Raw genomic sequence first — 112,791 nt, forward strand, 5'->3', positions numbered from 1 at the left:
AGTAAACAAGCAAACTCTTCTTCGTTACGTTTTCATTCAAATTTCAAATGATAAAAAAAATTAATTTCTGCACCATATTTTGTTATCATTGCACGAAGTATCTTCAAATACCATAGGCTTTTGATGTGAAATCAATAAATCTCAAATCACCCCCCTTCAAGAAATGTATGCCATAATTTTTATACCAAGAGTAAAAGCAACTAGGAAGATGCATGAAAGGTGATTGCCGACGACAGTGATACAACTTTGCTTCTTGAAAGAACAAATTAGGGTAGCATGCCCATAAATCATGGAAGAAATTGGGGATTAGGGTTCTTAATTTTTGTTTGGAAAAAGAGTTGTGTGATTATCATAATTAATTGGTTTATTGTGTGAATAGATTATTTTATAAAATGAATATTATGAAAATATAAATAAAAGAATAGTGAAATGAGTTGGAATTCATAAAAATACATGTTACAATATTATGTGACACAATACTAAAGGGTGATTTAACCCAAATTTTACCTAAGGTCATTTAGACAACCCCTAATTTATAAATACTAGTTTTTTATGCAAGCGAAATAAATAAGGAACCTGAATCAAAATATACATACTACATTTATACAGACTAAAATAAATAGGGGGAGCAACGAATGGCCAAATATAAAGATTAAAATTGAAAATGTAATTCTAAAATAAATATATTGAACTTATATAACCCCTAATTATAAAAGAATGGAAATGATAGATAGGACGAAGAGTTTCTGAACGAAATTTATGACTAAATGTTTATCACAGTTGGATCATGAAGTGGTTACATATTTAAAAAATCACATAAATTGTATTTATTCGTACAAGTAAACCATGATAATTTGATTAAGCATTGACAAGATAAATTTATTAAATATAACAAAATAACAAGAGAAAAAGAATGATGCACCGACGGTGTAAAGTTTTTTTACACCGTCAACCAATCAGATTTTAAGGATGTGTCACGTCAATTAATGAAATTAAATGAAAAGAGAGATTTTTTCACATCCTTGAAATCTGATTAGTTGACGGTATAAAAAAACTTTACACTATCAGTGCATAGAAATTAAACTCAAATAACAAATAGTAGTAATAATAATTGATGCATGAAACAATTAGTAGATAAGTAAGGTTTTTAAACATTTAGTTCATGGTTTAACTTTAAAACTTTATGTATGAAGAATGATTTGTTAGAAGTGGTATATTATGACATGTACGAAAATCATGGCATACAATGGCATGCATGGCATGGAGTTCAAGATGAGGATCCATATATGTCCATGTGTATTATTGGTGGTAATCAATAGGACAAGAACTGGCCAACAACCCACGTGGCCAGTCCCTATCACTCAATAATTCACTTCTGTTTCTCAACACCATATACAAAAAGCGATTCCCTTTTTTCTTCACGTATGTGTTGGCTAAGAATAAATTAATTTATATTAACCCTTCATAATTAGCTATCCAATATTGAATTGTGTCACTCTCATGTAAAATTAATTACAGATATTATATGCTACTAGTACCTAATCAAATTTTGAAAATTCCTCATCCACTAATTTCATATATTGTTACTTTTTTTGAGCTTCCAACTTGAACCTTTTTAAAATTAGTGGTAATACTAAATTTATAAGTATTTAATAAAAATCACGAAACAATTGGTTGTTGTTTTTATGAAAAAATCATATGAAAACTTATCACTTATACTATTATGATTACGGCGCCACATATTGTTTGTTCCATATATTCTGCTCCCACTGTGCCAATTTTTTTATTCTTTTTCCCTTTTAAATTTTGATACCAGAATCCAATCCAGATGCTTCTCTGCCACGTATAACGTGCACCCATTGATGATTGAACCAAATATAATTTTTTTTCACAAATGGTACATTGTTCACACGCCAACAAAGAAAGGAAAATAAAGATTTATCTGCTCAAATGTTTATCTCCTTTTTTTATTTAATGAAAATAATCCGTAGTTTTCTTTCACATCAAATTGCATCACGCATCTAAAGATTTATCTACTCAGATGTTTATCTCAAAAGATTAATGAAAATAAAGTTCCCTGTATTTTGATGGAATTGGATTATAATACAGTATCAGCACGAGTTTGACGAAACCAAATCTATTCACACCATAGGAAGAGGAACACGTGTTTCTATCCCCATCATGAATATAGATTACAACGAGTTTTAAATTTAGTTAAGAATTCCATTAGTCAATTAAGCTTTCTGAGTCATGCTTACAAAAGGAACCTGTCATACACATAACAAAATGGATGAAATGAAATAACTTCACAGATTCTGAAGAAATTGTGTAAACTGTAAAGAACCCTTTTTCACTTATGTTGGAATTGGAAGAAAAAAAAAATATGAATCAACTATAAAAATAGAATGTTCATGTTGCAAACTTGCAACACAAGCAAAAGTTTGAATGCCAACTTCTTGTCTCCAACTTCAAGCTAAGTGCCCAAAAGATCATTTGTAAAACAAAAAATAGTGTGTGTTTTGGATTTATGGTGGTCACTCTCTCACTCTTGTGCTTTCTTAACTGTGCTTACCTCTCATCAACAATCAATCACAGCATAATTAACAACATACATATACAGTGCACTGTATTTAAGGTTTGGATATATTCCTAGGACTGAAGAAGGCTTAGAGTTTCAGGATTCTTGCCCCAAGCTCTCTCCTTCCATAACAGCTCCACTTCATCAAATGTCAAACCTTTGGTCTCAGGAACATACAAAACCACAAAAAGAAAGGCAAGCACAGCTATAACAGCAAGAAGCAAGAAAGTAAAACCAGCCCCTGCAGCACCAGCAAGTGACAGAAACGACTGAGCCACAATCAAGTTTGAAACCCAATTCACAGTAGCTGACATGCCTCCACACATTCCTCTGTATTTTTGAGGATATATCTCTGAGTTTACTGTCCATGGCACTGTCCCCATCCCCGGTGAGAAGAACGAGATATATAGGGCCAAACCTAAAACTGCAAACCATCCATACAAACCATTTGCAGATGATTGGTTAAAGAATGAAAAGGAGAGGATGATCAGAGATGCTATTACTCCTCCTAAGCTATATAGAGCTAGTTTCTTCCTCCCTGCATGGTCAATAAGGTATATGCCGAGAATTGTTCCGGTGGCATTCATGCCGGCAATTATGAGAGAGAGGAGAAGAGCCAACTCATTAGAGTGGAAGCCAGCCATTTGGACAATGGTGGGGCTGTAGTACATCACTGTGTTTATACCTGTGAATTGCTGAAAAGCCTTCACAGACAAAATGGGATGCTATAAGTAACACATTTCTTACATGTTTGATCATTTGTCACAATTGATTTTGGATAAAATTGGTTTTGGCAAAATTGATTATGGCGAAAGTGAAGTTATTTATGTCTGATACATTGATGAAAAAGTTGTTTTTTAGGGTAATGTTGTGAAATCCAGTTTTGCAGTGCCACCATGGCTTGTTTACGAAAAGAATATTTATGCAAATCAATCCTTTAATAGCAAGAGAGAAGTTATTTTCCCAACAATGATATCCCAAGTGAACTTTTTCTTACCTGCAATCCACCTCCAGCAAGGAATGCAAGCCTGATTTCTTTTGATTTAAAAACATCCAAATATCTGATATCATCCCTTTTTTGGGGGTCTTGCTCTAACTGAGTTGTAATTGAGGAAACTTCATCCTCTAAACGATCAAAGTCATAGATCCTAGTAAGCACGGCAATAGCTTCATCTTCCCTATTCTGAACAAGTAGGAAAAAATTATATTAAAGAAAATAGACTTTGAAGGTAAGCTTATGAAAATTCTGTGACCTTTATAAAGAGCCATCTGGGGGATTCAGGCAGTAAGAGCATGAGGAAAAACTGAACTACTGCAGGCAAACCTGAAACTCCCAGCATCCATCGCCATGTTCCGGGGACCTGCTTGATTAAGAATGTGAGGGGTCAGCGGAATAACACCCTTGACCTTGAAAAGGTAGCATAATCCCATATTTAACTATGTATTTCTTTGCCCTTTTTTCAGTAAGTTAGATTGCAAGAGATGTTCATCTATTGATTCCATTAGAAAATGGATGGAGGCAGGAAAAAGAGACAACTGTTATGTGAAATTGAAGCAAAGTGAAATGAAGAGTAATAAAGTTCACATTGCTAGGCAGATTAATGAAAACATGCCAAATCATGAGGGGGCGAGAAAAAGAAACACTAGATATGTGAGAATAGAGAAAGTGAAAGGAAGTGTGGTATAAAGTTCACGTCACAAGGTGGAACAAGGATAACATGCCAAACCACATGAGAGAAACTGAACTTTACCATTTCAAATAAGAGGTCTATATAATTTAGGAAACAAGACATAATTAGTCTGCGTTTGAAATAACTAATTTAAGTTTATCTTACATCATAAACACTTATGCAAGTGTTGGGATAAGCTTACGAAAATAACTTATGACCTACCTATAAGCTGTTTTGGACCTATTTTCGTAAGCTGCTCGAATCCGCTAATGAGTAAACGTTTATATCTACCAATAAACTATTCTGAGCATATTTCAACTAGTTTTTCAAATAAACTTATAAATAAGCACTTAATTAAGTTGTTAACCCCAAATGCAGCCTTAGTGTTCAGCAACTTATTTAACGTGATACAAAACAATGCTCTATTTAATATAAAAACAAATATGGAAAATTGACCTGTGTAAAAGCAAGATTTATGAGATAGGAAAGAAACTGTCCTCCAGTGATCATAAGCACATTAGTGCTTACTAAGCTCCCCCTTATTTCTGATGGTGACAGCTCTGCAATATACACAGGAGCAGTAACAGAAGCTATACCAACACCGAAACCAACCAAAAGACGGCCAACTATGAGAATATAAGGATCTGGTGCAGCAGCCATGACAATTGCTCCCAGTGCAAAGATAACATCTGCAATGATGGTTGCCTTCTTTCTTCCATAAGCATCATTTATCCAACCACCTGCTGCTGCCCCAACAATTGCACCAGCCACTGCCATGCTGACAATTGTTTCCTGCCAACTTAAACAATTAGAAAATCCAGTGAGAAAAAAATTATAGTGAGATCACCCTAGCTACTTCTCCACAACAAATTCCATTTTGTAGTGAGGTTAGGTTGTGTGTGAGTGTGACCGTGACCATATCAAATATGAAAACTAGTTCCTTTGAATTGAATACACTGATTAAAATAAAGTAAAGTACATTGTTAAGATTGAAAGAGGGGGAAAAGTATTGAACGTACCTGTAGAAAATAACTGTCTCTGACCTCCTGAAAATCATCTTTGATATAGAGAAGGGCTCCCGAGATAACACCTGTGTCGTAGCCAAAGAGGAGTCCACCAATGCTAGCGACAGCAGTGAGGCCCAAAATGTAAGGATTCTTGAAGAGGGAAATTTTCCTCTGAGGGTACATCTCCAAATACCCTGAGCTTCCTGGCATGGACGACGGTACAGTAGTAGTAGTAGTAGTACTAATCGTCATGGTGAATATGTTGAATGATGAATTAATTAAGCAGCAGAAACAGAAAGAACAACAATAACAGAGCAGGAGGGTCAACTGTTCTGTTGTGTGGTGATCCCAACTGGCCACTGCAACTTGCTTACTTAGGAAAGGAAATTAACTACTATTAGCTTGTTCTGCTTTAGCTTACATGGATGGATCAGATTCAATTCAATTATTCATTATTTGGATCATAAGCTGCAAATGTGCTTATCGTCTGACTCGGCAGATAGCTCCACCACCACCACATGACTCGCTCTTATCTTTTTTTGCTATTTCCTTTCAACTCTACATATTAAATGCTATTGTTTCATTTCACAAGAATTAAACAGACTATTACATTTCAATATTTACTAGTTCAGATTCAGTTCTCTTTTTTTGTCCTTTAATTTTAAGGTAAATTTATTTTGTATAATTCCAACCAACCCAAGTACAAAATAAAATTTGAAGCCATAATTTTAGACGAAAAACACATTTTGAACGAGATTAATTTAACAAATTTAATATATGTTCCCTAAATTTATATAATTTCTTGTTTCACACATTCATTATAATATCATAGAATTTATATTTGTTTAGGATTAACTTGCAAAATAATCCAATAAAGTTTCAAAATCGTTGTACTTATACCGATACTATATTTTAGATTATTATATTTTATTGAACCATATTAAACATGGGAATATATGTAATATCCAAAATAAAATCCAGGGATCAGATAAATGGGTGTATAAAGGAAATGTACTTCAAAATACTACCACATCAGATTCAAACTTGCTTACCCAAAGGATATATCTTCCAAGCCAAAAACAAATCACCTGCCCCTTATATTGTTCCATTCACAACACTAAAATGGTTGCTATGCAAGGTGGGACAAAGGCGCGTCCAACTTTCAGGGAGTGAGAAACAGAGAATTGCAATAGTGCCCTTGATAGAGTCAGAAAAGTTGGTTCAACAAGCACATGAGACAGCTTTGCAGGGAAGGACTGTCATTGTAAATGCAGATAAGATGGCTTAGTGAAGAATGGACAAGTTGTTGAAACAGGAACACACCACACTTTGTTAAATACTATAGTACCTTATTTAGGATGCAGAACATTGAACCAGTTCCGGAATCCGAGTATCAGCTACTTTATATTCGTTATTTTAGTATATATGATGCACCAGAGTGTGTAGAGGAAGAACTTTAACTAACTTCAAACATTCAATGGATAGGACTACAATTTCCAAAAATACAAGTGCCCGCCAAGTAGATATTCCTGATGAAACTAGTCCACAACCATAGACCAAGGTTCAAAGAAATCACTCAGAGTCACACCAGCATGCAACAAAGAAATAAAACAAGACCAGCAAAAGAGAAAGAAATATTGTTCAACATAAATTCAAAAGAATAAACTGTCATAAAAAGGAGCTTAATCTAAAACGGTGAAACCAAACTTTCTACATAACCATGAGCATTCAACCAAACTTTGTTGTTGGTAAGTTGATCAATATATTCCACACTATTATCTCTTAGATTATGCACCATGACCTTCAAAGCATGATTGTTTGCGAGCAACAGGATGTTACCATCTTCAGACAAGCACAACGGCAACAGATTGTAATCACTTCGAGGATGCGCATAACTGAAGCACACCAATTGAGTCCAAGACTCTGGAACTCCATACTTTGTCATTTGCCACACAACAAAATGGGTTGTTTTATGGTAGTGAAAAAGGCACAAGTGATTCCTTAAAATCCCAAGTTGTGGCTCAACACAAGGCACCTCACGAAGACCCTGCGGCAGTGACAAATACGTATATGCCTCCTCCTGACGCATGTCAAAGGAAACAATCACCAACTGGTTGAGAGTAACACTGTTCCAGTCATAGAATGGACCATTCAAGTTGTCAAGTGCTAACCAGTTAACACAACCACCTACAAACTGTCCATCAATTTGGCTTAGAAGAGTTGGGAAAGCAGGGTGGATCAAAATCTTTCTCCAACAAGTATCACCCATGCAAGAAACCCATACCTCCCTCTCCATTTTCAGGTCTGTCCAAATAGCCACCACCACCTTAAAAGTGGCACGTGAATCATCATAGCCGAAGCCATAGTTGGTCTTACCTTGCAGCCTGCTCTCCTTAAAGACTGGTGAGTACTCAGACCTCAAGCGTGTGACGGGGTTCCAGAGCAGAAACCAGAATACTTGAACTGATGAGGCAGTCAATAAATAGCCACGCAAACAGACTATGCCGTTGTATGAACCAGCGACCGAGTAATGGTTATTCAAACGGTCTTTAAGAGTCTCTTGGCCGTCGAATATCCGTGGCGACGGATCCTCGAGCAAACGATGAACGGGGGTTATAGCGATGTGGGTGACCTCTTCGCCGTCGGTGATGCATTCTAAGGTGAGGAGGAGGTGCGCGTTTTGGGACGACCTGGCGAGGTGCAGTTTGGTGAACGGTTTGTCGTCTGCTATGACTGATTTCCATGGTTTGGAAACGCACTTGAATCGCATGAGGGTCTTCACAGGGAGCCGTGACAGTATTTCAACCTGGAGTTCAAAAGGGAGAACGGAAATGGCGCCATAAGTTTCCATTTCCATGGTCGCTCGTAAGTCGTAAGGCTTTTGTTTGTTGTTTTTGGTCAAAGTGGTGACTACGGCTTTTGTCCTATTTTTTCTGTGTCCAAAGTGGTGACTACGGCTAGGGTTACCGGTCACCACTTTAACTCACTGCATGTCCAGCTTGTATTTTGGGCCTCAGGCCTTTTCTAACCAAGTTCCATCTTTCCACAATCAAAGAGAGTCAAATGGGTCATATGATTATGGGTCCTATGATTATTTCTAACCAAGGCCTTTTTGAATTATTTCTAAATAGAGTTTCATGATTTTTTGAACTCAGAGTTTCATGTTTAAATAATCATATATATCGGTAAGTATATAATATATTATCATATCTAATGTAGACTGTCAAAAAAAAAATATTATCGTATCTAATGTAACAATGAGTGATTATCATGCGATGATTTCAACACAGTTATTGTCAGCTAGTCAATCAAGTGCTTAGTCATCCTGCAAGAATTCCAGTAATTTTGTGAAATAATAGTAAGCTGGTCAGACAAGTACCCTAACAGTTCATAGCCTCCCAAGGCTTTGAGTCACGAGGCCTTAGTGACACAGCCTTGCAATTGGCATGCTGGATGGCTGACTCGAACCCCTTCGTCTCTTTGGGTCGAACATGTTTAGTTACTCTATCGGGACTACAAGATAACGGTCTAAAGTCCACCGAGGCTTGAAGTCAAGATTTGGAACTTCTCGTCTCACAGTGTGTCATGCTCCTTAGTGTTCTAAGCAACTGATGGGACATCGACACGTGTTGCATGCTAAATGTTACGTTACAACATCATGTGTCCCTTAGTGTTCGTTTGTTGTTTCTTGTTCATTAGAAAGATGGACATAAGAGAGAAGTGTTGTATTTTCTTGTAAATATTTTCTATATTCAATGAGTGTCATGTGCTATATGATATTGTATTAACTATATGATGTGGAGAAGTTTTATTTAACTTATCAAATTAGAGTAAGAACCAGGGGCGGACCCACGTTCAGTTCAGGGGGTTCAGTTGAACCCCCTGAAAAAAAAAATTCCTACATACCCCCCTATAGTAATTTTTTTTTGAACCCCCTGAAATTGAAAAATTGCACCCAGGTCCCAGACAGCCTCACTCTCTCTCACGCACTCATTCTCACTCTCGGTCTCTCTCTCACCTCACCTCACTCACGATTCACGAACGCACCACCACCAATCCACCACAGCACCACCGGCCGCACAACGCACCACCACGGCACCACCGACACCGACACCTTCCATCTCTGCTGCTGTTGAAGGTTAGTTAGGTACTTAGGTTTAGGTATTGGAAAACCCCAAAATTTAAAACCCCAAAATTGAAAACCCAAAAATTGAAAACCCCTTGATCTGTAGTTTATTGCCTTGATCTGAAGTTGCTGATACTTAATCTTCAACCTTTGTTTCTGAATTCTGATGGCCCTGTTCGGCTGTTCCTTCCTCTGCTCTGTTTTCCCTTTTGCTGCTTTGTTCCCTTTTATCTTGCTGTTTTGTTTGAAATCAAAGTGGGAATGTGGAATCAGATTTTGAAATCAGTCAGATAAAGGCCTGGCAATGGCTGGTCCAACCATTATTATGCATTAGAGCATTGTGATAGCAGACCCCAATCATTACACTGGATGAGTAGGTGGTGTATCTGGCTCCTGTTTATTCGCTTATTGCTGCTGTGGGGTGTGTGGAAGGTTGATTACACCACTAATTTGGGGTTGTGTGGATTGTTGATTGGTGCCTTGGAATGCTTGTTAGTTGCAAGGGATACTGATCTATGATTTGTGCTGCTTATCACACGCTGGCTATCTCCTAGGAGCTCGTTGGTCTTTATTTATTTTTATCCCTTTTTCCTCCTTGTAATCTCTCTGGTTTGGGCTTTGTTTTTGCCCTGTTTCTCATTCCTGCTTTTCTGTTCTTCTTGGTTCTTTTCTATTCTATTTACTTGTAATTTACCATGGGTGGTACCCCTTGTGCCCTTCAATACAAGTATTTGGCTTACCCGAAAAAAACTAGTCTTACTGTTTTATTTTATATCGCTGTCCTACATGTGTTGAAGCATCTTTAATTTGTTCCTTGGTTTCCCCAAATAGGTAGGCAGTGCAGCAGCTTATTTGCTTTGTTCTCTTGGCTTCTTCAGTTCTTGTTATTACCTGGCTCAATTTAAGGTAAGTCTCCAAACTGTTTGAGGGATTGAGTGAGTGAATAGAAAATAGAACTATACAGGTCAATGATTGTTAATACTAAGAAATCTCACTATTTATAAGTGCAAAGCTTGTGTTCTACTTGATGGATTGAATCGAGGTTTGCCTAAGTTGGGAATTGGACAGAGTCGGGGTGGTATTGGTGGTGAGGATGGAAATGAAGGTGGAAAGAGCATTGAGAGCAAACAATGTAGGACTCTGGATTTCTAATTTGCCATATAGGCTTCATATGAACTCTGTATTTTGATTAATTGAACATATCCTTTGAATTGTAGTTGATAAATCCATTAGCTATTTGGTTTATCTCATCTTAATTTGGTTGATAGAGTTCCATGAGTTGACCAGTTGAGGATATTTGTCAAGTAGAGAAACAATATATATTGATTGGAAACTCTCCTATAGTTTGATGTAGAGAGCTCAGAGGACCGCAAAACTACTACAAGATTAGATACTTTACCTGTTGTTAATCAAATCATCTTCATCACTTAATGTATGTTTTTGTAACTTTGTTCTTAAACATTGGTCACTGTTGACTGCTTATACAGACTGGCATTTGTGTAAATGCATGTTAGTTGATCTTTAAAATTCTTTATTAGCCAAAGATTTAAATATTTTCCCCAAAAAAAAATAAGGGATCAGAATTGTCAAGAGTTCAATAAGGGACTGCAAGATGTGGATTGAAACATTTTATTTATATATGAGATCATCTACAGTTTGTTTAAATCGGGGTAGATTATCTTAATCCTTTTCTAGAGTAATTATGCAAAGCTTTATTATTGTTCATTTGAAAATTTTGAACCCCTGACCCCGGGGTCCTGGATCCGCCACTGGTAAGAACTCTTGAAACACTACTAAATGAAGAACCCAACCTATTATTATATGTAACTCACAACAAAAATTCAGTGCATTGATCATCTATTAGTCATATGCCAAAATTAAATAGATAACACTCATAATTGATGTATTTTAATAATCTAAAGATTATTGTATTCTTTATAACTCAATTAATGTTCATCGACTTAAATGATTAAATTAATTGAACCATATTAAACATGGGAATATATGTAACATCAAATAAAATTCAGGGATGAGATAATGGGTGTATAAATAAAATGTACTTTAAAATATTACTAGATATCAAATTTCCTAACAGCGCGGTGACTGTTTGGATATCAATATGTGAAATGCTTGAATTTTAAAGGTGCTAGTCCTTAGAATGAGTGACGAAATTAAAAAAAAAAAATTATTTTTTCCGAGTTTCACTACATGATGAAGGAGAGTTTTAACAAAACTTTCTCAAGCCAAAATTTGTTTAAATGTTTTAGCGTTGGTTAAAATTTTCAATTTTTAGTCGAAATGCTTGAATTTTAAAGGTATTAGCCCTTGGAATGGGTGACGTAATTCAAAAAGTTTTAATTTTTCCGAGCTTCATTTTATGATGAAGGAGAGCTTTAACTAAACTTTCTCAAGTCAAAATTTGTTTAAATTTTTCAGTGTTGGTTGAAATTTTCATATTTTAGTATATATGCTTGAATTTTAAAGGTATTAGCCCTTGGAAGGTGACAGAATTCAAAAAAACAAATTCGTGTTTCATTATATGATGAAGGGGAGCTTTAACAAAACTTTTTTGAGTCAAAATTTGTGCAAATTTTTGAGTGTTGGTGGAAATTTCCAATTAATAGTCGAAATGCTTGAATTTTAAAGGTATTAGTCCCTATAATGGGTGACGAAATTCAAAAAAAATTATTTTTTCCGAGTTTCACTACATGATGAAGGGGAGCTTTAACCAAACTTTCTCAAGCCAAAATTTGTTCAAATTTTTGAGTGTTGGTGGAAATTTTCAGTTTTTAGTCTCTCAAAAAATTAATTTTTTCGAGTTTTTAGATATGATGAAGGGGAGCTTTAACCAAAATTTCTCAAGCCCAAATTTGTTCAAATTTTTGAGTGTTGGTTAAATTTTTCAATTTTTAGTCGAAATGCTTGAATTTTAAAGGTATTATTCCTTGGAATAAGTGACGTAATTCAAAAAAATTAATTTTTCCGAGCTTCATTATATGATGAAGGGGAGCTTTAAATAAACTTTCTCAAGTCAAAATTTGTTCAAATTTTTTAGTGTTGGTTAAAATTTTCAATTTTTAGTATAAATGCTTGAATTTTAAAGGTATTATTAGCCCTTGGAATGAGTGACAAAATTCAAAAAAAATAATTTTTCCGTGTTTCATTATATGATGAAGGGGAGTTTTTACAAAACTGTTTCAAGTAAAAATTTGTGCAAATTTCTGTGTGTTGGTTGAAATTTCCAATTAATAGTCGAAATGCTTGAATTTTAAAGGTATTAGTCCCTAGAATGAGTGACGAAATTAAAAAAAAAAATTTATTTTTTCCGAGTTTCAATACATGATGAAGGGGAGCTTTAATTAAACTTTCTCAAGCTAAAATTTGTTCAAATTTTTAGTGTTGGTTAAAATTTTCAATTTTTAGTGATATGCTTGAATTTTAAAGGTATAACCCTTGGAATGGGAGACGTAATTCAAAAAGTTTTAATTTTTCCGAGCTTCATTATATGATGAAGGAGAGCTTTAACTAAACTTCCTCAAGTCAAAATTTGTTCAAATTTTTCAGTTTTATTTGAAATTTTGAATTTTTAGTAGCCTTTGAAATGGATGACATAATTCAAAAAAAATTAAATTTTCCTAGCTTCATTATATGATATGATGAAGGGGAGCTTTGACAAAATATTCTCAAGCCAAAATAATTTCAAATCTTGTAAGTATTTTCTATATTCAATGAGTGGCATGTGCTATATGACATTGTATTAACTATATGATGTGGAGAAGTTTTATTTAACTTATCAAATTAGAGTAAGAAATCTTGAAGAGAAAATAGGAGGTGCATTGACAGTGTAAACTAGTTTTATATATGCACCCAACTAGTATATGACCCGTGCCTTGCACGGGGGATTTAAAATTATATGTTAGTTTTATTGTGTTTATTAAGAGATTGTGAAAGTTTATTCTGTAATTATTTTGTAAATTTTATTTATTTTATCACACATGTGTTTATTTCGTCTTGGTTGCAGTGAATAATCTTAATATGTTAATTAAAATCTACAAAAATATTGTTTTTTTAAAAAAATCAATCTTGACAAAGTTGATGTCGTAAAGTACGATGTTTTAGGGCCAATTTGTCGACGGTGTAATGTTAAGTTCATTTGTAAACTATAGAATATGTGTTAGGTAGATTGAATAAATGAAGCAAGATGAGTAATTATAGACATTCATTTGAAATAATGAACCCTTCAAAAAGTGCCATGCCATACTAAATTAGTTAATATTCAAAGGCTAGAAAAACCAAAAAATAATTAGATAAAATGTGCAAACAACTTTCTGAATTTTTTTCCAAACGCAAGTTCAAAACTCTATAATGTTCACAACAAAGATAAATAATTATAATGACATGAAATATTTATAAAAAAAATCAATACTGCAACCATTATCTAAATTGCCATGATTTAGCAATAGAAGAATATAATTTAACCTTGGAATTGAACTTTGAAATTAAACTTGAGTCTTTGAAAATTTTTAGAACGTTAAATGCTGAACCAAATGCCCTCCCGAATTTGTCAATCCCGTCAACCTTGGACATGAATTTTTTGTGAACTAAATCACATATTTATCTAGGAGGGTGTGTCATGCAGTCGTTCTAGATCAAGTGAAAACAAACGAAAAAAATCAATATCTAATTAATTTATTGATAAATTGAAATGAAGTTGTATATACATGGATATGTTCACGTTTTTCATTTTTTCCAGTATTTCGTTGATTTTTTGATTGAACAGAGCATAACCATCGCGATTAAGATCAGTGATGTAAAAAACATAAATGAAAAACAAATTGAATATAAAACAAATTAATTAAGATACAAAGTTAGTTGAAGTTTACCGGGTGGTAGGATTGATGTGCATGTTACCGTTTGAATAAAAAAAAAGTGTTTTGTCAGAGTATGCAGCTCTGTGACATTTAGTCATTTACAGTCATGATAGAACCATTCATCAGCACTAACAATTTCCTTAATCGTTTCAAACACAATGAATATAGTACGTTGTAAACAATAAATAGATGGATTAAAACATTTTTAAGTAAAAAATAAAATATTTATTAAAAGTGATAATAACATATTGATTTGCACTCCACTAAAATTTTAATGTTTGTGTGTGGTAAAAGTTTGGGAAATTCATCTTCTTCAGCAATATTAAGACGATCAATTACCACATTCATTATTTCACAAACAGATAATAAGATATGAGAAAATAGGAGATGCACTGACAGTGTAAACTTGTTTTACACATGCACCCAATTGATTTCCGCCACATAAGCAATTTATTAATTTACTAATTAAAATTAAAAAGATTTGTAACTACTTAGTCTTATGTAACATAATGTGATTGGACGTCAGTGTAAAACTTCTTTACACTGACAGTGCATATCCATTAATCTCATAAGATATAAATATCTTCTTTTTTCAAATAGATATAAATACATTCTTATTAATTACTCGATTTGAAATATAATTATTTATTTTGAATTACGGTAAATTCATTCTTATTGCATAAATTTTTAGGTAATTTCAAATTTATGAAATAAATTCATATTCTCATACTTCAAAATTAATATTATTTAAAAGTGGCTTCCAGGATGAAAGATAGTGATAGGTTTTTCATATATAAAAGAGTTAAATTACCTGCTATAGCAGGTGGTAGTGACCTGTTGAGAAAAAAATAAAAAAAAGGAATGTTACAAAAATGCCCTCCGCCCTCTCCTCCCATGCTCGTCTCTCTCAACCCTTGTTCCTCCACCACCTCTCTCTTCCCCCACATGCCTTCCCCTTCCCCCACCTACGCTCCCACTCACCTCCTCTCGTCCTCGATCTTTTTCTCCTCTGCATTTACCTTGCCACGTCCAAATAATGATGTCTTTTAATTTTTGTTACAGGGAAACCAACGAAATGAGAAAGAACTAATCAGTAGAAATAATTTAAACAGAAAAGAATTCAAAATAGTGGCTAAAACCATGATATTATGATGCCACATAACAATTGCACATTTCATTTTTGTAATCCTGAAATCTCTGCTGGAAAGGTGGGTATCTCTCGGCGTAGACGTCATGCTCCAGGGGAGGCTTCTGTGTTGGCGAGGAATCCTCTTTCTCAGGGGCAGCAGTCGGCTTCTAGTGGCCCTTCTCCGGCGGGTCGTTCCTGGAGCGATGTGGTGAAGGGAGGTTCAGTGGAGAGGTCTGCTATCTGACCGGCGATGGACTCTGAGGCTTTGGTCGCCGATGTGGGTGGTTGCTGGCTATGCCCACAGCGGATTGCTGACGAGGTGTTGTTCCCGGAATTGGTTCCAACGGGAAGGTGTGCGGATGGCAGTGTGAGGCGCGCTATTGACGAGATACTATTCCCTGAGATGGTTGCCAGTTCTGATATCGGTGCGGCGCTGCCTGTGGTCGCTGGTTTCGCGGGCGTTGAAGAGGTAGGGTCGCAGGCGGTGGAAGGAGAAGAGTCGATTCTCTATGGAAGGGGGTGGGACCAGCTTGCTTCATTGATGCATAATTCTTTATTAGAATTTAATGAGGGGGTTTTTTCAAGGCTAGTAATCAGGGGCTGTGTGGCTTTTATTAAGTGGGGGAATTTGAATTTGAAACTCTCATTATCAGCTCCCCTTGGAATTAGGAGGAATTTTTGGTCTGGGATTAATGATCATATAGTGCACCTTTCTGGTGGTTTTCCAACGGCTTTTAAGGATTACACTACCGCTGGTTTGACGACGGGAAGCTCTATGGTAGCTAGGGAGGTTGTTGATGATCCGATTCACACGATGTATGATGTTGGCACTCTGAGTTTTGATGGGCGTGTCGATTCTCGTCCATCGTTCTCCTGCTTTGAGGTTGGTGCTTGTTCTGGCTCCGCTCTTGCCAGGGGCCTTCAAGGGTGTTCGGAAGCTTTCTCAGTAGGTGCGGGGAGGATGCTCTTGAGGTAGAGGTCGGTGCTTATGCTGATGATCCCATTCTCGTCTTTTCCCCTCCGAGGCCCCGTCCTCGTGGTAGGCCGAGGAAAAATTCGGGGACGAGGAGTGAGGGCTCTCGGCGGCCTAGGGGTCGTCCCCGTAAATCCGAGAGTGTAGTTCTCGCCATTGACACCGCGCCGCCTAGCCCTCCGTCTCCTTCGGGGCCTTATTTCACCCGAGCAAGGAAGGCTTGGTTTCTCGCTAAGTCCGTAGGCATGTCTTTTCCTGGTAGTGATGAAGATGTCGTTCGGGGATTGGCTGAAGTTATTAAAGAAAATTTTCCTCCCAGGTGCTAGGGTAGTGGATCTTTTCTCTTTTGGGTGGTTGTTCGGGTTTTTTTGGGTGGTTTGTTTTTTTTGGGTTTCCCCACCTCGTTGGGTTGTATCCTTCTTTTTATCTTTGAATAAATCTCTTTGCTCTCGAAAATTTTTTTTTTTGTAATATTAAGCATTTTATTTATCACTTTCTTTCTACTTAAATACATGATAATTTTTAATTAATTCAAAATTATGATATGAATTTATAAATTAAGATTTGATAGTTAATTTTATCTAAAAATACATTTTTAAATATATCAAATATTTTAGAAAATATGATGTATATCTAAAAAAGAAAGTTTATGAATAAATTAAGTAAAAAAGAACAAATTAGCTTAATTTTAAATTTGAAAATTATAATGCTTATTTAAGAACCATAATCTAAAATAAAATAAATTAAAACTAATTAAAGAATAGAACAGTCAATAATATAGTTAATTGAAATTTTGAGTTTTTGACTGAATATTAACGTATAATTAAATTTTCATAATTCAATTAAATTTACTTCCTTTTAAAGTTTCTATATTTATTATTTTAAAATATTTCTAAATCTTTGAAATGTTGATTAATTTTGATTAGTAATTTATGTAAATATGTAATGTGTTGACTAATTTTTCAACAAATAGGAACACAATTTCAGTCATAAGTTGATTTTAGAATACGAAATTAAGTGAATGAAATTGATTTCAGTCATAAGTTGATTTTATATATCATATATTTTAAAATTTAATGTTTTTTTTAAATATTTGATATTTTATTTATTTGAAAAAAGATTCAAAATTAAAATAATTTTCAAATTTTAATTCTAATTTAGTAATGTATATCTTTTCCATTTTTATAAAGCCATGATAATCAGGACAAAAACAAACGGAATTTTATGTTTATTTACTTCGTAAATACGGTTCAAAAAAAAAACTTCGTAAATACACATTTTAAAACAAATTTCAAATTGTCGCTGCCATTTAATTCATAAAATATTTAAACCAAAATAATTATAAAAATCTTAAAAATATTAAACTAAAATTATTAAAACAAAATATTAAAAATTTTATTTTCCTACCAATAATTTTATATTAAATCTAAACGAAAAAATAATATAATTTACGAAAAAATTAAAACTTAAAATTAATTATTCTTTCATTTAAGTAAATTACATACATATTGATATTTAAAGATATTGAAATTATCATATAAATATCACCTAATATGCATATTAAAAAAGACATATTTTCCTTCATGAACGATAATTTCTATTTAATGCATAAAATAGTCAAATAGTATTAATTCCCATCAAATTGTGCATTAAAGTGCATTATGCCGTAATTCATTTTGAAATGATTTAAATTAAAACCAAATCCTAACATTCAAAATTTAATTTAATGGTTTGAATAATTTATCATCAATATAATAGTAATTACGGATTTGACTTGGCATCCTATTTTAAATAAGTTGATGGGATAATCATAAATTATTTAAAATTTAAACCAAATCTCAACATTCAAAAAGATTTAGTTTTTAGTTAATAGTATTATGTTTATTTTAAATAAGAGTTTGTTTTTTTTTTAAATATTTCGGTTTATGTAAATCTTGCAAATTTTAATAAATTTATTTATTTCTTATTTAAAAAAAAATTCTTTCTTTCTTTCTTTCTACGCAATCACTTTAATTTTCCTATTAGAAATTTTTTTAGGCCAAAATAAATGATCATCTATTAGTCATTATTGAAATTTCAAATAAACTAAATTTTACTCTTCATCTATCTTATTTTAAATTCAATATACAAAAGGTTCAAATCTAATAATCTTATAAATAATATAAGTTTAAAAATTAGATAACAAATGGTGAGAAATTTGATATAACTAATTTGTATTTGATAATTCAGCTGAAAATAGACAATTGAATTACTAAATTTGCAAAACGATTACAAATCCCATATATTGCTAGACATTTTTTTGTAAACCATAGTCTCCGTTTTGTTTCTCACCTTTCCTTCTGCACCCATAACTAATAATTTGAGTTCATTTCTTAACCTTACACTTGAGAGAGCTACATAAAATTGGCCATGTGTGAAGACCGGACGAAAAAGGTATAAGCCAATATGGGACAATGACTGGGCTTGACTTTTATTTATAGTCATTGCAAAACACGGACTGATCGAAAATTGACGTCTTTCAAACTTAAACAGGTAACCTAAGTCAGATGGCACCATGTCCTTTCTTGGAATGAAAATGTCATCTCCATTGTTAGTTCGTGTTAGTACAGTGACACGTGTAACATTTGTTCCAAGATCAGACACAATTAGTCGCGTCCCATTGCATAAATCAGTTGCTTGATCTATATTTCTTAAAAGCATTATCGGAGCACCTACCTTCAATGTTATTTTGTGATTCGGTATTCCAGAGCATGTAATATCATTTAAGAACTCAATAGTAAACCACTTTGACTCGTATTCGGTGTCCTCATCAGTATCACCTGGAAGAAATTCAAGGATGAAATCATTAACATTCTCAACAGATTCCAAGGTAGGGCACAATATGCATTGTTCCTCCAAAAACTTGTCAATCTTCATATTATGCACCAAATTGGGAAATGTGAAATCAACCAGATCGAGAAGAGGATTTTCACCTGAATATTAAAAGATCTGCTAGAATTTCAATATCTGATTCACCACGCTCACTTGAATAGAAATCACCATCACCGATTTTGAGAATCCAGTCAGCAACTTCTCTTATCTCTGATGCATGTTATGGTGAACCTACTGTGCCTAATCTCATGTTTCTAGTAAGTTTTAGAAGTTTACAATGTTTCCAAAGATCAGAAGAATTAACCACAGCCGATACGATGTCTTGTCTTCCCTCTTTTGGAATGACTGATAAAATTTGTTTGAAGTCACCACCAAGAACTACAACCTTACCGCCAAATGGCTTGTCCATGTTGCTTTCGTCTTCTTGTCTCATTATATCTCACAAAGTCGTATCTAGTGCCTCGAATCAATTCTTATTTAACTTAGGTGCTTCATCCTAAATAATCAATTTAGCACGCAATGAAGCAAATATAGTTCTTTCATCCATAGGAGCTTCATTTAACATAGGAGCTTCCTCTTAAGTAAATTTGCTCTTATACTACTTTGTTTGGTGTTGCAAGTAGTTCTTTCATCGGTCTGCAAAGGAATGCAACATTTTAAATGTGTTGCTCTTCCGTTGGGCAACAACAATGAAGCAATATCACTTGAAGCTACATTCAGAACAATCATACTCATTGAATGAATGGCTACATATAAAGTATTCCAGACGAAAGTTTTTCCTGTTCTTCCATAGCCATACAAAAAGAAAAATCTGCCATTATTAGACAACATTCACTGCATTATGTTATCATATACACCATTATGTTCAACTATCATCATATTTAGAAAGGATGCATGTTTAGTTTCAATTTCTTCTTTATTATAGTTAAGCTCTTCTACTATGAACTTGTTTTGAAACCAATCCACATCATCAAATATCAGATATGGTAAACAACTATGATCTTTTAGAAATTTACCATTTCGTTGGAGTATTTTTTCAATAAAAAATAAACACAAATTTTGCAACTGATCATCGTCTATACATAGATTTGAAAATGACAACGTTAAATACAAATTAAAATGATTAATTAGATAACTGAGGTGATAAAATAAAATAAAATAAACCCACAAAAATAATATTTTGGAACAACCTGATATTTGAAGTATTCACCTTCTTTCATGCAAAAATTCCATCAGCTAGTAATCTCCATGTAGCATTCCAAACAAAATTTGGTCTACTCATTGTACACATGAATAGCAAAGTAGCGAATAACCGTCTCAACTTCTTTATTTTTAGATTTTTTGTATTCCATAAGTGTTTGAATGAAAGACACTTTGCTGAACTTTCCATAGAACAAAGCTTGAATTGTTTTTAGACTTAAATGTAAATTTAAATCTCAAGTAAAGTATTCCCCCTCACTGTGAGACCTTTTTACTCTATATTTTAAATATAAACAAATGTCAAATATATGTTTTTTTTAATCTACGTACAATATATTAGATTATCATGTGAGACCTTTTTACTCTATATTTTAAATATAAACAAATGTCAAATATATGTTTTTTTAATCTACGTACAATATATTAGATTATCATAGATCAAAGCATCATAGCAAAATGAATGAGGTTCCAGCCTTAAGTCTTAGCACTAAAAAGATAGAGAAAATTTATACAAACAACCATAAAGAATTTCAAACCCATTGGTAGATTTCACATTAAGAGAGAAGGAAAAAAAATCACCAATTATCACTTATTCACTTAGATAGATTACCAATACATTAGAACTTAAAGTGCGCACTAATTTAGCTACCCCAACACTGATTTTTTAATTGAACAAATATCTTAGATTATTATCTACCCTCTAGCAGCTTGATGTTTTCAAATTATGGGACCAATCAGCATTGTTCCTAGTTTAAATTATCTACCCTCTTTTCAAGCTGCTTCTTCTTGATGGCATACAGCCATGTTCCTGCATGCATGCATGGTCAATATGAGAGTCCAATGTATCATAGAACATGATGATGGTTAAAGCAAAACATTGATTCTATATACTGATAGATAGAATGATACTCTTGAAAGAGAATAATTACTGCAACGATACTATGAAAACATGTATATTTCTCTAATGCTTCCAGAGCAAGAATTACATAAACACAACATAATCCAGCTAATCAGTGAACATGGTTCTAACAACTTGACCAAACTTATTGGTCTATGCCAATAGATGGACAAATTCATCAATCACATCATTCAGGCTCTTGGTCATGTTCACCCATTCTAGCATTTTCTTGGAGTATACATGCGCATTTAAGTTGCTTGCGAAGAACCTATCAGCCTCTAGCCTCCTGCATAGTGTGTGAAAATTCAAATCTATTATCCAATTTTCATTAACAAAACCACTTCACAAAAGCCCAAATATACTTTAAAACTTAAGGTACTTTTCTTTCAAATAACAACACGATGCAGGGACATTTACAATTATAATGAAGAATTTGATTCACCTAATGTTCAAGAAAAGGGACATTTACAATTATAATTACCATAATGTAAGCAGTGCCAATAATTATAGAAGATGGAATTCGATTCAGTTATGACCAGAGTAAAATCTAGTCATCAACAATAATCAAGCCTAATCCCATATGATGGACTTAGACACACTTAGTAAATCATTATACCATAAAAACTTCATTTATTGATCAACTGTTTCTCTGTTAGCATTATTACTCTTTAGGCTTATGAGGATAGCAAATGAATATTCAAAGTTAGGATGCAGAAGCAGAAAAAAACACTTTGATGGTAGATTACAACTCAGGGTGTGGAGATCATTAAAACATTTGCCATCACTCAACCATGATTGAAATATGAACAACATATGTAATAGCAAGCACTGAAACAAAAAAGACAGGACTGAACTTACAGACAAAATATGCTCTGACACTCGATTGTCAAAAAATGAATCAGGTTTGTTTCATTACATGCACTATTAGATATATATATTAAGAACCTCAAAGACGGAAGTTGAAAATGAAACATAATGGATATGTAATTAGCTTTGTATGATGTATTGCAGCTCATATATTATTTTTATCAAGATAAATCTGAGACATTATTTTCAAAACATGATACTAATGTCTATTGCTCCATAGACTCCAGTAAATCATGATAACAAAAGGACAAATTCTAAACAACAGTCGAACTTATAAGAGAACTAATAAAGAGTGAAACAAAATAAAGTATACATAAAACAAATGAAATCTAAAAATAAAAATGAATCATGAATCAAAATCCATTCAATATAACAAAAAAATCAAATTAAAACCTGAAACAAAGTCCATTCAATCAAACATAAAAATTATAAATGAAAAGAATTACCTTTCCCTAAATGATTCCCTAAACCGAGTATATTTGGGTTGGTCCTAGAACAGAATGATAGCCATGATCAGTACACAACATTATTTTGGTGCATGGATGAACCATATAAAAAAAGGGATATACAAAGCAAGCATTTTATCAAATTGCATTTTAGTTGCCAAAATTTAAATGCAATACCATCAGGGTCAAAAAAGAAAACTTTTTTTTATCTTCCGATTAGGTAACACAGAACTTTTTTGTTCCCCTATATCATCAGGGAAAAAATCAGCCCACTAAAACCATATATAAACAAAACCAAAAAGAACGTTGTTGAGATCATGTGAAAATACACTGAACAATTTGTTTGTGAGTTGTGACTCTAGCAACCTCAAAGTAGGCTTGAAAAGTGCAAAATCATCAGTTCCCATAGGGCTCATTAGAATAGGAACCAAGAATGCATCACCAAGAATTGATGTAAGAAGAAGCTGTAAAAAATGAATATGAATGATAATTAATATAAACGAAAAGGACAAACCCTGTTTCTCAGAAATGCAAAAAAAGTAATGGACTGGCCTGAGAACTAATATGACTTAAGCAATACTTAGAACATTCAAGAGGATCAAAATAAGGAGGCTTCAGCTTTGTGTGATTAGTCCGATCAATTAAGAACATAAAGTCAATATAGGCTATATATATATATAAAAGAAGCCTTATAGTAGTAGTCAATAATCTGATTTTCTTTTTGATAGTAAGCTAACATGGCATCAAACACTTCAACACAATAAATAGTCAATTCTTATTGACCATAGTATTATAATGCCTTGTTCCAATGCCTAATTGGTTGAATTTGTTGACTAAATTACTAACTTAGTATTTATATGATCTGGAAGTGGATGGTGCTAGCTAGACTATGATCAGTCCGTCAGTATAATACACCATGCGGTCTTCAGAATATATTATTTGACATATTAAATTGATGGTGGTCCTAAACTTCTTGCTATATACTATGGATTCATATTTATATAATGTAATTTTAGTATTCCAATGCTATTAGTTTAAGCAGTCTTTATTTAGTATACATAAAGTGAGTGCAAGCAACATGTTACCTAGAAGAATCGGAAGGGGAGAAAAGGTGATCGAGTGGAAAAAAGTGTTACCTAGAAGGAGCCAATATTTAAGAGTTACAAAAACTAAAAAAAGATGTTTTTCATCCACAAACAATTGGCCTTTTTTGCACAAAGGAGCAACATTTAGAGGCAGAATAACAATTCTTCATAAGAGGTTGGCATGATTATAGCAAGGAAAACAAACATAAGAGGGTGGAGGAAAGAGGAATCAAAAGGTTAAATACCAATGAAGCAAACACCAATCTCATCGATCATGAGATTACTGATCGATGCAAGCGAAAGCGGAAGCCTTGGCCGAGCCCTCAAGACCGTAGAGAGAGAGCCAAGCTGCTCCTATGGGTGCTTCATACTATGAAGATTTGAGCCACTAATCGGTGCATCTATGCACTTTATCTTGCAAATTATTGCAAGGGAAACCAACAACAGATCAACAATACAAAAACCAAGTACATATTATCCCTCCCCCATCAACAATCTGTATTTTTGATCAAATACCAAACATGAGAAAAGCTAACTATAATTAAGAGTTGCAGCACAAGAATTTAGCTGATATGAATATGAGCAGATCCATTAGTCATGAAAAACTAATGCTTCAGAAAATCAAGGAATGCACGGGTAATAAGCCAGAGAGGAAACACAGCTAGGAAAATAAAAGAAGAAAACACATAAAAGAATGACAGGTTTGTAAAAGATGAACCATAGAGCAAACAGTGAGGCTACCTTTGCTTTGAGATTATTTTGTTATAGCCATACCTTCTTTCATAACAGCTAAATTGCAAATCTGATATGTCGATTCTTCTCTTTTCTTGCCCCTGCATTGAAGCGAGCACCACCACCAGAAATCTGAAACAATCCTAGATAGAGAGCAACAGTAAAAAAAAGAGTTTAAAGCAAATGAAAAGAAAACACTGGAGCCAGATGAAGGGAAGGGGTGGAGGGATGAAAATAGGACTTTGCTATTTACAAAAAAACGCACGGCCAAATTTTCCGGGGAAAATAGGATTGGAATTTTAAATTGCATTTGAGCAGCTGTTACACAAATCAGAGTTAATTGGGCGTGATTAAGAGATAGAATTTCAAATTTAAAAAGTTGTTTTAAATGGAAAAAAGTAAGTAAATTTAGCAATTCATATAAGGAAACAAAATCAACAACTTTGCTAATGGACACTAAAATTAGGGAATCAGCAGAAAGGAATTAGAGATTGAGTATCCTTTTCAATTCAAAATTAATAAACGATTAAATTAAACTTATCAGTCAAGTAATCAATTAATGGAGGGAGTAATTTATGGTCAAGAACAAATTCAAATTCAAAAACACTAAAGTCTAAGAGATGAGACAATGAAGGATTAAGGTTTCAGTAGCTCTGCATACCATGGTGGTGGCACAGAAGGATTAAGAAAATTAGACAATGAAAATGAAAATAGTACCTGAAAATGGAAGCAGTTTCAACTGCTTCAGCAGTTCACGGTGACACCATCCAGTCTCAAGCCCTACAACTGCAAGCCAAAACCAAAGAGGGAATCAATGATTAAACCTTCTTGCTTCTTGGGTTCTGAAGCTTGATCCACCTTCCATTAGACACGTCATATTTCACTTTGGAAAGATCAAACCTCCTTCAAAGCACTGAAAATAGGCACAGATGCACGCATTGTAAATATTATTTACAGAAGAAAATACACCTTAGTGGATGTTAAATGGTAAAAGGAACTGTACAGATTTCACAAAAAAAAAGGTAAAAGGAAATGGACAGATTTTACATGAGAGACAGATACCTGACACATACCAAAACCTAATCAATTCATAGACTCAAAAAATTCAAACTTAGAGTAATTGCAAGTGATTCAACCCAATGAAAAAAAGGAACCCAGAAACGAAGAAATCAAGATGCGAACAAAAGCCACCAGAAGTCATGAACAACAAAAACCCAAACTTAATTCATGAAGATTTTGAGAACAAAAAAAACGTACCTTGAACTGATTAATGCGCCTGGTCAACTTGTGCTTGTTGACCTCCATGTCTTTGATGTCAATAGCTTCTTCTTGATGAAGCTCAAGATCATCAATAATCTCAGGGGCCTCCACTGGATCAACAATTAAATTTTCTTCAGTAGTCCTGCAATGCAAATCAAATGAAATTAAATCCATAGATGTTGATTTTGTTGAGTGATTATTTGAATATGAAACCCTAACAAAGAGGAAAGAAAAGGAAGGTAGAGCGAAGTGCGAAAACTATAAGGATCACCACAATAGCCCGCCAAATGTTGATATCACTTAAGGCATAATGGTGAAAATAAAATTTGGGGGAATCCTCAAGCTTATGTCTGATGTCAAGATAGAGAAATTGGTTAAATCATAAACATAAATATGGCTGAAATAGTATAAGGGGAATCTAGTCCATAACTATATAGCAATTGAAATTCAAAGTGTAGGGTGGACTGGCAATTGAAGTACAAAACAGAGCATATAAAACTTATCATCTGCGGTTTCAAACACATCCTAATGGAGGCTCTAAAATAATTTGCTAGTAGTGGTACTCAGAATTAGATGGTAGTGATTTCTGTATGAATCATTTGTATATGTTGTAAACTATAAGCAATACGTTGGGCCTCAGGAGTAAATTCAGTCAGGAGTAAAATAATACTGCAAAGCCAAGGAAAAAAAAAGGAACAAAATCACCCTGAAATAATAAAACAGATATGAAACAATGTCTGAGGTTGTGAGGAATTTACTAACTAAGAGAATCAGGATTTGATATAAACATCAAAGCTCTTACCTTGATGGAGGATATAATGTAGAGCACCTGCCTGAATCTGATTTAGGGTTTCTACGAAACATCAGGTATTGTATCTGATGTAGAGAATCGGCCTGCAAACCACAAATTTATCAAAATCAAAATACAGGCACTGAAACATACATCAATTAAGGCCTGAATACCTGCGGTGTCGCCGTCGTGGCGTTGAGAGGAATGAAGCCGGGAGGGGCGATTTACACAGAGTCGAATCCATCAATTCTATGCCACCCATAAACATCTCAGTTACACAGATTCGAAACAGGAACCGAGGGGGGAAGATAGATGCGATTCAAGGGGAATTGGAAGGGGCCATGAGAGATTCGATTGAAGGGGAAGAGAGGGAGGGAGCGATGAGAGAAAAATATCTGCAGAGATGTAATCGGGAATCCATAGTAGAAACGGCAGAGATGAAATCGACGTGCGTAATCGGCAAATATGTTCGTACTCATATTTGACAATCGCGAATGAAGTTTGAAACGGCAGAATATGTAATCGCGAATGAAGGTTGAAACGGCAGAGATGTAAAACGCGTTTAGAATCAATGTGGTTAAGGAGAGATGAGTGAAGGATAAGGAGAAAGGTGTAGGATAAGAAGAAGGAAGGATTGAGTGCCATGTGGGATTTTTCCTGATATTAACCAATCAGATGATGCCAAGTAAGCGATGACTGTGCTGAGATCTTTTCCTAAATGTATATACTATGGATTGATTTCCGCCACATCAGTAATTCATTAATTTACTAATTAAAATTAAAAAGATTTGTAACCACTTAATCCTATGTGGCATAATGAGATTGGACGTTACTATAAAATTTCTTTACACTAACAATGCATATCCACTAAATGAAGAACCCAACCTATTATTATATGTAACTCACAACAAAAATTCAGTCCATTGATCATCTATTAGTCATATGCCAAAATTAAATAGATAACTCTCATAAGTTATGTATTTTAATAATCTAAAGATTATTGTATTCTTTATAACTCAATTAATGCTCATCGACTTAAATGATTAAATTAATTGAACCATATTAAACATGGGAATATATTTAACATCAAATAAAATTCAGGGATGAGATAATGGGTGTATAAATGAAATGTACTTTAAAATATTACTAGATATAAAATTTCCTAACAGCGCGGTGACTATGTTTGGATATCAACCTGTGCAAATAATATGAGCATTCATTTTGAGGTAAAAAAAAGTGAACTAAGTTTTTTTATGAATTGAGATAAAAATTGGTTCACATTGCACTCAGCTGGGTCAAACACACTGAATTCTAGGATTGATATTCATTTTCCCCATGAAGAAGGTTTGTTGAGTCTGTGTTCTTGCCCCAAGCTCTCTCCTTCCAAATCAGCTCCACTTCATCAAAAGTCAATCCTTTGGTCTCAGGGACATACACAAGCACAAACAGAAAGGCAAGCACAGTTATCCCAGCAAGGATCAAGAAAGTGGTACCAGTCCCTAGAGCTTCGGCAACTGAGAGAAAGCTCAGTGACACAACCAAGTTTGAAACCCAACACACAGTAGCTGACATGCCACCACAAATTCCTCTGTACTCTTCAGGGTATATCTCTGAGTTCACAGTCCATGGCACAGGTCCCATTCCTGGTGAGAAAAATCCAATGTAAAGGACTAAACCCAAAACTGCTAGCCATCCATACCAGTCATTTGCAGATGATGATTTGTTTAAGAATGCCAAGGACAATAGGACCAGAGATGCAAACACTCCTCCTAAGCTACAAAGTGCTAGTTTCTTCCTCCCTGAATGGTCAATTAAGTAAATGCCAAGAATTGTTCCAGTTGCATTCATGGCAGCAACTATGAGGGAGAGTTGAAGAGCCAATTCATTGGACTGGAAGCCAGCCATTTGGACAATTGTTGGGCTGTAGTACATCACTGTATTTATGCCTGTAAACTGCTGAAAGGCCTGCACAACCATATGGAATGCTATAAGAAATTAAGAACACAACACATTTCCAATGCAATATATATGTAATCATGTCATTAACTTAAAATTCAAGCTTTCATATTAGAATTAGCTAGATCACATATTATAAATTCATTCATCAACTGGAAACAAGCAAATTATAGCAAAAGAGACAATGAGTTAGTTCAAGTAATACATATGCTTGATTCCCTTTAATTAAGGTCTCGGATTTGAGTCATGTAGATGGAAAAGAAACTCATGTTGCCCCAACCGGATGTAGAGGTTTCCATCTCAAACAAGATTCTCTCCCGTGGAGGATACGTGTCTTAGACAAAAAATGACGACGAAAGACTTATGACATATGGTGGATTTCTTTCATCAATCAAAACCATTTAGCACTTAATATGCTTAGGTGGTGTACTAGTGCCATACCAAAATTAAAATTAAGTGTGATGAAGTGGTGAATGTGTTTTGCAGGATGGTTTTCTTATTTACATTATTAAACAAAAATAGTTTCATTAACATAATATATATATATATATATATATATATATATATATATATATATATATATATATTAAATGCTGACATTTTCTGTTAATATAGCCTCAACAACTACTAGTGTTCTACACATATAAATGCTTTGAATGATATACTAGTATTTTACTACAACTACTAACTCATACATATGGTTAGTAAAGTATAGAACCATTTTGGCTAACGTTCTAGTTTTAGCAGAAAGAGTATACATGACCATTTACTAAAACTCTATCATTATGAGTAAGTAATGTTTTGCAGCATCTCTAAGTTAGCATGTTAACTAATTACCAACAACCCCGCTCCAACAAGGAATGCTAGTCTGATTTCTTTAGATTTAAAAGCATTCCCGAGTTTGGCATTCTTCCTTTTCTGGCGGTCTTGCTCTGATTGAGCTGTTAGGAAATCAACTTCATCCTCTAACCGAGACAAGTCATAGATCTTAGAAAGCACATCAATAGCTTCATCTTTCCTATTCTGCAGTACAAAATTATACATAAATTAAATTCAACATGGTGAAGGGATATAATTGTAGAGAAAAGCAACAAATAATGCAGGTACTGAACCTTTGTAAAGAGCCATCTTGGGGATTCTGGCAGGCATAGCATGAGAATGAACTGAACTATTGCTGGCACAGCTGCAACTCCTAGCATCCATCGCCATGTCCCAGGGACCTGATTAACATATCATAACTTGTTTCACAAGCAAGAAAGTGAAGCAACTATCTAGTATTCTTTTTATGAATAGTAGTATAGATTAAAGGAAAGCAGGGTACAATTATGATGGAAATTAAATCTGAACTTACTGACCCGTGTAAAAGCGAGGTTAACAATGTATGAAAGAAGCTGTCCACCAGTGATCATGAGTGAGTTAGTGCTTACTAAGCTTCCTCTTATTTCAGATGGTGATGCTTCGGCAATGTAGACCGGAGCGGTGACAGAAGCAATACCAACACCGAAACCAACGAGAAGACGGCCAAGAATGAGAACATAAGGATCTGGTGCAGCAGCCATGGCAATTGATCCACAGATGAAGATAACATCAGCAATGAGAGTGGCGTTCTTTCGTCCGTAAGCATCATTAACCCAACCACCTGCTGCTGATCCAATAATTGCACCAGCAATTGCCATGCTCACAATTGTTTCCTGCAGAAAATTGCTTTCTCTAACAGCTTCAAAATCATCTTTTATATATAGAAGGGCTCCTGATATCACACCTGTGCTCAAAATTATGTACTAATTAGCTAGCTTATGGAAGAGTTTCACATCAAAGAAACCATAACTAATAAGTTAATAACCATAAAGAGTAAGTGAATGTGAATGTATCAAATTTGAATGATGAAGTACCTGTGTCGTAACCAAAGAGCAAGCCACCAATGCCTGCAACAGCAACAAGTCCAAGGATATAAGGATTCTGAAAAAATGCCATTTTACGTTCAGGGTACAAATCCAAATACCCTGAGCTTCCTGGTGTGGATTGTATTTTAGGATTCGTCATGTTGCTTCCACCAATCTAATAAATCAGTTTTACAAAACAAACAGACTCAATTCACCACACCACACCCTCAATCAATCCACCAATATGGAACACAAACTCAAACCATAACAAATTTAGGATGATTGATTTGTTTAAACCACCTTCAAGGGTCAATGAATAATGGGTTTGGCTTAGCAGAACCTGATGATGTGTTGGGGAATCAAAATTACTGGGAAATTTTCAATATTTCCCAGAAAAGTTTATGATCCAGATTCTGTAACTTAACTTTCTTTTGTGTTTTCACTGATTCAGAAGATGGTGTGAAATGGAGGATCATTGCCATTTAAGGACACGTTGAGTTGAATCAGGTAACGTCATTTTCTTATTGCCAATATAATAATTCATTAACGGCCCATCTCTTTAAGCTTTATGTTTTTTTTTTATAAAATAAAATGTGTTTAATGAATTTATGATGAGAGCACCTTTTTTAACAACAGGGCAAAAGTGTCATGCTTAGTAAATAAAAAATTTGCAGATTTGCGTCAATATTTTAATCTATTTCTAGTGCCACTAACCACTGTTGAATAATCTATGAAGATAATTTATTAAACAAATTCACTTTTGATGATGTACTGCTATGTTTGACAACTAAAAAGTATAGAAAATTAGTAAAATTTATGAATTCAAATTATTGTAAAAAATGTGGATTAAGATGCATGTGGTAAGCATAATTATCGATAAATGTTTTAGATCCTTAGAAGCAGGCACCGCGAACTTGAAGGTTTGACTGTACTTCATGGAACAAGTCTGCATCTGAGAGGGGACCAAAATAAGACCATAAAAAATTATTGCTTGTGATTTCTGAAAAATATTTATTGTTATAAATTCGCAATTCAGACAATACCCTTCAAACACATTATAAGTTCATAATTCAGACAATGGGGTCTCCCATGTTTTTTTTTAATATAAAAAAATATTTACCACAAAAATATAAATAAAACATTTTACCGACCACACCATGGTTGTTTTGGACAAGTAGATCATGACTAGGAGAGAGAGAGAGAGAGAGAGAGAGAGTATCAACCATTTACAAAATTGTGAAAATGTCGTAAAAATAATGAACAAATTATTGGGCCAACATTGTTATGGTTGTGCATTAACTAATTATCTGGTTGATTGAGTAGGTCATTTCGTGTTACACAGTTGTTTGGTTTGAGATGTCACATATATGACATTTGGTTTGAGCTAAATACACCTATAAAAATACGCATACCACTCAGCTCATATATAGTTCTTCATCCCAAGTATTTTGTTCAACTCACATTTTTTAGTAACCTGTTTTGTGAAAAAAAAAATATCTTTACATGGTTTTCTTATAATAAGAAAGTATCAATATTTTTTAGAAGATAAAAAATATTTAATTATGTTCCACATAGAAATTTAGTGCGATACTCTAGTACTTTTCAAAATTGGGGGTTTAGAAACCTTCCATTGAAATCATGACAAATTAAATCTAAAAAGTATGAAACTTCTTCATTTTTAGATGGGTACTATATAAATTACCTTAAACTTATCCATGTCATTTCCAACACACATGGTTAATATTGGAATGTAAAGTTAACAGCATGACCAAATTTGTTTGATTAGAAAAATTGGAGGGCAAATTTTAAGCCAAAAATTTTGAGGGACAAAATCGCCTAATATATTAAGGGCACCAAAATTGTAATTAGGACAAAAAAAATTATATGGACCTTTTTCTCTATATGACTTTCCAAATAATTTTATAAGTTTAATGTCTAAAACAAAATGAATAAAAAATCACAAAAGATCATTACCATTTTGTGTATTGGTGACGTCCTCTGTGACTCTTGCGCGTTATATAATAAATAGATGTTGTAACTTTCAAATAAATAAATAAATAGATGTTGTAACACAAGTATTTTAAGATATAAATTAAAAATAAATATGTTTAGCTTAAAATATACACTAATGTAATATTTGACCTTATTTTAGTTAAGAAAAAATATTTGACCTTATATTTTTTGTTACAAGAGGAAGACATATTTGACCTTATTTACTATTTATTTTTTTTGAAATCAACCATATTTACTAATTAAGGGTTCTATACATATATGGTTGTGTAATTAACAAGCTGTAAAAGTAACTAGAATTGTGAGGAGTTAAGCCAAAATAAGAAGGGACAGCTGCAACATGTTATTACTCGTTAGTTAACACTTCGCCAGAACAACAACGCCGCAAATGCCAACTATAGTTTCTACTTTCTAGGAACACACAACTTTCTCCCCTTCCAAATTTGGAGTTTCTACTCTCTATAAAATGCATACATGCTTCATTCCTAATTACTCATCTTCTTTCAATATTTTTCTAACTCCATCTTCTTCAAAAACGTAGTCAGTCTCTGCTTGTTGATTTAAGCAAACAAAAAAATACTTAATTAAGAAGGCACAATGGTGGGCATGGATATGGGGATGTCAATGAAAGCCGGAAGCTCCGGTTACCTGGAGATGCACCCCGACCGGAGAATCGCCATTTTCCAAAACACTTACATCCTTGGAATCACATTCGCCGCTGGCATTGGTGGTCTTCTTTTCGGCTACGACACCGGTATGTTATATTATATATCTATCTCTTCAACTCATTCTCACATTAATTTTTCCAATTCTCATGTTTGACTTGGTTGGTTCCATGATATTATATGAATGCAGGTGTGATATCAGGTGCCCTTCTATATATCAAAGAGGATTTTGAGATGGTCAAGAATAGCAGTTTTGTTCAGGAATTAATAGTTGGAATGGCCTTGGTTGGTGCAATTTTTGGCGCCGCTGTTGGTGGTGTGATTAATGATGCATTGGGACGTAAGACTGCCACTATTATTGCAGACTTGAACTTCATGGCTGGTTCAATTATAATGGCTGCTGCACCAAATCCATATGTTATCATAGCTGGTCGTTTTCTGGTAGGACTAGGAGTTGGTTTTGCCTCTGTCACTGCTCCTGTGTACATTGCAGAAGCATCACCATCTGAAATCAGAGGAGGATTAGTCAGTGCCAATACTCTTATGATCACTGGTGGACAATTTCTCTCCTTTGTCATCAATTATGGCTTGACAAGAGTAAGCCTAATTAATCTTGCTTGCTTTAATCATCTCTTATGATTAGTGTGTGCTTGGTTCCCAGTTTCGGAACTTCAAAATCAATTCAGATTGAGTAAAATCAATTTTGGATGACAATATGGATGTTTGTGCGTCATCTTGCGGAATTGATTTCAATCTCAGAATCAATTCTGCTAGAAGCTAGAGCGAGTACCTTCCGCATTGAACATAATTAATTCTGAGATTAGACAACCGCTTTTCACATTGCCCTACAAAAACCATTTTTTTCATAAATTTAGCCAAACATAAATCACTTCACTTTCAACTCATGTCTACTTTAATCAATTTTGCCACAATCAATTTTATCCAAAATCAATTGTGGCAATGGTGATCCAAACATGCACTTATTTACACAAGCTTAACCAATGCTTTGTATGCAGGTTCCTGGGACATGGAGATGGATGCTTGGACTTGCAGGTACACCAGCTCTCATCCAGTTTCTTCTCATGTCCTTTCTCCCTGAGTCCCCTAGATGGCTTTATATGAAGGTAAAACAGAATCAGATTCTTCATATTCATATATAAAAAAACTCTTCCTTACTTGTTTGTTATTTCTTAATTTTATCATGTAGCCTCATTTCATGAGGGTTCTTTTTAATTAACAAACAGAATAGGAAAGAAGAAGCTATCCGTGTGCTTTCCAAGATTTACTCATCACCCCGCTTGGAAGATGAGATTGAAATTCTTGAAGATCACCTAGAGCAAGAAAGAAAAAGTGAGGTGAAAGTGAAGTACAGTGATGTTTTCAGGATGAAAGAAATCAGAATGGCATTCACTTGTGGGGCTGGACTTCAGGCTTTCCAGCAGTTTACTGGTATCAGCATTGTGATGTACTACAGTCCCACAATCATACAGATGGCAGGCTTCAAATCAAACCAAGCAGCTCTTTTCCTGTCCCTGATTGTTTCTGGCATGAATGCTGCTGGCACAGTTCTTGGCATTTACCTCATTGATGCTTTGGGGAGGAAAAAATTGGCTCTTGGTAGCTTATCAGGTGTGGTTGCGGCCTTGGGGGTCCTCTCCACAGCATGCTATATGATGGGACATGGTAACACAAATCCAACACTTGGGTGGATTGCAGTTTTGGGTTTGGCTCTGTACATTGCTTTCTTTGCACCAGGAATGGGTCCTGTGCCTTGGACTGTGAACTCAGAGATTTATCCTCAAGAGTATAGGGGTATTTGTGGTGGCATGTCAGCAACAGTGAACTGGATTTGCAGTGTGATAATGTCTACAAGCTTCCTTTCAGTTGTTGATGCTATAGGGCTTGGTGAGAGTTTCATGATTCTTTTGGTAATAGCAGTGATCACAATTGGTTTTGTAGTTATCTTCATGCCAGAGACCAAAGGGTTGACGTTTGAGGAAGTGGCAAACATTTGGAAGGTGAAAGCATATGGGAAAGATAGTCAAAGAGCTAGCAACTTAATTTGAGTATGTTCAAAGAGTAGCAGTTTCTTCACAAATTTGTCCTCCATATATAAGTGTGGTTCCCTAAATGGAGCTTCTTCTCTGTTGAATGAGTGAGAGGTGAAGAGTGACCCATGCTCCAAGTCTTTAAATTTTTTCTTATAAGCCTTGGAACTTTATCTTTAGTACGGGGACTGTCTAACTTAATTACCCTAAGGGTTAAACAATTTACTTACCCCAGGGGCTGTCTAATTCTACTTATACATGCTTATTTGATATGTAGATTTATATATTTCTCTATAAAATAAATAAATATTGGAAGTATTTTAAATATATTATGTTTTGGTTAGCAATTCTAAATTTATTATCCTGATTTGATTCCAATACATTGGTTCCTTGATGGAATATACACGATTTATTTGGAGGGAACTTTAATCCATGTGTTCTTTGATCGGTTCTTGCCGGTTTTTGTTTGAAGTGGGGATCGGCTGGTTTAGTTTTCAAAACCATACTGCTAAGGAGTTAATTTAATTAAACAATGACAATAAACTACAAACCATTGCTAGATTTCTTCATTACTTACACAATACAAAATCTGTGTGTGTAATTCACTGTTGCATACATAAATGACTTATTTCCACAAGAAAAAAAAGGGGATGTTATGAAAGAGAGATTTTTCTTCACTCTTCATGTATCAGTTGCTTCCAAAAGTGGCCATGTTGTAAAGAAAAAGTAAAATAAAAAAGGAAAAATTCTCTTGATCAGTTGTAGATGAAACGGCATCCATTGTAGCCTGTTGTGAAGCAAAATGTAGGCATTAGTGAGTATTATAATACACAAGACAAGTGAGGTTACCAAAACAAAACTCAGGTTAGTTATAAGTTTCTCTGGCATAAACTAGAGTCGCAATAGAGAATCAAAGTCCACGTGTGTTAAGATTGTAGGACTTACTAGGATCAACTGCAACCAAAATGGCTGTCCCTCCAAAGTCACAAGTACCACCAGCGCCTTTAGTCCTTTGCCAGTAACTATTGAAAGCGTATGAAGCATGTGCAATTACAGTGTCAGGTTCATAACAAGGCCCATTGGGCTGAATTGATGTGCAATCAGCTCCTGACCAACATGCATAGTTCATCGCCTCTTGGATGATTGGGTCTGGGACCGCCGACTTAGCCACACACCACAAGGTGGCCTGTGGGGCAGTGTTGGGTGCTGGTGGCACACTTGGTGGTGGATACACCACAGGAGGCTGAAACACACTTGGTGGGCTAGGGACAGAACCTCCTCCTGCAGGGGATGGAACAGTACTTGGTGGGCTGGGGGTGGTACCACTAGCAGGGGAAGGAATGAATGGTGGTGTGGACTCAAAGTAAGGTGGTGTTGGCTCAAAATAAGGTGGGCTCATCGATGACCCAGGTGGGCCTGGAAAAATAATAGGAGGATTTAGTATAGGTTCAGGTGAGCCAGGTGTGTCGCTGGGTGGGCTTGGAACGATGTCAGGTGTGTCAGGTGGGCCTGGTGTAATGATTGATGGTGTTGGAGGAGGTGGGTTTTGTGTTGGAAGAACTGGTGAAGTGTAATAGTAAGGAGGTGAGGGTTGAAAGCCTGCTGCTGTTGGTGTTGGAGTAGTGGTAGGAGTACCACTACCACTACCACTACCAGGTGGTGTACCACTACCACTACTAGGTGGTGGGTTCACACAATATGGAGGGCTGTTTTCTAGCAATGACATTGAGGCTAGTGATTCATAAGAAGGCAAAGAATATGGGGAGCTAACACTGTAGGGTTGTGCATTTGATGTAAATATAGATGCATCAAGATCAAAATGTTTAGTCGTTTTCAACTTCTTTAGGTTCTTGTTGATTATATTTCTGCTGTTTCTAGGGCCTTTCCATAGTCTCATTGTTCTATCTGCTGCATCTGCAAAGGGGAAAAGTCAACATGCTTTTGAGCTGTGCCATCAAAATTTGCTTGGTCTCAATAATATAATGTATTTGTTACTACATTCAGGTACCTTATTTGCTTGGTTATGATTTATGACATACCTTGTGGACTGCTCTAGAGACGATTCTAAATGCATTCTAACATGCAAATAACTTCCATGCAAGATCATGGTTAAGTCCTAGCTAGAAATGCAAAATTTAGGAAATTTTGAAATGATATAGTTAGTACATCCCCCAGACAAAGAAAAGCATGAGGAGTGAACCTATTTACCCTTATAGAGGTCAGCTTACCACAATGAGTGAGAGAAATGGTAGCTAAAGTCAGGTAGAGAAGAAGTATCCCAGCATTCATTCTCACTCTGCTTCTTTCCATGACCAACTTGCAATTTTGGTTACTGTGATGCCACAAGATACAGGAGGTTTCTGATTATGGCTACACTGTTGCACTTTTATTCCAGTGCATTGAAAGGCCTAAAGGCTTCACAATGAGATGTTTTTATAAATGCACAACTTGGACAACCCACTAGATTGCCCAGTGTAAAGGAAGAGTGGACAAGTGGTTCTATTCGGCACAAAGATTGATTCTTTGGGGAAGAGTAGACAAGTGGTTCTGTTTGAGATAAAGATCGATTCTTTGGGTGGCACAGCTTTGACGCACAGTCATATTAGGTTGGAGATGTATGTATGAAGGAATGCTGAAAGTGCAGAAAAAAGCATCATAAATGTGTGTTTTTATGGGAATAAGCTCACCGGCTTAAGGATGTCTTTTTCAGGGTGTTTTTATAAGCTCATTTCACGGTGGTATATATGCTTGCTTCGTCCTTTGGAAAAGTTGAAAGTCTGGTTTTTGGAGCCCTTTTTCATTTGCTTGCTTTCTACTCAAAACTCTCAAGGAAACACTACCACTTCCCTGGTTGTGGCGTGAGCAAGAGGGATTGATTGCATTAAGCACAAGTTAATTGTCAAACACATATGCAAGTAAAAAACAGCCCCAATTGGCATTCATGCATAGAAAAAGGGGGGAGAGAGAGAATGAAAAAAATAAAATAATAGTAACTTAACTCTTTATAAACTATAAATTGCATCCCAATTGTTGTCTAACTGGATGTGAAAGTGATGATTCTTCCAGACTTGTTTTCCAACTCATCTGTACTAGTACAATACAATAGGCAAATACACACTATTTTTTTCTTTCTCAATTCCTAGTTTCTGTGTGTACAAGTTTCTTTTTCTTTTTATATATATCCTTTTCTCCTATTTCTGGTAGCTGGAATGCGCCTACCTGGGCAAACAACTCATGAAGAACAAGAAAGCATACATACGCCTGGTCGATATGCCCACGCTGGGGGCAAGCGAGCATACTTTTCCATTCCAGGTTGCTCATCAAAAGGATGCTCCATTAATTTGAGCAACCTACGGACTTCTCCAAAATCACCAATTTCAGCAGCATCAATTGCAGTCTGGCAAAGATAGTTCCTCAGAATATATTTAGGATTTACCAAATCCATTGAGGTCTTCCTCTCTTCATCAGAAATACCACCGGTGGACAGCTGCATAAACCCAAGGCCAATGATGTGAGATGACAAAAACAGCAAACATCTCAGTCAATTGATTTAATCGATTTAATCTTGCATAAATTATTTGCTCATATCGATATTAATTACTTCTGATAACAAGAAAAAAAAATCCAAATGATGATTATTGCATGGCTGTGATGATAGATGACAGTCCCAACTAAAGGCAAAATTTCATAAGGCATCCAAATCTAAGGAAAATACATGGAAAGCCCAATAATATACAAAGTCATCAGCACGCTAAACTGAGTACTTGCTCATCTTCTGAAATCTGAATGGAAATGGTTGCAGAAATAGTATATATATGCAAACTATTGGTCACATAAAGATAAATGAACCATAAATTTAACAGGTATTGATCCAAGATTGTGCCACTGAAACTCCTAAATGGGCCAGAGAATTAAGTAAGGATGAACCCTGTCAAAAATCAAATTATGTAATGCAGACAGTAAAAACTAGAACTTCTGTGCCTGAGTAAAGAAATCCAAGAATAAATGGGGATGACTTTTTGTACAGGGATGTGTTCCTAAAAACAGCATATAAAAGCACGAAGTTTCCAGAGGATAAAAAATTCAAACCGACCTAAGATTTAAGAATGGCAGCGGACCTGCTCAGAAAAGCCATGCATATACAATCCCCAAAGATACAAAGAAGCAAGAGAAGTTGCTATCAGGGATGCATAATCATTAATCAGACTAGATGCATTTTTTTTCTTTCTATTTTGGCATTTAATTTGTGCATATTGTTTTCTACAACTTCCCCACTTATACAAGAAAATGCACAAAACAGTTGTACCTCATGTATGTAGGTTTTTAACCAACTGGTCCAAGCTTCCTTACGCTCCTTGCCCATATCTAAGAGCACCGACTTTAGTGGGACTAGCAATTCATCATCTGGAATGCTTGTGTCTGCTTTAATATTTGATAGTGTACGAAAGAAGTTTGTATAATCAACTTTGTCAACAGCCATGTTACTAAGAAGTTTACCAATCAGCTGCTTATTGTACTTAGGGAGGCCAAGCTTTTTGGTCATTATAGCTTGATAATCATCCATAAATCTTGTTCCATATCTGAAACAAACCAGAGGTGAAACATTTAAAAGCAATTCACACCTATTTCTCCTATACGTAAAAGAGAGAAAAGACAAGAAAGAAAAAGGAAAAGTATATCATAAGTGTTACTGCTACCTTTCCAAAGCATAGTTTGCCTCTTTATCGTCTATTAAATGAGCCGTTGACAGTGCTGCTGTGAACTGTGCAAGATTCCATAAACCAATGTCAGGCTGGTTTGCAAAACAGTATCTTCTACCAGGAAGATCTGTGGTATTTGGTGTAAATTTAGGGTCAAAAGCATCCAAAAATCCAAATGGACCATAATCGATAGTAAGACCCAAAATGCTCATATTATCCGTGTTCATCACACCATGAGTGAAACCAACCCCCTGCCATCTAGCAATTAAGGAAGCGGTACGTTCAGCAACCTCCACCGCCCACGCTGGCATAGAATAACATTTAAAAAAGGGATGAACAGTCAAACATTATAGTTCACTTGTAAATGAAATTTCCAGAAAAGTAACTAAATACTACAGCCCATAAAATTGAAGACAACACAGAATCATGTTTCTAGAAATATAACAAAAGCTTCTATTGTCTAAGTTATAGAGGAGCTTATAAAAAACTCTGGAAAAAGTAACAGGACTATAACAGGCCTCAAAGGCTAAGCCCAACCTCCTACCTATTAGAATTTAAGTTATAGCCACATCACCATAAAACCTTAAGGCAATGCGTGAGTGGGTCCTTTAACTTATATACTATTGTACACTTGCTTATCTATGCAATGTGAGACTTCTTTTAGTCACACTTGGTACTCTAATGCTCACCCTTCAAGTGGGACTCTGTCCTTTTCCCTTCTTGTATGAGCTTACACTCATTTGTTTTAAGTCCCAAAAGCCTTATGGCTTGCTTTTTTTGTCTGGGCTTGTACTCAAGCAGAACCTTAGAGGTCGTTGGAGTGTTGGACTTGTGCTCCTTCATTTTTAACTTGACTCTCAGGGCCTATAAGACCTGCTTCTTCTTTTTTGTCAGGCATTTTTTTTCGGGCTTTTTTTTTGGATTATGAGCCGTTAGTAATTTTCTGCTCTGATATCATAATAGAATTTAAGTTACATCCACATCACCACAAAACCTTAAGAGGCAATGAGTGAGCGGGTCCTTTAACTTATGTATTATTGTCCACTTGCTATACAATGTGAGACTTCTTTTAGTCACACTTGTTACTCTAATACTACCACCAACCTGGTCAACCCAATTGCTCAGGATGACTTGGTCCCCAAGTTTGAGTTAGTTATATTTAAAGTCATTTATTCAGTTTACAGGGAGAAGAAAGAATGAGAACATTAGACTGAGTAATATTAAGCTGAAGGACCAAATAACCACTCAAGTCCTTATTTGGTTCAATATCAAACTGAAGAACCATTTGAGACTGAGTGGTTATTTGGTCCTCATTTCGGCATAAATTTTGGGGTAAAAAAGTCACCGCTTCCAACAAAAAGATATTTTTTCTTACCTGCATACTTGTTTGAAGTAAGATCCACAACGGAATGATCTTCATCACCGGTGCTGAAAGATAAGGTTTCACTCTTGCTCATGTTCTCAATATGAGGAAAGTGGTGCTTGATAGCATAGTCTGCCAAACCACGAACAATACCTATGTCCTCATTACCTCTGGAGGCATGTATTTGGAATGACCCAAAACGTAGAAAAGATTGGGCTACTCTGCAAACGATTGCACCAGGTTCTTCTTTTGGATTTCCACTGCATGGGGTAACATTAACAACATATTAAAGTAATTAAATTTTTATATATGAAGAATACATTTTTGTAAACCCAATGTTTCAATCTCCAATTCCAGCCAGTGATTCACATAAAAAATTAAAATAAAACCTTTAGAATGATTGAAAATGCTCAGGTACAGGGTCCTTTCCTCTTAACATGGTAAATAGGAGGAAAATGAATCATTATGCCATTCATTCTTTGAATCGCAAAGTTCGTATAACAAGAACTTGGTTATCATCCAACTACGCAGAGGATGGAATTTTAAATAAATCATAACAAGCTAGAGGCATTAACTATAGTGCAAACTGGGAAACAGATAAATAAAAGTCAGCATTAGTGAAAGTTCCGTGAGCATACTCATAGAACATATCTCGAGTGACCAGCTTCCCAGTGGTCACTAGACAAAGGGCACGACTTGTTGGTATCCCCAGGTGGTGCATTGCTTCACTGCAAAGGAACTCCCTGACGCTGCTACGTAGTACTGCAAGACCATCAGCAAACCGACTATAAGGAGTCTTGCCCGAGCCTTTAAGTTGCAGTTCCCACCTTTCAGACTTTGCATTTAGTATCTCCCCTAGCGTAATTGCCCTACCATCACCCAACTGCCCAGCCCACATACCAAATTGGTGTCCACCGTAGCACTGAGCATAAGGGAACCTGTAAAGCAGAAGGTCAATCACAGATAATTGCACCATTATTGACCAGCATTAAAATCTGTTGACATGTGTCCAACACTTACGCTCCAACCAAAGGTGTTGCACCAGAGAAGAAAAGGGGAAATTCTGGCCTTTCAAATCTGAAACCCAAACACAAGAATTTAGAAACTGAACAGAAGCTTACTAGACACTTGTTTAGGAACATGATTTTGTGCCCAAGAGTCACCTAAATGAATCAAACAGCACCACAATGTCGTATCATGAATCATGTCTAAGGATAAAGGCATAAAGCATTTAAATCCAAAACTCTCCTAATGGTTTGACCTATAGTTTTCTTTGCTCTAGCTCTACCTCTACCTATTAGACTATTCTCCCTGCTACAGGTGCTTCTAGGGGTCTTCTCTATACATGTCCAAACCACTTAAGGCAAGACTCTACCATTGTTTCTACAATCAGAACTATCCAAAATTTCTCTCAAATGTTTTGATTCAAACTCTATCTTGGGCTGTGTTATCAATCACCCATTGTAACGTTCTCTTCTCTACCACAATGACCTTACTTTCTTATTAGCTCTTTATCCCCCAAAAATCAGTCTTTTTTTAACTACGATAGTACGATATGTGTTTTTAGGATATTATATGGATTAGGAAATCTCCAGAAGATTGTGTAATCGACTAAGAATCTGCTATTTAAAGGCCGAAAGCGTCTTCAATGTGTAAAACAATACACACCACATATTTTCAATTTTCATTTAGGGATATTATCAAAAGCATTGTTTGTTTTCTAGTGAATTCGGTAACTTCCAAGCCGTGAGTCCAAGGTCGTGTTGCTTCTCATGTAGGTGAGGGTTAAGCAGGAGCAAATATGTGTTGTCTTTGTTTTAGTGGTTAATTTAATGTCTTGCTTTATATTCTATCATGCATGTCTTTAATCATCAATGAACAGAGTTAGGACAGGACTTGTATGTTGGTCTAGGCTTAGTTTATGTAGAGTTAATCCAGCATAAATAACCCTTGTATTGAGCTGTCATGTTATGATAACATTCCAAACATGACTAGAATTCTATAGTTGTGAATTGAAGTGAAGTTTTACTGCATCACATGCATTTATGGAAATAAGAATGAGAGATCCAATAAACTCACTCTTGATGGTCCAAATCGAGCAGGTCAGCAACCGGTTGGGACCAAGCCACAAGTTGAGGATCATCCACTTCCACTGAAGGTGATACTTTAGAATAACAAGCATGCAGCACCTGAAATGATAAACAAAAAAAAGTGATTTATCCATTTGACATAGCAAATCTGAAACCTAAATAATACCTCTCTTTTTTCCATTCATTGACATTTATATAACCACTTATTATCGGGACATCATGAATGAATAAATAAGAGAGAGATGAGGTAAGAAATTGAAAGAGAATAATGATAATTAATAGAATACCTCTCGGGGAAGGGAATCGGTTCTGGGATCAGGGGGCAATTCTCGAACGAAGGAATTGTCCCAATTGAGATCTTCGAGATTCAACTTGCGACCACCGTGGAGACTGTGATTCTTAAAGTCTTGAGTGACGGAGTGAAGGTCCTGGTCCTCCATGGCACGGCGGGTGCATGCAACGGTGGCAGGAGGAGGAGGGTAGAAATGGAATTTTGTGGCGGCGCGTCGGAGAGAGGAAGAAAGTGCAGTTTTAGTTTTAGGAGAGAAGGTGAAGAAGAAGAAATGAGTGAGCGTCACCACCATGTTCTCTTCTTCTCAACTGTTTGTTAAATAAAATAAAAATTAAAAAAACATGTCACAAATGTTCGTTCGTTCGTTCATTCATCGAACTCATCAGGTTTCGGGTCAACCCAACCCAATCCACTCTGTTCCAACGTTGGACGCTTACACCAAACACGTATCCTTTCCTTTCCAATAATTTTGTCACTTCTCAAGTTACTTTGTTGCATTTGCATCCCTCAAGTTCCATAGTTTTTTTTTACACCTTACTAGAATAGACATATTAAAAGTCCAATAAAGTTGTTATAATTAATCAATTTCATTCGTTGTTCTTTCTATATTTTAAAAGTTGTAAATATTATAAATTTATGAAGGTATCGAGGGATAGCGAACACAATGGGGACTAGAGACTGTAAATAATAACGACGATAGAAAGCGCCAAATGGTGTCAATGGTGGAAAACACTAAGTAATGACAATAGTTGAGAATGTTGTGTGGTAGTGAACGTGGAGGGCTTGGGTCAACATATTAAGATGGTAGAAGGTACAAACAATGAAGATAGTGGTGGTGAACGGTGTTAGTAGTTACTGTGGCATAGGGTTTAAGATGGTAACGATGAAGGATATTGAGCGATGGTTTGGGTGGAGGGTAGGTAGGCACAATTAAAGGATGAAGTTTGTTATTATAATATAATAATATAAATATATTCATGTGGTTTTTAGGATAATTTGTTCTTTGACAAGTAGTTATCCTAACAAGAGATACCAAGTGGTGGTGATAACTCTAAAAAAAACATTTGAATAATTTAATAAAATTATAGAGAAACTTTATTAGTTTTTTTCCATGAAGAAAAATTTAGATAAGGGATGGTGCTCCAGTTCAAGACAAGGAAAACTGCAGAGTTCAAAAAAGCACTTATAAAATATTTACATTTACCTCAATATAAAAGGATTGATAGAGGTTCAAACTTGCGACCCACACAAAAGTCATAAGGTTGTATCATATTCTACTAAACCAACCCTAAGGTTACTTAGTTTCTTACAAGTGTTTTAAGATATTAGTTTAAGGCACTTACTAGTGCAATACTTGAATTAATTTTGAGACACATTAATAAGTGCTTTAAAGGCACTTACTAATAAAGTTGTGGAGGAGTATATTGACTACATATATAGTGGAAATCTTACCAAATAACATAATTAAGGTTGCTTTAATTACGAGTTTATCACACTTCAAAATTGAATCAAATCAAATGTATAACCAAAGTGTGTGCATAAACTTTTTTGAACATTGTGCATAACCTAAGTATAAAAAAAAATAGGAATTGTTTAATAAAAAAAATGAGAAATTGAGGGAGTGTTATTTGATCATAACTAATTTTAAAATGATTAATTACTCATAATCGGGTGAATGAGGGAAGCAGCGGCGGCACCCGGTTGTTGTTGTTCAGACTGTGCCGCCCACCTGAGTTAAAAATAATTTGTTGGTCCTAAATTTGACTGAAATCAAAATTTAGCCCCAAACGTTTTGAAATATTGTAAACCTGGGCGGTAGGGTGAAAGGAAGACACTGATCGCGTTCCGGTAATTGACTTCAATGGAACTTGATCTCTCTGACAGCAGTGGTAAGTGTGCTCTCTAGCTCGTTACCCTTTCTGGGTTGTGTTGTGTTTTGCTTAATTATCATGAAAATTCGTGTTTTTACTTTATTCTATTTATTTATTTCATCTTTTGTACGTTACCTGAACTTGGCTTAAAGACTGAAGACTGAACTGATGTAGCACTTGCTGCTGCTACTCTTATTACTGAACAAACAAACTGTTTTTCTGCTGCTGTTATTATTCAAAGTTGAACATTTGATCCCAGGAGCACCATCCTTGGGATTGGGGACTCTTTCATTTCATATGTTTTAACTTAATTTTGTCAATAGTCAGGAATAATGGAGAAGGTGTTTTAATTCACTAGTGCTGTTGTAAAGGACAAACTTGGTGCTATAAAACTCCCACTGCGAGGTCCAGACCCACTTTCTGGATCTAATGTAGACACTTTTACCTTGCATTTTTGCAAGAGGTTGAGTCCATGGCTCGAATTGGCCACTAATGTTGTTGTCTTTGATTTAAATAAGCTCAGACTTCTTTTAGGTTTATTTGGTTACCAACATGATGCTGGTTTTAAACAAGCAACTTCAATAACTTGATTTTACCCCTCTAATGCTAATCATAATTCTCATCTTATATACACATTGTTGTTGTCTTAAAATGTTTCAAGTTCCGTGTCGCATGATTTGTGTCCTAAATCCTAAAAATAAAGCATTCAATACTGATGTAGTACCTGCTATTACTAGTGAATATAGGAAAGTTAATAATTATGCCATGAAAATAAGTTCTGAAAAAAAAAAGGTGTAGAAGAGTAAAAAGAACAGATAGTATCTACTAGCTGTGTCTTGCCTTCCATTCCTGCCATATTGTGTCCAGAAGCAAATCATGTCATAGACTATGAATACTTATTGTCAAATCTGAATAAAAGACAATAGAATATATATATGACGACCTACAAGCTATGTCAGATATTGTGCACAACAATTTTCTTAAACAGAATTGTTGTGCACAATTTTGGGCGCGGACCATTTCTCTGCTGTCATAAATTTTTCTATGATTATAACTCGATCTTGTAGAACGGGATGAGTGAACATTTCAGATATAGCAGTTACCATTTTAGGCATTTGTATGATTGTACCAAAAGGTATCTTCCATATTAGTTTCCATAATCTGAAACTCCTGCAGGAACAGATGATGATCTTCCTCCTTCCCATCAAAATAGATTTCAACGGCCAGATCATCCTGCTGGAAATGGAAGATCAGCAGCTGTAGGCTCTGGTCCATTTCCTAGGATGCAGAATGACATGGAAATTCAGATTCACAACATTGAGCTAGAAGCATACACCTCTGTCCTGCGGGCTTTTAAGGCTCAATCTGATTCACTTACTTGGGTAATGACATCTTATTTTGGTTTAGCTTTTCTATAAATTATGTTGGATAGGAATAACAATGAGATCTTCTGTTCCTGTGCACCTTAGGAAATACAAGGTTTGATTACAGAGCTTAGGAAGGAGTTAAGAGTATCAGATGAAGAACACAGAGAACTTCTACCCAGAGTCAATGGTGACGACGTCATTCGCCGGATAAGGTTATATATGTTTTGTCATATTCTACTGAGCAGTTTCTGTATACCATTGAGAAAAATGTGGTTTGTTCTGCATTTTGATCTGGGGTGTAACCAACTGTGCTGTTAGGGAATGGAGAAAAGGAAGTGGACTCCAACCTGGCACAGTAAATACTGCTCCACAAGTTCATGATTGCACACCCAGCCCTTCCGTTTCTGCTTCTCGCAAGAAACAAAAGACATCACAATCTGTGGCTTCATTATCCTTGGGTGCACCATCTCCGGCAGTTCATCCATCTCTGCAACCATCGTCATCGACCTTGAAGAATGGTTTTTCATCAGGAGCAAAGACAAATAAGCCAAAATCAGTAAGCATTTAAGTTTTAGAATATCAAGGGAAAGATATAATGATTTTAAGTTTCTTTGTAGTAATTGTTTCCGTTTCTTAAATAACTAAAGAAAATTCATTGACTAGTCATCCTCAATTATGTCCATACAGTTCCCTTCTGCAGGTCCTACTAATAGAAGCCAAGTCACTAATAGGAGGGGTTCTTCAGGTGCCTTTGCAGCAAATGGAGCTGCTAAAGTAGCCTCTTATGATCCATTGATTGGAAAGAAAGTTTGGACAAGGTGGCCTGAAGATAACCAATTCTATGAAGCTGTTGTAACTGATTATAATCCTGCCAATGTATGTTTATTGCATAATGTATACCAAAAAAAGCTGAGTAACACATGGAACTCTTGTAATATTTCTCCCTGATATTTGGCAGGGGCTGCATGCCTTAGTCTATGATATGAATTCAGCTGATGAAACATGGGAGTGGGTCAATCTTAAAGAGGTAACATTCTTGCACTATTCTTCAGTCCATGGTAGGTTCATACCATCTAGTTCTAGCTTGGTTCTTTCATTTCTTCCTTTTTCTCTTTTAAGGAATATTTATCCTCCTGACAAGCTTAGCCAGAGCTTCTTTTTTTTCTGACGATGATCATATGCATCATACTATTAATCTCATACCTTAAAACAGGTAATTAATATCTCACGAATTTGATTAGACAAACATTACATTTCTGTCTAAGCGCTAGTTTTCATGGCTGAAGGGATTGGCATATAGTTATAGTCAATGTTCTTGCCTAGTTTGGACCAGCATATCTCTAATTGATTTAATTAAATGAAACTTCAATCATATATAGGATGATTCTTTTTAAAATGAAAATCAGGCTGCATCTTCACTTTAAAATACAGAGCTGCATGTTGAAGTTTTGGTTCACTTGATTTTGTTGGGATGATGAAGCATGATGCTGCAGTTGTTAACGAACAACTTCCTGAAGCATTTTTCCCAGCTTCATTAAGCCTTCATATTAGGCTTTGTATCTCTAACTTATGTCAAGCTATTTGATAAAAATGTTGGGTGGTTTGGTTACATTACTAACTTGACAATGTTGCTACTTCTCTAAATTCAGAGTCAGTTGCCACTTAGGTAATATAACAAAATCCTTCTAACTTAATATATCTCTGCTTTAGTGTTCCTATCTGTCATCCAATATAACAACAATAATAACCAGTCTTCTCACTTTGGTGGAGTCAGCTACATGGATCAAACAACTATATAGTTCTAGGGTTCCTATCTGTCATAATTTACCATATTAATAGTAAAGCATTACAAATAATCTTGTTCTTCTCGTTTATTGGTTACAGGCAGTGAAATGCAGTTTTATAATTTCAGTTTCCCCTGTTGGTTATTTATAACAGTTTTTTGGTTCTGTGAGTACAAATAATCTATTAGTTTACTACTCATCTTAATAAAGTACTTTCCAATCTGTTTGCTTAATGATCTCCATTTTTCTATTCATCATTCTGTACTAATAAGTCTTAACTGCGAGTTTGCGTTGACGGTGCCAATTACTACTCACTCAATGATGAAATCCTAGTAACTATCTATTTGATATGGTAGATGTCTCCCGAAGATATTCGTTGGGAGGGTGAAGATCCCAATATGCCTCATAAAGGTGGCCAGCCTGGTGCAGGTAGAGGGATGAAAAAGTCCATGTCTCAAGGTGGTGCAGTTACTGGGGCTGGAAGGGGTAGGGGAATGACAAAGGCTCAGTCTAAGAAAGATTTAACTTTGTCACGAAATGGAAGCAGGAAGAAACCTACAGGTGATATTGAGATACTCCACACAGATACCCTTATCAAGGAGGTACGAGCACATCCAACATAAATTTCTAAAACTTTAATGGCTACCCAACAACCAATATTACTTAATGGAATGTAATCAAAGCAGGTTGAAAAGGTTTTTAGTGCCAGTCGTCCTGATCCCACAGAAATGGAGGAAGCAAAGAAAATGCTAAAAGTGAGTATCAACAATTTTCTCTGAATTCCAAGCTTAATCATTAATTTCAACAATAGTTATAATTCTCCCTTTGAAATGCAGGAACATGAACAGGCACTTGTTGACGCAATTGCCAGACTAGGAGATGCATCTGATGGTGAAAGTGGTAATAACTAAGTGACTAGAACTTTGTTCAAGTAGAATTGTCTGGAATTTCACCACATTCTGTTGTATCTTAATTTTTGGATATTGCTATAGCTGGAGAGAGGGGCGGGAAGGGAATGGTTCTTCTTAACACCCCCTCCCCCAATAGTAGTTGGTTAACAACAAAAAGCATGGGCGATATTTTCCTTTGAATATCATATTTGTTTTACGATTTGCACATAATTCAAAACACATTTGCTCAGAAATTTATACTTGAAACTTCTAATCATAATTGATTCTAGAGCATTTTATTATTAAACCAAACATGCTATTTTATCTCCTTGGATGGAATTGTCACTGCACATCTTATTGACTTGCATGATATTTGGTTCAACCCCTCTAGTTTCAGGACATGTTTTAGAGTGTTGATCATAAGACTTTATTATCCTTTCTGCTCCCTCAACTCTCTTGCTTTAAACCAGATGGAGAACCCCCATTTTCACAAGGGCAGTCAAAGGATCAGAAAAAAGGCTTGAAGTAACGGGAAATACGATAATCTAAGTGGAGTTACAGATTTTGACAGTTCTAATGGTGATGAATTACGACAAGAGACCCGTGCTCATCTTTTGTCTCAAGATGAAGTTGGCAATTGCACATGTCTATTGTAATATGCAATGTTCTTTTTTGTTGTATATCAGTATTTGAACGGGTTCCTTCTCTTATCTATGAAGTAGTGTAGCGGGTAGCTTCAATCTAGAAGAACATGGGATATTTAACTTGTAAATTAACTTGAAAATCATGGTTCTTGTGCCTGTAACTTTCTTGTCTCTTTCTCGTAACATATCCAATCTGCAAGCATGTTTACGGTCAGCGACTGTTTTTGTTTTCCATTTAGAAGGTGGCATGGAGGACACAAAAAATCAACAGATTCAATAAGTCTGATTATGTACGCAAACTAATCTCAATATTAGAGACAATACATTACACACTGAAAAAACAGTTGTTTGTCTGTCTTTATAATGATGTAATAAATTTAATGATGAGATCCACCATGTGAGCATCATAAGCTGGCCCTTCCATTTGGAAATGGCCTACCCCATCGATTAGATGTGTTTCAACACGTCCTGCAGCAGATTTAAGCTTGTTTTTGAGCTGCTTTACAGTGGTGAAGCCATCTTGAGTTCCCATGATGAAGAGTTTTGGTTTTGGGGAGTGTAGGATTGCTTTATGGTGTCGACCAAAAAGGATTGAAGCAGTGATGCCGAATGGATAGCCTATGCTTACATAGCCAATGACTTGTTCGATCTGATCAACAGCAGACCCTGCTATAGGTGCACCTGTAATAAGTCTAACTGACAGTGAATCTAAACTGAAGCAAACATTAACAAACATTGTATATTTTGATGCAATTTAGACATGTGACAGATCATGTAAAATTTGAGAGATCTGGGATGGGATGAATGATGATACCTGCGGAAGAACCCACCAACAAAATCCTGTGAAGAGAGAGAGTGTGAGAGAGCCAATTGCAGACAGTAACGACATCCTTGACTTCAGCGAAGCCAGTGAGAGAAGCCCTACCAGTGGAGCTGCCAACGCCTCTCATGTCAAAAGTGACGGCGGTGTAACCATGTTGAGCCAACCCAGAAGCAATTCCTTTGAGGAGACCCTGTGAACCACCCAGAATGGAATATGGGTGGACCAGAACGATCCCCAAGTTTCCATCCTTGTATTCTCCTTCTGGCTTGAACACCCTCGTTCGGAGCTTCACTCCTTCACTGCTTTCCACCGTCAAGGACTCCCATCTATAGTTTGACATCATATCATATGCCCACAACAATGTTAATGAGTGTGGGATGTAAACAACACATATTCATTCAATGGAATGGCTTGCCCTTTTTTTTTTTTTTTTTTTTGTAAACTTTGGGCTGGTCATGCTTCCTTTTATTCATCAATTCGATGTTTCATCATCACCAAATGTGATTTCCCTATTTCAATTGCATATTTTCTTAATCATAGCATATTTGATTAGCTTATTAATAATCAATCATAATATACATACTATCATAAAGTAATTCATATGTATGTATATTCAGATGTGTACCTTTAATGTGTAAAGACATAAATTTATTTATTTTGTTGTTCCTATCAATAATAAAGGTGGATATTTACCTCTTATAATCTAGTGGCATAACAACTTACCCAGAGGTATTACAGTTGAGTCAACTAAAAATATAAGTATTGTTATTTATTAAATTAACATAAAGGCTAGCAGCACATTTGAACAGTCATTCATATACGAGTTATGATATACTCACATCATCACCTCTTTCCCACTTCATATTTTATCTATTTATATATTATTTTTCAATTGAATAATGTTACTTTTACACCTTTAAGAGATGTGGAAAGAGGTGGAAAGAAGAGAGAAACATAAAGAAAAGAAAAGGTAAGAGAAATAAAATATGAGATGTGATAGATGATTAAAGAAGAGAGATAAAAATAAAAATGAGTAGAAATGAAGCGTATAAAAAATAAAGTGTGAACATATCATTATTGTTTTCAATCATATAACTCATAACATCTCTTACTTTTTTGTATCTTCTTATTATTTTTCTCTTCTTTCCACTCATCTCCCCAGTAGTGTGGATGAAACGTAATCATTCATACACACTTCATCATGTGATTTGTTAATTTTTCAAAACCATCACAAATTTTTAAAAAGTTAGAGAAATACATTAACTATTTTAAAAATAGATCAATTATAAGGAGTGTACTTGAGAGTGTGTTGCTAACACTCTTCTTAAATTTATTACATTAGATTAACCTTCAAATAAAAAAAAAAGACATTAGATTAGTTTTTGAGAATTTGAAACTTAATTTGAAATGTTTAATTTCATATTTTAATTTGATTTTTTATATCTCTTGTTTTTTAAAGCATGAACACGGTCATGGAACATGATCCCCTAAATGCCTTCCAAAAAAAATGGTCCCCTAAACATAGGTGTATGATTAATGGTTGCTTAAAACCCTAGTACTACTCCGTACCAACTACTACCAGATGATAATGCTATTCAATTCCTCTACAATATTGTCTTATACTTCGTTTGTAAATGACCATGTGGTCCATGTTTATTGTCATGACATGATAGGTTTTGGTAATCAATAATGTTCTCTTCACACCGGTGGAGAGAGGTGAAAGGAGGAAAGAGATATAAATAAAAGAAAAAATATGAGATGCTATGGATGATAAGAGAAGAGAGGTAGAAATAAAAATAGGTAGAAGTGATGTGTATTAAAAATGAGGTGTAAACATATTATTATTGTTTGGTAATTAATTTTAGGATATTTCTGAAAAAAGAAGGTTCAACCCTAATGGCACAAACTTATGGGTTTAAATATGCCTTATCGAATCATTATCTTTTTTATATAGCTTGATATAGACTGCAAGTTTCGTGACAAAAACAATCAATCGTATTAGATCTCGTCAACATAGAAGTTTTCACCCGCACCCAATAATTAACTAGGATATTCATTTCTTTTATTTTTGGTCCATGAGGTTAGTTTAATTTTCTGTCTAAACGCGAAAGGGAGTCCAACTTAGCAAGACACATAACATATTATGATATTAGTGGTTTTTGTGTTAGCTATGTTAGTGTGGTTAGTAGTGGGTTTTGTGTTAGCTATGTTACGAAGCAAACCATATAAAAAGGCAATTAAGTACATGTACGCTAACACACTTATTTTTTGTGGAAACAGAAAAAAGAATGGTAATCATAACAAAGTTTCATTTCTCTTTTCTATTCCTTTCTCACAAGGTGGGTGGAGGTGGAATTGAATTGTAAATCAATTATCTTCTAACTATATATTATATAAGATAAGAACCAATATCATGCACCCCATGTCATACATATATACAAGAAATTAAAGAAATCATTATTTAACCATGGTTAATTGGCAATGACATATATGTTTGGTGGTACGAAGCAAACCATATAAGAAGGCATATATTAACTACATGAATGAATGTCAAAAACAGAGAAAATGGAATACTGGTTAGTAGTGGGTTTTGTGTTAGCAATGTTAGTGTGGTTCATGTTGGTGATCATCACGGAACATAATAGCCATGGTAGTAGTAAAAAACTACTTCCACCGGGACCAACACCTTGGCCATTGGTTGGCAACATATTCCAACTAGGCTGGTCACCACACGAGTCCTTCACAAAACTCGCTCACAAACATGGTCCCATCATCACCCTCTGGCTCGGTTCTATGTGCACCGTGGTGGTCTCCTCCAACGAAGTGGCTCGTGAAATGTTCAAAAACAACGACGTGGTTCTTGCCGGAAGGAAAATCTACGAGGCCATGAAAGGAAACCACGGTCATGAAGGCTCCCTCATAACCTCTCAATACGGTGCTCACTGGCGCATGCTGAAGCGCTTGTGCACCACTGAGTTTTTCGTCACAAGTCGCTTGGAATTCACGCAAGGTGTTCGCGTGAAGTGCGTTAACCAAATGGTGCGCTTGATAGAAGAAGAAGCTGCTTCTGGTGAAAATGGAACTCGTGGCGTTGAGCTTGGGAGGTTCTTTTTCTTGATGGCTTTTAACCTTATTGGGAACCTTGTTTTTTCAGAGGATTTGTTGTTGGACAAATGCAAAATGGAGAGAGGGAAAGGGTTTTATGAGCATGCGGTTAAGGTTATGGAGTATGCTGGAAAGCCTAATGTAGCGGATTTCTTCCCGGTATTCAAGTGGCTTGACCCTCAGGGTATTAGGAGGAAGACACAGTACCACGTTGAAAGGGCCTTTGAGATTGCAGGCTGGTTCATTCAACAGAGGATGATCCAAATGCAAAATAATAGTGGGAAGGACAAGAGGGACAAAGACTTCTTGGATGTTCTATTGGAATTTGATGGGGATGGTGTCACTGGGCCCTATTCTTTTTCTTCAAGGACTATTAATGTAGTTATCTTTGTAAGTCCCTTTTGCTCTGCTTCATACTAATATTTGATATATAGATTGCAAGTACTTACACATTCGTAGATACCTGAACTCCTTAAACATTCAATTGAAGATTCAATCTCTTGGTGATGTATGAATAATGATTTGTTGGGAGAAGTCTACTCATTTAATAAGATATCTCATAAATGGAATTAATCTTAATTATGATATCTTAGTACTAACCAAAAAAGCTTTTAGGTTCATTTCTGGATAAAGAGAATAGTTAAAATCACACATCAATTATAGACTTATAGTGGTTAAATGTACAATTAAGTATAAATGAAAAACAAAAAGTGCGAAAACAAGCGTTTCCAGTTTTAATTATTTACTACTAGCTAGCTATTAATTCAGGAGCTTGATTGGTGCTGATAAGAATATTCTGTTGTAGGAAATGTTCACTGCCGGCACAGACACGACAACAAGCACAATGGAATGGGCTATGGCAGAGCTTCTGAATAATCCAAGAACGCTAAAGAAGGTGCAGATGGAGCTAAGGACCAAAGTAGGCCCGCCTGATAAGAGGAATATTGAAGAAAAGGACATTGAGAATCTTCCTTACCTGAAAGCAGTGATCAAGGAGACACTGAGACTCCATCCACCTCTTCCTTTTCTGGTTCCTCACATGGCTATGGACTCTTGCAACTTGCAAGGCTGCCAAATTCCCAAAGAGTCACAAGTTTTAGTGAATGTTTGGGCAATTGGGAGGGACCCTAAAGTGTGGGATGCTCCCTTGTTGTTCTGGCCAGAAAGGTTTTTGGAGCCAAACATGCAGGTGGATTACAAGGGACACCATTTTGAGTTTTTGCCTTTTGGGTCAGGTCGGCGAATGTGCCCGGCTATGCCACTTGCATCTCGCATGCTTCCCTTGGCGCTAGGGTCTCTCTTGCACTTGTTTGATTGGGTTTTGCCGGATGGCCTTAAACCAGAGGAGATGGACATGACAGAAGGAATGGGAATAACGCTTAGAAAAGCTGTTCCTTTGAAAGCCATACCACTGCCTTACAAACCAAGGAACTAACCCTTGTTTCACAAGTACACATAAATAAATTGTTAGTGTGTTTAGTTATTTATGTGGTAGGAAGCATATTTATCACTTCTCGAGAGAAGCTACAAAGTGTAACTCCTAAGTGAGTGACCATGCTATGGACTTGTCTTTATTGTACAGAATTGCTTCACTGGTTTTGTACATTTTAATTTGGTTTGCTAGGCTAGTTTTAATTTGGGGATACATTGGTCAAGACAAACTAGCCAAGTAAGATAAGAAAAATCCTTTCAGATATCGATAAACTAGCCAACCCAAACAAATTCAATAAAGTAAAATTAGCTTCAATTTAGAAAGTATCCCAGTATACCTGGTTTATGGTTAACCCTCCATCAAAAGAATATTGATCATGACACCCACTTAAGGCAAGGGGTCATATAAAGAAACAAAAATGCCACAAGCATTACATCCATGAGAATGTGTTAACAATCAGATGCAATAAATCATGAATGTGTTAAAACTTCAAATAAACCATTTCTCAAGTATGCTGTTTCAGTTGATAAGCTTAGATCTTCCATATGCCTTTTAGCACACTATTCTTTTCATCTTAATCTGGCTATATTAGATCCGAAATGACAACACAGAAAAACTTACCTATACCAGTAAATAACGGCTAAGGAAGATTCAATTAATATTAATAGCATATTCCAAGGCATATCACTACCCACTTTCAATCATTCAATAACAAGTTATTTTTGTTTATAGGCCATTTTGGTATCAAAAAACACTTACTGTTTTCGTTTTTACTTTAATTACAAAAGTTTTTATTATTCTTCATTTCATTATTTCCGAAAAGTAAAATGGAAACAACATTTTTTAAATTAAAATAAGAAAAATAGAAATGAAATCACAAATGCTCTAAGTTTCTCATTTACTATTTTTACCTACTTGCAAGCCTATAGCCATAAAAGTAACAGTAAGGATAAGTACTTACAAATAAAATTCGCATTCAAACCATAACAACCTGAAAAAAACCACTTGTTGGTGTAAAGAGTTTCCAAAATCAACTATTTCTAGTTAAATTAGCCACAGAACGTGATCACCAACTGTTGACCTGTTCTTTTACCCATTTCACTAATATAGCGACATACTTTAAAAGCAATGAAACAATCTTCTGTTGAGTTGCACTTGCACCAGTGGATGCAAACACAAATATGTCTTGCTCCCTAAGCAGCAATTACATGACAACCTCCAAAATGCATGATCTAGGATGAATCTAAATATTTACATCCAATATACAACACAAAAACTCAGCTCTACCTGCTGAACAAAATACAATCCCTAGTTCAGTAAATGCAAAGTTGATCTAGTACCTAATCTGCTCATTCTGGATGGATCTTACGCTTGCACCTGCGGATAGCAGCAGCTCCAGGATCATTTTCCTTATCACATTCAGGAGATTCTTGAACAATGCTTTCCTCCTGCACAACCCGCCCTCGGTTCCGATTCAGCTTCCGGATAGGTGTTATAGCTCTGATAGGTGATACAGCCAAAGCTGCTTGGGAATGGTCGCCACCACCCATCTCTTCCTGAGCATCCTCAGTGCAAACTTGAATCCTATGTGGCATTAGCTCCTTCCCCTCAGGCACGATATCCTTCATTAACTGTAAACAATGTTGACAGAGTTACAGAGGATAGATTAATGTGCAGGACTTCAAGTAAAACAAAGTAATGAGTTATGCACCAATTTAATGTCCAGTGTCCAATACATCATTATTATCTGTTTTTCCTTTCTAAACAATAATGCTAATGCCCATTGCTGGAATAAATTCACAGTATACATTTTGGATTCACACTTGATGAGCATTGGACCAGTTCATAGTTCATACCTTCCAATCTCGGTAATCATATCTGAACATGAAATGAGTGTAAGTAACTTCTTTCGACATTACTGAGTTTGCAGTTGGAGCATTTTTAGGAGCTGAAAAAGAAGATAACATATAATGAAGTAATGATCATACATATAAAGGAGATTTCAATGATTGTGGCAGAAACAAGTCTTACAAACATAGTGTGCGTGACTTTCATCCATTTTGATCTCAGCACGACCATCTTTTACCAGGAATGAGAGGGCAAACAGATTTTCCACGGTCTGAGCAAAAGAAGTTCTGTTCAAAATAAGGTTTTCAAGCGGTACCAGTTTCATCTTCCTCAAAACGTTAAACATAGTTGCCATGTTTTTGTCAGTGTCGGTTTTTTCATCTCCTAAAGTGGCCTCATCAAGCTGTTTCAAAAAAACAATAACAAGAAGTAAACACCAAAGTACTTGTCAGTTAAACACAGTTGTATGCAGTACAATGACAAAGCCTCCATTTTGTTTTGATACACATGGACAAAGCCAAAAGCAATGACACACCTTTTGTTGAATGGGAATAACATGCAGCAATTAAAGCATATAAATGGTATGCAGTAAAGAATAAAGTATAAGGAAAAGGGAAATGCAAGTTACCTGTTGAGGCCTAGCAGTTGTAGTAGGGCCAGCATTTCTTTTCCCTCGGGCGGGTACTTTGCGTTGCTTGAGTTGATTTTCCATTGGACCAAGCCTTGAAAGTTGAAAGAAGCGTAAGAATGAAAGGAATATAATAATGGTTGGCAAGCAAGGAAGTAGTAATTAGCAAAGTGAGAGACATACATGGTAGAAGAGCCATTGACGACGGTTGGGAAAAAGGGGGAAACAGCAAGGCCAAGTTTTTGCCAGTTGAATGAAGGTTGGTGATAGTATTTGAGGAGAGAAGAAACAAAGTGAGAAGGGGTGATACCCTCATTGACGAGAGACTTGACAGATCCAACGAGTGTGCGGGTGAAATCAAGCAGAGCCTCAGCATCAGCAACCTGTTCTCTTGGCTTCTTAACTGGAACATACATGGAAATGTTGGAAGGGATGAACAACATTGAACAGTGAATAGTGAATAGAATACTACGAACCTTGCTCGTGCAGCTTGTGAAATTGGTCCAATATGGTTTCGAACTTGTCGGAATCGGTGTTGATCAAGTCATCCCTTTTCTCTGATACAGATTATTAGGGGTTAGGGTTAGGGTTAGGGTTAGGGTTAGGGACGAGAAAGAAGAAAATATTGAAATTGAAATTGGGAATAGGAGGAAGCAACCAACCATTAATGAGAGTCTTGAGTTTGAGGAATTGTGAGCGAATGACCCTGCGACAAGAGGTGTCGTGTTCGGGGTCATCCTCGTCCTCTTCCGGGAGCGCTCGGGCTTGTTCGTCGTCGCCGTCGATGGTGTCGCCTCTGAGCCTCATCCTTCCCTTTCTTTGAACAAACCCTAACACCAGCGACTGGAATGAAAGAATGAAAAAATGTGGTATATATCTATCTATCTTGTATGTATGTTATGTTTGTGTGAAATTCGAAAATTTGATGAATGTTGAATGATTATGGAGGGACACTTTCCCGCTTGCTCAAATCAACTTTACTTGTACTCTATTCATTCTACTGCCTTCATTCCAGTAAGGCATTCCAACATCAGCCCAATAACACATGAATTCAGCCCAAACACACATATATATATATATATATATATACTCTAATTGACTTGCTAAACACACACCGTTTCCCTTTATAAATACCATCCTTCGCTTTTCACACTACCCAATTTTAAATTAATTCTTACTATCGGATTTTATAAACTCAAATTTAAAATGCCAAAAAACTAGACAACAAATACAATTTTATAATGTATTTTGATTTTTAAACTACAGGATTCTTATTATCTATGAGTTAATAACACACAATGGTTCTATTTGAGATCATGGGAGGTGGTGGTTTACTGCGAAATCATACCGGAAAATGGTTATCTGGTTTTATGTTCAAAGAGGTGGGTGGCAGTTCCTTTGGTGCACAAGCAAAGGCTCTTCATGTGGGCCTTAGATTGGCATGGGATCACGGGTATAGGAAGCTAGTTTGCAATTCTCATAACAAAGAACTGGTCAGGACATTGTCTGCCTCGGGTAGCGTCCAAGATCAGGTTCATGATGGCACGGTGAGGGAGATTCGTGAGGCCGTAAATGGTGATTGGAGAGTGGACCTGTCGTGGTGTAGACGTGAGGGGTTAGTAGCAGCAGATTGGTTAGCTCAGACCGGTGCCATGCTTCTGGGTTCAATTTTTAGATTACTTGAGTTTCCACCGCCAGAGTTGGAAGTCCTCCTGTTGAGGGACTCCCTCTGGGTTGGGTAGTTTTTATTTTCCTGTTAAGTTTCCGATGTATCAAAAAAAAGGAGGTAATGTGTTTTAGGGTGGCGAGGTTGTATTTAACGCTACTTTTTTTCTTATATGTCTTCCTCCGACCACCACCGCTCATTCTCCCTCTTTCCACTATCATCTTCGGATTCTTAGTGCGATCACCACCTTTCATCCCCTCGCTAGCTCATTTTGATTGACGTCATACTACCTAAACATTGACCTAGTGTGGCTCAGTCATTTGTTCTTAACGTTGATAAATCTCACATTGATTAGGTAAACAACTAAAATAGTCCTCATAAGTGGCAACTGTTACCCGTGAGCTAGCTTTTTGTGGCAAATTTAGCTATACATATCATGGATTTGATTGCCATACATGAACTTTAAGATAGTATCAGATCATATCATGGATTTATTTATTGAATACCACTCATATATAAGTCACCCGCAAATGATCATTTAGACAGATTTTACATTCTAGATGTTCAGCTTCGGGCATGAAAAAGTGTATCGGGAAGTCTCACATTAACTAAAAATAAGATCAATATAATCTTTACACATGGTTGATCATCACTCACCTTAAGTGAGCTAGGTATATTGATCTAACCCAAATTCTAAATCTTAATTGCTCTCCATCACTTGGCAACAACTTTTATGTGAACTTATTTTAAAAATATTTTTATTTTCTTAGTTTGTGATTTTATGAGCAAGTATATTATATATTATAGTGTTTAATTCTTAAATATTTTAGTATTGCACCTCTATTTTATTTTCTCCAAATTACAAGTTTATCTGATTCCCGAGGCTGCAATACACAGGGTGTGACATATTAATAGAATGGTTGCGTCATCTTATATGCTTATTCTTTTCTCATATATTATAGTACATAGAAACTATTCTGATTAACATTTCAAAAATAAAAAACTATTCTGATTAACTTTTTCTGAAAATTTATTTTAACATTAGAATCAGAGTTGATGTAAAAGAATGGCTTAAATATGTTGGAGGCCCCTATAAAATAGGGTTCCTTTGGTTTAAGCCCCTACAAAATTTTTTCTTGGGAATAAGCCCCTAATGAGAAAATAATATATAGTGATAAGCCCCTGCCGTCAACTTCCGTTAAAAAATATATGAGTCAGCAAACGGAGCTGACGTGGACCTTTGCCACCTCATCAAGTGGGCCCACAAGCTGTTGACGTGGAAATGAGAAGAGAAATATGAAAATGTCAAATGTGGGATTTGAACCCAAGACCTAGAGCATAATGGGCAACATCCTTCCCACTAGGCTACAAGCTGCATCTTTAATACAAGTGCAAAATTTGATATATATCTCATTTAAACTAACAATTTTTTTTAAAAACACCATAATCAGGATTCGAACACCATAAATGGAGGATCATACTCAATGTCCTTACAATTGAGCCACTGGCTCATTTTGTTATTCATGCGCACAACAATATATATATATATATTATGTAAAAAAAAGAACAAGAATTCAACCCCACTTAAATCATAAAAAACTATTATTTTGTTCTTTCAGTATATATACTCATTAGTACTTAAAAAAAGTCAATATATGAACTCTAATAAATTTGTAAGATTTAACTTTTTTACGTTTTAAAGTTTTGTAAATATGTTTTTCTATTTACATTTAATATTTTATTTTGTTTCAAATTGATACATTATATAAGAGCGTCTAAGAGCCTAAAAATGTAATTTTTAGATCTACCACATCAAATTTATTTAGCATTATCAGTTTGTTTTTAAATATATATTTAGTTTTGCGCTAAAAATACATGCATAAATTAGGCATTGACTTAGTGGTTAGAGCCTCCTCCATGAACCTCTATGTTTTGGGTTCAAATCATGCTTAGGACATTTTTAAATTTTTGGTTGAAATATTAGCAGCTTCAGTTTAAATAAGATATATATTAAATTTTGCACTTATACTAATGATGCAGCTTGTAGCCTAGTGGGAAGGATGTTGCCCATTATGTTCTAGGTCTTGGGTTCAAATCCCACATTTGGCATTTTCATATTTCTCTTCTCATTTCCACGTCAGCAGCTTGTGGGCCCACTTGATGAGGTGGCAAAGGTCCACGTCAGCTTCGTTTGCTGACTCATATATTTTTTAACGGAAGTTGACGGCAGGGGCTTATCACTATATATTATTTTCTCATTAGGGGCTTATTCCCAAGAAAAAATTTTGTAGGGGCTTAAACCAAAGGACCCCTATTTTATAGGGGCCCCCAACATATTTAAGCCTAAAAGAATTTACAAACATAAACTAAACAAACTATTTCTTCAGTTGATACTTACGCCAAAGAGCCTCAAACCTCTTTGTGCATTCAAATCGTCCTTTCTATCCTTAGTCTCTTGTCCTTCATCTTGATCTTCTACTTCATCACTGCAAATTAACTTGTTTCCCAAATTTTGTGTCTCATCTACACATTGCCTTCTATGATCTGCATTATTATTATTATTATTATTATAGATTACATCAATCAAAGAAAACACTTCTCCTGTTATCCTGCAGCTTATAGGCTCACACATGTAAAATGCAATGATGTCTTTAGCCTTCAATTTCTTATCCTTCACAAACCGATTCCACCCTCTCGTGAACACATAGCTCTGGCTGCTCTTCCAATAGCAGTATCGAAATTTCCACAACCGCATGAGCTTGTCATAAAACACAACTTCAATGTCAACACCATCCATTTCACCGCCACCATTTGTTGCTCCTGAACCGCCACAAACCGAAGGAAAATAGGTGACTGCATGTTTCTTAGGGATGACAAGCCTGTTGAGTTTACCCACATCACTCGGTGTCAATTCCTTCTGGAAAAGATGTGTGCAAGAGAATTGTTCATGACCCTTCACGCCTAAATGTTTGGTACTGGTTCCAATTCCTTCAAGAGAATTCTGGGTCCTCAAAAAGGTTGAAAATTTGGTTTGATATGTGCCATTTCTGATCATGTTCAGCACTGTTTCTATGCTGTAATGGCTTTGGAAGCGAGGCTCCTGAACCGTTTGATCATTCCATGGGAAGTTCCTATGGCTTTCTCCGCTTCTGAGCTTGATGGTGGCGCTGTCATAAGCCATAGCAGCCTCTGTTTCAGATTTGAAAGTCCCCAACCATATTCTCTGGTGGTTAGAATATATCTGGGCACCCCAATGTCCATTTTGCTGAGGCACAATCCCTTTGAACCTCTCACACCCTGCACCTGCAGCAACATTGTCTTCATGCCTTGCACGTTTTGCTGCACAAAATGCAAAATTGATTTCACTAGAATCTGAAGCTTCCGAATTTGAAATCATCTCATCTATTCTTCTACCCTCTTGTTCAGGATTTGAAGGGGTATTATCTTTAATTTTGTGCTAAAGTTTTGAAATTGAAAACACAGCTCAGCTAATGGAACAGATACAGAAAGTTAACGGGAAAAGATGTGAGGGGGATTGGAGCAGAAGACAGCACATTGTCCATAGTATGATGATTGATTCATGGATGAAATCTGGCAATTATGGTGTTCTGTTGTGGGAAAATGGGAATGAACGTAGTAACTGAATTTTGATGTGCTCAGAATTCAGTTAATCAAACCAAAGTACTAGGTGAATAAAAAATGTTCATGTCAGGGGGACAAAATCTGAAGTGGCCTAGGCTTAATTTAGGAAATTCAACAAATTTAGTTAGCATAGAATCTTCTTTTACACGATAAAGTGTGATTTGTGATTTATTGACGATTCTTATTTCTAATAGAAAATAATATTACCTGAATGATATATCTATGAAGCGTCAACCCAACCATCCAAAATTGTCATGGAATTTGTCTCATGTTCAAAACTAATAGGAAAAAAAATATTAATGTATTTAATTTGTAAATATTAATGTAAGTAGAAATAAATTCAATAAACTCTAAACTATAAACAACATTAAATAGCTTTTTAAAAAAGCTACCCAAACAAGTTCATTTAGTAAGAACTTATAAATAACTAGTGAAATAAGTTTTAACCTAGTCAAACAAATTTATAAGGTAGTTGAAAATCCTTACCAAAACATACTCTATAAATACAGATATTAATGATTAAACTATAGTTACAAATGCATCACTTAACCAAACCAGGTATGGACAAATACCAAATTGAAACTCAAACTTTTCCAGTCCCATCACCCTCCTCTTGATCTTCAACATGGATGCTCATGGTCTTGTACCACTTGGCACAGAACAAGTATAGCACAAAATCAAAAGCAGCTAGGCCAGCAAGGAGGAAGAAAAACCTATCCATGTGTCCTGTGTTCAAGTTTTCTGGAATCCAACCTTGGTTTTGGCCTCTTGCAGTGATTCCCATGACCATGTTCACCAGCATGCTACTCACATAGTTCCCAAGAGAAATTGAAGCCATGCAAAGTGAGCTCCCAAAGCTTTTTATTCCATCCGGGGCTTGACCATTAAAGAACTCCAATTCCACATACATGAAAACTTCTGAAGCATCAACCAGAACATACTGTGGGATTTGCCAAAAAATGCTCATTGAACTAGTCTCTTTGCCAGGAATGATATGTCTCAGCCTTACAATCTCTGTGGCACCTGATGCAACCATTGCTAGCATTCCAATGATTAGGCCAACTCCCATTCTTTGAAGCTCACTTAGACCTATTGGATTACCACTTAGTCTTCCAGCTAATGGTACAAGGATTCGGCAATAAATTCCAGTGCATACAAGGACACTGCAAATGCCAAATGCAGACATGCTGGCTGCTGGCAAATTAAATTTTCCTATGTTGGAGTTCATGACATCCCCTTGCTCAACAAAAAGAGAAGCCATTTGTGTAAACACAACTGAATAGATAATGGTACAAAGCCAAACTGGTAGCATTCTTAAGACGCATTTCGCTTCCTCAACCTGAGTCACCGTGCAAAGCCTCCATGTATTGTTTGAACTGTTCTCATCTTTGTCTGTGATAGTTGCTGCCTTATCCATGAATCTGCCCCAATGCCAAAAATAATGGAAGATATAAGTTTCAGATTTTCAATAATCATATTTGTCAAGTAGGTGCACAAATTTAATACAAACTAGTATATAATAAAAAACTATTGCAGGCAAATGAGTTCGAACCCATATGGAAAAAACAACTAGCCCCAAAGGAAACGATTAACAAGCATATATCTTATTATAAATGTGACTTCTAAGTGTGTGTTTGGATCAGAGTTGTAATTGATTTTGGATAAAATTGATTAGGATAAGTGGGTTAAAATGAAATGATTTATGTTTGGATACTCTTATGAGAAAAATAATTTATATTAAGTAATATTGGGAAATCTAGTCATGAAATCTCACAATTGGTTTTGTCCATTGCAAAAGCTACTCTCTCTAGGGATTAGAATCCATTCTCTAAGTCACGGTATATATAATGATCGAAAATTAATTATGGTCAATGAAGATTGATTCTAATTAAGACTCCAAATTTGGAACCAAACAAACTCTAATTATTTGGTTTTTCCATCTTCTGCAATTTGGCAAATGACGCTCTTGCAGAAAAATTGTATAGCTATATCACTTTGTTTGGTTCAAATGTCATAAAAGAAAACAATCTCAATGCTTACTTGAAATCTTCAGAGTGAAGAATCTTTCTACTCCCTTTTATAGCAGATTCAGAACCATCAAGCTCAAAAAGTTGATCTTCCTTGGCTGGAACAACGCCCCTTTTCCTAGTAGCAGCAGTAAACACTTGTGCAACCCTTACCACTGGGTTTCCACATGGCTTGACATACCTGTATCTTGGAGTTCCTGATAAGAATGCCAAAAAGGCTATAACAGCAGAGGCCAATGATCCAAGAAAACCCATTGTCCACTTCCCAGTATCCTCATAGTAGACTAATACAGTGTTGGAGAAAAAGGATCCAACATTGAGGGCAAAGTAGAAATAACAGAAGAAAGCTACTTTTGAACCCTTTTCTTTTGGATTTTTCTCATCATATTGGTCTGCACCAAAAGTTGCCAAGGTTGGTTGGTGCCCTCCATAACCAAATGCAACTAGATATATGGAAAAGTAGAAAATGTTCACTCCAATTGATGTTGGGACACAAGGAGTATTTCCATCACCACAACTAGATGGGTTGATCAAGAATCGCCAAGAGGATAAAGAGGACAGTGCCAATCCCTATTAAATTAATTCACATATTTAACTTGTGAGATATTAGAAATTTCAGAACATTGCTAATCAAAAGTTGCAATAAAAGAGTAATGGTAGGTAAAATACCAGGACAAAAATAAGCTGAAAGATTGTGCAGGTTAAGTATCAACCCCAGTAGGAGTCACTGAGAAATGCCCCAATCAATGAGAACATGTAAACAGTCCCTGTCCACTTGCTGACATTGTTAGCAGCTTGGGCATTGTCTTGGCCAAGAACTCTAGTCAGGAACAGAACCAAGTTCACTCCAACTCCAAAGAAAGCTAGTGTAGCTAGTGCTTGATTCACTGCATGGGGTCACAAGTTGAGAAGTTAAGGAATGAGGCAACCAATTGAAATGAGTCAACATACTTTCTCTTAACCGATCATTTGCTAATTACCTAGCAAGATGCTTGCAATTTTGGTTCCTCCTGTTTTCTTCTCATCAACTTTGCTACTTTTCTCTAGAGCTGGCTCTTCTCTGTAGCTAAAATTTCCTTCGATTACCTATTTATTTCCAAAGTAAGGATAGTACTATTAATGGCCCCTTATTTGTTTCTGTATAGAGTGAATGGTGTGACATGGAACTAATGAACAAATGCTATTAAACTGACCCTTATTTGGCATAGTATATACCTTGGTTGATCCAATATTGGGGGAGCTGACACAGAATGAAGTGGTCATTTTTTGTTGTATCTGCATCATGCAACAAGCTAGCTAATTAATTAACACGAATTTGAATTTTGAACCATAATGTGTAGGCAAGATATAGTGGAAGAGACAGTCTGACAGTGCATGAATCAACAACTAATACAGAACTAGTAATTGTTAATGAAGAAGAAACAAAAGTACTCACGAGGCTTAGATGAAGAAAATGAATGTTGAAAGGATGAAGAGGATTAGAATTATAGCATGCAATATATAGGGGGACGTGGGGAATAAAGAGACAAGGGAAGGGAGGGATCATTTTCAAATTAAAGTAAGCTTTATATATTATTGATATTGCATGGTTAGCCAAAAAATACGGAGAATGAGAAATGATATGAAATTGATAAGACGAGAGAGATGGATAAGGATGTGGTGAATACTGAATACACAAGTCTTTTAGATGACTCTGTGCCTCGAACTTGTCACTTTGTACCATAAAAACTGATAGTGAGAGTAGGTATTTGGTGTTTCTTTTTCCACTTCAATGAAACTGGCATCTGTAAGTCCTTTTCAAGTTTCTATTTTCTTTAAATATTTGATAGCCTCACTTCCATTTCACTTTAAAAATTTGTGGTAAATATTATTTCCGAATTCTGTTTTTTCGTGCATGATATGAATCAATCTTCTAGCTGTTTTAGTGAATAAACTTTGCAATTGCAACCCAATCTCTCTTGTTTACTTGCATCTATTATCAATCAAATTTGTCAATTGTGATGAAAAGCCTTATTTCACTTTCAATCAGTATCTATCCACAGCCTATATATTGCTTGAATCATGCAAGTGAATGCAATTAATAACGGACTTCAAATTGGACCTACCTGGCCTAGAGCATACATGATGCACATTTTCAATCATGTTAAAGAAAATCTCAATTGAATAAGCTTATCATTATTTTTGTGTATATAGTCATGTAATGCAAGCAACATAATTTCATTCATGAACTCATATCTACCACATACAAAGAATGCATATTTTCAACTTGACATCGCTTCTTTGGTTTGGCACAAGAAAAATAAGAGACAAGATTTCTCATCGATCTGTGATGTGGATTAATTTACGTTCACATATATACAAGCTTGATTCGGTCTGATTACCAACACCTCTATTGCTAACTCTTACTAATTATACACTGCAATTGAGTTAATCAAAACATAACATTCAATTTCAACTAGCACACCACCAAAATAAGACATGTATTACAAAAATAAAGTACATAAATAAAAAGACAATAAGGTTTCAAAAAAAAAGACAATATACTATTTTATTTCTAAATCAATTTCACGTTACAATTTTTTATCTAATTTTTAAATTTTATTAGATTTAGTTTTGACATCATTTTATTATATTATAATTAAATCAAAAATAAAATAGATCTTAATTACCCTTTCAACTAAATTACACTTTACTCTATTGTTGCAACATTCTAGAAGGGAAAAAAATCTGTAATAACAAAGGAGGGAAAGGAAAGAAAGAGGTTCTAACTTTTATATTTAAAGGAGAGCTAGTAACACCCATTTACCCAATTAACACTTTTGGAGGGAGGACAAAATAGAATTAGGAAGGGTTTAGGGGCCCCCCATTCCTCTCCCCTCCTGAAAAAAAAAAAAAACACCTCCCCTCCATAATCAAAATAAAACTTCTAATATTGTTTTTGTTTTGAAACAAAAGCAGTACATAATGAAACGACCTGCTAATACAGCAAAGGGGAATCACTGGATAATCAAGATGAATTTTTACGATAAGCCTAATCCCAAAACATGACAAAAATGTAAATCATAACAGGAAACTCAACAATTCAGATACAAGAAGCAATTGAATTTAAGAAGTTGAGGTAAAGGCTCCTCATTAATTACGATGAGGTGAATTAGGAGCAGATTGACAAAACTCTCTAGCTAGAAAATTTGCACAGTTCAATCCTCACTAAAAACATGTAAACTACTGAATTCTATCACATTCCAGGCCTGCGTAATTCATCTGTTCCATGAGCAAAGTGGCACCTTTCCCCAAAAGTGCACGAGCCTTTGGCAAAGTTTTCACACAGCTTAGTCTTCAAGTTGCTCCCAGGGGCAGAATGCTGTGAGCTAAAGTTTTTCGCTGGAGGCCCAGAGACAGAACTTACACTTAGAATAAGTTCATGAACCATTGCACTGGCTTGGTTGATCTGATCAAAACTGCCTTCAAGCTCGATATTTTTAAGGTTGGGATCAGAGTCATGTTCCCTTATGGAAAGTTTAGCTCCTGTTACACGACAGATTTGCTTGGAGTTGACACCATTTTTTCCAATGATAGCTCCAGCTAGGGAAGCATTGATACTAATCTTGGCAGTAGCCGAGGCTCCAAAGCCAGCAGCAGCAGCTCCACGACCTGGAGGTGGGGGCTCAATTCGCCCACCCCCCCTATTACTTTGCATTTGACCGAAACCACGAGGATCTTCATATGGCGGGAGTGTGGGCCTGCCAAGTTCCCACTCCCCATGGGCAAAGTGGCATCTATCACCAAATTTGCAACCTTCAGATGAATTATACTTGTTGCACATGCGGGTTTTAACAACTGGAGGAGAAGATCCATCTGGGAAGGATGGTGGAGGAACTGGATTTCTCCCCATTTGTGGAATAGTAGGACTGCTTCCAACATTGATCATCTGAGAGATAGCTTTGAAGCCACCAGGAACATAATGCAGGAAATGGCATCCGTCACCAAATGGACACCCAGAGGTGCTGCATAATAGACAAATGAATATGACATCAGACTAACAAATAACCAGCAATTAAGATTACAAACCTAATAAAGATAGCAAACCTAAATCTAGTTTTGTAGGGTTTGAATAGAAACTTAGTAAGATAAAAATCTACACAAGGTTCAGTAAATTTGACAACTATACAAGAGCAACTCCAAGAAATCGTAGAATCTAAAACATTATTCTTTGCTCAAGTATGCCGATAGAATGTTATGCGGGAACTTTTTAGCAGTGCAAATCACAATGATTGATGATCAAATTAACCAAACAACAATACAGAAGAAAACAGATCAAGACCTAGATAGATAGATGTTATATATCACAGATTAGATGACAATGATTGCTCAAGTATGCCGATAGAATGTTATGTGAGAACTTTTTAGCAGTACAAATCACAATGATTGATGATCAAATTAACCAAACAACAATACAGAAGAAAACAGATCAAGACCTAGATAGATAGATATTATATATCACAGATAAGATGACACTCATGACCCTATTCAGTGTTCTAACAGTATATAACAGGACTTCACAATATAAAAAAAGCATCTTAGCCACTTCAGACTAAACAGCTCATATTTGAGACTAGAAGTATCCCCTTACAACTAAGACTTGCAATGTCCAAATGCACTAGATTGATCAGACGAACCAAGAGATTGCATTTGGAGAAATATTAGCAACACATTCTTTAATCTTCATTACTGGGTGAATTTTAAGCAAGACTAACCAAATTAGGAGTATAGTTCAGACTCGTACATTTCGCTCAATATTACCATGTTAGAGAGTAAGTTGCTAGCATTCTAAAAAATATGATACTCCCAACTAAAAAGTAATAGAATACAGCAGCACAGCACCATGCGAACCTTGTAAAAATTAATAATTAATTAAACCACAGTTATCAAACACTTACAGCACACATCAGTATCTTCTAATGCAGATGGTAATTAGGAAAAAATGGCAACAGGCCAACAGCAAAATTTCTAATCCTTCCATAGATACTACTATCAGCATTACTTCATCCACACTTCAAATGGAGATTATCACCGCAATAGAATCAGAAATGACAATGATTTTGAACAGACATCCGAAATGTGAATTATTGTCAATTATCAAACTCAATTTATATTGATCCTCTATATAAATGTGCAGTGCAGTGACCAAAATCCAATAGTGATAGGAATGGCTAGGAGAGTTTCTAGATTTTAAAGGATGACTTGCCCATTCCCTTATTATTTTACAAGAGACATACCATGACCTTCTCACTAATTCTAATTCAAACAAGACAAATCATTTAGACGCAAGACAGCAGGAAAACCAGGAGGAAAAAATTCAGGACACTGAGGCAGTGAAAGAGAGCAAGACAGAGAGGTCTATGGTCAAATCTTATGCCTGAAAATACATGCATATGGTTTAATCCTAATATCATACAAGTATACATATACAGATTAGTTAAAGAAGAAAGTGTGTACTTTTTTGAAGAAAAGAATACAGATGTACCAAATACTAAAGAAAAATGCAGAACGCGGCTACTTCTTTTAAAGAACAGCTAGAACATGTATTATAGAAAAAGTATTTAAATGATGAATCTAAAAATATATATTATGCTGCCATCAAGCAGGGGCAACTACCTCGAATATAAGGGTTAAAAATATTGCAAATGATCAAGTCAAGATTCAGCATGAACAAAGCATGGGTTTGCTTAGCCGGAGAAGGATGCCAAACTCCATATTCTACTAAGTAGTTACCAAGTACCAAAATATCAATCAAGATTATCCAACAACCATTAATCTTAAACAAAACAATATAAATACTATCTGCAATAAGCTTTCAATTAGGAATAAAGAGTTGCACAAAGTTACAATCCACGTCCTTAACATTTTATCCTTGAGAAAAACTAAACCCAAAATAATGAAAAGAAAGATCCTGGAAAGTGGAGACCAATCTCAATCATTTTAACTAGCATTGGACATGAAAAACTTTTTAATAAAACGAAAACTCTTAAGAATACAAGAAGAAGCAATAAGATTAGGAAGAATGTATGTGACAGAAAGTTAAAAGCACAATTTATAAAGGATAGAAAATTAAGTGTAGCATAGATGAAGTCCTTAGAACTTAGAAGGGTCACTTACGCAAACTTTGGGATAGTTGGTTCATGACATTTTGACAAAAATTATGGAAGCAAATAGGAATTTTCAACGACAAATTATTTATAATATCTATCAGATGCATATTAACAGTGCATAAAAGATGTATAGTCAACACACACATCAAATTATCATTATATCATGAGAGCTTTTGAATGCCATATAATTTCAAGATTCCAAGCACCAATTCACTTATGTTTTGTTCTCTTGATAGAACATGTTTTAAGGCATGTATGGTTATAGCCATTTCATTGATCTGCATGAAACCTCTTTACAGGGAAAAATTGAAGAAAACTGTATACATAGAATATATGTAGGTGATGTTTTGCATCCCATAGAAGTGCTTTGATTTAAATATAGCCCAGCAATCAGTTAACAGAAGTGATGTTGAGAATCAACAATATTCTGTTCATAATCTTGTTATGATGATTAACCTGTAGCACAGCTTTAACTAGCGAATTGATTAGTGAAATGACATGGAGTCTGGTAGCAATTTGTTTTTATGAAACATGAGTAAATTATAGACATATGAAATTGTATTAAATCTTATTTTAGATAAGTTAAAGATTTGAACCTGAAAAACTTTGTGCATGGCTTGGATTTGCTTCCTAAACCAGTTGTGAAGGACTCCATTTCTGTTGCAGAACATTAATTAAAATTTGACCTATCTTTTATGCTTCAAGTTAAATAACATGGAATGGGTATTTGTTGTGAGCAGACCATCTAAGTTGAAATGATTTTAACCATAATGTATGTATATGTATGATGGAAGAGAACATGAATTAGTGTTGATAGAACTAACTCCATAACTGTTTTTTCAAATTGTGTTTGTTAATAAAGCATTAATATTGTGTGTAGGAAAGCAGAGCAAGAATAAGAGTAAAAGTATATGGCAGGCAGCAAAAGTGAAGAAGATTAGGGCTTTGGAAAACCCTAAATCTGATAACGTAATATGAAGCAGGACAGATAGATAGATAGCTACAGAGAAAGCGTAGGATGAATAGAGAGTAAAGAAAGAGAACGAACGAACCTGGCTTGGATTTCTTGGCGCCGCCATTGCCATTGAAGGCACCTTCAGGTCTTCCCCTCTTTCGATCCATCGTAGGCAACAGTGAATGAGAGATTCGATCGAGAAGAGAAAAGAAAAAGGGTCGATTTTGTTGTTTTAGGGTTTATTCAACAGTGAAGCGAGAGAAGAAGAAGAGATAACGAACAACAAGAAGAAAGCAAAGAGCATGAATGAACAAGGAGTGTTATTTGCCACTACACCACAACACTTTTCGTGAATATCTTTTATTTTTTATTTAATATATAACACTTAACTTTACATTGCATTTTATAATTTTTTAATATAGATTGAGTCAGGCATTCAATCTAGTGACTCACTGATCCGACCAGTGACCCATTAACTCAGTACCCCACCGAGTCAATGGCCAAATCGTGTTTTAAAACACGCACATTGCATCTAGTCTTAACACCTAAGCAAATTAACCTAATAATGTTTGTTCTTTTCTAATTCATAGATCCGTAGATCAATTGTTCAACAGATTAATAAGATTCAGAAAGCACAAACCTAACAGCAACTAGTAAATAAATCCATAAATCAATTGTTCAATTGAAAAAATTTTTTTTTTTGACGGTAAAACAACTTTATAACATTAAACATCAAAATCTTCTTAAAAATTTATTTAGCCCAATTTTATCTTAAAAGTAATTTAAAAGTAAAAAGAAACTGGGTCAATCCCTTTTGAGGTCCCTTGAATACAAAGAAAAAACGTAATATTTGATAGGATTATTTTTTTTTTTAGATAAGCCAAACTTGTATTAATTAAAAGAGGTACAAGGATACCCCAACCCAAATACAAAAAAGAAAACAACTAAAAGAAAAGTACAACATAAAGGCCAACAACCAGCAACTTAAGACCAAGAGCTTCCTGCAATTGAAACCAGCACCAGAGATTCCGCAGCAAGATTACAAGCCTCCTCAACGTCCCTCTCCTCTAACGCACAATGAAAACCCTAACTCAACCCACATCTCTCTGCTCCAATTCCTCCAGATTCCCAACTCAACCCTCACCTCTCTCATCCACATCATTATTATCGCTTTCGTGTTCGTGTTCGTGTTCTTCTTCTACCCCCTCTCACTACATCGTCGATAAAGCTTCATCTTCCACTTTTTCAAATTTGGCAAATCAAATTCAACACTTCCACCGAATCATGGTTAAAAGTATTTGTTTCCATCGTCAATTTCTTCCGATTCTTGGGAAAAGCATTTCATGACATGTTCCCCCAATCCTTACAAGCGTTCTTATGGTTCCTTTGGTGAAGAAGGATAAAGCTTGTTTGAGGATCGAACAGTTTTGGGATGTGCCTAATGAATTTTACGTGGCTGCAAATAGTTATCTGCCAACCCTTGTCACAAGCTGCCTCAGAGTTGCCAGGTTTGACAACAAGGTTATGCAGGCTGTGGAGGAAGGACAACACGCAATGGATCAATTTGAAGGTATAAATATTGGATGGAAATTGGAGGTTGATAAAGCATTTACCAATGGGGTCAACAGAGCAATAATATTGAGCTTCAACAAAAATTGCATGGAGAAAGTTATCCACCAATACCTCCCACATATCGTAACCTTACATGAATATGAATGCAAGGTGTCTGAGGTAAAATTTCCGAAAATCTTTTCCCATGAAGGTTATTGGAATGGATATGAATTATCTCACCCTGCAATGGACACGCTTTCCATTAACCCTTCCCTAAAAGAGGCAATAATTGAGGACTTGGAGAGGTTTCTGAGTAAAAAGGAATTTTATAAGAGGGTGGGTAAACCTTGGAAGAGGGGCTACTTGTTGTATGGCCCTCCTGGAACAGGGAAGTCAAGTCTCATTGCAGCAATGGCTAATTATCTCAAGTTTGACATCTATCATTTAAAATTGTCTAATGTCATGTCTGATGCTCATCTGAAGAAAATGTTGTTGAGGACCCCCAAGCATTCCATGATCGTAATAGAGGATATTGATTGCAACAAGGGGGTGCACGCTGGGAAAATGGGTGAAGAAGCTGAGGTTGGTTTTTATTCTATTGTTTTGTTTTGATTTGTTTCAATTACAATTTTAATGAATTTTTCTTTTCATAACGACAGAATGACAAGCACAAGTTCAATTTATCTACCATACTAAACTTCATGGATGGACTCTGCTCAGGAGAAAAGATTATCGTTTTCACCACAAATCATAAAGAGAAGGAGCTGGATCCTGCCCTTCTCAGTCCTGGAAGGATGGATTTCCACATAAATCTTTCATACTTAAAATCCAAGCCGTTCCAGATTTTGGCAAAGAACTACCTCGGCATTGAGCATCATCCAACTTTTGAAGAAATTCAATGCCTTCTAGAAGTATTAGAGGTCACCCCTGCTGAAGTTGCTGAACTCCTTCTTCAATTTCAATTCGAGGATGCAGAATCTTCTTTGGAATGTCTTTTAAACTTTCTAAAGAAACAGCAAAGGAGAAGTGAAGGCACCTCACTATAGGATTATTATTAATTTTCTTTTTGAACTAAAGGCTATGCCAAATGTATTGATGTTGCTGTTTTTGACAATAGATTGAGCTTAATTTTATACAAATTTACTTCTTAATGTTGTCTGTGTTGTATACCAAGTTGTTTATGCTGTTGCAATATGCCAATTTGCATGATGTAGTAGAATTGGAAGTATTATTATCTATGCACATTTCTTTCTTGTTGATTTCAGGCACTTCCTTTTGTTGGATTTGCAGTGGCTATGTTTATGTTTTACTCTTTAGTTCCTGTCCTGCTTAAGGTATGGGTTCAAACCATAACGGTTCTGCAGGTTTATAATTTGAAATGATTTTATTATGACAGGATGAAAAATGATGACATTAAATGAAAGTAACAACAGATAAAAAACAGTAGGATACTAGGATTTAATTATTTGGTTGAATTATTTTCTTATTCTTTGTTGAAAGATTCTCTATTATATTTTACACTAATCTTTTTTCTTGGATCAAATCTAGGTTTTTTAGGGCACTAGTATTTTGACATATTCTATTTTCTTTGTCATAGAACAATGGTTCTGCCATGCTAAATCTGTCTCTATTGACCTCAGACATGTGGGCTATCTTAATTCGCATTTTTGCTTACCATGAGAAGGTTTTACAGCTATCTCTACTGTCTATACCTTTTCCACTCTTGATTATCCTGATGGTTGTGTGTCATGTGTAGAGTATGCTAACAATTCTAGAGCTTACAGGTTGATTGGATGTACTATGTGGCCTTTGGTGCTGTAGTTGTTGGGCTTATTATCTACTCTGGGTATGTAAGTCACACTTAGTAAACATAAATTAGACCGATGGGTTGAATATCATGAACCATGTCAATCATATTAAGGGTTTATGTTGATTTAGATGCACACATGCGAAGTTTGGGTTACAGAACAACAGAGTGTGGTGCTCATGACGATGCACAGCTCAGTAATTTTCTCTGATAAAGTTTATTTGCTTGCTGATAGTTGTTTGTTACAGAACTTCTCATTTTGTTCAATTCGTACAGATTGCAGCTTAGTCATTTTCAATCTGTTTATTGATTCATGATATTTGTTTTTAGTGGGGATTATTATTCATTGCATGCTGACTCACTGATGCAGTAGTTCTTGAACAGTCCTATCTGCATGTACTATTGGCCCAATGATGATTTTAGTTCCCAAATATTCTATTTTTAACTTTTCCTCAAAAGTACCCCGAAGTGCCCACTTTGGTAGCTTAAGTTATTGCTGATGCCTCTCAAAAGCAATACTTTGGTATCTCTAAAGGTATTTGCTGACATCTGATTGCAGAGGTAACAAAGATGAGAATCAACTCCCTCTTAATATTGCTGAAGATGATGACCAAAGACTACCTGATGGGGAAGCCGATTCAGGAAGTCACAGTAAAGGAATTCCGGTTGGAAGCTCAGAAAACCAGTTGGTAGCTTAAGATGTGCGTAAGGGGAAAAACCATGACGAAGAATTTCCTATGAAGATGGAATTACTCCAAAATTTACATATATACACTATATCTCCAAGACTGCAGCACAAGAGGCACACAATTCGACTCAGTTCATGTAGATGAAATTTTTGAGAATGTGCTCAAGTTTGTTTTTTCTTTTTTGGAATTTAATAGTCAAATTTTAGTAAATAGCATCCTAAAATTATGTGATGTTTTACTACTTTGAAGAAATGAAATACAGGGAAGAAATCACATGAAAAGATATTTTCAAAGGTAACTTGTAGGATTTCTGCAGCCACTTATATTTTTCTAGCATAAAATTTCAGATGCTTGACTCGAGGTTGTCTGAATTAGAAAAGTCATTCATTAGAGTTTTGAATATTTTCTTTTCTACCTCCATGATTGGGAGTAGTTAATGATGTTTCGCCCTTGGATTAAGATATCCAATCTGTCACAAAGCAAGTCAATTTCTGAGAGAAATATGATGCATAACTCCTAAGCAGACAGAACATTTAACACCGTCCATGCATAACTTATAATCAGCAGCCAGCTAGCCCATCACATTTAATCATTGATATTATATAAAAGTACAAAGGAAGGGAATATATTATCACACCACTAGTTGGTATTGGAAAAGAATTAAAAAAAGGAGCAAGCGAAGAAAGCAACAGCCCAAGTAAGGTTATTCAATCCAGTCACATGTACAACACAGACATGATGCCACACATCATATATAGAAACAATGACCAAAAAAATAATGGAAATGATATAAATATACAAAACACAAGAATAAGCACACATGACACTGGGTCACTTTACAGGGAAAATAATATCTTACACTGGTATAGTGATATTGAGTCTACTAACATGCCATCTCTCAACTTGTAACAAAAATTTTGGGTATGCAGCACCATTGACATGCACTAACTTTGTATATAAGTATGCTCAGTGTCATACACTGAGATTGTTATCTAGGTATGATTGCCCAATATCATCGGTAGCCCCCACCCCCACCATAAGGTTGTTGGTGATAACCACCTGTTCCCATCATGGAATTATAATTACCTGCTACATTGGACCCAGGAGGCAATGCAGAAGGTGGTTGCATCTGGATTCCTTGCCTTGTACCCATACCCATAATTGGTACATTTATAGCCCCATAACCTCCCATTCCCATACCAACACCAGGACCCATCATCGGGTTTGATGGGGGTTTGAGAGCATTAGCGCCGACTCGGCCTATACCAGAACCAGATCCCATGGCTTTACCCATGGTTACATTTGATGTTAGGGGTACTGTGGTGGGCTTCTCCATCCTCTTTTCCTTCCTATTGATGGCATCAAAGTCAATTCCAATATCTGCTAATGGGTTTATTTTAGCTGCAATAAAAAAGTATAAAAATCAAGGTCAACAATTCTAATTGAGATGTTAAAAAAAGAAAAAGGTAGATATTAGCACTCACGTCCAGATATATTCAAATTAACCAACCCCCTACTTAGTGTATCGGCCCAAACTGTTGATTTTGTCTCAAACTTGTCATTGGAAGGTTGACAAACATTAGGAGCGTTTACTCCTTCACCAAGTAAGCTACCTACAACATCACTTTGTTTTCCACCAGGTACATTTCCCTGGTGCGCAATGAAGTTCCTGCTGTTAAATTGTGAGGCTTGATAGGCTGAGAAACCTTGCTGCATAAGTTGGCCACTTTGTGCAAGAAAGAACTGTGATGCCATTTGCCCAGATGAAGCTGAAAAGGATGGTAGAGATTGAGCATATGAAGGAGGGGCTGAAAAGTTATGCTGTGAAGTTATTCCACTTAATGGTGCAGGGGGGAGAATGTCTGCAAGAATATCAGGTTCTTGTGGTGGAGAAGACAAATATTGAGGTAAAAACTGTGAGTTTGATGATACAAGCTGAGTGTCACTGACAGAAGATGTAGAGTATGGTACAACAGAAAATGAGTCTCCAAACCCAAAGTTAGACACATTTTCTGTATTAGGACCACTTAATTCGGATGGTTCAAGATTCTGATGCATCTGGGGTGGAAATGGAGCAGTTTCAGGAGAAGGGACCGCCTTAAATGGTGAATCACCAAATGGATCTTCAAACAACTGCGAAAACTCAAACCAACAGATATTATCTCAACAAGGATAAACAAAAAGAGAATAATTCTTGTAAAAGGAAATGAGAGGGGCTGTTTTTACATGCTAGGATAACAAGCATTTAAAAGAATATTCTAACTTCTAAGCATGAGCCCAATAATAGATATATGCCTTTGTTAGACACACGATTTTTTAGAATTCCATCCATTTATTGTGGTTCACAAAGAGAAGTGAGTGATGCTACATCTCTTACCAAGAACCCAACCCCTTGCTTGTTTACAATCAAGCATGCAAAATCCAAAAGGACAGGCAAGGAATAAAGTGAAAACTAGATCCGTTCCAAATCGTGTACAAATCCATTCTTAACAGCACTGAGTAGGTAAAAAAGGATTGAAATATTTTCTTACACTAGAAGGTATAATAAAAAATGAAAAAATTCCTACCGGTACTGGATTTAGTTTGTGGGATCCAGATAATGGCTGTGGAAAGGATGGTGTCGAGCCAAGATTCAGAAAGCCTTGATGGGTTGTGGTTGCTGATGAAGATGGCACGAGAGCCAATGCATTTGAAGAGAATGGATCTGACAGAGAGCTGAATAAGTCCATTTCAACATTATCAGCAACAGCTGGGGCAGCTAAGAAGAAATATAAAGTTATCATGAGTATAAATGTTGCTAGGTAAGTAGCATAAACGTAAGCTCTCTTGAAAACAATCAATATCAAACTAAAACCCCAAACATCTACCGATAAGCAAAATAGCTCTTATGAAATATGCATGATAAAAATCCAAAATATTATATGTGTGTGTGTGTGCTTCAATTCCACATGGTGAGGATCAACATACTGAATTTTGTGAACTTTTCTCACCTGACACAGGACCACGGGGGTCAAATTCATCCCAAGTGCCAACTTCCTGGCTTCCAGCTGTAACAGTAGTTGCAGCAGCAGTTTCATCCATTGGATTATCGCGTACAAGAGAAGATCCTGTGGAAGCATAGGTTTGGTGTGGATTATCACTCACAGGAGAAGATCCTCTTGGCGCAGATGCTCCTGAAATCTCTCCATCCCTGCAACCAAGATAATAATGGTAAGAGTCCTTACTCCTTAGTGCATAAGTAATCCCTGCATTACAAAATTCATACCTTTCATTTTGTAAAGGGCTTTGAGAAGCAGCTTCTTCATAACTAGGAGGAGCAGCAACATTTTTCTCAGAAGCTTCCCTCTCTAGCCTGCCCATTGTATTCCATATGGTGAATCCAAATAATGCCTATTGCCTAGTGGTATTATGCATGAATAAGGAGGGATGGAGGGAGGGAATTTCTCTATGCACAACTCACCTTCCTTCCAGTGAATGGTCTTCAGCTTTAGCACTGCTTCCATTGTACTCGTCATCCCTGTAACCCTCTCTACTATTGTGTTCCTCATTATCTCTGCCATAATAATCTCCACCACGACTATTTCGATCATCATCTCTATAGCCCCATTCTTTTTCTCTGCTGATACCATAATCACTTCTATCATCCTCCTTGCTTCCATGACGATCATCATCATATCTATCACCATAAGTTCCACTGCTTGAATATGAACCAAGCTTATACATTCCACTTGTTGAATTATTGTGAAACCTGGTGAATCATGAAGGCTAGTTACATATCTCCTCCAGACTGATAAATCCACAACATACTTAAGTAGGTCAAATATTCTACCCTATGTTTAATTTTGTAATCCAAAAACCCTCAAGAGAAATTCAAGTGCAAAAATGGCTAAAAACTGGGAGAAAGAGAAAAAGGGAATATCTAATGAAACAATGTCAGATTCTTCCTTAATAAGGTAGCAGATATAAGCTTTCATACATAGCAACTGGAAAATAACAAAGCTCAAAATATCATTAAAATTAGTGAGAGGAAATTACTTGTCCCTGTTGGCAGCAGCCTGCTGTCTAACCTCTATGATCCTTTCTTTATCATTTACAAGGAGAACGAAACTCTGTGACTTCTTCCTTATATTGTTTCCCTGATCTCTTCCACTGGAATCAATATATTGAAAGCTGGACAATGTCTGTTTGCATGGCATTTAGAATATTAACAGTTGCATTCAAAATTTTAGATCATTTCGATAATATTAGGGACTTGCATGACCAATTAGTTAACACTAAACAGTACATGAAAGTCAAGTACAATTAACAAAATGGGAATTACCGATATTAGATGGGTATGTTCTCTAATATCCTCTATGACTCGTTCTGCTCCATTAGCCAGTAAGTACTCGAGCACTATCAAAGCCTGTTGTTTAACATTTTATGCATATACATTATTAGCACAACACGCCATGGGAGTTGGATCAGAAATAAATTCAACTACAAGCCAGAATTCTTATAAGGCAAGAACCCATCATGATTTCGGAGGATGTAAATAGGTATTCGGACATATTTCACAAATGGTGCTTTACATGGGTGATTGAAGTATTAAGGGACACGGAGAACATTATGACAAAAAAAAGAGTGAAAGAACCAAGGAGTATAGTAACTGCAAGTAAAACATATTTCTACAAAACCTTGTAGACATGCCGCCAATTCTTGCCAGAGTCATTAATCCTCTTCCAAATTACTGCCATGATCATCTGACATTCATGACTGTAAGGGAGCACAAAAATGAGGGTTTTCTTTTACAATAACAACTATCAGGCATAAAACAAAGAGTTCAAGCTTACAAGTCTCTGGTCGCCTGTGCAATATCTGCAAGGAGTGATCCGTGAGGACCCCAAGCTTCATTGCTGGTAGCATCAAGAACCTGGAAGAGAGGAAATAAATGACTATTCTAATTAAATTTTTCATGAATAGATTATGATATGTATACTTTTAATGATAGTCAACAAACTATTTCATGAGTAAGTATTACAGAAGAGAAAATACAGACTTCACACAGATCCTTACACCAATAATCTTGCTACAACTCAGGCAATAATAGTTTTATTGAAGAACAACTCTACCTTCTGTTCTATCCCTGGAACTTTCAATACTTTCTTGTTTACTTCTCTTTTCCTGCAAGAATACAATGAAGAGGGTCCGGAATTTTATGAAATGGGATTGGATTTGAAAAGGTAATAGAAGCTATATTCATGTCATGTTAAACCATAAATTAATATTAAACAGTGATACTTACAGCTCCCTGACAGTTTGACCAATGGCCTTCTTCATTGGAGGTGGTTTTCAGCACCACAGCTGAACTGCCAAGTAGAAATAAAGCACATTTAACAAACAAACAGCTTAGACTTTCAATTCTGAAATGATATTTGCAAGCAATATTGTTTGGTTGAAGTAGCATAGCAATGTTAACATCAAAATGCAAACAGAGTTGAACGCCCAACACAATCTGAAAACAAGTCTTCCATCACACAGAAAATTCATTCAAGCAAAGTTGAATATAGGAAAGAACAAATTGAGTAACTACTAAGGGGGGCACCATAACTAAATGTAAATCTGAAGCTAACAAATCCAATATATGATAAAGTTGGAATCTCTATAAATTTTGACCTCAAAAAACAAACCAAGCATCAGGAAGGCAATGAAATAAGGATGTTAAAGAGATGCATCGGATGGAAGAAATAAAAAGTGAATAAATTGAAGCAAAAGCAAATATGAGTGATTGATGGAACCTGATCAAAGTAGTTGGCAGAATCTGGAAACTGAACTAGAGAAATTTGCAAGAGCTGTTTGAAGAAAAGTATAATATGTGGCTGCTGGCTGCTGGCTGCTGGCTGCTGGCTGCTGGCTGCTGGTTGCTGCTGCCTGGTGGTGCTGTATGCTGCCTTGACTTCCCTTCCCTCCCTTCCTCCCTCCCACTTGAATAAAACAAAAATGATGAAGAAAATTCTTCACTTCTTTCTTTTTCTTCCACGAATAATAAAAGCATAAATAAATGAATACTGCAATAATGACACATGCAACATCTTCCTTTTTTCTTTAAATTTTAATCTGCTTTGAAAAGATAGTGAGCGTAATATATCGAGCGAATCGGTTATCGGTTATCAACAGTGGAAATGGTAGATCAAAATGATTATATTAACATAGAAATGTAAAAATAAAAATTCATGACTCACATTTAATACCAAAATATGACTTGTTATATGAATGGATAAAAACTAAAACAAAACAGAATAACAAATTAAATAAGAACGAGGAGAAACAAAAATGAAAAATAACACATGTTCTAATTTTAAATAAAGTTTTCGTTGTTATTATTATTATTATTATAGATTGTAGGCATTCAAATAGATTAACTCTTAAAATGTCACTAAGAGTAATGATTAGTGAACACCCCAATAGCGACAAACACCCAAACACTCCTGGTTTGTGGGAGTTAAAAACCGTCACAAATTGGTTTTTATCCCCATAAACCAATGACGTTTTGGGTGTTCACCAGCCATTTTTTAAATCCTCGGTTTGATGTAGAACTGAGTTAGTGATGGAATCTTAGAGAGGAAATTCCGTAAGTAATCACTCTCGTGGAATTTGCGAGTTGCGATATAACAAATCCCTGTAATAAACCGTCGGTAAATTTACCACGCTTACAAGGATTTTGTGACAGATACGTATTCCGGCTCTAACAAGCTGATAAGGGCTTGGTGACAGATAAAGTATTCGCCGAAAATTAGTGATGGAGTTTATATTCGTAAACATGTTCTTGTAATGGAACAACCCGTCGCAAAATGTCATGGCAAATTTAGTTTTGCAAACACACTCACAAGGGCTTTGATGAATGTAGAATCCGTCGCAAACACGCTAAAAAGGACTTTGTGACGGATATGATATTCGTTGCAAGTTAGTGATAAATTAAATTCTCGTTGCAAAAACGCTGACGCTTTTGTAACCGTCACATTTAGGACGGTTTTGTTTCGGTCACAAACTCATTAGGGAGGATTTTGTGACGAACATGTTTTCTGTTAGGACCCAATTGCAAGGTATGAGACTTGAGTCCCACATTGAAACTTGAAAGTATGAGATTCTAATGTGGGGTTTATAAGGCTTGAGCTCTCCAACTACAACAACTAGCTTTTGTGGTGTGGTTCTCCCAAGGTTCTTATCAATTGGTGTCAGAGCCTTCCACCATATCTCTCAGCTGCAAATGAGCGGCGCGAGTGATGACTCCGGCATTGCAGTGTTCGTCCGGGACTAGTCAAGGGGCTGCTAGTGCACAGCCAACCTGCATGGGTGCCGGGGCTGCGGGGTGTGGTGGGATGTTAGGACCTAATTGCAAGGTATGAGACGTGAGTCTCACATTGGAAGTATGGATTCTAATGTGGGGTTTATAAGGGCTTGGGCTCTCCAACTACAACAATTAGCTTTTGTGGTGTGGTTCTCCCAAGATTCTTCTCATTTTCCGTCGCAAACATGGTGATAAGGACTTTGTGACGGATGAGCCTTCGTTGCTATTTGTGACGGACTCATTTCCGCCACAAACACGTTGACGAATTGTGATCTATCTGTCGCAAGATTAGTGACGGATTTTATTTCCGTCGCAAAGTCGTGTAACAGATTGTTTTCCGTCACAAATAAATGTTTCAAACCAAAACTACTGCATGTTGATAAATTGTTTGTTGAGAAGTTTCCCTCTCATTTGGGTTTTCACTGTTGTTTATGAGTTGCCTTCCGTCCCTAATTGTAATTGCAGGTTCAGATTGAATCTGGTAACACGCTTTTCGATCATCTCTGTGATTTCATTTCATTACAATTCACTGTGTTTGATTGCCTTATTCGATCATTCATTTATTCATTCATATTGAAGATACCTTCTCCTCTCCTGAATCCTAATACTGCTACTTAGGGTATTACTCAATGGGGTATTGTGTGGGAACTCAATTCTTTAGATGCTAACCGTCATGTAACCATGTCTAAACACAATCAATTATCACACAACCTTCTCTAATTCTCTTCAATTGCATTTCCTACTACCACTACTCACTATCGTAGATTCTCAAGGTAAGTCTTTTTATGTCATCAATTTGGTAAGGTTTCAGTTATATATTACTCATTTGTAGGATGAATCATTTCTTACACATCTCTGCCTTGCAGCAGAAATATCACAATTTGCTTCAGATGCATGCCAAGGATCAGTGTGGAATTCATTCATTCATTGCTCTCCACAGGGACAAGGTTCATCTCAAAACCCTCCTATAATTATCTTAGTCTGTTGGATGTTCAAATTGATTTAACATATTTGCATTGACCAATGTGGTAGTTTCTTAGATATTAGAGGGACTAGGTTAGTAACAAATTGGGTAAATAGCCAAGTTGGTCCTTGAATGTGTCAGCCGCCTTCAAGTTGGTCCCTAAACTTTTAAAATGCATCCCGCGGTCCCTGAATGTGGCAGAAGCCATTCAAGTTAGTCCCTAGGTTAAAAAAAAGAGACGGACGTTAACGGAAGGCTGACATGTCACGTTTTTCGCCACTTGGATATCAATTCAGTCCTTGATATTGCCAACTTAATGTCAATTTGATCCACGAAGTTGAAAAGTCAACTTCTCTCTCTCTTCACCTTTTCTCTCCCTCCCCCACTGCCCACCCCTCCACCACCACCAACCTTCTTCCCCCGTCCCCGACCTTGACAACATTGTTACAGAGCAAGATATGAGAAGAGAGGATTGCAGAAACACTTCTTGGAAGACTTTCACCATCAAGATCTATCATCACTCTATATTATTTTCCCTATATAATGGTCAATGACACTAACTACAATTAATAAAAATAGTACATCAAACTCATAGTGCATCAAAATCACATTTGAAGTCTAATGGCATTGTAGAAAGAACCCACGAAAACTAAACAACACTGCGGCAACTTCTAATTAAAAAATAAACACCATACACGGTTATACCAAAAATACACTATACACATGGTTCTATCATTGCTGGAATAGAAAGCTAATCCCTTCTCAATATCCCAATCTTCTTCAAATCTTGGCTTTCACCCATCTGAAAAGCCCAGCGCAAACACACTCAACACGCACACACACCACAAAATTAAATCTGAAGCGCACCGAGAGAGGCCTGAGAGCGTGTGGGATCGAGAAGGAGATGAAGGCTTAGCTTTCAGCGGTGGGTCATGTGGTGGCTTGCAAAGACGGAGGGGGTTTGAGGTGGGAGCTTGGCTGAGCGGTGTGGCGATGCTCATAGTGGCGAGGATGATGCATCCCTTGCGAAAGCGCGGTGCGACGTGGTGGATGAGGGTCCTCAGAGTTCAGATCGATGGTGATGGCGAGCTACGGTGCAGCACGCTGTTTGTAACGGCCGGGATTGGAGTTTATGAACCAGATCTGATTTCGATGATTGGCGGAGGAGTGAGGGGGGTGGTGACCGGAGAACTTGAACCAGGTGGAGGTGGCTGAAGTGGTGGCCGGAAGGGGTGGAGTTCTGGGTTTCTAGGGAAGATAAAGAAGGTGAAGATGAACAAGATGAAGATGAAGAAGTTGAAGATTGTTTCAAAAAAGGAGGGACTAAATTGACATTAATTTTTCTCCCCAGCTTTCATTTTACACGTGGACTCTCCAGCATGGAAAAAAAATTTCCATCTCACCATTTCCGTTAACGTCCGTCAACAATTTTAACGTTAGGGACTAACTTGAATGACTTTTACCACATTCAGGGATCGCGTGATGCATTTTATAAGTTTAGGGACCAACTTGAAGGCGGCTGACACATTAAGGGACCAACTTGGCTATTTACCCGTAACAAATGAGTGTGGGTATGTTGATATTCATGTAAGAGATTAGACATACCCTATATAATAACATCCTAAACAATTCAATTTCACTCAGTCAACCTTTCCAATCAAAAGAGCAAACCCCCCAAAGTAGAAAACAAAAACCCTCCAAGCCGGCAAGAAAGATCCCCAAAACTCCCCTTCTAAAGGGAGATAAAAACAAAACTCCAACAAAGCCACCCGCCATGTAATTAACCAAAACACCTAAACAAATCCAAAGCAAAACAGACACCAAAAACCCCGCAAAGAAACGCAAGCTACATCCAATACCAGACAAAAACCAACATGACTGAATACAAACCAAAATGAGACAACAAAACCCCTGAAAACAAAACATGACCAAATCCGAAATCCGGTCAGGATACATGTGAATCATGTATCTCCCTCAATTCTTCCTCATGACCCCGGATAGCCTCTATGTCGCTGCCATTATATTTCAACCCCAATGCTTCACTGAGCAGCCATACAACATCAATGAATTCTCTCCATCTCCAATAAGATTATTTTACGTTTAATATTAAGTAGCTTGAGAATCCACTCTTCTGTTATTCCAAATGGTGGTGTTCAAAATTATAAACATTAGGTAATGATAACCAAATCCTCAGATAGTAGCTAGACCTCTTCTTTATAACCATTATTCGGTTCGGCATTTCTTTCTGATTTTATATTCTAAATAGTATATATATACTCTCAGTGAAAGTGTAACCCACCATGATACATTCATGATACATTTGCTTACATATATTATTGAGCTACATTAAACCCACTACTAAAAAAAAGCAAATTAGCGAGGGACAAAATCCGTCGCTAAAAATTTAGCGACGGAACCCTGTCCGTCGGGCAAAGTGGCGTCGCTAAATAATTAACGAGGGATTCTTAAATCCGTCGCTGATAGCGACGGAAATGCGCCGTCGCTAACTTATATATTTCCGTCGCTAAACTGTTTGCTGGATTATCCCATGAATCCGTCGCTAATTCCGACGGGACAGTCCGTCGCTATTTACGGCGGAACATAACAATCCGTTGCTACTTGCGACGGAATTATCCGTCGCTATTTAAGACGGAATATAGGAGTCCGTCGCTGTTTGCGACGGAAGTGTCCGTCGCTAACCACTTGACATTTTTATTTACATTCCCTCGCTAATAAATTTATATTGATTCTTCAGTCACATGCTTCTCACAATCCAATCTATTATCCATCCATTTCCTATTTTCAGGCACATTCATGTTTCTAACACACAATAAGCAACCAATAAGTAGCAGTTCAGTAAATGAATCCCCAATTTAAAAGCATATTCAGGCTTAAATTAAAGCATTCATCAATATTAATATATAAGTAAATTGACAAAACAAGGAAAGGGTACTAAATCTAAAACATAACAAGGATTTCAAGCTAAAATAAACTTTGAAGGCTTGAATCCTCATACTTAACTCATGCAAGTAAGGTTTTAAAGCAACATATGGTAGCAGTTCAGTAAAGATTGTTGCTGTAAATGATTTTACCCACAAGCACATGTGTCAAACCCTTCAGTAGCTTCAAACTTAGACAGATCGGGATGTACCTCTTGATTCAAGCAGCTTCACATCCACAGAAGGGAAACACAAAGCAGATTGCTCCCTCTATCCTGAGATGTCGAGGCTTATAGAGGAGATGAAACCGCAAGTTCCAACCCAAACCTGTACATATGGCAGCAAATCAACATCAAATTCAATGAATCACGAAAGAAACATATTTGGGGATTTGAGATCCCAAGGCACAGTAAGAGGCTTCAGATAATGGTGAAAATTGATCCCTTTTCCCAATCATACACCATTCAGTAAATAATTCACTAATTTGATAAAACAACAATTTACTTAATAAACTTCCATGGCTAAGCTAGCATCTTCATACACATGCAACCAAAACAATCATACACCATCCAGTAAATAACTCACTACTGTGATAAAACAATAATTCACTTTATAATTCATTAAATAAATGGAAACAATAGAAAGCTAAAGCAAAATAGCAAACTCGTGAAAACTACACATGCTAGTAGTGTTAATTATCTATTTATTGAAGAAATAGAATCAGAAGAGAAATCATTAGTAGTAATTAATGCTATCTCTCTAGTCATTCATTCATGTACTTCGATAGATATACCATATGTCATAGGACTTTAACACATAACAATTAATGAATGGCTGAACACTTGGTGTCAAAATTCAATCAGAAACCATAAAAGTAATGTTTGAGGGATTTAACACAACTACACTAAGTCAGTTGCTGCACTTTTGGTACCTATCAAGCATTTCCACCATGCTTATTAAAGGAAGATAAAGGAAGAACCATCAAATTAATGATGATATATCATATATGGTATATTGATAACCATATCATACAAAAAAAAAATATCAGCATCCAATAAGCCACATGTCTTGCTATACATCTGGTTTAAAATAAGGCGTCAAATTTAATGGGTTTCAGTAGTTAGATCAATTTTAATGGGTTTAAATCATCAATTTTTTCCTTTTAAAAAATTATGAAAACTGGGGCAATGAAAGGGAAGTTAAACAACCTGTAATATGAAGAGTATGAGTAAATGCATAAATATAAAGAAATACTTCAGGGGGAAGGGGGATTTACTTACTAGTTGGTGTCAAACCACTTGGTCATTTCCATAGCTGGTACAGATGCATTTCCTCTTGCCCCAAGCATGGCTGTTGTGTCCAATACTTGATCATAGTATGAGAAGGTGTTGCTTGGAATATACTGGATTCCAGCCTCAGCCATCTGCTTCCAAATGGCTAACCTAAGGTCTGCAGAAACCTTCTTCAGCTCCTCAGCACTACTCTTGCCATCCCAAAAGGATTATAAGGCAAACTTAAGCTCTCTCTTGGGTCCCATGCGGGGATAACCAACAATGTGGGAAGCCATCGCTCTGTTATTGCAAACATACAATTTTGATACTTTAAGGCCAACTCAATATTAAGTTATAAAATGGTACTTATACAATTAAACATTTTTCAAATGATGGCATAAACAAAGAAAATACAGTGTTGATAGTTCACAGAAATCTATGGGCTCAATACAGCCAAATAAATAAGTACAATATTACTTAAGAAATTGGTGCAGAACAAATCATAAACACAATTAGCATACCCACAGAGGCTTGCAAAGATTGATGAAAAGAACATTGAAATTGAACGCATCTCCAGGTCACAGATAGATATCCAAATGTTCGCTATATATAAATAAATAAGACTTACTATTACAGTGATCAAATCAATGTAGTAGGAGAAGAATGAAATCTAATAGTTATTAAAATTCAACTGCGGCAGATACATAACAAATTATAGATTCTTTAAAATCTACTCCTACGATTTTCTAAATAGCAGTAGAAATGTCTCACTACTCTCACAAAAGTTAGTAAATCATTCTAAAGGAGCCAAATCCAAATGTATATCTGTCATAAGCAATTATCCCAAAAACTAAAGTTATTTGGCACAAGAATGATTTTATATTATATTTCTAAAAATATCAATGGATATCAAGCACATAAGAATTCGTAAATGCATAAATATAAAGACAAAGACTAATGGCATGTTCTCTTTGTACCACTATCAATTCACAAACATGCTATAAGAAACAGAGCCTAAAGGATGAGAAACAATTCTAATAATCTATTGACAAACATGTTCTCTCCAATGATTTATACGTTGGACTGGACACACATAGTGAACAAGATAACTCAAACTATAACTTTACTTACCTCCAATGATTTCTTCAGCGATGCTGCGCAGTTAAAAGCACAATTCCAGCAAGCACAGTTCGAGTCGAACTCCGAAAGAGAAGAGATTCCAACACATCGGAGGTCCAAGGAGGAGACTGCGCCGTCGCGAAAGCATTGCCGAGAAGAGGAAGCACACGCGAACATGGAGTGTTCCGACGTACTCGAAGCGGCGAAGGGTGAGATTTGAGAGAGTGAGAAGGTGAAGCAGAGAACGCGTTGCGGCCATGAGAGTGTGAGAGGAATTTCTGAGTGTTAGGGTTTTTCTGAGAGAGTACGAGTGAATGGATTGCTTAGTGTTTGGACTTGGAAACTTTTAACCAGCTAGTGTCTATAGTTAAAAAAACATATGTTTCAACACAAATTATCAAAATTACAATCTAGTTCAAATGGCTAAACCCTTCTCTTTTGTGGACAAATCCCATGTTCGAATCTAACAAAAGATTTAGCGTCGGAAATACGACGTCGCTAACATCTTACTAAGTTTAACGAGGGATTTAGCGACGGGTGGACATCAGCGACGTTTATGATCCGTCGCTAAATTCCAAGATAAAATATTAAAATAACATTAGCGAGAGATTTAGCGACGGAACTACAGCGAGGCTACCCATCCATCGCTAAATTTTAAAACGACATTCTTTATTCCAAACTCATGAATCCGTCGCTAATTCCGTCACACTCTGTCGCTAACAGCGAGGGATATCATTCCCTCGCTAAATCACTTTTTTTTAGTAGTGACCCTTTTTGATCCTTATGTCTCCTCTTTTATAGCAAGTTGCCACTTTTCTGGTGGTTTGGTTAGTGAGAACAAAGCAATGATCAATAAGAATGATTTTTCTTTTTGAAACTTTAGTTAGTTTAATCAGGTAAAAGTTGAGCTCAACATCACATATAATAGCGTCAGTAATGGACTGTCGACTTTGAAAGATGATGAAAGAAACAAAGTTTGATCCTTACTAATAACCTCAATTTTTGATATAGTAAATTTTTTTATTAAACTTTGAATTTATACATGGCTAGATAGCTTGAGTGTTTGATATCGTTAAAGTATATTTTGTCTATATAAAAAATCTTTGTTCAACATCACCTAAATTTATACATGAATATGATCATATTTTCTTTCCAACTTTTCAAAAATAAAGGAAACCAACTTTTATAGGGAATAAAATTACAAGAAGATGATAATAAAGGGCCCTCAAATTAGTTATGTAGATTTCAATATATTATTAAAGAAATCCTAATGGTTTGTTTTGGGAAGATTCAAGATCAAAAGAAAGAAACATTGTTTCCTCTTGCGTCCAAATAATTTATAGTATTGTGGTTTCCGTGTTTGTTTGTCATATCAATTTATCAATTTATTTTGGGAGTTTATATTTTTTAAACAAAACATTTATGCTGACAAATTTCAAACATAATCGATGGAGGAAATAAATTGAATAATGTAGCAAAATGGTAAGGCTTAATGGATTATTCACACTCCAAAGCTAAGAAAAACATCAGCCTAGAATTTAGAATTTTATAGGAATCACGCAGAATTTGTTAAGAGTGGAGAAAAAAACACAAAAAGTAGGCACCAAGCCAGTAACTCTTTTGAAGCCAATGGTCGAAAAATTTGTCATTCTCTTTTAGGAGAAGACAGAAGCAACTTGAAATTTAAGAAGATGATTGTTGTTTGAGAGAAATGTGAACCATGCATCTTCTATTTGTCTATTTTGCAAGCTTTTATGTGCCACTGAAGCTATTTAAAATTGAGGGAAGCGTGCAAATGATTATTGCTACTCGCTAGTGAGAAATAAAAAGTAAAATTGTGGACAGAATTTGAATGTGCTTCCATTTTGTGCCAACACTCTTATTTCAAACACGATAACAGGACACAATACAAAAATGCCTCAATAAATATAAAAGCAAATACATGGCCATAATAATCTTATTCACAAATAAATTAAAGAGATCACCAAAAGCAGACTATACTTCTAACTTTCACTTCACATTTACATTTCAAATCTCGCTTCCCCTTTTTGATTTGTCCATCACTTGAACACAATAAGATCAGGACGTGCAAGATGGCCATCAAAGTAATAGAGTCAATCTTGTCTGAATCACAAATATTGTAGCTCAGAGATGATACATTCAGACTTTTATTCAACGAACTTGGATAGGAAGCTAGATGTTTTACTTTGCTCCAAATGAAGCTTGCCTTTATTCTTGGACGTAAACTACAACCTGGAATGAAATAAGGATTTTCATTATTAAGATATATACATGCAACGATAATATATATATATATATATATATAGATGTAAAGATTATAAAACTTACATGATTTATCAAGAACTATGCTTCCGCATTCCGAGCTTACTTGTAGATCGGTGGTGGTGGGGAAGCATAAATGTAAACTGGTGGGGGAGGCGATTTTGTTGGTGGGGGAGGTGATTTGTAAATATATGTGGGAGCGGGTGAAGGGGAGGGAGGAGGTGGTGATGTGTAGTGGTATGGTGGTGGTGGCAATTTTACTGGTGGGGGAGGTGATTTGTAAATGTATGTGGGAGCTGGAGATGGGGAAGGAGGAGGTGGTGATGCATAGTGGTATGGTGGGGGAGGAGATGGTGAGGGTGGAGGAGGACTCACATAATGGTAAGGAGGTGGAGGAGATGACGTTGGTGGTGGAGGGGATTTGTAGTAGTAGGGAGGATGAGGAATGGGAGATGGTGGAGGAGGACTTTTGTAGTAGTATGGAGGCGGTGGAGATGGAGATGGAGGTGGGGGAGATTTGTAATAGTAAGGAGGGGGAGGTGACGGGGATGGTGGTGGAGGTGATTTGTAGTAGTAGGGAGGTGGTGGAGAATGTGATGGTGGTGGGGGAGATTGGTAGTAGTATGGGGGGGGAGGAGAGGGAGATGGTGGTGGAGGTGATTTGTAGTAGTATGGAGGTGGTGGAGATGGTGATGGTGGTGGTGGAGACTTATAGTAGTAAGGGGGAGGAGGGGATGGTGATGGTGGGGGTGGTGACTTATAGTAGTATGGAGGGTGTGGTAATTCCTTAGGTGGTGGGGGAGATTTGTAATAGTATGGAGGGGGAGGTGATGGTGATGGTGGGGGTGGTGACTTATAATAGTATGGTGGAGGGGGTGATGGTGATGGCGGTGGGGGAGATTTATAATAGTATGGTTTTGGTACGGGTGGTGGTGGAGGAGGAGATTTATACCAGTATGGTGAAGGAGATGGTGATGGTGGGGGTGGTGACTTGTAATAATATGGAGGGTGTGGTAATTCTTTAGGTGGAGGAGGAGATTGATAATAGTAAGGTGGAGGAGGTGATGGTGATGGTGGTGGAGGAGATTTATAATAGTATGGTTTTGGTACGGGTGATGGTGGGGGTGGAGATTTGTACCAGTATGGTGAAGGGGATGGTGAGGGTGGTGGGGGAGATTTATAGTAGTATGGCTTCGGTACTGGTGATGGTGGAGGTGGAGATTTATAATAGTATGGTTTTGGTATGGGTGATGGTGGGGGTGGAGATTTGTACCAATATGGTGAAGGGGATGGTGATGGTGATGGTGGTGGAGGAGATTTATAGTAGTATGGTTTTGGTACTGGTGATGGTGGAGGGGGAGATTTGTACCAGTATGGTGAAGGAGATGATGATGGTGGTGGAGGAGATTTATAATAGTATGGTTTTGGTACTGGTGATGGTGGAGGGGGAGATTTGTACCAATATGGTGAAGGGGATGGTGATGGTGGTGGGGGTGATTTATAGTAGTATGGTTTTGGTACTGGTGATGGTGGAGGTGGAGATTTATAATAGTACGGTTTTGGTACGGGTGATGGTGGAGGTGGGGATTTGTACCAGTATGGTGAAGGGGATGGTGATGGTGGTGGGGGAGATTTGTAGTAGTATGGTTTTGGCACTGGAGATGGTGGAGGTGGAGATTTGTAATAGTACGGTTTTGGTACGGGTGATGGTGGAGGTGGGGATTTGTACCAGTATGGTGAAGGAGATGGTGATGGTGGTGGGGGAGATTTATAGTAGTACGGTTTTGATACTGGTGATGGTGGAGGTGGAGATTTATACCAGTATGGTGAAGGGGATGGTGATGGTGGTGGAGGAGATTTGTAATAGTATGGTTTTGGTACTGGTGATGGTGGAGGTGGAGATTTGTACCAGTATGGTGAAGGGGATGGTGATGGTGGTGGGGGAGATTTATAATAGTATGGTTTTGGTGTTGATGATGGTGGAGGTGGAGACTTGTACCAATACGGTGAAGGGGATGGTGATGGTGATGGTGGGGGTGGAGACTTATAGTAATAAACAGGTGGTGATTTCGCAGGAGGAGGTGGTGACTTGTAATAGTAAGGAGTTGGTGAAGGCTTAGGCTTATCACATTCTTCAAAATGCTTCTTCGAAGCGTAAGCAAATGGCTTAGATTTTAGCACAACTTCATACTTGTTTTTGGATTTTATCTTCAAGTCGGTTCCCTCATTCAGCTTAGTAGGTATGTTGAAGGGTGAGTCTTTAGGTGGAGCATGAAGCCTGGCCTTGCACACAGTGGGACCATATTTGATGTAGTCAAAGTCCTTAACTGTGATGCTGTACTTTCCATTACTCTTAGTTTTTCCGTAGGCCTTGATGATGTTCCTCCCAGCTTTGCATTTGACCTCCACAACAACACCTGCCCCATACAAAAAAAAATTGAATTTCATAAATCGAACATGTTACAAGAAAGTGAAATATAAATAAAGGTAGAGAAACATATTATATACACCAGCACTAAAAAAGGAGCATTATATATGGCAGCATTATTATCACAATTATATATGGCAACATTATTAAACTATCATTTTCACGTATCACATTTATATATGGCAACATTATTAAAGAGATAACATGTTAAATTATGTTCGTCATTGATTGTTTTCTCTATTTAATAGGCTGCATCTAGGTTCTGCACAAATATGTTTTGTATTTTATATAGGAAGTAAGTTGTTTTGGAGTTATTGATTTAGATTATCTTAAAAATAAGTTGTCACAAACATACAGTTAGTTAACTTCAGTGGTGTATTTTAGAATTGAATACAGGTCGGAACAAGTGCTTAGTAAAAGCACCTCTAAGTTTTGATAAACAAAGACGTTTTTGGACATATGAAATACTCCCAAAAAAACTAATGAAAATAAAAAAGAAATGATAGTTCAAATCTTTGAAGCACAAAAAATAACAGTTCAATAGGAATATTGTTGAGAACTTCGAGTCGATAATTATTTAGATAAAAGATAAAGAGATGAATGTAATGTACCTTTGAGGTGCTTCTTGTCATGAGACTTTTCAGGATACTCCCAGTCATAGCACCTGTAGCTGTAAACTTTACCCACTACCTTCACAATCAATGGGTGGTGATAGGGGTGTGGGTAGGGATATGGGGGATACACAACCGGTGGAGGAGGAGAATTATAATAGTATGGAGGTGGATAGTACTTAGGTGGTGGTGGGGACTGGTAGTAGTAAGGTGTTGGTGGAGGTGGAGATTTTACCGGAGGTGGTGGAGAACTGTAGTAGTAAGGTGGATGTGGAATGGGTGAAGGGGGAGGAGGAGATTTGTAGTAGTAAGGTGGATGGGGTACAGGAGATGGAGGAGGAGGAGACTTATAGTAGTAGGGTGGTGGAGGAGACGGTGAAGGTGGTGGAGGAGACTTATAATAGTATGGTTTAGGAGATGGTGAAGGAGGTGGGGGAGATTTGTAGTAGTAAGGTGGATGGGGCACTGGAGATGGAGGAGGAGGGGATTTGTAGTAGTAGGGTGGTGGAGGAGATGGTGAAGGTGGTGGAGGTGATTTATAGTAGTATGGTTTTGGAGATGGTGAGGGTGGTGGTGGGGACTTGTAGTAGTATGGTTTAGGAGATGGTGAAGGTGGGGGTGGGGACTTGTAGTAGTAAGGTGGATGGGGTACTGGAGATGGAGGAGGAGGGGATTTGTAGTAGTAGGGTGGTGGAGGAGATGGTGAAGGTGGGGGAGGAGATTTATAGTAGTACGGCTTTGGAGATGGTGAGGGTGGCGGTGGGGACTTGTAGTAGTAAGGTGGATGAGGTACAGGAGATGGAGGAGGGGGGGATTTGTAGTAGTAGGGTGGTGGAGGAGATGGTGAAGGTGGGGGAGGAGATTTATAATAGTATGGTTTAGGAGATGGTGAAGGTGGTGGGGGAGATTTGTAGTAGTAAGGGGGTGGAGGTGAGGGAGAGGGTGGTGGAGGAGACTTGTAATAGTATGGTGGAGCCTTGTGCTCTATTGGTGGTGGTGGTGACTTGTACTCATAAGGAGGCGGTGGTGAGGGGGATGGTGGTGGAGGTGACTTGTACTCATAAGGAGGTGGTGGTGAAGGAGATGGTGGTGGAGGTGACTTGTACACATATGGTGGAGCCTTGTGCTCATGTGGTGGTGGTGGTGGTGACTTATACTCATAAGGAGGTGGTGGTGAAGGGGATGGTGGTGGAGGTGACTTGTACTCGTAAGGAGGTGGTGGTGAAGGAGACGGTGGTGGAGGTGACTTGTACTCATATGGTGGTGCCTTGTGATCATGTGGTGGTGGAGGTGGTGACTTGTACTCATAAGGAGGTGGTGGTGAAGCAGTTGGTGGGGGAGGTGACTTGTACTCATAAGGTGGTGGAGGAGAGGAGTAAAGGTAACCATCAGCAGCGACGGACACCACAGTTGTAGAAATAAAAACAATGGCCAATGCCATGGCCATTTGTGGCCAAAGGCGACCCCTTATGGGGCCACTGCCCCTAGCAGTCATGGGTAGAAGGGAAAAGCTTGCCACCTCTGGCCAATGCTTCTGATCTGGCCCTCACAGATATTCTTAGAAGTGGAGGAGGTGAGGGAAAGAGAAGAGGTTTGGTGTTAGTGATGACTGAAAAAAGCTGCATGAAATTGTTGTACTTATAGTGAGAGTTTATTCGTTAAAGGGGAGCTGTCATGAGGGACCAATTCAAAATAATCAAATTGGTTTCATTTTGATTTAATGTCTTAAATTAAGTTTCCCCAGCTGGCCTTAGGACTATTTTGCAAACGAAACTCTCTTTCTCATATGTTTAATTTCCTCCAAATGGCCAGAAGCAGTCTCCATCCATTTTCCAACTACTACTAATTAAAATATAAATCAGCATCTTTACTCTACCATGTAAGTACTGAACACAAGTTACCAACCATAAGGTCCTATTCTTTTATACCCTGCTGAGTTGCCTATCTTGACGAAAAAGTGACTCCAAAATGCTTTTCTTTTTTATTGTTTCAAGGAAGGGAAAGTGAACAGTGTGTTTTTATTATCTTCTCTTGCCAGCGTTGGATCAAATGCCCTTTTGTTTAAGGGTGAAGATACTTGACTTTTCATTATTTCTTTCTGTACGTTTTGAACATAACCCTTTGGCTGCTTATGACACAGAATAATCCCAATTTGCCTTATTTTGCTACACGACCTCGTGTTTGTGGGGTTACCACACTAATCAATATTATGAAGTCATCATTTATCCATTTTGTTTCCATGATAATTATACACTTATACATACCTAAATACGTATAGTGGCGTGGTGCGGGCAATAGGAGACAGAAGAAATTGCTATGGGAAGTTCGTCCCCACTTAGGTTCACCTGTTCTGTTAGTGCTTTTTCTTTTTTCTTTCACTTTCTTTCTTTATGAAATTTCCTAGCCATGTGATTTCTCAATAATGAGATTTGCATGTGACGCACGTTGCAGCTTTTGCCTGTGGGTAATTCCTTTTTTTTGGATCTGAACTTTTGCTGGTAATTTGAGGTACCCAAACTTCATAGTGAGAACAAGCTGTAAACAGTAACCAGTAATTTCTAGAACTAATAATTGGAGTTTGGTTATGTCTTGATCTCTAGAAAACGACATGTTTGAAGAAATTTGTGAACCGCTAAACTTTTTTATATGTTTCTCTGTCCGGACACATGCAAAATTTCTGAGCACTTCCGAGAGTACACATAGTTTTATTCCCCAAAATGAACATGCTCGCATAACGGAAATATTTCAGTGCAAAATGGATTAGATGATTGAATTATTTCAGTAAAATAGAATTGAATTATTCCAAAAATGAAATGGCTACAAATAATCAAAACATTCTAATGACAAACACTAGTGAACAAATGTAATGATATATATTTGCACATACACTTGTTTCCTTATTAAAGTGGACATAACTATTATATGTGTTGCTGGGGGGTTTGTTTGTTAATGTGTTCCTTTCTGATGAATTTCAGAGGGGTTAAATATAGTTAGTTATCTTTGTTCGATGCATAGTGTTTAACCATTGATCATTGTCGGCTTGTCACATAAAATTATGACATCAATAAATGAATGAGACGTGCACACTATTGTACCCTTATAATTTGTGTTTGGTTATGTTGGATAATTTAGTATCATTGGACAACTAAGCTTTAGGTAATTAAATATTGCTGTGCACTCCAAGAGAAGGAAATCGGGTACTTTTCTCTATGCTATTCTGAACAAATCCAGTTTTATATGTTGAAGAGTATCAATTTCTTAATAATCCTTTTTTTACTTTGTAAATTACACGTAAAAATGGAATCATCATCAGATTTGATGCGCACAACTTTGAAGGCAAATGTGGTAACTTTTTTTTTGTTGGCACAAAGGTCTATTTATTTGCTGGTGTCAAGATTAAGCTGGCAGTGAATTTGGTTTTAATTACGTGCCCCATTGGTCAAAATTACCAACATAGTGTCTGAGTTAACTGTGTCCCCATGTGAACCTACTAAATTTTTTATAGCCACCTTGCACCTCCCTCATTATTTATGTTAGTCAATGCCGTGTAATAGAAAGTCTCTGAATTGAGTTGTAAATAGATAATCAAGTTTGGAGTAATGATATATACACACCTCATTTTTTAAACACTTCATTTTTACCTCTTTTTATTTTTATCTCTCTCATCTTATCATCTATCACATCTCATATTTTCTCTCTCTTACTTTTTCTTTTCTTCCTATCTCTCTCACCATTCCACCTCTCCACCTCAAAAGAGAGGTGTGGATAAAACATTATCCTCAAGTTTGTGATGGTTGTTGAATTTAAGGGAAAAGAAATCATCTTCATTTCATTTGATAGTTTATAAGATAAATTGTATTTGATAGTTTTTAAGATAATTGGATATTGATTCCATACATAATGCAAAGTGGGAACCATAGTGGGGTACTGGAGTTAAAAGCAGAGAGACGAAGGATCGGAAAGTGGGGGACAGTGAGTTTGAAATGGAATAATAAGATGGGGGAAACGTGAATAATACCTTTCATTAATGCTTATAATGTAGGAATGATAGGAGTAAGTTATAAAGAAAATCAATGAAATACTTTCCTTCTCAAGCTGCTAATTATGTTAAAGTCATATGAAGGACCACTATCAACCACTTTTGGTACTAAAATTCACAGGTTTAGGTGTAGTGACTAGTGGTACAGGTTGTTACAATCCTGCATACTGAAGTTATCTTTATCCAACCATTTATCCAAGAATCTCATCCAATTCTGAATACAATTTCTTATTCTTCTTATTCCTTTAGTTTTTTTTTTTCTCCTATGAGTATGAGCTCAATTAGAGACTTCTCTAAGTTATATTCAGACATTCTGACTTTGATTTTATGCTTCTGATTAAAGCAACATATACCATGCCAAATTGATTTATATAACACTTCCATAACATGTGCCTAACAAGGCAATTACATGCACTTCTAACTCTCTTATCTTACAGATATAACGGGGAAGGAGGAATAATTAAAAAAAAATAAAACAATCGATATGATATCATGAATATCTTTTACTAATCATCTCTCTTGTTTTGCAAGAGACAGCGACTCAATCCTCTGCATTTGGATCTAGATAACATTGGAGAGAAAATAAGGAAGTTTCAGTATTTTCTTCCATTTCGATGAGAAAAACGGATATTAAATAATGAGGGAGACTTTTATAAATTAATATTTTAGTTAGTCAATAAGGTCACTACTACATTAAAACGGATATTAATTTTTTTATAAATTATATTTTTCTCATTTTCTAAACCAAACAAGATAAAAGAATGTTTATTATTTTCATTCTTTGTTTTCTTTATCTAAATATTAACAACCTTAAGTTTGGCACGGATGATTCATAAGAGTTTGGTTTATAAGAGCTTATTTGAGCTTACCTTATAACTTAAGCGTTTGTCCAAGTATTTGGAAACTTGTGATATATTTATAAATTGTTTTGAGGCTGATCAGATTAACTTATTTCAATAATAGTGTCAAATTAGCTTATAAAAAGCTCATATTATCATAAGTGTTCCCTTAGGCTGTTTATTCAAACGCAGAAACCGGAGAATTTGAACTAGTTTAAGCGATCATGTGCAGAGCCAAGTTTTAAGCGTTGTTCGCTGTAGCAGAACTCATGAGATAAATTCAACTTTGTATGGGTCCAAAATTGGAAAAGCAAACCCCGCAAGCTAGCAAGGATAACACAATATATTATTGTTTGTACATCAATAATGAAGGAGATAGAGAATTACTTATGTATTCTAGTTACTAGTTATAGTGAAATGACAGGTGCATGTTCTAGAAATGAATGTTGACCCAAATTGGTAAAGGCGTAATAAATGTAAAATAATTAATGCAATGGAATAAAAGGCGATGAATCAAAACACACTACTAAGATGATTTTTTTACACACTAGCTATTTAAGATAAAAAGTTCACTCAATTCTGTTCATGTTGAATGTAACTTTCTTTCTTCAGAGAGGACAAACTTACTCTATTAAAGAAAATCTTCAAGATGTAATTATGTCCAAGATTCAAAGGATACTGAGATGGCAATCAGATATTTGTTTCTCACACTCATGACATTAAAATTTCACTGAAATTGAAAGTATCGTGATAATTCTCATAATTTATGCACGTGTTGATGGCTGGGCCTATTCCTATGTCGTAGATCTACGACCACCTCCATAATAATACATACAAATTTGTTGATTCTTTTTGAAGACGTCGCCGTATAGTGCTTTTAATTTATTTACATTTAGAAAAAAGTTCAATGCGATTAATTACTTTGTAATTCTTTTAAAAAAAATTACTTTGTAATATGTCTCTTTGATTTTTCTAATTTATAGATATAGTTTCACATGATCTATTATTGAGTGCAATGATTCATTTCTTTCTTCTCTCCACATGAACGTATTAGAAATTGTCTTCTATTTGGTTTAAAAGTGTAGCTAGCTTTTGTCTTCCATTTGGTTTGCTCTCTATTGACTCCTATAAATATGTATCTGTTTGTGGACAAAGAAATTGATTAAGTAGCTAAGAATATTAGAAATTGGGAGGTCTATACTCAACCACAAAAGCTAGCTCAAGAGTTGAGATTTGCACTACCCTTTATAAAGGCTATTTATGCTATATCTCTAGCCAATGTGGGACTTCTAACACACCCCCTCACGTCCAAGACTGAACAACATGGAACTTGGAATCAATAACAACGGGTGCCTCAAATATGGGAAGTCTCCACAACAAACAACAAATGAATCTAGGATAGGCTCTGATACCATATTAAAAATTGGAAGACATATACTCAACCACAAAAACTAGCTCAAGAGTTGAGGTTTGCACTACCCTTTATATATCTCTAGTCAATGTGGGACTTCTAACACACCCCCTCACGTTCAGGACTGAACAACCTGAAACATGGGATCAATAACAATGGGTGCCCTAAATATGGGAAGTCTCCACAACAAACAACAAATGGATCTAAGATAGGCTCTGATACCATATTAAAAATTAGAAGGCCTATACTCAACCACAAAAGCTAGCTCAAGAGTTGAGGTTTGCACTACCCTTTATAAAGGCGATCTATACTCTATCTCTAGCCAATGTAGGACTTCTAACAAAGAATATAAAAAGTGGCTAAGCCACTAAGAGTCCATTTAATTTATTTACCATTAGAAAGTTTATATGGAATTAAATAGAGAAATAACATATTTATTTTGATAAACTTTTTGCTAAAGTAACATGAAATTTAGTTGTTTTATAATATTTTCTAACAGTAAATCAATGGACTCGATCAAAGTGTTTGTTTGATTTCTCATTTACATAATGCAAAGTAGTTTTATCAGGTTAACTTAAATTTGGGTTAGAAAAAATAAATGAAGATTAATTAAAGACATGCATATTTTCCCGTGAATCGTGACTCGTTTTTCTTTCCATGCATAGAAGGAATAGAAGGATTAGTTGATGTTTAATTGTTTATTTTTAGGGTGCCCCTAATATGCACCACTTTTAAAGTTGTGTAATTTTACACCACTTTTTTTAACGGGTCTCCCTAATATGCATCACTTTTAGAGTGGTGTAATTTTACACCACTTACTTTGACCAGTTATAACAAGTCAACATACCATTTTTTTAAAAAAAAAATATCATTAAAAATTTGTTATATATTAAATTTCTTTAAAGAAAGATGTATTGACATGTTATAGCAGGTTAAAAAAAATGATGTAAAATTACACCACTTTAAAAATTGTGCATATTAGAGGTACCCATTATTTGGGTTTTTAGGTCGGAGTTTCTAAAAATCACAGTTTTGATCAAAGTAATAAATTGTAACTTTTGTTAAAATCATGATTACTAGAGATCCTAATTAAAATAATCAAACACGTACGCTATTAGTCGTTGTTTTGACATATATAAATCTGCAAGTGAAAGGTAAGCTCCACAATTCAAACTTAAAACTTACGTCATCATGCTGAGAATAAAATTTTAAAAAGTGAAATTGCAATAATTTAAATAGATAAGTAAATTAAGAATAAAGAAGGTTCACTCAAACCAATACATTTAACTGATAAATGAGGCTAAAATCCTAAAACTTGTATTAAAGCCCACAAACTCTGATATTCAACAACAACAAAAAAAACTAGCTGGTTTTTAGCGAAATATATTGTTTCCTAATTTCATCAACTTCCAAATGGTTACAACTCATCCAACTGTGTTAGAATTACAATTTGTGCAATATCCAGAGAGGTCAATCGTGTCATGAGGGTTATCAAGAAGTTGTGCAGGGGTCTTAGAGCTCTTTGAATGTCGTTCAACATAATTTGGCTAAAGTTTGAGAGAGTTCAATGTCCTTTAAAACAAGAGGTCTTTGGCAATAACTTTTTTTTTTATATATACTTCAAGTGTGATTGGAATCTCACATTGGTTAAGTATGGGTGAGGAGAAGACTTTATAAAAGATGTGACTCATAAACCTAATGTCTTAAGATTTTGGGTTAAGATGTGGTGTCGATATCTCTTGGTGTCTTACTCCTAGACCTATGGGTTCCCATATCTCCCCCATTAAGTGGTATCAGAGCCGATGGTTCGTGGGACCATGGTAACGACTCCTTGTGTCGAACGTCTTCCTAGCAGTGAGGCTAGGCGGCATGTTACGTTGATGCAGCGAACGATGGAACAAGTGTGGATAGCTTCCGCGAGGGGTACCATGATAATGTGATGGTTACTCACACTTGAGGGGGAGATTGTTGAGAATTCAAGTGTGAGTTGGAGTTCCTAATTGATTGGTTAGTATGGGTGAGGAGAAGACTTTATAAGAGATGTGACCCATAAACATAATGTCTGAAGGTTTTGGGTTAAGATGCAGCGTCGATATCTCTTGGTGTTTTGCTTCTCGGCTCATGGGATCCCCTGTCTTCCCCAACAAACTTTAAGCGGAAAACAGACATTGTGGCTCAAATTAACGGGCTTCAATGTTGGTTAGAGATTAGTTGATTCTGCTTCACTCTCCCTTTTTGCTTAAGGATTTACAAACAAATATGGACTTTGTTCTGGCTTAGGAGGAGATTCTCTAGTACTTAAATCTAGGGAGGAAAGAGTTCTTTTGGTGGATGGCAACTTGAAGTATTTCCATATGCAGATGGTTGTTCGTCGTAAAAGGAATAAAATTTTCTCTCACCAGCGTTTGAGTGGTTTTGGTGCGACGAAATGATTTTCTTAAGAACAAAATCCTATTTTAATATTTTTCTTAGTCAACACTAACCGTAAACAAAAATAGCGTAAGTGTCGAGGCCAACGCTAAATTTGTCCAATGAATCAAGTATTTCTTTTATTGATATTTTATTTAAGTGCCTTTCAAATTTTACTAAATCATTTTGCTAGAAACTAATTTACCCTACTTGTATTTTTGAGTTATGATTTATTCCCACCATCATTTAATTTCATTTTTACTCCTATTTTCATGTATCTCTTTCTTTTTTTTTTAAATAAATTATCAATCGTGTCTCTTACTCTCTCTATTTTCTTTTTATATATCTTTCAACACCTCATCTTCATATATAGAGATGTTAATGAAACTTAATTAATCGTATATTTTTTTTCTGACTCTCCTCGGTTGTAAAAACAAAGACTGCATCCATATATAATCTGAAACTAAATAAGATCTAGTACATATACTATATTTGGTTGCATACAGCTGTGACTAACTACAATGAAAAGGCAACGTTAATTACTATTCAATGATTGTGTTTCATCATGATCTCAGAAATTGATAGTAAAAGACAAACAGATTGGAATATATATGAGTGAGAGCATGACAAGACATGCATTGAGTTGGATGTAAAGGCCAAGTGGTGAAATTTTAGAATTTAAATGGAAACTTTAGTTTATTAGTAACTTTATAAGGTATACATTTTGAAAGTGGTGAAATTTTAGAATTTAAATGGAAACTTTAGTTTATTAGTAACTTTATAAGGTATACATTTTGAAATTGAAGAGAGGGAGGGGGAAAGGAACGGAAGGATGCACCACATCACAATCACAATCACATTCACATTCACATTCACATTCACATTCACATTCGCATGTTCATGCACCGACAAGAGAGAAACCATTATGTCTCTGGTTGGTGCCTCACTACAGCCGCCGGGCCCGCCGCATTATAACCTTAGCTCTAACTTTTCCCTGATTTTTTGCCTTGTTTTATGCAAATATAGGTTGTAAAATTAATATTTATAAAAAACATGTTATAAATTTTATGGTGTTTATTTCACGGATTGGAAAAGGATTCCCGGGAATGTTTGGGCCGGAATCTACATTCCAGTGTTTGGTAGCAGATTTGAAAAAAATTATTCCCGGGTATCTTTCATTCCTAGGTAAGTCATATGCCCATCCAGAAGCATTTCTCATTCCCATGATGGGGAGGTGGGTAAGCTGAATCCTGAATAGAAGGGAATGAGATTTTTGCTGTGAAATCTCTGAATTGCCACTACCCACTACCCACTACCAACTACCTACTACCCATGTCTTTTACCGCGAAGGGTATTTTAAGAATTTTACTATCTATTCCCAGGAATGTACATTTTGAACCAAACATATATCATAATTATACCTAGGAATATTAAAAAATATTCCCAGAAACTGATTTTGTGAACCAAATGAATTTTTTAAAGATGTCTGGGAATAACATTCCCATCATAACATTTCCGAGAACAAGATTCCCGGATATCATTTTCCAATCCGTGAAACAAACACCTCCTAACATTCTAAAAATTTGTTAGATTAATTGAAATATATTTAGTTACCCCTTACTTAAAAAAATAAATTTCTTTTTGAGTTAAAACTCAATCTCCATCTAAACAAACCCTATATATTTCAAATCTAATGTGGCATGGCGCACACGACACTTGCATTGTAAGAAGTTTTCATTTTATTTTATTCACTATTTTGCATTAGACTCTTATTTTTGTTTGGTCACAAAATTGATCGTGCTTCGTTGCAAGTTCTTCATAAATTCAATCCTCCATTTTTTACCATAAAATAAAATAAAATTCAATACTCCATTATTTGTGGCAATGTCTTCCAATGTCTTGACTAGTCGCCCCCCACCCATAAGCTACATGTTATAGCTACAAGTGTAACATGCATTATTTCAGTCTATCATGTGCAAGCTCACATATTCCTTCTCTTCAAACTTAATTGAGTTGGATGCTCATTTTCATAAGCTTTCAGATGATTTATTCAAACTTTATTTTGTCTCTTTCATTTAATTTCTACTCACTTTTTCTTCAATTTTTTTTTCTTTTTATATCACATCTGCTATCATATATTTTTTTTTCTCTTGAGGTAATTTATAAGTGTAAATAGTGTGCATGTAAACATAAACTTATTATTTTTACAAGTTTAAACTAGTACCGAAGGTGATCGTTTATATTTAGAAAATGATTTTCGGACAGCGCATCCACTTGATATATGCATTATTTTAGCATTCCACCGCTACTAAATGGTTGTGTTTTTTCTCGCTTCCAATTTAACGGAGTTTCAACTTTCAAACCTTAGCTAAATACTTTCCTGTAAACTTTTTAAAAATTTTATGGTGTAGGATAATTTGGAAGAAAAGTCGCAAGTATAATTTAAAGTAAATCTACATCAATGATTTGAAGCTAAATTTGTAGGGCGCATCTAATATGGGAAAAGATTTCTTTGTGCAACCTTGCACCACCAAACAAATTGTCCCTTCTACCCTTACTCCAAAAATTAATTCCATCTTCATCCTTCCCATCATCTTCAACCTAAACCCAGATCTGTCTTCATCACAAGAACACATCTTCATCCTTCCATCTTCTGTTTTTTTTCTCACCTACATGCTCATCGTCCTCTAACAACCAAAACTCAGAAGAAATTTTTTTATTCTTCCACCTCCTCCCTTCCTCCACCACTAGAATCCCTCCCTTCCTCCACCTCCTCTCCCCCACAACCACCTCAAAATCTGCTCGCTGTTTTCAGATTTGCCTTCACCACATGCACACATCTCTTCCTCTACCTACTCTCCACCACAAGATCTGTTTCCCCCACCACCCCAGTCACCAGCAACTGAGTCGCACCCCCATCCCCATCTGAGATCTGTAGAGCATGGTAGCCATTTTTGGAGCTCACTTCTTCAAGTAACTAGGGGCGGCAGAGATAGGGGAAGAGAGGACGAGGGAGACAGAGAGCGAGAAAGGGACGATGAAGATGACAATGAATCATGAAAGATCCAGACACAATCTCCCTCACAATTTGTTTATACTGTTTCTTCTGGTGCGTGGTTATAATTGTTTTTCAGATCAGATCTGGTTAACCAGTAAATAGAGTGAAGAACTTTGTGATAGAAGATGAAGAAGAAGATAGGGTTGGAAGAGAAGGGTTGAAGTTGGAGGTTTGAAGTGTGAGAGTATTGGATTTGCTATACCCATTATTCAGTTCCAATTCTTCTGCAGATCTGGAAAAATTTTGTTTTTTTCCATTTTCCCTTTCTTCTGGGTTTTTGGTTAAGAATATGGCTTTTGTGTTTATGGGTTTTTCAGTGTTGAAGTAGCTAGGCGGGATTTTATGCTTTGGTTGGCTTCTGGCTTCAATTGATGTTTTGAGCTTTGGTTGTTTATATGTTTGTTGATATCAATGGTTTACTTTTAGCTCAATTTGCACATGCTTAGAGGTAATTCAAATTTAGATCGAAAGGGAATGTTGTAAATGGAATCATGTTTAGTAAGATGTTAACTTCCAGTTTTTTGTTTTGCATAAACTGGATTTGGGTGGGATGAATTTGGGTTGAAGATGATGATGAAGATGATGGAAAGGATGGAGATGGGATTAAATTTTAAAGTAAGGGTAAAAATGATAATTTGTTTGGTTGTGCAAGGTTACACAAAGCTATTTTTGTGCATATTAGATTTTCCCAAATTTTTGTAGGACATTTGTTAAAGTATCAATTATGAATGAAATAGTTTCATATTTGATAGATAAGTAAGAGTCGCTGAAGTGTTTATAAGTGTAAGGACTCACTCATCAGTTGCTTTAATGTTTTATAATGAATATATATGGATGATGTCTTAGACCGTTTAAGTTTTTAGCCTCTTAACTCAATGTGTGGATGGTAAAATTCTCAATCTTCTTATGAGCCGTAATTCTAAAATCTCAATCCCTGGTTCTTGTAAACAAACTTTAATTAGTATTTAAAAACGACCACTTGCATTTTAATTCAGAAGATTCGAGATATATACAAATTTGTTTTTTTTTTTGTTTTGTTTTGCAAGTTTTATTAATTACAACCGTCAAAACGAATTTAATGTGATGGGGCAGACATGCAACGGCTTCTGCGTACAGTTGAGTTAAATAATGTAAGAAATATGGAGGAATTTATTATGGTCCTTTAAAAACTTGTGCATAGTTGCACCATGCACTTTTTACCTGTTATAGTGGGTTTATCAGGTATTTCGAATTAAATTTAATTCAAAAAATATATTTATTAGTTAATTAGTTAATGAAAGTTTTACTAAATTAAATACCTAATAACCTAATCACTAAATTAAACCCTTCATCTACCTTCATCACCATCTTCATCTACCTTCATCATCAACATCAACAGATCTGAAACAGAATAACCCAGAGCCACTTCTCCATCCCTCTCCTTTCTTCTACTTCGGTACTGATCTTCATTCTTCCCTGGAAAACTTGAACTTCACCACATAGATCTAAAGGTAACAGAGGGAAAAGAAGGAAAAATTGGAGATAACCGACGTGAGCACCCACTGCAACCACTGCATCGACTGCAAGAGTCCCCAATGCAACCGTCGTGAGCACCACCGTGCGACCACCGCCATCAAAACCCAGGTCCAACCCATGGAAATCCACACCTCCAACCAAATTTCAGGTGCACCTCCCCAACCATCGTCATCCGCCATCAAAACCCAGGTCCAACCCATGGTGCTTTCTTCAAAAGGCTTGCAGTGACCATCGAACCCCCAGAAGCTCAGATCTGGTCCGCGCCAACCACCTTCTTCAACCCCAAAAGCTTAGATCTGTGACAATTGCCAATATCTTCAACCCCCAGAAGCTCGGATCTGGTTCAATCTGGAACAACAACGCCCAATATTTTCATATGCGAACTAGCAACAAGATTTCTCTTTAAGATTTTTCCTTGTTATTCTCAGAATTTCTGGTTTACTGCATAATGATTTACTGCTTTTTTTCTCCCTGTTTTCTGGTTCTCTTGATCTGCAATTTAATTGCCTCCCTTTATGGTAATCACTCTTTGTAATTGCTTCCCTCAGCATTCTCTCTAGTCTCACAGTGTTGTTATGGACTATGGAGGTTTGAAGATGAGGGATGAAAAATGGATTTCATAATGGGTTTTGGATATGGTGTAAGAGAGAAGAGGAACAGAAGAGTAAGGATTAATGTTTTTTCTAAATTAATTAAGGATAAATATTTAATTAAGAAAATATATATTTTGACTTTTTTTTTTAAAACCTGTTATAGTGAGTCAAAATGGATTGGTGTAACTTTGGACAAGTTTTTAGAAGACCATAATAAATTTTTCCGAAACATATACTACTATCAATCAATGTCTTACATCGAGTTACGTTAATTAAATGTATCGCCTGACTGATTTCAATAAAATTTACTTAGAACTAATTAACAAGGGTCAATCTTGGTTGGAGTTAGTAGTAATTAATAATTAATTAAATAGGAAGGAGTGAGTATCTTTGATGGATGTCAGTTGTTTTGTTTTTTGACATCGGGTTGGGTTGTGGACTTGTGGCCAATTTGGTCGAAAATCGATAGTTGCCACATGGAGTCATAGTAGTAGTATTTTTAATTAGATCAGTTTAGGCTTAGGTGTGAGTTTAACATGTCGTTAAGACACATAGTCTTTTTTTAAGCACCAAAAAAAGACAAAACAACCTAACACTAGCTACCATAAACGTAACGCACATTTTGTTTGTATACACTAATAGCTACATGTCATTGAATTGAATTATTTCGTGCACGTATACAGTGGCGGAACTAGAAACTTTAAGAAGCCTAGGCAAATTTTATGATTAAGTCCATAAATTTTGCATTTCCTTATAAATTTACATTTTCTCTAATTTTTTTTTAGACTAAAAAACCTACGTAGTCCAAAGAAATTTGTATTTTTTTTACTTTGAGCCAGGACATTGGACCTACCAAGCCCTGTGGTAGGTCCGCCACTGCACGTATACATACAGCTTATTAATTTATCGTACTTACGTGTCTCCAGAGGTGACTTAATTACTTGGCAGACAGATTAAATAATGGTGGTCAGATAATTAACGGTAACTCATCATCGATTTCAGGGAGATAAGAGAGAAAAGAAGTAGAAAAAAGAGAGATGAAAGTGAAATTAAAAAAAAAAGTGAATCTAAAATTAGGTACGTGCATCAAGGCAATGTAGTGTATATTCCTTGCTTTACCTTGCTCTTGATTGATTGTAGTGGTAAGTTCTGACCTTCTCTCATCATATTCAACTTGTTATGTTGTTTATATATATAGTGGCTAGGTGCCTAGGTTTCTTTTGGTTCTTACGTCTTTTGGTGCTTACTTTATATGATGAAGTACTAGCTACATTTTGAATCCTTATTCAAATTTATACATATTTAATTAATTAATTTGGTGCAGTCCATGTCTGTCTCCTTAATTACTTTAATATATGCCGTATTTGTTGTTTTTTAATTGTTTACTGAAAAGAAATTATTTTTATATATCAGTCAACTTAACATTTTAAGAGAGTATTAAATTATATTTTTTCTAATATTACCTTGTAGGAGCAATAAATTTTAGAAGGTAAAATAGGAAAATAAATAATATTTTTCTAAAAATTAATAAAATTATTTACATTTATTCTGTTTTATCTCTTTCCGAACGATTAAATATGAACAAAAGTAGTATAACGCATGTCCTTTTATGTTCGTCCAACTCCAACCTTAATTAACAATTTGCAAGCTAGCTAGCGTCATTTTCTCTTCTGGATATTCATTTCAAAATCCAATTAAAGACTCTCCTATACTCATAATGTTCTTTCGGAAAAAAATCAATATATCATTTGATCAACCATAGTAGTAATAATAAAGTTAATTTAGTAATTTTCAGCAATGTATATAAATGCACACATTTAAACGTGTTTGTGTGAATAGATCATAAACATGTTTTAATAATTTCTCCCTATTACAAAACGTAACATCAACAATTCAACATGCATGTAATAAATTAAACCAATAAATATCTATATGTATGATGAATGATTGAATGGATGGACAGTAGTAAAGTTAATTAGTTGATGGGTGGCGCGCGCTGTGAACAGAACTGAACAGAAGTGGGCTGCAATTACATACCTAACCTTAACCTATATATGCTTCTTCATCCTTTTTTCCCCAATAATAATATATAACGTTTTTAGCCTTAACTGCATTGACACATAATATTCATATCCCTTTTTTACATTGTTAAATAATAATGTGTTTTTAAATTAAGATATATAGTCTTATTTTTATTTTATTTTTTGTTACAAGAGGAAGGCAAATATAATCTTATTAAACACTTTAGAAGACTTTTCAAAAATAAAATAAAAAGATCTTAGACTTAGAGGAGCCTTATCCCTCAACTAGAGTATTCCATAAACACGTTTTCGCATATGCTATTCTTTTCAACCTTCCTACCATGTCCTTTTCTTTATAAATATATAACCCATATACAGTGACGGATGCAAGTGGTTGGGTATGAGGGCACTTGCCCTCACTTAATTTTGGAAAATACATTAAAAAAAAAAAAATTGAGTAGTAAAAATATGTGATTTTTTATGGCTTATTTGATAAAAAATGTCTTCACTTATGTTCCACATTGCTAAATGCTTTCACTTGTGTCACACATTGTTAAATGCCCTCACTTGAATAGTAAAAATAAGTTGTTTTTTATGGTCCATTTGGTAAAAATTTGCTCACTTGTGTCCTCTTTGGTAAAAAATGTCCCCACTTCTATTAATATATGTATTTTTTTTGTGTACAAATTTATATGTATTTATTGCCCTCATTAAATAAAATTTCTGGATCCGTTACTGCCCATATACATTCATGTACGTACGTGTATGTTTCCGGTCTCAATTAATGAATTTCCAAGGATCAAATTCATTTAATTTAGTCTTTTCACACCGCATGCAACACTGCACTTCCCTTTTACTACCATTGGATTAATCGTGTTGTAGGGATGCCGGATAGGATCCAAATCCAATCGATTTTTTTTCTCTGAATATTGAACTAAATACCCTAAACCTATATTAAACTAAATCAACCCCAACCCCAGATCCTTACGCTAATGCTTGTGATACATATGATTAAGCTAATAAGTAATGGTACATTAACATCTGGAATATTACAACTTAAAAAAATAAAACAGTATTTAATCGAAATGATTGAGTTGAAGGGTTTATATATGAGAGCCTTTTAAATGAGTGAAAAGGCAAGACAAGGAGATCAGACGCACTCTTCTAACTAATCTGAGAATTATAGCCTACCAGCACTATTTTTGTACTTAATTGCATTATTTTATTTCAATTTGTAACCAAATCATGACGGGTCACTTTCTTTCTCTTTGGCATCTTGTTCAAACTTTCTTAGTTTGGGTTGAAAAAACCTCTTCCACATCTTCAACCCTTCATTGAACTTTCAATATCAACTTTATTATTAACCTATTCTAGACATAATGGTTATTCTTTCCAACAAATGACTTTTCCGAGGTTTAATCTTATAACCTCACATTTACGAGGATCTAACTTGTCTACCACTAGACCAACACTTTGTTAGTTATCTATATACTATAGAAAAGAAGAACTCTGTGAGACCCACTTAGATGAGTTGGCACTCCCAAGTTCACTCTTATCCACCCTCCCTCATTAGCTG

General features: G+C 36.0%; 18 protein-coding genes and 1 long non-coding RNA gene across 23 annotated transcripts; 5 read left to right on the forward strand and 14 right to left on the reverse strand.

Moving 5' to 3' along the window:
* Positions 1-2,324: 2,324 nt before the first annotated feature.
* On the reverse strand, positions 2,325-5,780 carry LOC130718093 (inositol transporter 1-like). Of its 2 annotated transcripts, none has more exons than XM_057568559.1 (5): positions 5,268-5,780; positions 4,705-5,040; positions 3,832-3,939; positions 3,576-3,761; positions 2,325-3,282 (listed from the first exon to the last, which is right to left on the reverse strand). In XM_057568559.1, exons 1-5 carry the CDS (start codon positions 5,505-5,507, stop codon positions 2,650-2,652), a joined length of 1,503 nt encoding a protein of 500 aa, XP_057424542.1. In that variant the 5' UTR covers positions 5,508-5,780; the 3' UTR covers positions 2,325-2,649. The 2 variants fall into 2 exon arrangements, with proteins under 2 accessions (XP_057424542.1, XP_057424543.1); XM_057568560.1 differs by having other exon boundaries at positions 4,705-5,047; positions 5,268-5,444.
* A 1,162-nt stretch (positions 5,781-6,942) lies between these two features.
* LOC130720039 (F-box/kelch-repeat protein At3g23880-like) lies at positions 6,943-8,112 on the reverse strand. Its single transcript, XM_057570622.1, has one exon. It carries the CDS (start codon positions 8,110-8,112, stop codon positions 6,943-6,945), a length of 1,170 nt encoding a protein of 389 aa, XP_057426605.1.
* A 10,510-nt stretch (positions 8,113-18,622) lies between these two features.
* On the reverse strand, positions 18,623-19,658 carry LOC130720040 (uncharacterized). Its single transcript, XM_057570623.1, has 2 exons — positions 19,502-19,658; positions 18,623-19,326 (listed from the first exon to the last, which is right to left on the reverse strand). The coding sequence occupies exons 1-2, from the start codon at positions 19,656-19,658 to the stop codon at positions 18,623-18,625; spliced, it is 861 nt and encodes a 286-aa protein (XP_057426606.1).
* A 1,586-nt stretch (positions 19,659-21,244) lies between these two features.
* On the reverse strand, positions 21,245-24,594 carry LOC130721532 (uncharacterized). Its single transcript, XR_009013493.1, has 3 exons — positions 24,496-24,594; positions 22,637-22,680; positions 21,245-21,609 (listed from the first exon to the last, which is right to left on the reverse strand). It is a non-coding gene; the product is annotated as an uncharacterized LOC130721532 (long non-coding RNA).
* Positions 24,595-27,599: 3,005 nt separating this feature from the next.
* On the reverse strand, positions 27,600-30,783 carry LOC130721529 (inositol transporter 1-like). Its single transcript, XM_057572331.1, has 5 exons — positions 30,352-30,783; positions 29,815-30,221; positions 29,572-29,679; positions 29,297-29,482; positions 27,600-28,468 (listed from the first exon to the last, which is right to left on the reverse strand). The coding sequence occupies exons 1-5, from the start codon at positions 30,500-30,502 to the stop codon at positions 27,815-27,817; spliced, it is 1,506 nt and encodes a 501-aa protein (XP_057428314.1). The 5' UTR covers positions 30,503-30,783; the 3' UTR covers positions 27,600-27,814.
* Positions 30,784-32,912: 2,129 nt separating this feature from the next.
* LOC130721531 (inositol transporter 1-like) lies at positions 32,913-35,311 on the forward strand. Its single transcript, XM_057572333.1, has 4 exons — positions 32,913-33,106; positions 33,208-33,614; positions 34,034-34,141; positions 34,262-35,311. The coding sequence occupies exons 1-4, from the start codon at positions 32,950-32,952 to the stop codon at positions 35,081-35,083; spliced, it is 1,494 nt and encodes a 497-aa protein (XP_057428316.1). The 5' UTR covers positions 32,913-32,949; the 3' UTR covers positions 35,084-35,311.
* Positions 35,312-35,407: 96 nt separating this feature from the next.
* Positions 35,408-37,927, reverse strand: LOC130721530 (extensin-like). Its single transcript, XM_057572332.1, has 3 exons — positions 37,294-37,927; positions 36,011-36,979; positions 35,408-35,852 (listed from the first exon to the last, which is right to left on the reverse strand). Exons 1-3 carry the CDS (start codon positions 37,373-37,375, stop codon positions 35,821-35,823), a joined length of 1,083 nt encoding a protein of 360 aa, XP_057428315.1. The 5' UTR covers positions 37,376-37,927; the 3' UTR covers positions 35,408-35,820.
* A 122-nt stretch (positions 37,928-38,049) lies between these two features.
* On the reverse strand, positions 38,050-43,869 carry LOC130721528 (uncharacterized). Its single transcript, XM_057572330.1, has 8 exons — positions 43,506-43,869; positions 43,208-43,317; positions 42,149-42,205; positions 41,767-42,066; positions 41,141-41,388; positions 39,763-40,069; positions 39,372-39,645; positions 38,050-38,552 (listed from the first exon to the last, which is right to left on the reverse strand). Exons 1-8 carry the CDS (start codon positions 43,800-43,802, stop codon positions 38,298-38,300), a joined length of 1,848 nt encoding a protein of 615 aa, XP_057428313.1. The 5' UTR covers positions 43,803-43,869; the 3' UTR covers positions 38,050-38,297.
* Positions 43,870-45,175: 1,306 nt separating this feature from the next.
* On the forward strand, positions 45,176-50,227 carry LOC130716928 (protein EMSY-LIKE 3). Of its 2 annotated transcripts, none has more exons than XM_057566980.1 (10): positions 45,176-45,399; positions 46,558-46,763; positions 46,851-46,960; positions 47,067-47,304; positions 47,436-47,624; positions 47,707-47,775; positions 48,889-49,134; positions 49,219-49,287; positions 49,369-49,432; positions 49,893-50,227. In XM_057566980.1, the coding sequence occupies exons 1-10, from the start codon at positions 45,372-45,374 to the stop codon at positions 49,949-49,951; spliced, it is 1,278 nt and encodes a 425-aa protein (XP_057422963.1). In that variant the 5' UTR covers positions 45,176-45,371; the 3' UTR covers positions 49,952-50,227. The 2 variants fall into 2 exon arrangements, with proteins under 2 accessions (XP_057422963.1, XP_057422964.1); XM_057566981.1 differs by having other exon boundaries at positions 46,564-46,763.
* A 103-nt stretch (positions 50,228-50,330) lies between these two features.
* Positions 50,331-51,371, reverse strand: LOC130716929 (uncharacterized). 2 transcript variants are annotated; one of them, XM_057566982.1, is made up of 2 exons: positions 50,881-51,371; positions 50,331-50,747 (listed from the first exon to the last, which is right to left on the reverse strand). In XM_057566982.1, the coding sequence occupies exons 1-2, from the start codon at positions 51,230-51,232 to the stop codon at positions 50,425-50,427; spliced, it is 675 nt and encodes a 224-aa protein (XP_057422965.1). In that variant the 5' UTR covers positions 51,233-51,371; the 3' UTR covers positions 50,331-50,424. The 2 variants fall into 2 exon arrangements, with proteins under 2 accessions (XP_057422965.1, XP_057422966.1); XM_057566983.1 differs by having other exon boundaries at positions 50,331-50,732; positions 50,881-51,330.
* Positions 51,372-53,403: 2,032 nt separating this feature from the next.
* On the forward strand, positions 53,404-55,586 carry LOC130716927 (cytochrome P450 76A1). Its single transcript, XM_057566979.1, has 2 exons — positions 53,404-54,384; positions 54,800-55,586. Exons 1-2 carry the CDS (start codon positions 53,437-53,439, stop codon positions 55,427-55,429), a joined length of 1,578 nt encoding a protein of 525 aa, XP_057422962.1. The 5' UTR covers positions 53,404-53,436; the 3' UTR covers positions 55,430-55,586.
* A 958-nt stretch (positions 55,587-56,544) lies between these two features.
* On the reverse strand, positions 56,545-58,941 carry LOC130720926 (non-structural maintenance of chromosomes element 4 homolog A-like). The gene is made up of 7 exons (XM_057571633.1): positions 58,565-58,941; positions 58,379-58,459; positions 58,086-58,305; positions 57,903-57,996; positions 57,458-57,677; positions 57,283-57,374; positions 56,545-57,057 (listed from the first exon to the last, which is right to left on the reverse strand). Exons 1-7 carry the CDS (start codon positions 58,707-58,709, stop codon positions 56,776-56,778), a joined length of 1,134 nt encoding a protein of 377 aa, XP_057427616.1. The 5' UTR covers positions 58,710-58,941; the 3' UTR covers positions 56,545-56,775.
* A 259-nt stretch (positions 58,942-59,200) lies between these two features.
* LOC130720041 (uncharacterized) lies at positions 59,201-59,644 on the forward strand. The gene has a single exon (XM_057570624.1). It carries the CDS (start codon positions 59,201-59,203, stop codon positions 59,642-59,644), a length of 444 nt encoding a protein of 147 aa, XP_057426607.1.
* Positions 59,645-61,951: 2,307 nt separating this feature from the next.
* LOC130720043 (AP2/ERF and B3 domain-containing transcription factor At1g50680-like) lies at positions 61,952-62,965 on the reverse strand. Its single transcript, XM_057570625.1, has one exon. The coding sequence runs from the start codon at positions 62,963-62,965 to the stop codon at positions 61,952-61,954; it is 1,014 nt and encodes a 337-aa protein (XP_057426608.1).
* An 828-nt stretch (positions 62,966-63,793) lies between these two features.
* LOC130716663 (protein NRT1/ PTR FAMILY 7.1) lies at positions 63,794-66,694 on the reverse strand. Its single transcript, XM_057566665.1, is given in 6 exon segments — positions 63,794-64,631; positions 65,251-65,807; positions 65,907-66,124; positions 66,218-66,323; positions 66,453-66,512; positions 66,673-66,694. Coding segments are annotated over 5 exon segments (1,767 nt in total). The 5' UTR covers positions 66,501-66,512; positions 66,673-66,694.
* Positions 66,695-68,282: 1,588 nt separating this feature from the next.
* On the reverse strand, positions 68,283-72,692 carry LOC130718556 (zinc finger CCCH domain-containing protein 14-like). Its single transcript, XM_057569161.1, has 3 exons — positions 72,439-72,692; positions 71,983-72,043; positions 68,283-69,241 (listed from the first exon to the last, which is right to left on the reverse strand). Exons 1-3 carry the CDS (start codon positions 72,506-72,508, stop codon positions 68,473-68,475), a joined length of 900 nt encoding a protein of 299 aa, XP_057425144.1. The 5' UTR covers positions 72,509-72,692; the 3' UTR covers positions 68,283-68,472.
* A 545-nt stretch (positions 72,693-73,237) lies between these two features.
* On the forward strand, positions 73,238-76,771 carry LOC130716917 (AAA-ATPase At2g18193-like). Of its 2 annotated transcripts, XM_057566957.1 has the most exons (5): positions 73,238-74,474; positions 74,552-75,226; positions 75,490-75,576; positions 75,677-75,738; positions 76,259-76,771. In XM_057566957.1, exons 2-5 carry the CDS (start codon positions 75,188-75,190, stop codon positions 76,395-76,397), a joined length of 327 nt encoding a protein of 108 aa, XP_057422940.1. In that variant the 5' UTR covers positions 73,238-74,474; positions 74,552-75,187; the 3' UTR covers positions 76,398-76,771. The 2 variants fall into 2 exon arrangements, with proteins under 2 accessions (XP_057422940.1, XP_057422939.1); XM_057566956.1 differs by lacking the exons at positions 75,490-75,576; positions 75,677-75,738; positions 76,259-76,771 and having other exon boundaries at positions 73,247-74,474; positions 74,552-75,156.
* Positions 76,772-77,069: 298 nt separating this feature from the next.
* Positions 77,070-82,404, reverse strand: LOC130716916 (clathrin interactor EPSIN 2). The gene is made up of 13 exons (XM_057566955.1): positions 82,166-82,404; positions 81,673-81,736; positions 81,500-81,551; positions 81,221-81,300; positions 81,065-81,143; positions 80,710-80,793; positions 80,424-80,569; positions 79,849-80,136; positions 79,654-79,740; positions 79,379-79,578; positions 78,956-79,146; positions 77,873-78,521; positions 77,070-77,789 (listed from the first exon to the last, which is right to left on the reverse strand). Exons 2-13 carry the CDS (start codon positions 81,705-81,707, stop codon positions 77,401-77,403), a joined length of 2,280 nt encoding a protein of 759 aa, XP_057422938.1. The 5' UTR covers positions 81,708-81,736; positions 82,166-82,404; the 3' UTR covers positions 77,070-77,400.
* Positions 82,405-91,843: 9,439 nt separating this feature from the next.
* LOC130717009 (extensin-2-like) lies at positions 91,844-96,956 on the reverse strand. The gene is made up of 3 exons (XM_057567096.1): positions 95,331-96,956; positions 92,358-94,708; positions 91,844-92,261 (listed from the first exon to the last, which is right to left on the reverse strand). Exons 1-2 carry the CDS (start codon positions 96,823-96,825, stop codon positions 92,394-92,396), a joined length of 3,810 nt encoding a protein of 1,269 aa, XP_057423079.1. The 5' UTR covers positions 96,826-96,956; the 3' UTR covers positions 91,844-92,261; positions 92,358-92,393.
* Between the last annotated feature and the right edge of the window lie 15,835 nt (positions 96,957-112,791).

This window comes from Lotus japonicus, chromosome 5 (assembly GCF_012489685.1).
Source record: "Lotus japonicus ecotype B-129 chromosome 5, LjGifu_v1.2".
NCBI lineage: Eukaryota > Viridiplantae > Streptophyta > Magnoliopsida > Fabales > Fabaceae > Lotus > Lotus japonicus.

Excerpts from the sequence above, each read along its gene's own strand:
- LOC130718093 (XM_057568559.1), bottom strand. The coding sequence starts at position 5,507 with ATGACGATTAGTACTACTACTACTACTACTGTACCGTCGTCCATGCCA. Across the intron at positions 5,041-5,267 it reads GAGACAGTTATTTTCTACAG|GAAACAATTGTCAGCATGGC; the intron begins GTACGTTCAATA and ends TTAAGTTGGCAG. Across the intron at positions 3,762-3,831 it reads CCAGATGGCTCTTTATAAAG|AATAGGGAAGATGAAGCTAT; the intron begins GTCACAGAATTT and ends CTACTTGTTCAG.
- LOC130720039 (XM_057570622.1), bottom strand. The coding sequence starts at position 8,112 with ATGGAAATGGAAACTTATGGCGCCATTTCCGTTCTCCCTTTTGAACTC.
- LOC130720040 (XM_057570623.1), bottom strand. The coding sequence starts at position 19,658 with ATGAGACAAGAAGACGAAAGCAACATGGACAAGCCATTTGGCGGTAAG. Across the intron at positions 19,327-19,501 it reads TTCTGATCTTTGGAAACATT|GTGAAAATCCTCTTCTCGAT; the intron begins GTAAACTTCTAA and ends TTTAATATTCAG.
- LOC130721529 (XM_057572331.1), bottom strand. The coding sequence starts at position 30,502 with ATGACGAATCCTAAAATACAATCCACACCAGGAAGCTCAGGGTATTTG. Across the intron at positions 30,222-30,351 it reads GCTCTTTGGTTACGACACAG|GTGTGATATCAGGAGCCCTT; the intron begins GTACTTCATCAT and ends TTTTGAGCACAG. Across the intron at positions 29,680-29,814 it reads TTAACCTCGCTTTTACACGG|GTCCCTGGGACATGGCGATG; the intron begins GTCAGTAAGTTC and ends TATGTTAATCAG.
- LOC130721531 (XM_057572333.1), top strand. The coding sequence starts at position 32,950 with ATGGTGGGCATGGATATGGGGATGTCAATGAAAGCCGGAAGCTCCGGT. Across the intron at positions 33,107-33,207 it reads TCTTTTCGGCTACGACACCG|GTGTGATATCAGGTGCCCTT; the intron begins GTATGTTATATT and ends ATATGAATGCAG. Across the intron at positions 33,615-34,033 it reads TCAATTATGGCTTGACAAGA|GTTCCTGGGACATGGAGATG; the intron begins GTAAGCCTAATT and ends CTTTGTATGCAG.
- LOC130721530 (XM_057572332.1), bottom strand. The coding sequence starts at position 37,375 with ATGGAAAGAAGCAGAGTGAGAATGAATGCTGGGATACTTCTTCTCTAC. Across the intron at positions 36,980-37,293 it reads CATTTCTCTCACTCATTGTG|ATGCAGCAGATAGAACAATG; the intron begins GTAAGCTGACCT and ends TCCCCTTTGCAG. Across the intron at positions 35,853-36,010 it reads TTTGGTTGCAGTTGATCCTA|GCTACAATGGATGCCGTTTC; the intron begins GTAAGTCCTACA and ends GCTTCACAACAG.
- LOC130721528 (XM_057572330.1), bottom strand. The coding sequence starts at position 43,802 with ATGGTGGTGACGCTCACTCATTTCTTCTTCTTCACCTTCTCTCCTAAA. Across the intron at positions 43,318-43,505 it reads CCGATTCCCTTCCCCGAGAG|GTGCTGCATGCTTGTTATTC; the intron begins GTATTCTATTAA and ends TTATCATTTCAG. Across the intron at positions 41,389-41,766 it reads ACTCGAGATATGTTCTATGA|TGGAAATCCAAAAGAAGAAC; the intron begins GTATGCTCACGG and ends TACCCCATGCAG.
- LOC130716928 (XM_057566980.1), top strand. The coding sequence starts at position 45,372 with ATGGAACTTGATCTCTCTGACAGCAGTG. Across the intron at positions 47,305-47,435 it reads AGACAAATAAGCCAAAATCA|TTCCCTTCTGCAGGTCCTAC; the intron begins GTAAGCATTTAA and ends ATGTCCATACAG. Across the intron at positions 49,288-49,368 it reads AAGCAAAGAAAATGCTAAAA|GAACATGAACAGGCACTTGT; the intron begins GTGAGTATCAAC and ends TTTGAAATGCAG.
- LOC130716929 (XM_057566982.1), bottom strand. The coding sequence starts at position 51,232 with ATGATGTCAAACTATAGATGGGAGTCCTTGACGGTGGAAAGCAGTGAA. Across the intron at positions 50,748-50,880 it reads GTTGGTGGGTTCTTCCGCAG|GTGCACCTATAGCAGGGTCT; the intron begins GTATCATCATTC and ends GACTTATTACAG.
- LOC130716927 (XM_057566979.1), top strand. The coding sequence starts at position 53,437 with ATGTCAAAAACAGAGAAAATGGAATACTGGTTAGTAGTGGGTTTTGTG. Across the intron at positions 54,385-54,799 it reads CTATTAATGTAGTTATCTTT|GAAATGTTCACTGCCGGCAC; the intron begins GTAAGTCCCTTT and ends ATTCTGTTGTAG.
- LOC130720926 (XM_057571633.1), bottom strand. The coding sequence starts at position 58,709 with ATGAGGCTCAGAGGCGACACCATCGACGGCGACGACGAACAAGCCCGA. Across the intron at positions 58,306-58,378 it reads TCACAAGCTGCACGAGCAAG|TTAAGAAGCCAAGAGAACAG; the intron begins GTTCGTAGTATT and ends TGTATGTTCCAG. Across the intron at positions 57,678-57,902 it reads CAACTGCTAGGCCTCAACAG|CTTGATGAGGCCACTTTAGG; the intron begins GTAACTTGCATT and ends TTTTTGAAACAG.
- LOC130720041 (XM_057570624.1), top strand. The coding sequence starts at position 59,201 with ATGGTTCTATTTGAGATCATGGGAGGTGGTGGTTTACTGCGAAATCAT.
- LOC130720043 (XM_057570625.1), bottom strand. The coding sequence starts at position 62,965 with ATGATTTCAAATTCGGAAGCTTCAGATTCTAGTGAAATCAATTTTGCA.
- LOC130718556 (XM_057569161.1), bottom strand. The coding sequence starts at position 72,508 with ATGGATCGAAAGAGGGGAAGACCTGAAGGTGCCTTCAATGGCAATGGC. Across the intron at positions 72,044-72,438 it reads CGCCAAGAAATCCAAGCCAG|AAATGGAGTCCTTCACAACT; the intron begins GTTCGTTCGTTC and ends GTTCTGCAACAG. Across the intron at positions 69,242-71,982 it reads CCATGCACAAAGTTTTTCAG|CACCTCTGGGTGTCCATTTG; the intron begins GTTCAAATCTTT and ends TCTATTATGCAG.
- LOC130716917 (XM_057566956.1), top strand. The coding sequence starts at position 73,719 with ATGGTTCCTTTGGTGAAGAAGGATAAAGCTTGTTTGAGGATCGAACAG. Across the intron at positions 74,475-74,551 it reads AAATGGGTGAAGAAGCTGAG|AATGACAAGCACAAGTTCAA; the intron begins GTTGGTTTTTAT and ends TCATAACGACAG.
- LOC130716916 (XM_057566955.1), bottom strand. The coding sequence starts at position 81,707 with ATGAAGAAGGCCATTGGTCAAACTGTCAGGGAGCT. Across the intron at positions 80,570-80,709 it reads AACATACCCATCTAATATCG|ACATTGTCCAGCTTTCAATA; the intron begins GTAATTCCCATT and ends CCATGCAAACAG. Across the intron at positions 80,137-80,423 it reads GCTGCTGCCAACAGGGACAA|GTTTCACAATAATTCAACAA; the intron begins GTAATTTCCTCT and ends ATGATTCACCAG.
- LOC130717009 (XM_057567096.1), bottom strand. The coding sequence starts at position 96,825 with ATGACTGCTAGGGGCAGTGGCCCCATAAGGGGTCGCCTTTGGCCACAA. Across the intron at positions 94,709-95,330 it reads TGACAAGAAGCACCTCAAAG|GTGTTGTTGTGGAGGTCAAA; the intron begins GTACATTACATT and ends TGTATGGGGCAG.